The sequence below is a fragment of the Schistocerca piceifrons genome, chromosome 3 (genome assembly GCF_021461385.2).
Source record: "Schistocerca piceifrons isolate TAMUIC-IGC-003096 chromosome 3, iqSchPice1.1, whole genome shotgun sequence".
Classification (NCBI taxonomy): Eukaryota; Metazoa; Arthropoda; class Insecta; order Orthoptera; family Acrididae; genus Schistocerca; species Schistocerca piceifrons.
Genome location: NC_060140.1, coordinates 171639686 through 171783864, shown reverse-complemented (window position 1 = coordinate 171783864; position 144179 = coordinate 171639686).

The window sequence follows — 144179 nt, the reverse complement described above, 5'->3', positions numbered from 1 at the left end:
ACACACAAATAAAATTCAAACAATGTGCAGACGAGCCACGATAACATGGACAAGTGAAAACATGCACTATGAAAACTTTCCCCCTCTCCTTCAAGAGCTGAAGACCTTAAAAAAAAGTGTGCAAAAAAAGTGGCACAAATTTCAAAACACTATCGATTCGTTATTTAAAGTGGAAATATTTGTAGAGACTTACGAAAGTGCAAAATACTATCGATATACCCAACAACGATAACCCTGACGCCGAAGACAATAGAAGAAGGCGAATAGCGGAAATATTAGAAACACACCAAGCGAACAAGCGCCGCTAGTGACGACCCCGACTGCTATCCGAAAAGTAATAAGGAATTTGGGCATAAAGTGGCAACATGCCCAGATGGCGTAACAGATTAATAATTAAAACAGCTACCAAGAAAACCAATAGTACTGCTAACACGAATTTTCAGTGGATGTCTCAGACACGAATGTTTCGCGACAAAATGGAAAACATCTAGAATTATACCAGTACCAAATCCTGGTAAACCTTTAAATCTGCCCTTTAGTATAGTAGCATCCTTCCAATCGTATCCAAATTTTTCGAACGAGTATTGCCGCCGATACCGTTCATAATTTATATTAACGACATACCTCTTTTACCCAACGTAGTATTGGCTCATTTTGCAGACGACGCCGACTTATTTGCAAATAGAAGTAGAACGACCACAGCGTAACAAGGATGAAAAGACAGCTAAACACTATAGAAGAATGGATACGTAAAACCATGTCAAATTAAACGCGGAAAAAACAAGGAATAAAATTTACGAGGATGTAGCCAGAACTACGCGTCTGATTAGTAATATACGGAACACACTTACATTGGACTAATCACGTTAAATATCGTACGTTCGCCAACAAGCTTATCTTTAAAACACATTTCGTACATAAAAAGGATAAAATGATGAACCTAATGCATACACTATTCCCACTTTTGGTCAGCACTGACATGGGAATCCGAACAAAATGAATATAAAACAACAATATTACCAGCTCTATTATACGGTTGTTCAACTTGAGGGACAACTTGCAACGCATACCAACAAGTGCTGCGAAGAGTGGAGGACCGATATTTCAGAATAATGCTTTCTTCGGTGGACCAGAATAAACCATTATATGCTGAACTTAATATGCCAACATTCACACAACAAATACACTAAAAAACTCGAAAACATCTAGAAAAAATGGACCGATTAAGAAATATAACCATAGACAGAGTATTCTGGAACAGTCGAACCTCGAGAATGGCACAGAGTGAGAGTTCTCAGAGCCATAATAAGGATTTAAAAATAAGGATTTAAATAGACCAAAGAAAAACCAGTAGCAATCACCATATTCGGCTCAAAAGGTGACAAAAGGCCATATGTCCTAATAAAGCGAACTTAAATAGTTATGTTAAAAACTATAAATGAAGGAAGTCCAATTCCCAAAGGTGCAAGCACTTCTAAGCAACCAAAAAAAACTTGTCACTATTGTTGTGAACTGTAAATATGCACGTTACATTTTTGACAGTATATAAATCACTGTGTAACATAATAAACTGAGAACTTGTAACAACAACAACGTTATACTATTGTACATATAATTTTTGCTTCTGTTTTTCGATAAATTAGTATAATCGATGTTCTGATTTCATTTCTTTTTTGTTTCATGCCATTATGTTAAAGGAACTGTAAACAATTTTCGATGTGAATATTAATGTTTATGCCAAATTGCAAGCAATATTATAACAAAATGGAAATGTAAGAAATGTTGAAACTGTTGTAAGATGTTAAAGTTGTGATTGTGCGCCTGGTCCACACGTAGGCAATGTATTAGGATATGTGAAGTGCAAAACCTTTGGTGAATACCCTGTCTGTAGGGGAGCGGTAAAAGGTGGATGGCAGGCGAGCGCGGGAAAACGCACACGGGCGCGGCACGGCATAACGGGCTCAGCAGTAGTAGTCGGAGTTGGGCTTTGATCTGAGCAACACGTTCTGGATCGAGGAGGCTCTTCTGGAAAACGTGATTTCGTTGAGCCTCAGATGTGCCGTTTCCGACGACTATACAGCATGGCAAAATTACATAGGCACTAAATGGAAAAATATTGCGACGCTATGAAGAAGTAAAGTGCCGATACATCAAGAGCCATTGCTGTGATTGTATGTGTGCTGTGCGCCTCACCATCTCGCCGCCCGCCAACCGCCGCATCGATACCAACAGGTTGAATCTTTTAGTACTGTATTCGTGTGGACCAGTGTTACTTTTGTTCCTTACTGTTCAATAACAACTTAACTTTTACCAGAACTGTCCTATCATTTAATTATCCTCATCACTAACCTAGACAGGATCCTTTCCACATGTTGTGCAATCCGAGTGTCCCGCGATGAAGATTTAAAGTTTATGTTAATAATAATTACCTGCAGACCTATCTATGTTAGAATGATGTTTAAAGAACTTTGTTGTTAATGAATATATAGGTAAATAATATAGGTCTGACAAAGTTGGAAGATAATGTTGAAATTGGTTTAGTAATAAAGTTTAATTAATTTGGGACAAAATTAATGGTAGTTAAATGAGCAAGAAATAAGAAAAAAAGAGTTGTAACTCGTATATTGGAAATCTTGAGTGCTTAACGATTCCATAATCAAAATTTTCAGTACAGTGATCATAACAGTTTCAGGGTTCCCTCCCCCCCCCCCCCTTTTTTTCTTTTCTATTCATTTAAATTCTGAAGTGTACTGAACTGATTTGACCAGCAAAGTTTAAGTCAATATAAAACCAAAATTTATTAGTGTTTTACCTTTTTCAAAATTGACACTGTATGTGTGTTTCGAAAGTGCTATTTCTAGGGTAACCTATGCCCGATTTTAATCAGATCAATAGACAGTACGAAGTTCGTAGTAAACATCATAGTGTATAGTTGCGTATTTTTGGCTTGTCCATATTAGTACAGAAAGTGAAATTATTAGTTCAGTAGATTTTCTGGTTCTAAAATTTACCATATTATGCAGTGCTATTACGTGTTGTTTTGTATGAACGTACATCAACTTGTACTGGGAAGAAACTCAGTTAATGCCTAATTAGGCTGGCGACCGTATTATTAACAATTTGGTAGCATCTGTTGTGTCGTTTCTTGTCCGTCCTAACGTGTAGTTGCACTTCAGACTTGCTTGACGTATCATTGTTGTTACTGAGTGGGTGGAAGTCTGATTTTGCCTCCATTCAGGTACACGCGGTCAACATATATACCAAAATCCTTTCTTATAAGGTGAAGCCCGTCAACTTACCATAGTACAGGCTTTAATAAGTATCGTGCGCAGTAGCGTAGTGTTACAAACTGTACTTAGCCGGCCACTGGTGGCTGAGCGGTTCTAGGCGCTTCAGTCTGAAACCGCGCGACCGCTACGGTCGCAGGTGCGAATCCTGCCTCGGCCATGAATGTGTGTGATGTCCTTCGGCTAGTTAGGTTTAACTAGTTCTAAGTTCCAGGGGACTGATGACCTCAGATGTTAAGTCCTATAGTGCTCAGAGCCATAGAACTGTACTTAGTTTGTGCACTGCCATTCAGAACTATAATTACACACGTTATAGTTTTCACAAAGGTATTTCACTGGTTAACTTAGAAAATGTTGAACTGTAATTGTACAAGTTACATTTTTCACAGTCGGCTGTTTACTGTGTAACATAATAAATTCAGTTAAACACGTTATACATAATTTTGCTTGATGAAGTGACGTAATAAATGTGTAAATATTGTTGACAGCTGACTATGTGCTTGAATAAATGCTTCATGGACTACTTGCTGCGTCATATTTATCGTTTTGGAGCTATTGTCAGTATCTTCCGTCCCCATCATCAGATTAGATTTCAGTAAGACCGTTAGGTACTTTACTTGCCCGAATTACATATGGAGATGTCACTAGTCTTCCATATCCTACCAGGAATTGTGCCGATGTCTAAGACTGAATAACGCTAGTGATGCTGATTTCACTATATAGTAGCTGGTCAACTAGATTTTTCTCTTCCCTTTCAGCATCAAGCTTCCACTTTCATGCAATACTAAGGGTGTAACCATAGCCTCAGTTACAGTTTTTGTTACACATTGTGATCTCAATGCCTTCTTTGACTACAGAACCGGAGTAAGCATATGCATGGGATGCTATTCCTGTATTATAATACATTATCGGGTTTATTCATGGGCTTTGCTCAGCAACTCTGTCGAAATTTCCATATGTGATGTGGTATCAGTGCTCTGAGACGCTTTCTGAAGTTCTTAGTATTAGCTACTATTTTCACACAGCATTCTCTAAATTTCGGGTACACTGTTCCAAAGACTATCTTTAACTGGATGCGGCATTTCTGTAAGTGTCTTGGGTGGTTGGAAAATGGACTGAACAACCCGTGTAAGAAAGACTGCCTACTTTATTTGTTTTAACTCCAAACATAAGAAGGAATGCTATGGGCTGATCATCTTGTGATGACTGAGTATCTGAGTTTTTGTTTCTTAGAGTTGGTTAACTTAATACCTCGCTCACTACCGATATTCTGCCAGAATATGTTTCTTAGACATCTGATTTCAGAATCCAAGTGTTCCTTGCCATACAGATAATTTTTCACTATGAATCAGCATATTTAAAGCTTGTGGGCATAACGATGAAAGCTTTGTGCATTGAGATGTAGATTAAACGTGTGCTACCTCCTTTTAACTGTCAGAAAGTATTACGTTTGTATTTAGTATGAGGCCGTGAGAAGAGCAAGTGTCTCCCATCTCACAGCTGAAAACAGTACTTCAAAAATATAAAATAACTGTGTATGCTGTTAACACTTACATTAATAAATGATATGATGGGCTAATCATTCATGATTCATAATTAGGAAACTGTTGTAAGTTTCTCCTTATTGACATAATGAACAAACTGTTCATCTGGCGTATGTCAAGATATTTCTAGAAGTTCTTTAAACTCACAGAAGCTGTTTGTGAACCCTGAAGTATGTTTAAGAGGTACATGGATGGTGAGGGCATTAACAAGATATTCATTAGCTCACAGAAGCTGTTCGGAAACCTTTTAGTATGTTTGTGAGGTACAAGCTACGTGGATGGTGTTGTGACGGCCGAAAGAGAAGTAGTTTTATATTTGTTCCTGTTTATCTCACGCGATATCGTCGAAAATGATGAGATTTTGCCTTTCGAAAACACATAAGCATTTTAAAACCACAGCCTTTCGTTATGTGTGAAGAATATCATTCCTAGATTTGTTGTACCACAATGGTACAACGTACTGAATCAGGTAATATTATGCCATAGTGCATTGCTCCCAGGGGCTTCAACACTGATGAAAGTGAATGGTTTGCAGTTTGGTTGTTTAACTTACTTCATTATCACGGTGGTGTCACCGCCAGACACCACACTTGCTAGGTGGTAGCCTTTAAATCGGCCGCGGTCCGCTAGTATACGTCGGACCCGCGTGTCGCCACTATCAGTGATTGCAGACCGAGCGCCGCCACACGGCAGGTCTAGAGAGACGTCCTAGCACTCGCCCCAGTTGTACAGCCGACTTCGCTAGCGTTGGTTCACTGACAAATTACGCTCTCATTTGCCGAGACGATAGTTAGCATAGCCTTCAGCTACGTCATTTGCTACGACCTAGCAAGGCGCCATTATCACATGCTATTTATCTTGTGATGCATGTACCGTCAGATCGATGTTCACCAATTATGGATTAAAGTTAAGTATTCGAGAAGCTACGTACCTTTTTTGCTAGTAAATTACTTTACCTGTTCCAGACCTCACGCCAGCCTGCGTGAGCTTAAACGCGTGCCTTTCGGCTTCCTCCTAGTGGCTTGGCTGTCTTGCCAAGTCACAACAATCACAATTTAAAACATATATACACTTAAAAATCATTGTTTGGGTGACAGTAACTAAAACCACTATTTTTCTTGAAGTTCACTTTCAATGTGATGCAGTTCGTTAGAGACATATACATATTTTGATACCCTCTGTATTTTCCCGAGACAGTTCTTATGCTGCGTTAAGGGCCATGATATGTAACAAAATGTCGTTCTGTGGAAGTTCCTGTCGGTTGTGATATCACATGTGTAGCTCCCCTTACAAGATTTCCTAAAATTCTCATATTGTATGTGTACATAAAATTACTAATTGATTCACTCATCATCACATCTCTGATCGCTTTACCTCATATTTTCTTTTTTAACCATGGATTAAAAAGTGACACTCTGAGGTACAACTCCTCAACATGTTTATCACTAACATTCAGCTTGTGCACAGAAGCAAACAACAGCAATGTATCTGTCGTCTTGAACTTTTTTATAATGACATGTTCGAACCATGCATATCTGCTGAAGAGGTGGAAAAATAAGACTTTAAGCTCATCTGTGATGGTGATGGTGTTTGTGATGAAGATTGTGTGCTCTGGTACATAACACAATTATGAGTGTAATTCTTGAAATAAACATACTGAAGCTGGCACAGGTCAAAGAGCCTAATCCCTGAAAGGGTGATGATGGTAAACGTGTTGAAGACTTCAACAACTGTACAATGGAAATGGAGCTATATGACTGACAGTTCCGTGCTTCTCATAACCTTCTAACTGTAAATGCATGGTAGCCTGTGTTGCACGTGTGTGTGTGTGTGTGTGGATGTGTGTGTGTGTGTGTGTGTGTGTGTGTGTGTGTGTGTGTGTGTGTGTGTGTGTGTGTACATGCAGATGAGTGGTTTTTTCTTGAAGCTTTTGTGTGACAGTTAAAATTTAACATTCTAAATATGACAAGCATTGAATCCATAGCCGTTCAACATCACAAATACCTTACTAGCGCTGTTGCTTGCAGAATTGCGCTACTGCAATTTTATGGTACCTCAGCTAGATTATTAGCAGTGTAATCATTAAAAGTTAACAAATTAAACACAGTGGGGATCAAACCTATCTCCTTTTAAGTGTAGAGGGAGCCTACATATGCTACTGATTTGTTGCAAAATAATTATATAGCCCAATTGTGCTATTAGCAACGATCTTGGGAAGGGCTTTTGGAGTCATTAGCAGTGCCTTCGTTGTGATGCCGTAGAAACGCCAAATTACCACTACCCCAAGGTGCTATCTGCGTTGTGGTCATTCATGAAGAAGAAATTAGTTTCATCTTCAGCTGTAGACATTGAAGGAAATAGTATACAATTATCTGTCATAAATAGATATGAAATCTTTTCATTATTGTGCCTTCAATAGTTTTACGTTTTACTTGACAAATTTTGGTGTGCAAATTTAAAACAAATGCTTAGAGTCAAATATTTAGAAAACATTTTTGAGGGACCGTCAAACTATAGTAAAACTGATCTCGTAATGATATTGCTCATACATGTTGAGAGGTTTTCAGCATGTTTGGGTTTATTGAAAACATTTTTCAACCAAAATATCAACTCCTGCAGAAGATTTTAACAGGTATTGATGATCTGAAATACAGAACATTTAATGATAGCATGTCGTCGTCACTTCCTTACAAAGCGAAACAACATTCAGTATTCTTCTTTGGGGATATCATGCATGATAAATAGTAACATATAATTTTACTGTGACTGCTAAACCCCAACAACATACTTTACATCTCACTGACATACCCAAGGTTCTAGATCCGTTAATGTCACAGGGCCTGCAGCATATTATATGTCAAATAATCAAAATTGTTCTCCACCTAGAAGACCGTCAACACATGGCACATACAATTTAACATCTACTGCAGGTACTTCATACAATTCCAAATGGTCCTACCATGGCCATTCTGGAGGAACTTGACATTTTTGTACAATAAGAAGACAACCACAAGATATATTGAATAAATAGATGGATCTTAAAGATCAGCTTTATTTTCAAAAAAGTTATTGACATATTAGGAGAAGAAAAAGAATAAATTCAAAATGCTGTCTGCAGCCAATGACGACGAACACCATTAAAAAAACCTTAAAACAATTGCTCGTATAAATACAATGCAAACCTATGTCAAAGTGTCAATACAATATACACGAAAATGTCATAATTTACGAAAAATTAACGATAACAAAGATTAACCGATGTATGAATGTCAAATATAAACGCCTAGCCGGTAGATACCTGTAAATTATTAGCATTTACGATCGCTAGAAACACAGACTACTACGAAATTACAGCATCAAATAATGTATATATCATCTGTATAACAATGCTTATAGTTTGTAAACATGTGAATGTAGCTGCAGAACCGTTACATTACTGTCATAACATTAATTACCACCTTAATTCAGCAAATATATAACGGCGGTTAAAATACAGATGCCAACGATGTTATATGTATGTCAGTCCATCTAGAAAATATGCACTACTTAACTAACGATCCATGCTAACTGTTCTAGTTAAAAATTGAAATGTATAATGAAAATAACGTCATCCACATTGTACCACAGGTCACTCGATAATGACACTTTAGCCGAACCACGTCTGTAGTGAAAGGGAATGAATAAATAAATATAAATAAAAATTAATATCACACAGCAGCGAATCTGGACATTCCTTATAAATGGTTTCGAAACAACATGTGCGTTAGAACGCAAACTTTATAAATGCATTTAGATAAGATAACAAAACCTTCAAACACGTAAATGAGGGACGTGTAGATAAAGACTTGGATTTCAATTAAATAAACAAACATAGTTCAGGAAGTTGGAACCTTGGTATATGTGGATTTCTTACTATAAGTACAGCACAAGATCGATACAGATATGAGTTTTAATGAATACCTAATCATTTGTTAACATATGTCAGACCAGAAATTCCTTCATTGTTTTACTATAGATACATGTGGTCACACACATGGTAATTATATCCATGATCGATCTCGTTTCATACCTACATGGCCTTTCAGAATGATTGACTTGGGTAACAAAATTGGTGCTGACAGGCATCACCTTACATCAACTGATGCTGTATTGGGCGATTGCGTGAGGGAGTGGGGAGGGGGCGAGGGCGTATATGCGATGGGTTCTTGGGGGGGGGGGGAACTGGACTTGGGGTGGGTGGCCGTGGTAGGGCGGTCCGCCATTGCTTCTGGGGGTGGGCGTGTTGTGTATATTAATAACATGACATCCGAAAAATGTGGCTGTATCCACATATCATGGAAGTAGCGTTAATCAAACTATGTTATGACCATTTTAGTGCACGTGACATTAATGAACGATGAGGTTAATACCCTTTTCTCCCCTCAACAGACTATTTTTTTTCCTTGAAGTGCTTCTGCCTTTGACAGCTGGACTTCCTACATTTATAGTTTTTAACATAATTTCATTTCATTTCACTTTATTAGAACATTTGGGCTCTTGTCGCCCTTTTAGCCTAGTATGATGCTTGCTACTAGTTTTTATTTAGTCTATTAAATTCTTATGATGGCTCTGGGAAATCTCGCTGTGTGCCATTGTCGAGGTTCGACTATTCCAGCATATTCTATGTGTCTGGGTACATTTCTTAATCGGTCCATTTTTTCTGCATCAAAATATCTACACATATACTCCGCTAGCTACCAAGCGGTGTTTGGCGGAGGGCACTAGTCGCGCCAACGTTATATTTCACCCCCCTGTGTTCCACTCGCGGATCGCGCGAGGGTAAAACTACTGTCTGAACGCCTCAGTACGAAGTCTAATTTTCCTTTGAATGGTGAACATTGCGCGATTTGAAAGTTGGTGGTAATAATGTATGCTCTACATCCTTGGCGAAGATCGGATTTTGGAATTTAGTGAGCAGCCCCTTCCGTATAGCGCGTCGTCTACCTGCAAGTGTGTCCCACCTCAAACTTTCTATGAGATTCGTAACGCTCTCGCGAAGGCTAAATGTACCAGTCACGAATCTTGCCGCTCTTCTTTGGACCTTCTCAATCTCTTGAATCAGACCCAAATGGTAAGTGTTCATTACTGACGAACAATACTTTAATACTGGATGAACTAACGTATGGTAAGTAATTTTCTTTGTTGAAGGACTGCATCGCTTCAGGATTCTACCAATAAATCGAAATCTAGAGTTCGCCTTACCCGTTAATTGTATAATCTGATCATTCCATTTGAGATCATTTCGAATAGTCACACTCTGATACTTGACGGGTGTAACAGCTTCCAAACGCTGGGCATCTATTTTGTACTCGTACATTAATGGGGATTTTCGCTTTGTTATACGCAGTAGGTTACACTTGCTAATATTGAGAGATAACTGCCAGACCTTACACCATGCATTTATTTTCTGCAAATCCTCGATAGTTTGTTCACAACTTTCATGTGGTACTACTTTCTTATAGACTACAGCATCATCAGCAAACAGTCTGATGCCGTTGAAAATACCATCTACCAGATCGTTTATGTAAACTGTTGCATTTCTTTCGATGAGGGGCATTAAAATGATACCCGGTCACTAATGTAAAGTAAGGGTTCGATTTTATTAATTTAAAATATGTAGTTGTACACAGTACACATACTGAAAAATAGTCGCCAAAACTGTTGGCACATTTATCCCATTGCGACCCTAGCCGGTCGATTCCATCCTTGAAGAAACTGGTAGGCTGCTTTCGAGTCCAGGCCTGGACTCAGTCACACATTTCGTCTGCCGTTGTTGATCGATGTCCGCGAATAGCTTGATTCTGAGGTCCAGACACATGAAAGTCATACGGTGCTAGGTCGGGACTGAACGGTGGGTGTTCCAACGTTGGCCAGGGAAACTGCTGCAATGTCGTCTTCACCGCATTGGCCATGTGTGGGCGAGCATTATCATGCAGGAGGATAACGCCATAGAACAACATTACTCGGCGTTTCGACTTAATGGCTCGTCTAAGGTCCTGTAAAGTGGCTTAATAACGCTGGGCATTGATGGTCGTTCCCTGTTCCAGGAACTCGACAAGTAGTGGACCCTTGCGGTCAAAAAAGAAGGACACCATGACCTTACTAGAACTGGTATGCAGGGCCTTTGATTTCTTTGGAGGTGGTGATGTCGCATGTTTCCACTGCTTGCTCTGACGCTTGCTTTCCGGTTCAAAATGGTGACACCATGTTTAGTCACTTCTGGCAATACGCGACAGAAAGCCGTGTTCCTTCTCATGATAACGTTGGAGATGACTCAAAGACGGTTTCATTCGAGTATTGCGCTGTTCGGCGGCCAGTTGGTGGGAAACCCACTGCCCACAGATCTTTCGGAAGTTTAAGTGTTGATGCATTATGGTGTGGGCGATGCCCACGCTAATACCCGGTAACCGATGGATCTCGTCCACGGTGATTCTGCGGTTGTCCAAGACTAAAGCATTCACTTCCGCAACAATTTCCAATGTGGTGACACGATGAACCTGTCCAGGACGAGCATCGTCTTCCAGTGACTCGCGCACAACACTTGAACGACTCAGAATGTACTCACCGTACACAGCCTTCATCCATCGATACATTTCACGGCGACCAGCTCCCTAAGCCGCCAAAAATCTAATCACTCCTCGTTGTTCCTGCGTACTCCCCTGCATGTTCGGTAGTGGACAATAACTTGTGTGACCACCTTCTCTCCGGCGTGAAAACACACTGGCGCTATGCCACATCAGACGGTGCGCACGCGTCAGTCTCTCTGTCAATAGATGGCACCACCATACCCGCAGAAACATGGTGCCACCTTACGTGTAAGGCAAAGGTTTCATTTGAATGAACCTCATATATTGTAGTGACCGCTCCCACAACCTCGGAACTCATGACAGAGCATCCGTCTGTTGAATACCAATATAATTACTAACATCGAACTTTCTCATAGAGTTTAATAGACTTTTACCTAATTTTAAATGCGAAAATTTTAGGTTAGGCTTTACCGTGATTGTCATTGACATTAAATGAAACAACAAGTTTACTGTTATTAGTCACCGTTTTATTTATTTCCACGACTCGTTTCAAAGGTTTAAACCTCCATCATCGTGTGGATTTACGTTAGTTAGTATGACATTTGTTAGTGTGTTGTTACGATTTTTTAGAGCAACTTGTGGCGTTGCCTACCTAATTTTACTCGTCATTCGGGTATCTTCATTCTCTTCGTCTGTTTTATCTTTGTCACAAATATTGGCATCTTTGACATCCTCAAAAGACCTTGGTGTCACTTACAGTAATTGAAGAGAAATCTTCGTTTGTTTGACGTCTATGGTGAGCGTTCATAGCTAATTTCCACAGACTTTTTCTGGCTCTCGTGGATTAATAAAACAAAAGAAATCTTCTCTGATCGCATCTTGGTAAATGTATCTAAGAAAAATTTTCATCTGAGTCTTTAATATCCGTCGTCCCATTGAATCCAGTACTGTAGAATCTGTTTTCTTTGATTTCGTGTTATACTTGCGAATTAATTTCTTCCCCATAGCAGTTAATCAAATCGTTTTATAGACTTTTACTAGGAAACGTATCTCTTTTGCTGTCAGAGCTATATTGTGCAGCTAATTCAGTATCCCCACATTCTTCGACATCAAATTTCACCAATTCTTTAAAGCTTCCTTCATTTGATAGCCTACAGTCTTTTGAGAAAACAGCCATCATCACGATAGCCTCTGAAAGATGTTTTCTGCCTGCCAACGTTTGGAAATATAATGAAAATTTTTTTTCGGTTTCGCTTTGAGCTTTTCCTTCTGTATGTGTCCACTTGATTTTCAATCGATTTCTCTGAGTTTTCGTAACAAATCATATACTCGTTAGCACCTTCTTAGTCTCTGATGATAAACCGTTTTGCTGTGGCATTCCAAATAACCATTTCTTCCTAGTAACTTAGAGAATTTGGTTAGGGATATGATCACTAGTGTGTCTAACTTCATTCCTCCTTGATTACTACCCTTAAGACCGGTGCAATAAAAGTACACACTTCGAAAAAATAGGCCTTGTTTTGATGACGACAAAGATGGCCATGATTTGTATTCATCTAAGTGCTCTTATTTCAATTATCGCTTTTCAACCTGAACCGTAACTTGTAGGTAATGAAAGTGAAGAGCAGCTGGTCTGACCACCTTGGACATACGACGTGTCGTTCATTTAAGGGTTTCAATCCTCAACATGTTCTCTGGTCTGCAACCTGAAAAGCATACATAGCAGTAAAATCATAAACGCTATGTGTTGACGTTTCCACCATACATGTAACAGAGGCGTTCAGTAACTAATGTAACAATTCCTTCCTGAAAGCACATTAGTTTTATTCACATTTCCAATACACAGTATTATTCCCCACTATTTTGGCTACAAAACCCTATTTTTCAACACAATCTCCGTCCAACGCGATAGCCTTGCGCCACCTTACTGGGAAGACCTGTATACCTGCATGGTGCCACTCTATTGGTTGACGTCGGAACCAACATATTGCTGCATCAGTAATCCCACCATCATCCATGTACTGTTTCACACGGAGCGTATTCTCCATTGGGCCAAACAGATGGAAGTTGGAAGGTGTGATATCAGAGCTGTACAGTGGATGGGGTAGAGTAGTCCAATGAAGTTGTGTGAACTCCTCTCAAGGGTGCAGACTCGCAAGAGGCCTTGCGTTTTCATGAAGGAGCAGTTCGTTTACATTTTTATGTCGCTAAACATGCTGTACAGGATGGGCGGATGGGACAGTGGTGGGCGTTTTGTAAAGGTAAAGACAAAGTTTCTTTTGTAATGCCATTTATTGGCAAAAGCTAAGCTATAGGGAATACATTGTCGGGCCAAGGGAGGTGAGGGCGAGCCAGAAGGTAAAGTATGGCGAAAACTAAGATCACAGTGCTACAGCACCGGGAGAAGGGAGAAGATCTGCACTGCTACAGGGCGCGTGTCAGACTTGCAGGAGAGCAAGAAAACAAGAGAGCGGGCCGGGCTTCCTCTGCCCTGATTGGTCGGGATCGAGAAAACCGTGCGGGCGGCATGGAACTTTCAAGAGCACTTCTTAGTCAGGAGCTCACGAGGGAGGCGTGTGATCGAGATTGCCTGCCTTGATGCCGACTTCCTATTGCTAGTCAAATTGCGGGACAAATGGTTCAAATGGCTCTGAGCACTATGCGACTCAACTTCTGAGGTCACCAGTCGCCTAGAACTTAGAACTAATTAAACCTAACTAACCTACGGTCATCACACACAGCCACGCCCGAGGCAGGATTCGAACCTGCTACAGTAGCGGTCGCGCGGTTCCAGACTGTAGCGCCTAGGACCTCTCAGCCACAGCGGCCGGCTTCGTTGCCTTTATAGTATTCTGTTAGGCAGTCAGGAACCCAGTGACCACATGCCCTTGTGTATCCCAGCTGGTGGACGAGCGTATCAGCACTACAAGCAAAGACGTCGAGTTGCGCAGCGAACCGTTTGATTGTGATCCGTCGATCACCTCGAATGAGAGTGACCACTCGGTCCAACATTGCAGGAGTCAACAGCGGTGTGCGGCCGGCCGGCACAAGGGACATCGGATAAGTCTGCCAGTTTTTGCGTGACCTTGTTACGGTGATCACTGATGCCTCGCTCAACGACTGACCTTGCTTGTGTTCATTTTCGGGTGTCCGTAGATATTCTGCAAACGCCTATGAATATCTGCGATGCTCTGGATTTCCGCCAAAAGAAACTCAGTGACAGCTCTCTGCTTGGAACGCACCTCCGTTACTGACGCCACTTAGAAGCCTCCGTATAGCTTCGCCGCCTATAGAAACTTCATGAAACTGTAGGGGCTGAAGCGGGAACATTCCAAAAGTCCTACAATAAATTATGTATTTTTTCAACCGAAACAGGCAGAGAAAAAAATGTGTTGCGTTACTTATTCAACTTCCCTTGTAAACAACAGTTAGCACGCCTAAATAGCTCTTGGTATAAATGAAAGCTAAGATGGTAGCCCTGTTGGCGTACATGAATTGCCAAGGAGGCACTTAGAATTTCTTACTGTGTTGGAGTTTAAAGGAACTACTTTCTACACTTGCGCCTTTTGAGAATATTGGACTTTCTGTAAGAAGTAACTCGCTGCTTAAATTTCCTATTCATAAAAGGTACGCCACGGCGTAATTGTACTTTTCAGTTTGAATTCTAATTAAAATTGTGTCTAATCTGGTTATTCAAGGCCAATAGTAAAAATTGTAATGTTTATCCAATAAAACGACAACAGAATTAATCAGTGTTCATGTCAAAAACTGTATCCGAATTTATTATACGGGGTGAAAAGTATTTAAACCGACAAACTCTGGGAGGTTGTATGGGACATCAAAACAAATATTTTTCTTTAATGTCATTTTTACCTACCAGAAGTATTTAAACCGGTAGAGGAAGATTCCTCTGGCGGCAAATTAATTAAACCAATAAGCACTTTTCCATTTTTTGTCACCAAGAGACAACACATTAACGCAACCCAATTTCAATTAAGCTAAAGTAGATTTTCAAAAACGCCTCTATTGACACGTGAACAAAGTTTACACCAAATGGTTCAAATGGCTCTGAGCACTATGGGACTTGACATCTGAGGTCATCAGTCCCCTAGAACTTAAACCTGACTAGCCTAAGGACATCACTCACGTCCATGCCCGAGGCAGGATTCGAACCTGCGACCGTAGCGGTCGCGCGGTTCAGAACTGCAGCGCCTAGAACCTCTCGGCCACTAAGGCCGGCCAAAGGTTACATCGTCAGATCATGTTCTCTCTGACACGGGCAAAAGCCCCAGGAGTATCCTGAATTGTTCCTGCTGCTGCTGCTGCTATCCAGGCAACCAGATCCTCCTCTCTCCCCACAGAGAAAAGTCCAGAGGGGACATATCTGGGGATCGAGCAGGCCATGGTACAGACCACTAGTAAACAGAGACAATACATTACTACACTGGTGGATAGCAGTTTCCTACAACTGAAGAGCGTAATACTGCCTCCACCGGTTTAAATAATCCTCATAGGAAAAAATGACATTAGGGAAAAATATTTGCTTTGATGTCCCCTACAACCTCCCAGAGTTTGTCGGTTTAAATACTTGTCACCCTGTATAAGCAGTTATTGTCCATGAGTGAAATTGGCGGAAGTTGGAGCTCCTGATGACCAATCGTTCAGAAAAAAATAGCATTTTTGACGAGCCCGGGAGAGACGTGAGCCACTGGTATTAGCGTAGTTTCGAGGCTGCGTTTGGAGAGTACAGAATGGTAATCCGGCTGTTTTAGACTTTCTTTCGGTCTCTACTTAAGCGAAATAATGCTCAATATCCTGTATTTAATAATATTTTCATAGAAGGCATGAATAGGCAAAGGCTAAGGAAAATTTGGTGTTGCAAGTTAATTTCCAAGAAAGGACTGTACTTACAGCATCCTCAAGTACTCTGAAAATAAATTTCCAAAAATGTACCTTAACTAAAGTGTTAAGAACTTCGAATTCTGTTAGTTTTATTTTGATCTTCAAACAGCCATCGGCAGCTGAAGCGACACTGCGAAGTAAATTTTTATTATTATGTAATGAATTTGATTAAGAAACTTTGAAACTGTTCTTATCTCGTCGAGAGAGAAAAAGACATCGCATCCCGAGAAGATTGCATTGAAATACTCGTACGTTCCACTGTACGTCACCGGCTGTCCTCACCAGTATTTGGCATATGATGCGTTACATGTGGTTCGATGGCAAACTGTACGATGACAGATAGCGTTTTATATATGTAAACCAAGTTTGTCTCTCTGTAGAAACTTTAAAACAACCACATAATTGCCAAAATTCGGCTCTTATAAGGTGTGCAAGATGCCGAGGAAACTACTGCTGCCCCTACTTTCATTACATTTCGGGTGCGCAGCCGTATAAATTCAATTTCTTCTTCTAAAACTTCGGTCGCATATCGTTCAGCCGACTTCAGAGTGAACCAAAAGACTGACGCTCCAGCACTCACTCCATCCTTTCAAACTCGTGGACCTCACCATTGCGCGTGCGGCCACATACACATAGGCGCCAGAGACGTTGATCGGTGGCAAAGAAGAACAATGTGGATGAATTATGCCTGTGGCTGCGCAGTCGACGTAACCATGTCGCCACGTCTTTGTAGGTTTACTACAAAAAAATGTCCGATTCCATGAGTTAGCCAACCTGAACAATATGCAGCTGAAATATTAGAAGAAGAAGCTGAATTTTGCGGCCGCACACCCGAAATTTAATGAAGCAGTCATTGCACCGCGAAAATACACTGAAGCGCCAAAGAAACTAGTACAGGCATGCGTAATCAAATATAGAGATATGTAAACAGGCAGACTACAGCGCTGCGGTCGGCAACGCCTATATAAGACAATAAGTGTCTGGGGCAGTTGTTACATCGCTTACTTCTGCTACAGTGGCAGAATATCAAAATTTAAGTGAGTTCGAACGTAGTGTTACAGTCGGCGCACGAGTGATGGGACACAGCATCTCCGAGGTAGCGATGAAGTGGGTATTTTCCTGTACGACCATTTCACGAGTGTACCGTGAATATCAGGAATCCGGCAAAACATCAAATCTCCGAGATCGTTGTGGCCAGAAAAATATCCTGCAAGCACGGGACCAACGAAATCTAAAGAGAATCTTTCAAAGTCACTGAAGTGCAGCCCTTCCACAAATTGCTGCAGAGTTCAACCCTGGGCCATCAACAAGTGTCAGCGTGCGAACCACTCAACGAAACATCGTCGATATTGGCTTTCGGAGTCGAAGGTCCAGTCCTGTATCCTTGATGACTGCACTACACAAAGCTTTACGCTCGCCTGGACCCGTCAACACCGACACTAGACTGTTGATGATTGCAAACATGTTGCCTGGTCGGAATAGTCTCGTATCAAAATGTATCAAGGGGATGGACGAGTACGTGTATGGAGACAATCTCACGAAGCCATGGAACCTGCATGTCAGCAGGGGACTGTTCAAGTTGGTGGAGGTTCTGTAATAGTGTGCTGCGCATGCTACTGGAGTAAAATGTGACGTCTAGATACGACTAACAGGTGACACGTACGTAAGCATCCTCTTTGATCACCTGCATCTATTCATGTCCTTCTGACAGACTTAGGCGATTCCACCACGACAGTGCGATACCCCACACGTGGCTCCAGGAACACTCTTCTGAGTTTAAACACTTTCGCTGGCCACCAGACTCCACAGGCACGAACATTATTCAGCATATCTGGGATGTCTTGCAACGTGCTACTCAGAAAAGATGTCCACCCGCACCCCCCCCCCCCCCACCCCACCCCACCTCCACCCCCCCCGCACTCTTACGGATTTATGACTGCTCTGCAGGATTTCTGGTGTCAGTTCGCTCCAGGACTACTTCAGACAATAGTCGAGTTCATACCACGTCGTGATGCGGCACTTCTGCTTGCTGACGGGGGACTTACACGATATTAGGCAGGTGTACGAATGTCTTTGGCTCTTCAGAGTATGTAGATATACATACTGCTTCCCATATTTTTATGTTGAACGTCACTCCAGACCGTGTAAAATAATATAAAAATCTAATTTCACGTGCGATGTGTAGGTCTCACCATCTCTTCCTGAAAATATATTTGCAATTTCAAATTTTATTTGCTTTTCTTTTTCATGCATTTCATGAAATTATTAATAAATACAATATGTGTTTTGATTTATTTGCAAATACTGCATAGACCATAAATCAGGACGAAATTGATGATGACGAGTAGGCACGATCCCCTTGCAAGTCACTGTCCAGAGACCTAATACCAGTTTCGGGATGTCTCTCCAACTTCATAACCTACACACTAACGGGTACGATCTTATGTTAAAAGCTTACACAATTTTTTTAGATCATCAGTCTTTGACTGGTTTGATGCGGCCGGCCACAAATTACTCTTTTGTACCAGCCTCTTCGTCTCAGAGCAATATTTGCAACCAACGTCTTCACTTATTTGGTAAATGTATTCCGATCTCTGTCTTCCTTACAGCTCTCGCCCTCTGCAGTTCCTTCTAGTAGCATGGAAGACACCCTCTCACGTCTTAACAGATGTTCTATCATCCTGTGCTTCCTTCTTATCAGTGTTTTCCCATATTCCTTCACTCCTTAGCTTATCCGTCCATCTAACAATCGCCTATAGCACCACCTCAAATGATTCGATTCTCTTCTGTTCCGGTTTCCCACAGTCCATGTTTCACTAACATATAATACAGTACTCTAGACGTAAGTTCTCAGAAAATTCTTCCTCAAATTAAGGCCTTTGTTTGATACTAGTAGACTTCTCTTGTCCGGCAATGCCCTTTTCGCCATTGCTAGTCTGCTTTTGATGTCCTCCTTGCTCCGTCCGTCATTAGTTATTTTACTGACTATCAACCCTGATGTTAAGTTTCTCGTTCTTCTCATTTCTGCAACTTCTCAATAATTCGTCTTTCATCGATTTACTCTCAATCCATATTTTGTACTCATTAGATTGTTCATTCCGTTCAGCAGATCATGTAATTCTTCTTCACTCTCACTCGGGATAGCAATGCCATCAGCGAATCGTATCATTGATATCCTTTCACCTTGAATTTTAATTTCACTCCCGAATCTTTCTTTTATTCCCATCATTGCTTTCTCGATGTAGAGATTGAACATTAGGGGAGAAGGGCTACATCCTTGTCTTACTCCCTTTATAATACGAGCACTTCGTTCTTGTTGGTTCCACTTATATTATTCCCTCTTGACTGTTGTGCATATTGTATGTGACCTGACTCTCCCTATAGCTTACCCCTACTTTACTCAGAATTTCGAACAACTTGCACCATTTTACATTTTCGAAGGCTTTTTTCAGGTCGAAAAATCCTATGAACGTGTCTTGATTTTTCTTTAGTCTTGGTTCCATTATCAGCCGCAACGTCAGAACTGCCTCCACGTGCCTTTACCTTTTCTAAAGCCAAACTGATCGTCAACTAGCACATCCTCTATTTTCTACTCAGTTCTTCTGTAGATTATTCTTGTTAGCAACTCGGATGCATGAGCTGTTAAGTTGGCTGTGTGACAATTCTCGCACTTGTCAGCTCTTGCAGTCTTCGGAATCGTGTGGACGATATTTTTCCAAAAGCCAGGTGGTATGTCACCAGACTCATACATTCCACACACCAACATGAGTACTTGTTTTGTTGCCACTTCGCCCATTGAATTTAGAAATTCTGAGGGAATGTTATCTATCCCTTCTACCATATTTGATCTGAAGTCCTCCAAAGTTATTTATTCTGATTCTGATACTGAATCCCCTATCTCTTCTAAATCGATTCCTGTTTCCTCTTATCACATCATACGAATCTTCCCCCTCATAGAGGCTTTCAGTGTACTCTTTCCACCCATCCGCTCTCTCGTCTGCATTTAACAGCGGAATTCCCGTTGCACTCTTAATATTACCACCCTTACTTTTAATGTCACCGGAGGTTGTTTTGACTTTCCTGTATGGTGAAGCTGTCCTTCCGACAATCATTTCTTTTTCGACTTCTTCACATTTTTCATGCATCCATTTCATCTTAGCTTCCCTGCATTTCCTATTTATCTAATTCCTCAGCGAATTGTAGTTCTGTATTCATGAATTTCCCGGAACATTTTGTACTTCCTCCTTTCATCGATCGACTGAAGCCTTTCTTCTGTTACCCATGGTTTCCTCGCAGTTACCTTCTTTGTACCTATGTTTTTCTTTCCAACTTCTGTGATGGCCCTTTTTAGCGATATCCATTCGTCTTCAACTGTAGTGACTACTGAGGTGTTCCTTATTCCTCTATCTATAATCTTAGAGAACTTCAAGCGTATCTCATCATTCCTTAGTACTTTTGTTTCCCATTTCTTTGCGTCTTAAATTTCTGTCTACTCTTCATCACTACTATATTGTGATCTGAGTCTATATCTGCACCTGGGTACGCCTTACAATCCAGTATCTGGTTTCGGAATCTCTGTCTGACCATGATGTAATCTAATTGTAATCTTCCCGTATCACCCGGCCTTTTACAAGTATACCTAATCCTCTTGTGATTCTTGAACGGAGTATTCGCTATTACTAACTGAAACTTGTTACAGAACTCAATTAGTCTTTCTCCTTCTCATTCCTTGTCCCAAGCCCATATTTTCCTGTAATCTTTTCTTCTAGTCCTTCCCTTACAATTGCATTCCAGTCTCTTATGACTATTAGATTTTCGTCTCTCGTAATGTAGTGTGCCGGCCATGGTGGTCGAGCGGTTGTAGGTGCTTCAGTCCGGAACCGCGCGACTCTTACGGTCGCAGGTTCGAATCCTGCCTCGGGCATGTATGTTTGTGATGTCCTTAGGTTAGTTAGGTTTAACTAGTTCTAAGTTCTAGGGGTCTAATGACCTCAGCAGTTGAGTCCCATAGTGCTCAGAACCATTTTTTTTTAATGGAAGGAAACAGTACCTCACAAAGAAGTAAAAAGAAGGAACATGACCTGATCCGAAGATGACACAATGAAGCGTCGAAACTGGTAGTGACAAAATAAAATAAAATCATAAGGACGGCTGTAGGTGTTTTTTATTTTTTGTCACGATAGTAAACGGCCGTCGTCCCAGAGACATCCTGCTAAAAGGATAGACATGCAAAGAACACTTGTCCCATAACACTCAAGGAGCCACTGACTTATTGTCTTCTGTGTTTTAGAGAACAAAGATCTTGTTTTTGAAACTCGTTTCATGTCGCACAAAACTGGCCGACAAACTATTTCGATAGGCTACTAAATTCTAGGCGAGCAGTCTAACAATTGTAGCAATGATAACAATGAGGGCAAAGCACATTGCGCGCTTCTGTGGCGGATCTGGAAGCCCCTTTAATATTTGGCGCGCACTGGTCGAACAGGATCAGGAGCGCAAGACACTGGTAGAGGTATTATATTCTCCCAGACACACAAAGTAAGATGATATGGGGAATGCGGGAGTAAACGACTAAATCTACGGATCAGGGCTCTCAAAATTTGCGTAGTTAACTTAGGCGAAGATTACAAAAAAGACCGTCTGATTTTAACTAATTTCACCTCTAGGGAGAAGGGGGGTGTTTATAACCCCTCCGCCCCACCCCCCTTTTAATTCTAACTGATGCGAGTGACATGTGGACTTCTGATTAGTCTATAGATCGGACACCTCTCCACACTTCCGCCTGAAAGACTTCTGAACACACTAATAATTCGCACTTGGCTCTGATCGTCAGTTTCACTGCAGTAAGGGTGGAGTAATTTTCATCAAACAGAATACCACGATTACCATCGTGACATAGAATAAGAAATGATTTTTCTGATTACGTAGGTAAATGTTACCGATAGTTGAACTATTTTTTTGGGCATGTGCACAGAACTCAAACATAATGAGGTATCCCGAACGGAATGGCCTCCTTCGTTCCAACCAGCTTGGACTCGACAGCGATCACTTTGAACCCAATTCTCACTTCTTGTGACTGTTGTACTTAATGCCTTGGATCAATGGAAACAGATGTAATAATTCTCAATCTAAGAAAAGCATTTGCCTCTGTATCACATCTATGTTTATTCAAAAATGGTTCACATGGCTCAGAGCACTATGGGACTTAACATCTGAGGTCATCAGTCCCCTAGAATTTCGAACTACTTAAACCTAACTATCCTAAGGACATCACACACATCCATGGCCGAGACAGGATTCGAACCTACGACCGTATTGGTCGCGCGGTTCCAGACTGAAGCGCCTACAACCGCTCTGCCACAGGTACGAATGTAAGGGGCTATTTAGCGAGATTTGCGACTGGATTGAGGTAGTTTTTTGTAAGAAGAATGCAGCACGTTATCTTGGGGGAGAGTAATCGACAGATGTAGTAGTAACTTCGGGAGTTCGGGTGGATTATTGCTATTCATGTTTTATATTAATGACCTTACGGACAATATTAATAGTGACCTCAGACTTTTGGCAGATGCAGTTATCTATAATGAAGTACTGTTTGGAAGGCAACAATGTGATGCAAAGATCTCCAACTTTCTTTAAAAGTTCAGAAATGTAAAGGTGTTCGCTTCACAAAACGAAAAAGACGTAGTATCCGACGGTTTTAATATCAGTGTGTCTCAGTTGGAATCGGCCAGCTCATATAATACCTGGGTGTAACACTTTGTAGGAATATCCTTAACGCCAATGGTAGGCTTCGGTTTATTCGTAGAATAGCGAGGAAATGCAGTAAGTTAATAAAGGATATAGCTTACGCATCACTCGTATGACCTATCTTAGCACATTGCTAAAGTGGGTGGGACCCGTACCAAATATGACTCACAGAGGATGTTGAACGAACACAGAGAAGGGCAGCACGAATGGACAGGTTTGTTTGATCCATGGGTGAGTGTCACAGTGATGATGAAGAAATTGAAATGGCAGAATATTGAAGACAGGCGTAATTTATCTCATGGAAGCCTACTTAGAAAGTTTCAAGAACCGACTTTGAATTATGGCTACAGCAATATACAACAACCCTGTCCGTATCGCTCCCAAGGAGATCGTGAGGACGAGGTTAGATTAATTACAGCACGCAGGGAGGTACTTAAGCAATCAATTTTCACGTGCTCCATACGTAAATGAAACAGGGAAAGGGGGTCGGTGAACTGGTGCGGTGCAACGGGACGTATCCCATTCCATGTACGAGGCCTGTTCAGAAAGTAAGCTCCGATTGATTGCCAAATTGAAACCATAGTGAACATCAGAAATGTTTTACTTGAAACAATTAGCTACACCTTTCAGCTACTTCTCTACGTAGTCGCCGTTCTGACTTAGACTTTTGTCATAGCGTTGTACCAACTTTTCAATAGCCTCATCATAGAAGGCAGCCGCCAGTGCTTTCCGCCAATTCTCCACGCTGGCCTACACCTCGTTGTCTGTGTCAAAATGTTGTCTTCAAAGACAGCGGTTCATGTGACCAGAGATGAAACTCAGGGGGAGACAATTGGGGACTGTATAGTGGGTAATCTAACATTTCCATTTGAAAACGATGCAGGAGCATCTTCATTGCCCCTGCAGAATGCGGCTGAGAATTGTCGTGAAGACGAAACAGCACGACAGTTATGTAATGTTAGCTGCATAGCTTCAGGCGAAATTTCTCACCAGGCCCTCGTACTTGGCGGCAGACTATTTTCTAGACATCTTTACGCACTCACTGCGAGCTCAGAAATGAGAAGAGCGACGTGATGCTAACTGGGGCTATGCTAGAGACACTACCCAACACATCCGTGCAAAGCTTTATCGGATTTTCATAGTCGTTTCCATTTCGCGACCGATCGGAGCTTACTTTCTGAACGCCCCTCGTACTTCGCAGTGGTTTGCGGAGTATGGGGGTAAATGCAGATTTAATTTCTTTTTTATGAGATACGTTTTCTCTTATTTCAATACAGGACCCGCATATCGTCGTTTTACTCTAGAAAAGTATTACTACTTACGGTGTTACGCACCATGCACCTTTTGTCACTGTTCAAAGTGTTACCGCCCCAGGACCAGTCACTCACTGATAATGATGTTCACTGATCACAACGACTCCCTCACTGTTAATGATGGTCACTGATAATGATATGTAAGCTAAATGTCAACCAAGAATGTTTCGGCACAATTATTTGAAAGCCATTAAATACTTTTTTCGCCTACGAGAGAGTAAAAATTTGCTCCTCTTGTGGCGAAATACTAAATGAAACTGGTTATTTTCAGCAATAACTGCTTTAAAATACAAATTGTGAGAATTCAGCCAGTGTGGCTTCACATGTTAAGTTCAGGGTCAGTTGTTTGTGTAATCAACCAGTTTGCTAACTTCTACATCTGTAGTTGTCGACGCACCAAGAAAATGTGTCAGAAGAACGACATTACTCTAGAGACGTTTCGGTGTATAGCATTAATAAAACAAGAGAAAAACATCAATAAAAAGTTGCAATACTTCTCAGTTAAATGTATATATTGAATGCAGTTGTTTACATCTGAGTTAAGTTGCTACCTAAAAAGAAGCAATCAATCTTTTCAAAATATATCTCAAAAGCGTCCGGATTGACAACGAGCGAGAAGCTACTCGGTTTGAATGCAAACATTGTTCACTTACTTTAACAGTGATTCTGGCCTTAAATCAAGACGAGTTGGTATCATTGAGCACTTACATTTATATCTACAACTACATAAACTGAATATCCACTGAAAAATAGCTAACAGAAGGTATTTAATATTCCTTGAAAGAACATTCTTCATTACAGTGAACACTTTCGTCAACTACAAGATTAAAATATAGTTTTAACTTTATTTAGGAAACTGTTGAACACTGATCTACCTTTTAATCGTCATTTGTCGAAATCAGTATCTTGCACTCAGTTAGTGGCCTCAGAGTACCAGCTTAACAAATGATGCCACGCCACAAGAAGAGCAAGTTTTTTCTCTCTCGCACACGGAAAAGGTATTTGAAGACTTTTAAACAACCATGTTCGGATTTTATGCCATGTTTTGTTATCAATGTCTTATCCAGTAGCGGAGTGAAGTCAAAGAAATTTCGTTACGTGTATTGTGTTAGGTATTTCACCGTGCAGTAGAAGGAACCGTAAATCTAGGGAGTTCACTATGCAATACAATGACTTAAGAACCGTAATGAGCTTATTCCGCAAATATTAACGAAGAACTACAATTAGCATGTTCCCCACTGTCATCATCAGTTATCTGCTATAGTAGCAGGTCCTTTGCCTCTCCATTTTCTGCGATCCATTGCTTCCTTCTTAAGGCTGCTGTATGTTGTACCGTCCATCATGTCATCCAGTATCTGGAATCTCTTCCTTCCTCGCTTCCTTTTCCCTTCTACATAACCTTCTAAAACTGTTTTTATCAGTCCGTCATTCTTTCTTAATATTTTTCTCTTTATTACATCTAGTAACTGCCTTTTCTCTCCCACTCTTCTCAGTACCTCTTCATTTGTTACTCTGCCCATCCATTTTATTCTTTCCATCTTCCGCCATGTCCAGATCTCAAAAGCCTCCAGCCTTTCTCTGTCTTTTTTCCTCATAGTCCATGTTTCAGCGCCATATAGAAGAACACTCCATACAAGACATTTTATGAGTCTCTTTCTCTGAGTTCTCTGTCCATACCGCTGCAGAAGATTCTCCTTTTCTTATAAAACGCCTCTTTTGCCATTGCTATCCTTGTTTTAATTTCTGTGGTGCACTTCCAGTCGGTGTCTATCCTGCTTCCAAGATACTTAAAATTTTGCAACTGTTATAGTGTTTCTCCATTCATCACAATTTTTATTTCCTTATTTCCTCCTATTGCCAATACTTTTGTTTTATTTGTGTTAATTTTCGTTCCATTTTTTTTCCGTTAGTTGCAATGGTGTCCACCAAATCCTGTAATTCTTTTTCCCCTGTGGCTAGAAGGACCATGTCATCAGCAAATCTCAAGCACCCTACTCTTCTTCCTCCAATTTCTACTCCTTTGCCATCTTATGAGCATTGGTCAATCATATTTTCCAAGTACAGGTTGAAAAGAGTAGGCGATAAACAGCATCCTTGTCTTACTCCTTTCCATAGTCTGATCCAGTTTGTACTTTCTCCTCTCACTTTAACTGAAACTTTTTGATTGAGGTACAACGAGTTTATCAGTCTTCTGGTTTTCCAGTCCACTCTCTTTTCCCTCATAATAGTCGTCAGCTTGTCCCAAACCACATTGTCAAATGCCTTTTCTAAATCGATGAAGCGCATATATAGGTCTCTTCCTTTTTCAATAAACCTTTCTCCCGAGATTCGTAGGAGCCCTATTGCATCTCTGGTGCCCGTATTCCGTCTAAAGCCAAACTGCTCCTAGCCGAGATTCTCCTCTATTACTTTTTCAAGTCTTTACACACCCACAGTTAACCTCGTATTTATAAACACATTCACCCTGAAATAACTTTCCGTACTCGATGGAGCAGCGTTACAGCTACTAACTCGTCGAGATGTCATCCTTGGTGTGTGGATGGCGCTTCTTACAATACCTGCCAGTTTTTGGCTTGATCGTATAGCAGGCTGTATTCTGCAATCATATTTTCTCGCTTTGTTTTTATATCTGAGAAAGTATACGTTGAGATATCAGTTGCTTTGGTAGCCGGTATGCAGCTACTGCGTGGGGTTGTCTAGGAGGGGGAGGACTAGGCCCAAGTAAGTGTTAAACATCATGCGCGGTTAAAATATTTATTGAACAAAGTATTCTCAAAAGATCAATCAAAGCTATTAAGAAAAATTAGGTTGTAGAATTTCAAAAATTAATTAAAAACGCCTTAAGAATAACAACGACAAGTCCCAAAAGTTATTAAATTTCATAAATGTGGACAACCCCGAACATGTCCTGCAATATTTACTTTGCATTGAAGTAAGACATTAATACGTCACACTCACCCACATTGTACTGTTAAAAACATGTTATTGTTGTTGTTGTTGGTGGTGTTGTCTTCAGTCCTGAGACTGGTTTGATGCAGCTCTCCATGCTAATCTATCCTGTGCAAGCTCCATCTCCCAATACCTACTGCAACCTACATCCTTCTGAATCTGCTTAGTGTATTCATCTCTTGGTCTCCTTCTACGATTTTTACCCTCCAATGCTAAATTTGTGATGCCCTGATGCCTCAGGTCATGTCCTACCAACCTATTCAATACCTCCTCATTAGTTACGTGATCTACCCACCTAATCTTCAACATTCTTCTGTAGCACCACATTTCGAAAGCTTCTATTCTTTTCTTGTCCAAACTATTTATTGTCCATGTTTCACTTCCATACATCGCTACACTCCATACAAATATTTTCAGAAACGACTTCCTGACACTTAAATCTATACTCGATATTAACAATTTTCTCTTCTTCAGAAACACTTTCCTTGCCATTTCCAGTCTACATTTTATATCCTCTCTACGTCGACCATCATCAGTTATTTTGATTCCCAAATACCAAACCCATTTACTACTTCAAGTGTCTCATTTCCTAATCTAATTCCCTCAGCATCACCCGACTTAATTCGACTACATTCCATTATCATCGTTTTGCTTTTGTTGATGTTCATCTTATATCCTCCTTTCAAGACACTGTCCATTCCGTTCAACTGCTCTTCCAAGTCCTTTGCTGTCTCTGACAGAATTACAATGTCATCGGCGAACCTTAAAGTTTTTATTTCTTCCCCCCTGTGGATTTTAATACCTTCACTGCTTGCTCAATATACAGATTGAATAACATCGGGGAGAGGCTACAACCCTGTCTCACTCCCTTCCCAACCACTGCTTCCCTTTCATGTCCCTCGACTCTTATAACTGCCATCTGGTTTCTGTACAAATTGTAAATAGCCTTTCGCTCCCGGTATTTTACCCCTGCCACCTTTAGAATCTGAAAGAGAGTATTCCAGTCAACATTGTCAAAAGCCTTCTCTAAGTTTACAAATGCTAGAAACGTAGGTTTGCTTTTCCTTAATTTTTCTTCTAAGATAAGTCGTAAGGTCAGTATTGCCTCAAGTGTGCCAACATTTCTACGGAATCCAAACTGATCTTCCCCGAGGTCGGCATCTATCAGCTTTTCCATTCGTCTGTAAATAATTCACGTTAGTATTTTGCAGCTGTGACTTATTAAACTGATAGTTCGGTAATTTTCACATCTGTCAACACCCACTTTCTTAGGGATTGGAATTATTATATTCTTCTTGAAGTCTCAATGTATTTCGCCTGTCTCGTACATCTTGCTCACAAGATGGTAGAGTTTTGTCAGGACTGGCTCTTCCAAGGCCGTCAGTAGTTCTAATGGAATGTTGCCTACTCCCGCGGCCTTTTTTCTACTCAGCTCTTTCAGTGCTCTGTCAAACTCTTCACGCAGTATCGTATCTCCCATTTCATCTTCATCTAAATCCTCTTTCATTTCCATAACATTGTCCTCAAGTACATCGCCCTTGTATAGACCCTCTATATAATTCTTCCACCTTTCTGCTTTACCCTCTTTGCTTAGAACTGAGTTTCCATCTGAGCTCTTGATATTCATACAAGTGGCTCTCTTTTCTCCAAAGATCTCTCTAATTTTCCTGTAGGCAGTATCTATCTTACCCCTAGTGAGATAAGCCTCTACATCCTTACATCCGTCCTCTAGCCATGCCTGCTTAGCCATTTGGCACTTGCTGTCGATCACATTTTTGAGACGTTTATATTCCTTTTTGCTGCTTCATTTACTGCATTTTTATATTTTCTCCTTTCATCAATTAAATTCAATATTTCTTCTGTTACCCAAGGATTTCTACTAGCCCTCGTCTTTTTACCTACTTGACCCTCTGCTGCCTTCACTACTTCATCCCTCAGAGCTACCCATTCGTCTTCTATTGTATTTCTTCCCCCCATTCCTGTCATCTTTTCCCGTATGCTCTCCCTGAAATTCTGTACAATGTCTGGTTTAGTCAGTTTATCCAGGTCCCATCTACTTAAATTCCCACCTTTTTGCAATTTTTTCAGTTTTAATCCAAAGTTCATAGCCAATAGATTGTGGTCAGAGTCCACATCTGCCCCTGGAATTGTCCTATAAAACCTGGTTCCTAAATCTCTGTCTTACCATTATATAATATATCTGATATCTTTTAGTATCTCCAGGATTCTTCCATGTATACAACCTTCTTTTATGATTCTTGAACCAAGTGTTAGCTATGATTAAGTTATGCTCTGTGCAAAATTCTACCAGACGGCTTCCTCTTTCGTTTCTTAGCCCCAATCCATATTCACCTACTATGTTTAAAAACATAGGAAACTCAAAATATTGTATATATTTACTAAAACATCTACGTTCAAGGACAACAAATAAGCTTTGTAGTTAACTATCACACTTTCTGGAAGCAAATACTTTCTGCAACTCACATCACAAAGGCAAAAAAACTTGTCGCAGTTCCTAGATGTTTATCAGTTATCACTATGTTTCAATTCCTATAATGACATACCATGTAATTATTAGGACACAGGAAAAGTTTTAGTACAAGCTTTTGTGACACAGAAATGTTCAAAAACTTTAATACACTATCTATACTTCAAAATGACAGCTACAAAAGAAGAATGAGTCAAACAATTTGCCAATTCACTTTATCGTATATTTCTGACAGCCGGTTTATTGATTCAGGATTGCTTGGTATCACAGAATGCTGCACAACACAACTCACCAAAGGAATGAAAACTTGCTAAAACTATGATCTTAAAATTTAAATTCAGTTCCCCGAAAAGACACACACAGTCATTTAAATAAAATACATAATTTTAAAGAAGATAAGGCACCTACAATGTTGAGTCAAACGATTTTTTTTACACACGCGACTACTGTTGATCAAGAAGCAGCGCAACCCGCGACCTCAGAATACAACCGACTGCTCCCAGGCAGTTACTCAGCGTCAATCAGATACAGACACCTCCAGGATAATCGAAACAACTCTGTGGTTGGTTGGTTGGTTTGGGGAAGGAGACCAGACAGCGTGGTCATCGGTCTCATCGGATTAGGGAAGGATGGCGAAGGAAGTCGGCCGTGCCCTTTCAGAGGAACCATCCCGGCATTTGCCTGGAGTGATTTTAGGGAAATCACGGAAAACCTAAATCAGGATGGCCGGATGCGGGATTGAACCGTCGTCCTCCCGAATGCGAGTCCAGTGTCTAACCACTGCGCCACCTCGCTCGGTGAAACAACTCTGTGCAAGGCGCTAGTAACTGCTGGTAGTACCTGGCAAGAAACAGCATCTACAGAGGGGCCGAGCGGATGTCGCCTCTGCACGATGTCACGAATCGTCTGGAAGCACGAGTGGCGCTAAGAAAACATGATTATTCAGTGATTCGTTTATTGTGACAATTTTACGAAGGTTGGTGCACTGTTGGGTGCAGTTGTCTCTGTGGATGGTCACGGACAGACACTCGGTGTCGGACGCTGCGCCAGTCCTTCAGACTGCGATCCAGCGAGTTCCCATTTCTCTTGCGTCGACACGGATGCTTAGCCCAGCCTGGTACAGCATGGATGGCTGTTAGCGGCTGGGGGAGTGTCCTCGATCCCACTACGTGCCGCTTCTTCCCTGGACCAAACCATCCACGCTGTGGTGCAGGCGGCAGGCGTTGAACCCAGTACTACCGACATGGCCAACGTCTTCCGTCCCACACTCGGAGAGTGCAGCACCTGGTAATGGATTGCTGCTAGTGGTTCTTCAGCTCTCCCAGCAGTAGTGGTTGGTGTGACACAGCATGTGTTCAGCCTTGTGGCGCTCCACGGCTGGCTGGAACTGCGCTGGTTGATCTAATGATCTATACTGAGTTTGACTGAGACAAGACTTACTAAAACAACATGGTCATGGAACGGAAAGTCGTCGACACGGACTCCATCGTTCCCATTGACACGAACCGTTCTCTCTTACTTGGAGCTGGGGCTCCAGTATTTAAAGAGCTCTCCGTAGGTCTGTGGCGTGCAGTTTACTAATGAACCCCGCATGTGGCCTCGTTATTCTGCTTCCCTAACTTTAATTCTCTCTTATCATCTAGTTAAATTAGTCTGTGAGTGTTTTCCCTAACTGTGGCTGTTGCTTCTTGCGGCAATCCGCCTTACGAACGAGCGTGCGTGTTATTTTGCTTAGTCCTGTCCTCCTCTGTTTTCCCGCTTTGTGTACTCTCACTCACTCAGGTACCGCAGAGTTGCAGACTGTGCTGCCCGTCTGTCTTGCATCGTCATGCTTCCTGGTCCGCCGCAAATCGTGCCGTAATGAGCCTATCTTACGACAAGGTAGTTGAACTCCGTTAAAAATTTTACAACTTACACATACTACTCTGTGCCGTAACAGATCTTTAAGTTCGGCAAATAATCAAATTATAAATGGTCTTTAACCCCTCGATCATATAACTGAACACAATATAGCTATGAGGTTAATAGCACAACTTCATACCAATAAAGGGGCAGAAACCAAACCCAACAATTCTATTCTTGTCCCACAGTTAGGCAGTGTCAGCCTACGTTAATCGGATTTGGCTTGTTAATGTTTAATGGGTGGCCGGATGCCCGTTCCGCCGCCACCCCGTACGGAATTAGTGTACCCCAACTGTCTGCGCCGAGTGTAATCCATGGAATAGTATGAATGTGTTCAGACGTCTGCAAGCCGTGTAACTGAGGCGGAACACGGGGACCAGCCTTGTATTCACCTAGCGGGATGTGGAAAACCGCCTAAAAACCACATCCAGGCTGGCCGGCACATCGGCCCTTGTCGGTAATCCGCCGGGCGGATTCGATCCGGGGCCGGTGCGCCTACCCGAGTCTAGGAAGCAGCGCGTTAGCGCTCTCGGCTACCCTGGTGGGTAAACCAAACCCACCAATATTTAAAGCAAAAAAATAATCACGTTCATGTTACTGAACAAACACCAATATCTCAGCAACGAGAGAAGAAGATTCGCCCGGCGCAAGGGGCCGCCAAGTTGGACGGAAAATCAGCCAGATTTGCATGGATGCACAAGGTTGGGAAACGAACTTCAATTAAATTAGCAGACAGTACCTTAAATACAAATCAGTTGGCACGAATCCTTTTCCCCCAGAATCAACAAGTTAACTAGCAAGCATCAAAGCCACTCGCAGCAATACATGGGGTAACTTAAATCTAAAGTCCATAAAGCTACTATATACCCTGAAGAGCCAAAGCAACTGGTACAACTGCTTTATATCTTGTAAGGCTCCGCAACAACGCAGAAGTGCCGCAACACAACGTTGCATGGGCTCGACTAATGTCTGAAGTAGTGCTGGAGGGAATGGACACCATGAATCTTGCAGGGCTGTCCATAATTCCGTAAGACTACGAGGGGGTGGAGATCTCTTCTGAACAGCACATTGCAAGGCATCCCAGATATGCTCAGTGTTCATATCTGGGGAGTCGTGGTCAGTGGAAGTGTTTAAACTCAGAAGAGTGTTCCTGGAGCCACTCTGTAGCAATTCTGGACGTGTGCGGTGTTGCACTGACCTGCTGTAATTGCCCAAATCCGTCAAATGGACAATGAACATGATTGGATGCCGGTGATCGGAGAGGATGCTTACGTGCGTGTCACCTGTCAGAGTCGTATCTGGACGTATCAGAGGTCCCCTATCACTCCAACTGCACACTCCCCACACCATTACTGAGCCACCGTCAGCTTGAACAGTCCCCTGCTGACATGCAGGGCCAATGGATTCATGAAATAAAAATTGTTCAAATGGCTCCAAGCACTATGGGACTTAACATCTGAGGTCATCAGCTCCCTAGACTTGGAACTACTTAAACCTAACAAACCTAAGGACATCACACACATCCATGCCGGAGGGAGGATTCGAACCTGCGATCATAGCAGCCGTGTGGTTCCGGACTGAAGCGCCTAGAACCGCTCGACCACATCCATGGATTCATGAGGTTGCCACCATACCTGTGCACTTCCATCCGCTCGATACAATCTAGAATGAGAGTAGTCCGACCAGGCAACAAGTTTTCAGTCATAGAGTCCAATGTCGGTGTTGACGGACCAAGGCGAGGCTAAAGCTTTGCGTCGTGCAGTCATCAAGGGTACATGAGTGGACCTTCGGCTCCGATAGCCCATATCGATGATGTTACGTTGAATGGTTCAGACGCTGACACTTATTATCCCATTATTGAAACGTGCAGCAATTTGCGGATCGGTTGCACGTCTGTCACACTGAACAATTCTCTTCACTCGTCTTTGGCCCCGTTGTTGCAGGGTCGTTTTCCGGCCGCAGCGATGTTGGAGATTTGATGTTTTACTGGATTCCTGATATTCACGGTACACTCGTGAAATGGTTGTACGGGAAAGTCTCCACTTCACTGCTACGTCTTCTGCCTGTATTCTGCCTGTTTACATATCTCTATATTTGAACACGCATGCCTACACCAAATTGTTTGGCGCCTCAGTAAATAAGAAGGTAAAACACAGTATGTCTTAATTACAGAATATCACCAATTTACGCTGCTATAATAATCAGTTGGTACGAACATGTGCAGGTCTCTTGAACCCATGCTCAACGTACTTACGACTGGGGCGTAAGCAAGCAAAAAGATTGAGCCTTGAAGGCGGGTACGGCGCATAAGCAAACGGCGACGCACTGGGGAAGCGAGCCTCACGCTGTCCCCAAATGCACTCAACAGTCGTAAGGTGCCTTACCATAGTTCTAAGAAGGCGCGCTTCCCTCTTAACCAAAGCGCCGCAACCACCTACTTCCGCAGCAGAAATAGCTTCGGCCGCCTCGTGTCCTCGCTAGCTGCCAGGATGAAAACTTCCTGAGACACTCGGCTCCAAGCGGAATACCGTAGTCCAGTCGTCCGACAGAGAAATCGCACGGCTCAAATCACGACACGTCGTACCTGAAGAGCCCTTCCCGCTCCACCGTTTGTAGCCGTCCGACTCAATCCTCAACCTGCCCCTTGCTTACGTCAGAACGGCCCGTCCCCCTCTAGAGGCAAAGATGGCTTGCGGAAGACGTACAGCGTCCTGTCGACTCCGTATGGCTCACCAATTTCAGTAATCTTTTTTTGGAAAAAGCTACTGAGTGGTGATGTTTCGCTTAGGGCATCTGCAAGGCACACGAGACTTACTATGAATTCTCCATTACTGACTATATATAAAAGGGTACTAAACTGTTGCGATAGAAGTGACACTTGAAAAATTTGACCATTTCGTAATTTCCTTTAGGCATGACACGATATTTTCAGTGTTTTCTTTTTTTAGAAAAAGCGCTGCCGACCGACTCACTCAAGGCGACTAGCTGATTCCCTGAATGCTTTATGATAACTGCATTTCTTCCTGGCGAAGCCCAAAAAACAGATACCACCTCTTTAATGATCCTAATTGAGTTCCGCTCTAATAGCAGCTCAGGGCAGCTCAGAGAATGATTAAAACAAGGGGCTCAACCAACGCTATTGTATTCTTTCTATATTGTAGTGACTGCTCCCACAAACTCGGAACTCATAACAGAGCATACCAATACAGTTCCTAACATCGAGCTTAGGCCTTCTCATAGAGTTTAACCCAGTTTTACCTAATTTTATTCCAGTCATTCCGGTATCTTTATTGTTTTCGTCTGTCTTATCTTTGTCATAAATATTGGCATCTTTGTCATCCCCAAAAGACACCAGTGTCACTTTCAGTAGTTGAAGAGAAATCTTCGTTTATTTTACGTCTGAGGTTAACTTTGAATTTCCACAGACTCTCTGGCTCTCGCGGACTGATAAAACATAATAAATCTTTTCTGATCGCATCTTGGTAAATGTATCGAAGAAAAATTTTCGTCTGGGTCTTGTGACTATATCCTTGGTCTCATCGATCTCAGTATCCATGTTCTTGGATTCTGTATTATATATTTGGGAAATAATTTCTTCGCCATAGCAGTAAACAAAATTGTTGTATACAGTTTTACTCGAAAATGTACCTTTTTGCTGCCAAAGCTCCACTGTGGCGCTAATTCAGCATCTCCATGTTCTTCGACATGAAATTTCACGTTATTTAAAGTTACCTTCATTTGACGGTCTAGGGTCTTTTGAGAAAACAGGCATCATCACGATGGCCGCTAAAAGATGTTTTCTGCCTCCCAAGAAATATAACATTTTGCAAAGAAAATGAAAAAAATTTCGGTTTCATTTTGCACTTTTCAACCTATATGTGTCCACTTGATTTTCAATAGATTTTTCCAAGTTTTCGTAAGAAATCAGAAAGTCGTTAGCACGTTTTTGGAAAAAAAACATTTTGTCTATGGAGTGCGTGATTGATTCTCCCGTTAATTGAACACAATTGAACAAATTTTTATATTTATATAAGACCGGTGTCTTACATTTTATAGCTAGTTTGACAACGCATGAACCTTTGTTCAGTGTATGCCGCCTTTAGGTATGAACTATATGTATTTCGCAGAAATTCAGTTAGATTACTAATAAGCATGGATATATATTGCACTTATTTTTTAGCTTTCAATATAAATTTCCTTTTGTATTGTTTTAGCATCTGAAGATGGTCATTGTACGGCCGAAACCGGTTATGACTGTCAAACATGTGATCGTTAGCACGTTCTTGGACTCTCTGATGATAAAGCGATTTGCTGTGGCATTCCAAATCACCATTTTTTCCTAGTAACTTAGAGAATTAGGTTATTAGGTTAGGCTATGATCACTAGTGTGTCTAGCTTCATTCATTCTTGATGACTACCCTTAAGACAGGCGCAAGAAAAGGACATACTTTTTTCTGATGATGGCAAAGCTAACCATGAATTGTATTTATCTAAGTGCTCTTTTTCCAAATATCGTTTTTCATCCTCAAGTGTAACCTGTAGGCAATGAAGGTGTAGAGCAGCTGATCTGAACATCTTGGATATGCGAAGTGTCGTTCACTTAAGGGTTTTAAACTTCAACACGTTCTCTGGTCTGGAACCTGAAAAGCATACACAGTAATAAAAGCATTAGCGCCATGTGTTGACGCTTTCACCATATAGGCGTTCATGTACGAGAAGCGTTCAGTAAGTAACGTAACACAATTTCTTCCCAACAGCAGATTTGTTTTATTCAAGTTTCCAGTACACCGTATTATTCCACACTCTTTTGGCTACGAAACTCTATTTTTCAACGTAATCTCCGTCCAGTACTACGGTCTTAAGCCACGTTACTGGGAAGGCCTGCATACCCACATGGTACCACTCTACTGTCCGCCACTGGTAACTGGGTGGTCAGCGTGACGGAATGTCATATCTAATGGCCCGGGTTCGATTCCCGGCTGAGTCGGCGATTTTTTCCGCTCAGGGACTGGGTGTTGTGTTCTCCTTATCATCTTTATTTCATCACCACGCAAGTCACCGAAGTGGCGTCAACTCTAAAGACTTGCACCAGACGAACTGTCTATCCGACGGGAGGCCCAAGCCACACGGCATTTCCATTTTTACCACTACTTGGCGACGTCGGAGACAAAGTGTTGCTGCATCAGTAATCTCACCGTCATCCACGTACTGTTTCACACGGAGCACATTCGCCCTTGGGCCAGACAGATGAAAGTCGGAAGGTCAGAGATCCGAGCTGTAGAGCGGATGGTGTAGAATAGCCAGTGTTGTGTGATCTCCATTAAGCGTTGCAAACTTGTCAGAGGCGTTGCGTTGTCATGGAGAACGAGCAGTTTCCATTTTTATGGCGATAAACACGCTGAAGTCGTTTCTTCAAAATGCATAGTGCTCTTCAGAATTGATCGTTGCAGGTTGCAGCCTGAGGAAGGACATTAAACAGACTAACCTCTTTAGAGTGCCCTAAGTCCGTCGCCATGAGTTGTTTACCGATTCAGGGTGCGGCTTTGATCTTTTTCTTTGGAAGGGAGGTGGTGTGGCACCAATCCATTGATTGCCGTTTTGTTTCCGGTTCGAAGTGATGATCCATGTTTCATAGCTTGCGACGATGTTCGACAAAATATTGTCATAGTCAGCCTCGTAACGCGCATGCAATTCCGCACAGATGGTAGTTCGTTGCTCTTTATAATTTTATGTTAGGCAGTAAGGAACCCAGGGAGCTCTCATCATTGAGTACCCCAGCTGGTGGACGAGTGTGTCAGCACTACGAGCAGAGACGTCAATCTGAGCAGCAAGGTGTTTTATTGTGATCCGCCGACCAACTAGAATGAGAGTGTCCGCACGTTCCAATGCTGGGTGCCCGCAGACATTCTAGAAGCACCTAAGAATGTCTAAGATGCTTTAGTTTTTTGCCATAAGAAGCTCAATGTCAGCTCCCTACACGGAATGCACTCCCTTACCGACGCCGTTTTGAAGCTACTTAGAGCTTCGCCGCCTATCCAAACTTCGTGTAACTATAGATGCTCAAACGAGAATATTTCGCGATGTCTCACAATAAATTCCGCATATTTTAAGCCGAAATTGGACGAGAAAACGAAAACGTCGCATTACTTATTTAACACTTCTCGTACAGTTAAATAGGTTTTGGTATAAATGAACGCTGTGATACTCGCCTTAATAGACTGGTAGAAGTTGGAGCTCCTGATGGCCAAGCGTTCAGAAAAAATAGCATTCCTGGCGAAGCCGGGAGACACGTGAGCCATTGGTGTTAGTGTAGTTTCGAGGCTGCGTTTGGCGCAGCGTAAAGTGTACAGAACGGTATTCCGACGGTTGTTGACTTATTTTCAGTCTCTGCTTAACCGAAATAATGCTCAATACACTGTATTTGATAATACTTTCATAGAAGGCATGAAAAGCAAAGACTAAGGAAAATTTGGAGTTGCAAGTTAGTTCCCAAGAAAGGAATGTACTTACAACGTCCTCGAGGACTATGAAAAAAACTTTCCAAGAATGTAAAGTAATCAGAGCGTTAAGAACTTCGAATTCCGTTAGTTTCATTTTGATCTTCAAGCAGCCCTCGGCAGCTGATGCAACACTGCGAAGTATATTTTTATCATCAGGTAAGGAATTTGATCAAGAAGCTTCGAAACTGTTGTTATCTCGCCGAGAGAGAAAAACAAATAGATTCCCCAGAAGACTGCATCGAAATACATTCGACTGTACATCACCGGCTATCCTCGTCATTATTTGGCAAATGATGCGTTACTTGTGGTTTGTTGCCAAAACTGTACGATGACAGAGACCGTTTTATGAATGTAAACCAAGTTTATCTTTCTGTAGAAACTTTAAACAACCATGTATTTGTCAAAATACCGCTTTTATAACGTGTGCAAGATGCCGAGAAAACTACTCCTTCCCCTACTTCTTTAAATTTCGGGTGTGCAGAAGCGTAAATTCAGCTTCTTCTTCTAAAATTTCGGTTGCATAGTTCAGCCGTCTTTAGAGTGAACCAAAAGACTGACGCTCCAGCACTCACTCCATCCTTTTAAACTCGTGGACCCACTACTGCGCATGCGGCCATAGATACATAGGCACCAAAGACGTTGATCGGCGCCATAGAAGAACAATTTGAACGAATTATATTGTGGCTGCGCAGTCTGTCCACGCTGGAATGTCGACATAACCCTCCGAGCTGCAGTGTCGCGACGTGTTTGTAAGTTTACTGCAGAAAGCACCGGATTCCTTGAGTTATCCAAGCTGAACAATATGCAGCCGAAATATTAGAAGAAGCTTCATTTTGCAGCTGCACACCCGAAATTTAATGAAGCATTCGTTGCACCACGGAAATACACTGAAGCGCCAAAGAAACTGGTATAGACATGCAAATTAAAATACAGAGATATGTAAACAGGCGGAATACCACGCTGCGGTCGGTAACGTCTATACAGTGTGTTTGGAGAGCAAAGGTCAATATTTCACACAGTGATCGTATAAGTAATTCTGAACAAAAAATGTTATATGAACCTGGGTCAGCAAGTGCTTCTTTAAGGAGGTATGGGTATTAAAAAGAACTTTAATTCTGCAAAATTGATGAGCACAACGTGAACGTATACGCAATACAACTCTGCCTTCTTTGACAGTTTTTGCCCTCTACAGTTCCCTCTAGTACCATGGAAGTCATTCCATCACGTCTTAACAGATGTCCTATAATCATGTCCTTACTCCTTATCAGTGTTTTCCCATATTCATTCCCTCTCAGATTCTGCACAAAACCACATTATTCCCTAGCTTATCAGTCCATCTAACATTCGTCTCTAGCACCACACCTCAAATGCTTCGATACTCTTCTGTTCCGGTATTCCCACAGTCCATGTTTCACTACATACGATACTGTAATCCAGACTATGTTCTCATAAATTTGTTCCTCAAATTAAGGCGTGTGTTTGATACTAGTAGACTTCACTTGGCCAGTAATGCACTTTTTGCCATTGCTAGTCTGCTTTTGATGTCCTCCCTGCTCCATCCATCATTGGTTATTTTACTGTCCATCAACGCTGATAAGTTTCTCGCTGTTCTCATTTCTGCAACTTCTCATTACCTTCGTCTTTCTTCGATTTAATCTCAGCCCATATTCTGTACTCATTAAATTGTTCATGGCGTTCAGCAGATCACGTAATTCTTCCGTACTTTCACTCAGTATAGCAATGTCATCAGCGAATCGTATCATTGATATCCTTTCACCTTGAATTTTAATTCCACTCCTGAGCCTTTCTTATATTTCCATCATTGATTCTTCGATGTACAGATTGAACAGTAGAGGGAAAGACCACATCCCTGTCTTACACGCTATTTAATCCGAGCACTTCGTTTGTGGTCGTCCACAATTGTTATTCCCTCTTGGCTCTAGTACATATTGTATATTAGTAGTCTCTCCCTGTAGCTTATCGCTGTTTTTCTCAGGATTTTGAACATCTTGCTCCATTTTACATTGTCGAAGGCTTTTTTCAGGTCGACAAATCCTGTGAACGTGTCTTGATTTTTAGTCTTGCTTCCATTATCAACCGCAACGTCAGAATTGCCTTTCTCGTGCCTTTACCTTTTCTAAAGCTAATCTGATCGTCATCTAGAACATCCTCAATTTTCTTTTCCATTCTTCTGTAGATTATTCCTGTCAGCAACTTGGATGCATGAGCTTTTAAGTTGATTGTGCGATAATTCTCGCACGTGTCAGCTCTTGCAGTCTTCGGAATCGTATGAACGATTCTAATACTGGATCCCCTATCTCATCTAAATCGACTCCTGTTTCCTCTTTTATCATGTCATACAAATCTTCCCCCTCATAGATGCTTTCAAGATACTCTTTCCACATACATGCTCTCTCCTCTGCATATAGCAGTGGAATTCCCGTTGCACTCTTAATGTTACCACCTTTGCTTTTATTGTCACCGGAGGTTGTTTTGACTTTCGTGTATGCTGAGTCTGTAATTCCGACAATCATTTCTTTTTGATTTCTTCACATTTCTCATGCATCCATTTCGTCCTAGCTTCCCTGCACTTCCTATTTATTTCATTCCTCAGCGACTTGTATTTCTGTATTCCTGAGTTTCCCAGAGCATTTTTGTACTTCCTCCTTTTATCGATCAACTGAAGTGTTTCTTCTGTTACCCATGGTTTCTTCGCAGTTACCTTCTTTGTTCATATGTCTTCCATTCCCACTTCTGTGATGGCCCTTATTAGAAATGTCCATTCCTCTTCAACTGTGCTGCCTACTGACCTATTCCTTATTGCTGTATCTATAGCCTTAGAGAACTTCAAGCGTATGTCGTCATTCCTTAGTATTTCTGTTTCCCACTTCTTTGCGTATTGATTTTTCCTGGCTAACGTCTTAAATTTCTGCCTACTCTTCATCAGTACTATATTGTGATCTGAGTCTATATATTCACCTGGGTACGTCTTACAAGCCAGTATCTGGTTTCGGAATCTCTCTGACCATGTTGTAATCTAAATTAATTCTTCCCGTATCGTCCGGCCTTTTCCAAGTATACAGCCTCCTCTTGTGATTCTTGAAAGGAGCATTCGCTGTTACTAACTGAAACTTGTTGCAGAACTCAATTATCCTTTCTCCTCTCTCATATCTTGTCCAAAGCCCGTTTTTTCCTGTAAGTTTTTCTTCTACTCCTTCCCCTACAATTGCATTCCAGTCTCCTATGACTATTAGATTTTCGTCTCCCTTTATGTAGTGTGCCAACGGCCTTGCCGGAGTAGTACCACTGATTCCCGTCGGATCATCGAAGTTAAGCGCTGTCGGGCTGGGCTAGCACTTGGATAGGTGACCATTCGGTCTGCCGAGTGCTGTTGGCAAGCAGGGTGCACTCAGTCCTTGTGAGGCAAACTGAGGAGCTACTTGACTGAGAAGCAGCTGACATGCTGCTGGGAGAGCGGTGTGCTGACCACATGCCCTTTCATATCCGCATTCAGTGATGTCTGTTGTCTGAGGATGACGCGGCGGCCGGTCGATACCGTTAGGCCTTCATGGCCTCTTCGGGAGGAGTTTCGTTTAGTTTTTATGTAGTGTATTGCCCTTTCAGTATCCTCATATACTTTCCGTATCTCTTCATCTTAAGCTTGCGACGTCGGCATATATATCTGAACTATCGTTGTCGGTGTTGGTTTGCTGTCGAGTCTGATAAGAACAACCCTATCACTGAACTGTACACAGTAACACTCTCTCTGCCCTGCCTTACTATTCATAACGAATCCTATTCCCGTTACACCATTTTCTGCAGCTGTTGATTTTACCCTATACTCATCTGACCAGAAATTCTTGTCTTATTTCCATTTCACTTCGCTGACCCCAACTATATCTAGCTTGAACCTTTGCATTTCCCATTTAAGATTTTCTAATTTCCCTACCACGTACACAAAAAAATTCAAATTGTTCTGAGCACTATGGGACTCAACTGCTGAGGTCATTAGTCCCCTAGAACTTAGAACTAGTTAAACCAAACTAACCTAAGGACATCACAAACATCCATGCCCGAGGCAGGATTCGAACCTGCGACTGTAGCGGTCTTGCGGTTCCAGACTGCAGCGCCTTTAACCGCACGGCCACTTCGGCCGGCACCACGTACACACTTCTGACATTCCACGTCTCGATTCGTAGAACGCTATCCTTTCGTTGATAATTCAATCCGTTTCCATGGTCACCTCCCCCATAGATCCGAATGGGGGGGCTATTCCGGAATCGTTTGCCAATGGAGAGATTGTCATGACACTTTTCAATTAAAGGCCACATGTCCTGTGGATACACGTTACGTGCTTTTAATGCAGAGGTTTCCATTGCCTTCTGCATCATCATGCCGTTGGTCACTGCTGATTCTTCCGCCTTGAGCAGCAGTTTCCCACCCCAAGGACAAGAGAGGGCCCTGAACCTCTGTCCGCTCCGCCGTCCCCATTGACTAGGTCGTTCGCAGATCAGGGGTGACTTCTTACACCGGACGTCTTCGGCCGCCAATGGCCATTATTAATAAAAAAAGCACTGGTGGGATTCGAACAAGGGACAGAGGACGTTTTGATTACTAATCAAACACGCTATTCCTACCAAAAGTGCTGGCTTAACACAATAGTACAAGTGTTACAGGTAGAAACTGTACACTGATGAGACAAAACAATATGACCACCGCCCACCGCGACGTCTGGTGCCGCCTGGTGGCGATCGATCACGCTGTGCGGTACCAAAAGTATGTAAGCGGAGCAAACACAGACGGGGGACCACCCTAGCGAAGATATGTGCTGCGGAAATCCATTAAAATAAACGACTTTGACAAATGGCAGATTATTATTACGCAGAGCCTGTGAACGAGTATCTTGAAAACGAAGGAGCTGGTGAAACGCTCACGTGCTACTGTTGTGAGCATCTACGGAAACACGTACGACAGTGTTAACTACCACTAGGCCCTAAATGGTTGGACGTCCATGACTCTTCACAGAACATGGGGTTCGGAAGCTTGTCTGCTCTGTAAAGCCTGATAGATGGTTATCTGTGGCATCTCTGCCGACAGAGTACATGTCCATTATAGTTATCCTGGCTGTTATGCCGTGATCGGTTGATGAATTCTGTGTCAGTTCCCAACGTTTCGTCTCCGACTGCGGGAGACATCGTCAAGGGGGTCCGTAGCTCGATGGAAGGTCCAACACACCCACAGGCTCGCTACTGACTGCCGCTATATTCCGTATCCGCGCGCTCCCGCGCCGCGGCGTGACGTCACGTGTTTTGAAAACGTCAGTACCGTAATTTACAAGCCCACCATGAAGATACAGGAATACCTTAAGCCTGCCAAGGACGCTCGCAAACCATTGGAAAAAGCTGGAGTGTATAGGATCCCATGCAGCTGTGGTGATGTTTATGTGGGTACCACTAAAAGAACTGTTTCTAAACGTTTGGTAGAGCACAAGGGAAATTGTAGAAGAGGAGAAACAGAACGATCAGCTGTTGCGGAGCATGCTTTCCATCCAGGGAACCACAATATTCGTTTCGAGGAGACGCAAGTACTAGCGGCCACAAGCGGATATTACGAAAGGCTCTACAGGGAGGCAATCGAAATCGCTAAACATCCCAATAATTTCAATCGAAAGAAGGAGGGCGTGAAATGAAACGGTACACGGATGCCAGTGTTAAAGAAGATGTGTACCACCCGTCCACTACTGGGTGATGGCAACGGCGATCGACGGCGACGGACACCGCCCAGTTGGCACTGATGTTTTCAAAACACGTGACGTCACGCCGCGGCGCGGGAGCGCGCGGACACGGAATATAGCGGCAGTCAGTAGCGAGCCAGTGGGTGTGTTGGACCTTCCATCGAGCTACGGACCTCCTTGAAGCTGTCTCCCGCAGTCGGGGACGAAACGTTGGGAATTTACACAGAATTCATCAACCGACCACGGCATAACAGCCCGGGTAACTATAATGGACATGATATTTCCGGCCGTGAAAGTCTACATTTTAGCACGAAAGAGTACAGTTGTGCTCGGCTCTTCGGGTGAATCACATTTTCTATACTAGGTCGACGGTCGTCAGCGCAAACGCCGTCATCGAGGTGAACAGTGGCTCGAAATGAGCAGCGCGCCACGAACGCAGGCTGGTGGGAGCAGTATTATGCTATGGGAGACATTCTCCTGTGCTTGCATGGGACTTGTGGTAGTAATCGAAGACAGCTCCGAACCACCTGCATTTCTACATACTTGATACCTTCCCCGACGGGACGTCATTTTTCAACAGTATAATTGTCCGTGTGTCGGAGCCAGAACCTGATACAGTGGTTTGTGGAGCATTATAGTGAACTCTTATTGATGTATCTACCAAATTCGCCTGATGTATATCCTATGGAACCCATCTCGGTCGCTATCGGGCGCCGTCACCGCGTACGCGAGTCAGCAGCCCATTGGTTACGCGAATTACATGAGCTGTGCGTAGACATCTAATGTCACATACCTTCACAAACCTACCAACAAACCGTCATCCCTGATACTGAGGACCAGTGATGTATTTCGTTCCACAGACGGGAAACAATTTATTGTGCAGGCCGTAATAACATTTTGACTCATAAGTGTACGTTTTTCTTCTTGGCGGCATTACCGACGGTGCACAAATACACGGACTTAATTCGCACAGTATTCTTAGCGAACTCCAACAAACGTTACGCATAGTTTCACACTTTTATGAAACTTTTCCTCACCGACATTCCCCACAAAATGATGAAAGGAAAAAAGTTTATCGCTTATTACGTGTTCGCTCTTCATGCAGTAAGACTTCAGCATTAGACATGACGTGTTAATGCATTCCTCCTTCAGTACCGACTCTCTTTGCAACACAGTTTGCAGACAGTATCCACATATACCATTTAATGTACCTCCAAAATTATACCATTGCGCAACATATATTCCAGGAGAGATTACGTCATAGATATTTAGACGTGTTACAAAGCTACCTCTGCTCAAAATTGGGCACAAATTACCCACGCTAGTGTCACCCAGTGTTTCATAATGAGAGCGCTTAGCGACTTCCAACAAACTTTAAGCGCAGTTTCAAACGTTTTCTAAGATTTTTCTCGCTTACATGCTTAACATAAATATTTAACAAATTAACTCATTTGAAAAGTAATCTAACGTCTGAAGCTGTTTTGTACATGGGAACTCGATTCTGTAAAGATTCCAGGTCACTAATATGAATGTAAAAGTGTATGTGCTCTGTTGTACATTGACACATGTCACATGGAAGTACGGGTAATCCGACGCAAGTGGCCCACAAAACTTCCAGATCTGACATGGAAGAAAAGGAACTTACCAGAAGTATGGAAACATTCGTGGAAGATAAATCTGTTTTGCCTAAGTATGTGCAGCTATACGTGTAACGAGTATGTAACTAAAAAAGCATACATCACACTAAACGATGCTCTGTCTTATAGACGTTCGGACAGATTCAAAGAAAGAAAATTATGCTATTTTGGCTCATATTCTTAAGTAATGTTACTTTACTATCCTATAATCCGAAATAGTTGTGACAAAAAATAGAAACACCTACAGCCGTCCATATGATTTTATTTTATTTTGTGGCTACTACTTTCGACACTTCATTGTGTCATCTTCAGACCTGTATGCACAAAACATTAAAGATCGCATTATCAACTTATCGGTCAAGTTACATAGGAACAGATTAAAATAGAATGAGAACAAAGGCAAGACTCTGCAAATGAATTTACACCGAACATTTGACAGAAAGAACAGATACATCCATTGTAACATATCTTAAATGTACCTTCACGAATTTCCACTCAATACATTATTCAATTATAATCTATTAAAACTTCTTTAAATACTATTCCCGAATTTTATTTGACAGTCGGACGTGCATTAACTGCACAACCTTGAAATAACTTACTTTAAGACAAAACAACTGTAAAAGGTGATGAATGGAAGGAAACAATACCTCACAAAGAAGTAAAAAGAAGGAACATGACCTGAACTGAAGATGACACAATGAAGCGTCGAAACTGGTAGTGACAAAATAAAATAAAATCATAAGGACGGCTGTAGGTGTTTTTATTTTTTGTCACGATAGTAAACGGCCGTCGTCCCAGAGATCTCCTGCTAAAAGGATAGACATGAAAAAAAAAAAAACCACTTGTCCCATAAAACGCAAGGAGCCACTCACACATAGTCTTCTGTGTTTTAGAGAACAAAGATCTTATTTTTGAAACTCGTTTCATGTCGCACAAAACTGGAAGACTCGACATTGTCAAGACAAACTATTTCGATAGGCTACTGAATTATAGGCAAGCAGTCTAACAATTGTAGCAATGATAACAATGAGGGCAAAGCAGATTGATTGTGCTCTACAAGTGACGCGATACGCGCGCTTCTGTGGCGGATCTGGAAGCCCCTTTAATATTTGGCGCGCACAGGTCGAACTGGATGAGGAGCACAAGACACTGGTAGAGGTATTATATTCTAACGGACACACAAAGTAAGATGATACAGGGAATGCGGGAGTGTACAACTAAATCTACGGATCAGGGCTCTATAAATTTGAGTATTTAACTTAGGCGTAGATTAAAAAAAAGACCGTCTGCTTTTAACTAATTTCACCTCTAGGGAGAAGAGGGGTGTTTATAACCCCTCCGCGCTCCCTTCTTTAATTCTAATTGATGCGAGTGACATGTGGACTTCTGATTAGTCTACGAGGTGTGGCTAGAAAAAAAACAGGACTAGTACAGGTGAAACAATAAAACGAATGCAATAAGGCTGAAAGTCGCGTGGCCTGTCACGTGACTCTCGCTCCGCCTACTGCTCGAGTTTCATCTGCCTCCTGCACTCAGTCTGCCCGTGGCGTCTGTTTTAAGTAGTTGACGTTTTGTCTGTGCGTCGGAAAATGTTGAGTGTACAGAAAGAACAGCATGTTAACATCAAATTTTGTATCAAACTAGGAAAATCTGCAAGTGAAACGTTTGTAATGTTACAACAAGCATACGGCGATGATTGTTTATCGCGAACACAAGTGTTTGAGTGGTTTAAACGATTTAAAGATGGCCGCGAAGACACTAGTGATGACACTCGCACTGGCAGACCATTGTCAGCAAAAACTGAAGCAAACATTGAAAAAATCGGTAAACTTGTTCGACAAGATCGCCGTTTAACAATCAGAGCAGTGTCTGAGTTAACAGGAGTTGACAAGGAAAGTGTTAGGCAGATTCTTCATGAAAGTTTCAACATGAACAAAGTGTGTTCAAAAATGGTTCCAAAGTGTCTCACAATTGAACAGAAGGAACGCCGAAGAATGATTTGTTCTGACATCCTGGAAAACATTGAAAGTGATCCCACCTTCTTACAAAATGTTATTACTTGCGATGAATCGTGGTTTTTTACTTACGATCCCGAAACTAAACGCCAATCGATGCATTGGAAAACTCCTGGTTCTGCACGACAAAAAAAAGCACGAATGTCAAAATCGGAATTCAAGGCAATGATGATTGCACATTGATTGGGTACCAGAGGGACAAACAGTGAATCAGCATTACTACATTAGCGTCCTGGCTACCCTACGTGAGCGAGTACGGAGAAAACGGAACGATTTGTGGAGAAAAAAGTCATGGATCCTTCACCAAGACAATGCCCCAGCTCACAGTGCGTTGTCAGTGAAGACGTTTTTGGCAAAACACAACATTCCCATCTTAGATCATCCACCCTACTCACCTGATTTGGCCCCCTGTCACTTTTTTCTTTTCCCTAAAGTCAAGTCAGCTTTGAAAGGAACTAGATTTGAGACTGTTGAAGCAGTAAAAGAAAAAGCGACGGAAGTAATGTATGGACTTACCGAAAATGATCTGCAGCATTGCTATGAACAGTGGAAAATTCGTATGGAGCGGTGTAGAGACCGAGGAGGAGAGTACATCGAAGGAGATAACATGAATTTGTAAATAAATGTTTTTTCCAGCATCAGTCCGGTTTTTTTCTAGCCGCACCTCGTATAGATCGGACACCTCTCCACACTTCCGCCTGAAAGACTTCTGAACACACTAATAATTCGTATTTGGCTCTGATCGTCAGTTTCACTGTAGTCAGGGTGGAGTAATTCTCATCAAACAGAATACCACGATTAACATCGTGACATAGAATAAGAAATCATTTTTCTAATTACGTAGCTAAATGTTATCGATAGTTGAAGTATTTTTGTGGGCATGTGCACAGAACTCAAACATAATGAGGTATCTCGAACGGAATGGCCTTTTCGTGCCAACCAGCTTGGACTCGACAGCGATCACCTTGAACCCAACTCACACTTTTTGTGACTGTCATACTTAATGCCTTGGATCAATGGAAACAGATGTAATATTTCTCAATCTAAGAAAAGCATTTGCCTCTATATCACATATACGTTTATTCAAAAATGGTTCAAATGGCTCTGAGCACTATGGGACTTAACATCTTAGGTCATCAGTCCCCTAGAACTTAGAACTGCTTAAACCTAACTATCCTAAGGACATCACACACATCCATGGCCGAGGCAGGATTCGAACCTGCGACCGTATTGGTCGCGCGGTTCCAGACTGAAGCGCCTAGAACCGCTCTGCCACAGGTACGAATGTAAGGCGCAATCTACCGAGATTTGCGACTGGATTGAGGTTGTTTTTTGCAAGGAGAATTCAGCACGTTATCTTGGGGGAGAGTCATCGACAGATGTAGAAGTAACTTCGGGAGTTCGGGTGGACTATTGCTATTCATGTTTTATATTAATGACCTTGCGGACAATATTAATAATGACCTCAGACTTTTGGCAGATGCAGTTATCTATAATGAAGTACTGTTTGGAAGACAACAATGTGATGCGAAGATCTCCAACTTGCTTTAAAAGTTCAGAAATGTTAAGGTGTTCCCTTCACAAAACGAAAAAAACGTAGTATCCGACGATTTTAATATCAGCGAGTCGCAGTTGGAATCGGCCAGCTCATATAATACGTGGGTGTAACACTTTGTAGAAATATGCTTAACGCAAGTGGCAGGCTTCGGTTTATTCGTAGAATAGCGAGGAAATGCAGTAAGTCAATAAAGGATATAGCTTACGCATCACTCGTGTGATCTGTCTTAGCACATTGCTCAAGTGGGTGGGACCCGTACCAAATATGACTTACAGAGGATGTTGAACGAACACAGAGATGGGCAGCACGAATGGACACAGGTTTGTTTGATCCTTGGGTGAGTGTCACAGTGATGATGAAGAAATTGAAATGGCAGAATACTGAATACAGGCGTAATTTATCTCACGGAAGCCTACTAAGAAAGTTTCAAGAACAGACTTTTAATCAACCCCGTCCGTATCGCTCCCATGGAGATCGTGAGGACGAGGTTAGATTAATTACAGCACGCAGGGAGGTACTTAAGCAATCAATTTTCACGTGCTCCATACGTGAATGAAACGGAGAAATGGGGTCGGTGAACTGGTGCGGTGCAACAGGAAGTATCCCATTCCATGTACTTCGCAGTGGTTTACAGAGTATGGGTGTAGATGCAGATTTTATGTTTTTTATGACATACGTTTGCGCTTATTTCAATAGAGGACACGCATACCGTCCTTTTACTCTAGAGATGTATTACTTCTTAAGGTGTAACGCAATATGCACCTTTTATATCCCTATTCAAAGTGTTACCGCCCTAGGACGAGTCCCTCAGTAATAATAAAGTTCACTTATATTATTTAAATTATTTAAAATCCATTTAATACTTTTTTCGCCTACGAGAGAGTAAACATTTGCTCCTCTTGTGGCGTAATACTGAATGATAATGGATATTTTCAGCAATAACTGCTTTAAGATACAAATTGTGAGAAATTTAGCCTGTGTGGCTTCACATGTTAAGTTCAGGGTCAGTTGTTTGTGTAATCACACCAGTTCTGCTAACTTCTGTATCTGCAGTTGTCGATGCATCAGTAAAATGTGTAAGAAGAAAGACACTATTATAGAGAGGATTCGGTGTATAACATTAATAAAACAAGAGAAAAATATCAATAAAAAGTTGTAATACTTCTCAGTTAAATGTATTTATTTAATGCAGTTGTTTAATTCCGAGTGAAGTTGCTAGCTAAAAAGAAGCAATCAATCTTTTCAAAATATATCTCAAAAGCGTCCTGATTGACAACTAACGAGAAGCTATTCGGCTTGAGCGCAAACATTGTTCACTTACTGTAACAGTGAGTCTGACCTTAAATCAAGACGAGTTGGTATCATTGATCACTTACATTTATATCTACAGCTACATAAACTGCAAAACCACTGTAAAATAGCTAACAGAAGGTACTTAATATTCCTTGAAAGAACATTCTTCATTACAGTGAGCACTTTCGTCAACTACAAGATTAAAATATAGTTGTAACTTTATTTAGGAAACTGTTGATCACTGATCTACCCTTTCATCGTCATTCGTCGAAATCAGTATCTTGCACTCAGTTAGTGGCTTCATAGTACCAGCTTAACAAATGATGCCACGCCACAAGAAGAGCAAGTTTTTTCTCTCTCGCACGCGGAAAAGTTATTTGAAGACTTTTAAACAACCATGTATGCATTTTTTATCATGTTTTGTTGTCAATATCTCCTCCAGTAGGATTGAAAAGTCTATTGAAATGCGGCACGTACATTGTGTTAGGGTTTACGCTACGAAGTAGAAGGAATCGTAAATCTAGGGAGTTTATTTCGCAATTCAATAACGTAAGAACCATAATGAGCTTATTCCGCAAGTATTAACCAACAACCGCAATTAGTATGTTCCCCACTGCACATACCCACAGCTGACCTCGTTATAGCTTTCACCACAGGTAGTTCACTTTCCACTGAGGGTGTAGTTCTGTTATTAGGTTGTTCCCTACTATTGAGACCCACAGTTGTTACGCCAACCAAAGTGGCCGAGCGGTTCTAAGCGCTTCAGTCTGGAACCGCGCGACCGTTACGGTCACGGGTTCGAATCCTGCCGCGGGCATGCATGTGTGTGATGTCCTTAGGTTAGTTAGGTTTAAGTAGTTCTAGGGGATTGATGACCTCAGCTTTTAAGTCCCATAGTGCTCAGAGCCATTTGAACCATATACTCGTTACAGTTTTCCCAACAGGTTGCTCTTACACAGAAGTAATAAACTGGTTGTTCACTTTACTGTTTAGTTAAACCTGTTATACATCGTAATTGTATTTCTCTATAGTAGTGAACTAGGAATCTGTCACTTCATTCAGTATATTATTATATCGTATTACACAATCAACTAAAATGATAATGTGTTCAATTGAATTTATTATATTGCATAGAGAACAACCGATTGTAAAAAGAAATGTAGCTTGTTTCATTACAGTTCTCAGTTTTATATTGCACAGTGAATAACCTATTGGGAACAATTTAATGGACACGATGCCGACAATTTTTTCCTGCCACTAATTATTGTTCCTTACCATCACGATGTGTTAAATGTGCACAACACCACTCTTCAGGTAAATGTCAGATAACAAGAGACCAAACTGCGAAGATCAGAACCCGTGTCCTTCAGAGCTAGAAGTGCTTTCCAAGATGCCCTCAGAATTTACAGTGCACAAGTGCAAACTATCAGTAACAGGACAGCCCAGTCAACGGCAGCACCAACACCGGTGGAAATACAAAACCCAGGTGACTTTCCCGGACTACCAAGAAGAAATACAGCGGTTCCACAACAAAATATACACCTTCATTACCAAATGGTATGGACACGAAGACATCTACAAACCCAAACCCAGAGCCCAACTACAACTTTTGACTTTGCGAAAAGTGTAAACACCCTGACTAGGGTCTTCAACTTAATGGCAAACAACAATCATCTTTAGGTACTTGATCGTATACGAAACCTTTAAATAAATTGTTAATGCGCGAGATGTAACACCAAAACAAAATGGTCATATTACAGGGAGTGTTAAAAGTTTTCGCACCTCTAAATGGTCGACAGGCATCTAACGGGCCAAGACCTTATCTTTTGTTTATGGAACGCTAGTGAAATTACCCTAACAAATACTACATTTTTAGATTTTTTTAGAAGACAAGATGGAAGGACCGCTTATAAGGGAAACTTATCAGGGCTCTTCTCACTTTTTGTCGTCTACCGTTAGAGGGGGGTGTTGGTGGAGGTTATTGTCGCATTTGGACATTTCCTCCTCTTTTCTTGTGTGTTGTTGTTAGTGCTGTGCTTTTGTGAGTTGCTATTTTTGAGAGTTGTTAATTTATCTGTTTGTGCTACTGCAGGAGTAGCGTCTTCGGTCTTTTGTATCTGTCCCTATGCTGTTCATATTGCCCAAGGGTGTTTATTAGCTCGTTTTGTGAATTGCGCGCCGTGGCGTAGAAAGCTTCTGCCAGGGCACGGAATCGTGTTGCTAGTGGCTCTATGTCTGCAGCTTCATGCAGGTCTGCCGCGGGGAAGCGCGTGGGGACGTGTAAGGCCCGTCTTAACGCTCTATTTTGAACCTTCTGTAAGCGATCTATCGTCGATCTGGCTACGCAGCCCCATACAGGGCACGCATATTCCAGTATGGGTCGAATTAGACTTCGATAGATCGCTACTCCTGTTGCGGGGTCGAGGGAACTGGTACTGTTCAATACAGGGTACAGAATCTGCACTCTGGCGTGAGCCTTTCTGCGAAGTTCCTCTATGTGACACTTCCATGTCAGGCGTCTGTCAAGTGTGACACCGAGGTACTTCGCAGAATTTCTCCATGTCAAGTTCTGCCCATGCAATCGCAGCAGTTGGTATGGCCTCCTTGGGGGTCGGCGTTTCCCATAGCGTCTGGTGAGCAGAATGGCTTGTGTCTTGTCTGAGTTTATTGTGATGTGCCATTGCTTGGTCCAGTTTTCCGTCCTGTTTAGGGCGGTTTGCAGACGCCTTGTAACCAGGTTCCTGTTTGTCGAGCAGGAGAAGAATGCAGTGTCATCTGCGTATTCTGCAGCGTGTACATGCTGAGTCGTAGGGATGTCAGCAATGTAGACATTGTAGAGGACGGGTCCCAGGACCGAGCCTTGGGGCACGCCTGCACTGATTCTTCTCCTGCTCGGCAGGGATCCATCGATCTTAACTGAGAAAGTCCTACCGGAGAGATAGTTTTTAACGATTTTGACGATCTTTCCGGGGAAGCCTAGGGTGTACATCTTGTGTAGTATCCCGGTGTGCCAGACTGAGTCGAAGGCTTTTGCTACGTCTAACAAGACAAGCCCTTTCGGTTGAAGCTGTCCGTGGCTGCTTCAACCACCCTCATGATTTGCTTGGGAGCGGAGTGTCTTTGCCTAAATCCGAATTGGAATTTCGGCAGAATCTGCTCTCTTGTGATATAGTCCTGTATGGGGGTTAGTAGGAGGCGCTCGTAAAGTTTACTGAGGGTAGGCTGTAGACTAATTGGTCTATAATGTTGCGGGAACACCGGGTCTTTTCCTGGTTTCGCGATCGCAATGACTTCTGCGTGCTTCCACTGCGCCGGGAATTTTTGTGATCGCGTCAGTTCGTTGACTATATCGGTCAGGTGGGTGATTGCCAGAGGCGGGAGGAGTTTCAGCAATTCGCTTGTGACCTGGTCGTGACCCGGGATTTTCATGGTGGGCAGGGACTTGATGCAGCGCGTCACGTCTTCAGGACTGAAGAGTGGCGTGTAGTCATCTTCGTCGTCTTCTTCCAGGAACACGGCCAGTTCTCGGCGGACTGTTGCTACGTGTTCTCTGTCCTGTACTTCTGCTGGTCTGAACTGTTTTTCGAACACGTCGGCTAGTGCGTTAGCTTTTTCAATGGGGCTGAACTGCAGTCCGCGTTCGCCATGCAGTGGTGGCATTTACGCGCGTCTTTTCGTATACTGTTTGGCGGCTTGCCATGAACTATTGTCTTCCAGTTTGAGAGTTGAGAGCCTTGCCGACCATTGTTGATTGCGATACTCATTGAGATCTGCTTTCAGCTCTCTCTGTAGCCTATTGAGTTGCCTCCGTGTATCCCTGTTTCTGGTGAGCTTCCACTCTTTGGCGATCCTGTTTTTGTGCCGTATTTGCGCAAGCAAGTGCGGAGGGAGTTGACTGGAGCGGGGGGGCCCCGCAGGAGGCGGTGTGGCTCCCTCAGCAGCTTGTAGGATCACTCTTGTGAGGTTGTCTAGTGCCTGTTCTGCTGTCTCTGCAGTTGGAGGCGGGGTCTGGGCAAGTTCAGCTGCTACAGCGTTGCTGAATTGCTCCTTATTGATGCGCTTGTACGTCGCATGCCGTTGTGGGATAGAGAGCCATTCTCCCATATCGACCTCAAAAATCACGGGATTGTGGTTCGATGACATTCTGTTTATCGATGTCGCGGATACAAAGCCCACCAGATTCTTTGTGATGGCTATGTCGAGGACCTCCGGTCTTCCTCCGTTCTTTGGGAAGTGTGTCGGTTCCTCCGGGCCCCATATTTGTAACTGGTGTGTGCGCGCGAGTCGTTGCAGTTGTTGACCAGCTTGATTTCGGTATCTCGAGTTCCAGTCCGCGTGCTTGGCGTTTAGGTCCCCTGCTATTAGTAGTTTGCCTCTAATACGTCTTAGTGCAGCTATGTCGTCCTCTTCTAGTCTTTGGGAAGGGGGGCGATACACTGCAACGACTATGAGGGAGCCAGTTACTGTGGCCACTTCGATTGCCGCCGTTTCTATTTCTGCCGTATGGGGGGGGGGGTGTATTTTGTGATGTCTGATTCCTTTTTTGACATATACCGCGACCCCGCTTCCGTGAGTGGGTCGGTAGTTTCTGTAACAATTGTAGTTTGGTACAGAAACTCTTAGTCCTGGTTTGAGGAATGTTCCTCCCACTAGGCATATGTCAACGTTTCCTTCCTGTATGAATTCTCTAAACTCCATGGGTTGGCGAGTAAGGTTGTCTGCGTTAAACGCGCATATTTTGAGACGTTGTATATTAAGTCTCCTATCCATGGTGGGGGACAGTTTTTCCTGAGGCTGTCGCTGCCACAGGCGACTGCTGTGCTGCCGATCTAAGGTCGGCAGGGAGCTGTGTCAGTGTTGCGAGAATACCTACTAGCTCGGTCATCTGTGCCTGTAGCAGTCGGATGGACGACGCGAGTTGTTGGGTTGGAACAGACTCGTCTGCTTCTCGCGGACTGGTTTGTGGGGGGCATGGAGGACAGACTTCCCTCGGACTTTCATCAGCTTGGGAAACCTGGTTACTGCTGGGTTGTGGTGGTGGTAGGTGGTTCGGCGGGTCTGGTGGGTCACCGACAAGTGCACGGGAATAAGCGGTGGAGGCGAAAACCTGCGTTTTCACAGTGCCATTTTGTCTTCTCAGGGGAGGGGGGGGGTGGCCTGGGTGCTGGTATGTTTTTGTTGTGATTCGGGGTTTTACTGATGTTTTTACCCCTCTGCCTATCCCTTAGAGCTCTGTACTCTGGACATCCTAAGTAACTGGCTGGGTGCGCTCCTTTGCAATTAGCGCACTTTTCTTTTCCCTCCCCCCTTGGTAGTTTGCACTGGTCGTATGTGTGCTGTTCAGTGCATCTGCAAAAAATTTAGATTAAGGAATGTATTATAGAACAGATAGGCCAAACATACACTGAGATGGAACTGCAGTATTCTTGTTGAATCACGCTTACAAATCACCGAGAAACCCTACCAGAATTAACGAACTTAGAAGCAACAGTGGCATTGACTGAAACAGCACATAGACGAATAACGTACGTTGCAGCATATTTCAGCGCCAATCAACAATTATTTTTACAAGTCCGTCTTGATCACACAGATTTCTTACACTTTATTACCGTTTTCGGTACACTGCCGTCCTACCATTTACACACATTTCAGCTAAAGTACTACACAAACTGTTGCCCATTGCGAGGCCATCCTTCTGACAAAAAATCTTGTTAATTTTAAAATAGTTAAATGACAATATATATATATGTATATATATACTAAGATGGTATCTCTCCTTTCGGACATGTCCGAAAGAACAGATACCATCGGTGACCATGCTGCTCGTTAGAATGAAATTACAATGAAATGAACACCCTTAGCTTCTTACAGGCGTTAACATAGGTCAACGGGGACAGATGAAAATGTGTGCCCCGACCGGGGCGGGGGCACTACGAATGTAGTGCGGGACAATACGTTCAGAATGTGGGTTTCGCGGGAGGCGTGCCAGAGATAAATCCCTGCAGTCGCGCTCTGCTCTGTGTCCTCGGTGGCTCAGGTGGACAGAGCGTCTGCCACGTAAGAAGGAGATCCCGGTTTCGAGTCCCGGTCGGGGCACACATTATCATCTGTCCCCGTTGCATGTCAACGCCTGTAAGCAGCTACGGGTGTTCATTTCATTGTAATAGTTAAATGACAACACAAGTTCTAAAACTTCCACAAGTTGTACCATTTCACCCTGACTAAACATATACATACTTCTCTCACTTTCCTTATATCTGACAAATTTGTTCACAGTATTTCTCTTGACCTCAACTATGTTATTATCTGCAAGAATCTCTTCGGTTTTATGAATGTTTTAGCTGAAATATTTGTAAATGAGCTAGAAAATAAGTTTTTGAACAAAACCCTGACGTCTGAGAGAAAATTGTCTATTATAGGCGATATGTAGACGATATACTACTGTACGAAGGTGGCGAAAGTGAAATACGCGAGATGGCGGAAAGAATGGGTGAGATGTACGATAATTTAATACGTAGTGGAATTTTAAGAAGGAAGTAGAAGTTTTTTGGATCTAAGATTAACTAAAAGAGATGGAAGACATAAAATTAGCATATTTAGGAAGGCAACGGTCACAGACACTATTACAAATGCAAAATCCTGTTACCCAAAGAAGCATAAATGGGCATACTTCATAAGTTTGATCAACAGGATGCTAAAACTAATGACGAGGTGGAAGAATTAAGTGTGATTAGATAAGTAGCTAAGGCAAACGGATATAAAGATCGTGTTGTAATGAAACTTTATTACAAACTAAAGTCAAAAATATGTGACAGGAAGGAGTCAGTAGAACCAGGGGACAAAAAGTGTGTTGCTATGACGTACAATGGTGCGTTTTCCGACAGAACTGCGCAGACCTTCAGAAAAACGAAAATAAAAATTGGATTCAAAATAAAGGTACAATTGGTTGTAAGCTACGACACAAAGTTGACGTCAGCAATAAATATATGGGGCTCTGTTGTTTATAAGATCAGCTGCCAAGACTGCGACACTTTTCATACCGGTCAGACAGGAAGGAATTTCCAGACTCGTTATAGAGAATATAAGTATAATCAGAAAGAGTGCTTTCGGTACGCATTTAGACAGAGAAAGATATTTAGTCGGAAGCATAGACAATATGAAAGTGTAGCGTAGCGCGCCAAAGGGACGATTACTGAACCTACTCGAAGAAATAGAGATTTAAGTGCACAGAAAACGACAACCGCAATTACTGCTGAATGAACAGAATGAGTTCAGTCTAAATGCTGATTTTGATACATTCAGAGACGTACTAGTTTGAGTAGCGCAGCGCACTCCAGCGGATTGACGTGCGTCGGCCGCCCACGACGAGAAGACTGGGCCTCCCTCGTAAGCTCCACACAGGAAAACAAGGATACGACGACATGTCGCCATTGTGACCACACGCTTGGTATAATATCGACTATCAGGCTCGAATCTTTTTTAGATATTTTATTTTTACACGTTTTATACTAGCTTATACAAGTTGAATGTTTTACAGTCAGGCTACTGGCTGTATTATATTAGTAGTTGTATTTTTTATGATATTTTAAGTATGAATCCAATTTCACATCAGTTACGGTTTATTGCACACACTCGTTTTGCCATGGGAGGTAATTTTTAAAAAAATTTAACTGATGACTGTGAATGCCGCAATTTAATAATAAGATTGGCGACACTCGTTTAATATGCACTCTAGCTAAAGTGCCCTCGGCTGGCATTATTCTAAACCAGAATCAATCTGAGTATTACCAGCACGTACCATGTACTCACATGATGATGATTAACATCAGAATATTTTAATTGTATGTATGGCTGCTATACGTAGCTACAAACATTTTATAATGTTATGTTTTATGTATCACTAGGACTTGTTAGTTTTAGCGTTAACTCATTGAACGTGTCGCTTGCGCAATATTTATCTTTGTAACATGTCTTATGATGGCAGCATGTCGAAACCGCTAATAAAGTGTAAGAAATATTTGTGATCAAGACGGACTTGTAAAAATAAAGTGCCAAAAATGATTGCGGACTCATTTACAGACTTTATGTCTTCAGTTATTAAATCAGCAATTAGTCGAAGAGGAGTTATCGAATTACGACAATTATCTCGAGAACTACACCGTCGCCCCGTCGAGTGGAGAATCGAGAAGTGGGAAGACAAATGGACCAGTTTCTCCCACAAAGAAAAAGAGGACTGGAACAATGAAGACTTTTTACTGACAAAAAGCACCAAAGCGTGCTATCGAGGGCCGAGCCAGCTGAGACTTTGACCTGTTATTAAAGTGGAAATATTTGTAGACGCTTACGAAGTGCAATATACTACGATACAACCAGATGCCGAAGACAATAGAACAAGGCAAAGAGTGGAAAATATCAGAGACACAATAAGTAATCCCGACTGAGATCGGAAAATACACTCCTGGAAATTGAAATAAGAACACCGTGAATTCATTGTCCCAGGAAGGGGAAACTTTATTGACACATTCCTGGGGTCAGATACATCACATGATCACACTGACAGAACCACAGGCACATAGACACAGGCAACAGAGCATGCACAATGTCGGCACTACTACAGTGTATATCCACCTTCCGCAGCAATGCAGGCTGCTATTCTCCCATGGAGACGATCGTAGAGATGCTGGATGTAGTCCTATGGAACTGCTTGGCATGCCATTTCCACCTGGCGCCTCAGTTGGACCAGCGTTCGTGCTGGACGTGCAGACCGCGTGAGACGACGCTTCATCCAGTCCCAAACATGCTCAATGGGGGACAGATCCGGAGATCTTGCTGGCCAGGGTAGTTGACTTACACCTTCTAGAGCACGTTGGGTGGCACGGGATACATGCGGACGTGCATTGTCCTGTTGGAACAGCAAGTTCCCTTGCCGGTCTAGGAATGGTAGAACGATGGGTTCGATGACGGTTTGGATGTACCGTGCACTATTCAGTGTCCCCTCGACGATCACCAGTGGTGTACGGCCAGTGTAAGAGATCGCTCCCCACACCATGATGCCGGGTGTTGGCCCTGTGTGCCTCGGTCGTATGCAGTCCTGATTGTGGCGCTCACCTGCACGGCGCCAAACACGCATACGACCATCATTGGCACCAAGGCAGAAGCGACTCTCATCGCTGAAGACGACACGTCTCCATTCGTCCCTCCATTCACGCCTGTCACGACACCACTGGAGGCGGGCTGCACGATGTTGGGGCGTGAGCGGAAGACGGCCTAACGATGTGCGGGACCGTAGCCCAGCTTCATGGAGACGGTTGCGAATGGTCCTCGCCGATACCCCAGGAGCAACAGTGTCCCTAATTTGCTGGGAAGTGGCGGTGCGGTCCCCTACGTCACTGCGTAGGATCCTACGGTCTTGGCGTGCATCCGTGCGTCGCTGCGGTCCGGTCCCAGGTCGACGGGCACGTGCACCTTCCGCCGACCACTGGCGACAACATCGATGTACTGTGGAGACCTCACGCCCCACGTGTTGAGCAATTCGGCGGTACGTCCACCTGGCCTCCCGCATGCCCACTATACGCCCTCGCTCAAAGTCCGTCAACTGCACATACGGTTCACGCCCACGCTGTCGCGGCATGCTACCAGTGTTAAAGACTGCGATGGAGCTCCGTATGCCACGGCAAACTGGCTGACACTGACGGCGGCGGTGCACAAATGCTGCGCAGCTAGCGCCATTCGACGGCCAACACCGCGGTTCCTGGTGTGTCCGCTGTGCCGTGCGTGTGATCATTGCTTGTACAGCCCTCTCGCAGTGTCCGGAGCAAGTATGGTGGGTCTGACACACCGGTGTCAATGTGTTCTTTTTCCATTTCCAGGAGTGTAATTAGGAACATGGACATAAAATGAGCCACAGGCCCAGAAGGCGTAACAAACAGTTAAAACGGTTACCAACAAAACCGATAGATGTCTCAAACATAAATATCTCTTGACGCAATGGATAAAATCTGGAATTGTATTAGTACCAAAGTCGAGTAAACACTCAAAACTGCCGCGGAATCATTGACATATTTGTCTCCTTGCAGCCTTTTTCCAAAGCTTACGAGTGAGTAATCCTACAAAGGCTACAACTTCCAGAACTTGAAAATGAGATCAATCGACCAGAACAGTTTGCATTTCAGACCACAATATCGGAAGAGATGTAACTACTACGCATATCCCAAACCATCGCATATAACATGAACAGGAAGTACTACCCGGAAGCAGCTTTCCTAGACGTAGCAAAAGCTTATGATAAAGTCTGAACATATCGCCTTATCGTAAAGCTATAAAATCAATATTGCATCCCAGGCTCCTACAGACGAATCATAGATGACTTTCTCTCAAACAGGAAATTCTTTGTAAAAATTGACAAACAACATTCAAGCATAAAATCATTCGAACAAGAAATCCCTCAAGGTTCGGTATTATCGCCGACACTGTTCATAATCTATGTTAGCGACATACCTCTGATACCAAACGCAGTATTGTCTCAATTTTCAGACCATATCGCCGTACTTGCAAGTAGCAGGAGAACGGCAGCTAAGATAACAAGGATGCAAAGACAGCTAAACACTAAATAAGAATGTCAAACTAAACGCGGAAAAACACAAGGAATTACATTTACGAGGAAGAGGCCAGAACTACGCGACGGATTAGTAAGATACGGAACACATATAAATTAGACAAATGAGGTTAAATATTTTGGAGTCATGTTGGACAACAAGCTGATCTTTAAAACACATATCGCACATAAAAAAGGGAAAAATGATAAAAGACTATTGCATACACTATTCCCACTTTTGGCCAGCACTGATATGGGATTCCGAACAAGATTATCCTCTGTAAAACAACAATATTACCAGTTCTATTACACGGTTGTTCAACTTCTGGGGGAACAACTTGCAAGGCAAACCGACAAGTGCTGCAAGGAGAACAGCACTGATGTTTCAGAATAATGATCGAAGCCCCTCGGTGGACTAGAATAACGGCTTACATTGTGAAATCAGTGTGCCAACAGTCACACAAAAAATACAGGAAAAAACTCGTAAGATGTTAGAAGAAACGGATGGGTTAAGAAATACAAGACACCTAGACTATGCTGGAAAAGTAGAACCACGAGAATGGCACAGAGTGAGAGTTCCCAGAGGCATAATAAGGAATAGACTAAAAAAAAATTGTAGCAATCACCGTATTAGGTTCAAAGGGCGACAAAAGCACAAATGTCCTAACTAAGCGAAATTAAATAGAATTATGTTAAAAACAATAAATGAAGGAATTCCAGCCGCCAAAGGCGAGAAAAGAAAGAAAAATTTACACTGAGAGAGATGATGTATGGTTGTTCGCTACTATTGAGAACTGCGATTATAGACGTTACACTTTTAACAATAGGTAGTTCTTTGTGTGATATAATAAACACTTGTTGTTCGCTGTGAGTTATAATACATTCAACAGATTATAGTATTACTCAATCATGTTGTTTGCACTTGCACTTGTGCGTTGTGAACTGTGAGGTCATTTTGGAAAGCGCTGCAACCTCTGAAGAGGGTAGGGTGTTGTTCTTAGCAGCTTGCACGTGTTGAATTTGGTCCTCTTGGCATCTGACATTTATCTGAAGCGTGGTGTCCTACACATTCAATGCAGCGTGCTGGTAAGGAAAAGTAATTAGCGATATGAAAAACCTATAGTCACCATTTGCATTGTTCCATTATATCTCTACCGTTATTCTACTATTACAATTATATGTACGTTAAATTTTTCGCAGTAGGTTGTTCGCTGTGTAATACAATAAATTGAGAACATAATTACAGAAATTATATTTTTCACAGTCTGCTATTCGGACAAAGTTATTTAAAACCCTTCAAATACATTTTTCGCCTGGTAGGGAGGGAAAACTTGCTCTTCTTGTGCCGTGACATTAAATGTTTGTAGTTTTACGATAACGCGATCTTTCCAGATTTTACTATAAGCTTTCTTTACATCTAGGAAAGTTTCTGCTCTGTAATGGCCTCCCTAGCGGTGCTGTTCCAGTATTTGGAAGTCTATGCCAAGATTCAGGTTCGGTCGTCCACCATCGCATGATTCTCGGACAAACAGTGCTCTGCATCCGCTGACTTGTTGAGATACATCAGTCGAGTGTTCCTCTGGTGTTCACGGCAACGATCTTCAACGGCGGACACTGTGTGTCCAATACAGGTGTTACCACACAGATATGGAATCTGGTATATTTTGGCCTTCCGCAAGCCGAGATCATCGTTGACACTTCCTAATAATGCTCATCTTTTATTGGGCAAGCGAAAGAAGGTTTTTATTCGATGCTTCTTCAATATGCGTACCGGGGACGTACTCATAAACCGAGACTACTGCCTTACTCTTAGCAAGCCTTGGAAACCAGTACTGACTTAATTAAGAGGACTCTGAGCAAAGAACACAATCTGTCGAGCAGAGTGCATAGAGAGCTTACGTCAATGCAATCACAGACTCTGACGCTAGGGTCTCTACGAACGTGCACGTGCGACCATGGGTGCGGAACGCAAACGAAGCCGCTTGAGGGGGCAGGGAATATTAATCGTCCGCGCGCCCTTAGGAGCTCAGTTCGACAGAACATTTGTCGATGGTGACATGTTTGATCGCCAAAATATTGTGGCCTTTGGACTATATGTATCGGCAGTACACCTGTGGACTGTTCGATCAATAAATACGCCATCAGAAATCGAAGAATCACATCGTATACCTTTACGGCGAAAAGATGCATCGCAGTATGAAGAAATTCGACAAGCTGCGCCAACGAAGATGCCGTTTGCAGAGTGCTCTTGCACTTCTGCAGAGGTGACGTGCCCAGCATGTTGCGCCGAATTTGCTAATGCCACACATAACATCGATTCAGCAGAGCCAGGAGAATTAAGAAGCAGAGCAGCCTTGCTTCGGTACGTGACAGAGTGCCTTGAGTACCATTCCCAACAATTGTTTAGCCTACATTTACAACTGTCCAATCGCTTTAACTCCTGGACCTGGGGTTGGGTTGATGGTGCTAAATGATTGGCAGCCGTTTCCACCAACAGAAAGGCCACAGGACGTCAAATATCAAAATTCTCACGTCTGTCTGACAAACCGTCACTGTAGGCCCCGTGCCAGATTGTCGTCAATCTGACTGACACGGAGCTGAGTGACGCTGCGCCATCAGTTCTGGAAAAGTGACATAACTTTACTCCCATCTCTAAGTGCACGTTGGTTGCGGATATATACAGTACAGTTGAATAAGTTGCAGCGCGACTACTACCTGAAGCAAAGGAAGAAGTAAGTCGTGAAACCTGGCGTGCTCTGACGAGAACTAAGCCTACAAAGTCAAACGTTACCAGCAAAGAGAGGGCGGCTACTCGGGACCTGAGAGAGCGCCCTGTGATTGATGTCTTACCCGCCGACAGAAGCAACGCTAATGTTGTTAATTCCCACAAGGACTACACTGAGAACATGTCGAGCCTGCTAGATGACGACTCCTACGGGGAGATCAACGCCGACCCCTCAAAGAAGGTGGAGAACAAGATTAGGCCTCTTCTCAAAGACGCCGAGCCAGCCGGAGTGGCCGAGCGGTTCTAGGCGCTTCAGCCTGGTACCGCGCGACCGCTACGGTCGCTGGTTCGAATCCTGCCTCGGGCATGGATGTGTGTGATGTCCTTAGGCTAGTTAGGTTTAAGTAGTTCTAAGTTCTATGGGACTGATGACCTCCGCTGTTATGTCCCATAGCGCTCAGAGCCATTTCAAACATTTTGAAAGACGCAGATTTACCAGGGCGTGTCGCCAAGAAACTGTTTTCTCGAGGACCTGTACCACCAAGACTTCATGGACTCCCTAAAACTCAAAAAGATGCTGTGTCCTTGGGCGCCATTTTCAGTAACTTTAGCGCACCTACATATTAGCTGGAAAAATACCTGACCGAAAAACCAAGCAATTATACGGGTGAAAGCACTCATCAATATGTAATTCTGTGGATTTTGTAAAACGCGTCGACTACTTCAGGGTGAAAAAGAAAGACGTCGTTTCGTTATTCGCCAGGGTATCACTACGAGAGTCACTAGAGCTTATTGGTCAGGAATTTGACGAGAAGACCACCGACCTTTTCAAGCATATCCTGACCTCCACGTACTTTCTGTTTAATGGAGAATACTACGAACAAACGGAAGGAGTCGCAGTGGCCATCCGGCTTTCGCCTGTGGTAGCCAATTTGTATATGAGTACTATAGAGTAGAATGTTTGGTGTCCAAGTGGAAACCCACGTGTTTTTTCCGCACGTTCGTCATATGGCCACACGGAAGAGACAAACTCCTTGAGTTCCTTACACATTTGAAGTCCATACACCCCAACATCAAATTCATTACTGAGACCGAAGCAGGAGGAAGATTACTATTCCTGGACGTCATGGTGAAGGGAAGAGCTGATGGCACCCTGGGCCACGGTGTGTACAGTAGAAAACGCACACTGACGTGTATTTGCTCCAGATAGCTGCCACCACACTTCTCAAAGGAATGGTGTACTAAAAACGCTAGTCCACATGACACGCACTATGTCAGACGTAGAGAGTCTGCCCCAGGAGCTGGAACACCTCAGAACTGTATCCCGAAATAAACTGGTACCCAGAATCGCAGATTAGGCGCGCTCTCCGACCCACCCACCTATGGGAACGGAAGAAGAGATGGAGAAAGGTGCAGCCACTGCCTTTTGAGCCGTACACTGGATCACTATCGGGAAAAATCGGGCGCATAATGAACAAGAACCTAGTAAAAACCCTCCCTTGCCCGCGCTGAAAAATACGAGCATTATTGGGAAGTGTCAAGGATGATCTCGGTTCGCGTACGGACAGCATAAACCAATGTGCGGAGTGTCGACGTCACTGGGAACACCAGAGGAACACTCGACTGACGAATCGCAACAAGAAGACGTCGCAGAGCACTGTTTGTCCGAGAATCACGTGATGGAGTGCTACCGTTCCAGGATCATGGCACAGATTTCAAAATACTGCCACAGCGTTAGAGAGGCCGTAGAAATTCGTACCAGAGACGATCTCATCAACCGAGGTAGCGGTTATAATCTTAGCGAAGCTTGGGAACCAGCACTGAGTTCAGTTAAGAAGGCCCTCAGCAAACAAAACGACCTGGCTATCAGGGCAGACAGAATACTTCTTTCGTCTTATTCATAGACGCCGACGCTAGCGTCTCCTGTTGCAGAGGATATTAGTCAATCGCGCGCCCTCAGGAGCTCAGTTCGTCACCGCACCTGACGATGGCGACATGTCTGATTGCCGAAATTTTGTGCTCTTTGGACACTATGAAACGGCAGTACACCCGTGGACTTTTCCATCACCAAATACTCTGGGAGAAACTGAAGAATCACCTAAATGTTTTCCATTGGATCGGGATATATTCGTGCCTGAGAGATCCATTGTAAATTCGTGATAGCAGCACTGTCGTTTTCTTGGCAGCTGTTTCAGTTATTTCCTTGCTGCCCGCCTGGGTCTGTGGCTCACTTTATATCCAAGCTCCTAATTATTTTTCGGATCTCAGTCGGGGTCGCAGTAGTGGCTCTATTTGCTCGCTGTGTTTCTGATTTTTCCACTCTTACCTTACTCTGCTGTCTTCGGCGTCCGGCTTATCAATGTTGGGTATACTGATAGTATTTTGCTCTCCATAAGTCTTTGCAAATACTTCCACTTAAAATAACAGATCAAAGCATAAGCCGGCTGCTCACTGGATAGCAACTTTGATGAATTTTGTTCGTGCAAACATCTTACAATGTTCCAGCATTCTTTGATTTGTAAGTGGAAGTGTTGCAGTCTGTCTTACCACTTTTTCATTTTCCACTTGATCGCGCGACAGTGTAATTCTCGGTAAATCTTCTTCGATTACTGTTGTTTGGTGCTGTGATATGCACCAACAAACGTTATTCTTCCGTTTGCTGTTCAGTCAATACTGCTGTTGCTTCTAAATTATTTAATTGCGCTAGGGTTTCTCTATGCTGTGTGAGTGCGTTTCGTAAGACCCTCAGGGTCTGTTTCCCTAATCAGTCCTACAAGCTGCCATGTTATTTAATCTAAATCTCTGCGTTGTCCTCAGATGGGGATAGCATTACAAGCTGTATGTGGATCTTGTGTCTTGTTATAAAATCCCCAAGCTCCATATTTTGATTGCAAATTCCGTTTTCATCCCATATTCAAAATATAAGATCTTGCCGCGTGACATGCCTATTGGCCATTTCGAGACGCGAATAATTTTAATATTTCCTCTGGTATGGCTATTATGTTTGGAGTTATATGTGGTGCACTAATAATGTTTTTAGAAGTTTGCGTGATAAGCTCCATTACGTACAGATATTTTTTGTTTGCCATGCAAATCACTACTGTTGAGAAATTCATTAGTTTTGGTGTTAACTAATGGCCATACCGAAATGAATAGCAAAATTTCTCGCACCTCGTAATGGCCAATAGGCATGTCACCCGCCAAGATCTTGTATTTGGAATATGGAATGGAAACGGAATTACCAATCAAAATATGGAACTGGGAAATTCTGTAACAATACACAAGATCGACATACAACTTGTAATACAATCCTCATCAGGGGCCAACGCAAAGATTTAGATTAAATAACATGACAGCTTAAAGGACTGATGGGGCAAACAGACCCTGAGGGTCTTACAAAACACTCTCACATAGAGAAACCCTACCACAATTAACGAACTAAGAAGCAACAGCAGTATTGATTGAAACAGCACATGGAAGAATAACATTTGTTGCTGCATATCACAGCCACAATCAACAGTTAATCGAAGAGGCGTAATCGAGAAGTACACCGACGTGCGATCGAGTGGAAAATGAAAAGTGGTAAGACAGAATGCACCACTTCCTACGCAAATCAAAGAGCGCTGGAAATTGTAAGATGTTTTCGCGAACAAAAGTCATCATAGACTGCTACCCACAAAGCAGCCGGCTTATTCTTTGATCTGTTATTTTAAGTGTGTATCTGCAAAGACTTAGGGAGAGCAAATACTATCAGTACACTCAACATTGATAAGCCGAACGCCGAAGACAATGGAATAAGGCAAAGAGCGGAAAAGTCAGAAAAACACCGAGAAAAAAATTCCACCACTGGCGACCCCGACTGAGATCCGAAAAATAATTAGGAGCTTGGATGTAAAGTGAACCACAGGCCCAGCCCGCGGGAAACAAGGGAACAATTAAAACAGCTGCCAAGAAAACCGACAGTGCTGCTAACACGAATTTACAATGGATGTCTCAGGCACGAATATTCCCCGATGCAATGGAAAACATTTAGATGATTCTTCAGTTTCTCCTGGAGTATTTGGTGATGGAACAGTCCACGGGTGTACTGCCGGTTCATAGTGTCCAAAGAGCACAATATTTCGGCGATCAGACATGTTGCCATCGTCAGGTGTGGTGACGAAACCGAGTTCCTGTAGGAGCGCGGTCGACTAATGTCCCTTGCAACAGCCGGCTGCCGCGCGTCAGCGTCTATGTAGTCGTCGATGTTAGCATTCAATCCGCCCTGCTCGCCAAATAGTTTTGTTTGCTGAGAGCCTTCTTAATTAACCTCAGCGCTGGTTCCCAAGCCTCACTAAGATTATAACCTACACCTCGGTTGAAGAGATCGGTGCTGGTACAAATTGCTATGGTCTCTCTAACGACGCTGTCCCTGTGTTTGGAAGCCTGTAGCATAATCCTGTTACGGTAGTATTCCATCGCGTCGTTCCCGGATAACGAGTGATCTGCTACCCTGACTTGGGATACATTAGTCGAGTGTTCCTCCGGAGTTCGCGGTAACGTCGATAGTGGGAATCTGGTTTACGCCGGACTTCCGCAAATCGAGATCGTCTTCGACACTTTCCAATATTGCTCGTGTTTTGTTGGACGGGCAAGAGGGGGTTTTTACTCGGTTCTATTTAAATATGAGCCCGATTTTTCCCGATAGTGGTCCAGTGTACGACACAAGACAGTGGCTGCATCTATTTCCTTCTCTTCTTCCGTTTCCATAGATGGTACTGTTGTGGTGGGATGGAGAGTGTGCATAACCTGTCATTCTGGGTACCAATTTTTTTCGGAAAATAGTCCTGAGGTGTTCCAGGTCCTTGCTAGACTCCCTGCGACTGAAACTGTGCGCGCCCTGTGTACAAGCGTTTTTAGTACAAATGGTTCAAATGGCTCTGAGCACTATGGGACTTAACTGCTGAGGTCATCAGTCCCCTGGAACTTAGAACTACTTAAACCTAACTAACCTAAGGACATCACACACATCCATGCCCGAGGCAGGATTCGAACCTGCGACCGTAGCGGTCGCGCGGTTCCAGCGCCGAGAACCGCTCGGAACCCCGGCCGGCCCATTTTTAGTACACAATTCCTCTGCGAAGTGTGGTGGCAGTTCTCTGCGTGCAAATACAGGTCACTGCGCGTTTTCTTCAGATACACACCGTGGCCCAGGGTGTCATCAGATCTTCTCTTGACCATGACGCCCAGGAATGCTAATCTTCCTTCTCCTTTGGTCTCAATAGTTTGGATGTAATGAGTTCCAAGGCGTTTGTCCATTTTTTATTGGTCTGAACAAAAACGTGTCATTTACGTAACGAAAAAAAAACCTGGGTTTGGATGACAGCAGGGTTTTCCTCCTCGAAGTACTCATATACAAATTCGCGACCATAAGTGATAGTAGGCTGCCCATTGCGACTCTTTCCGGTTCTTCGTACTATTCTCCATTAAACAAAAAGTACGTGGAGCTCATAATATGCCTGAAAAGGTCGGTGATCTTGGCGTCAAATGTCTGATCAATAAGCTCTAGTAACTCTCGTAAAGGTACTCTAGCGAATGACGAAACGACGTCAAAACTCGCCAAGGTATCTTTGTCTTTCACCCTGAAGTTGTCGAGGCGTTTTACAAAACACACAGAATTACATATTGATGAGTGCTTTTATCCACATAATTGCTTAGTTTTTCCGTCAGGTATTTTTCCAGCAAATATGTAGGTGCCCTAAGGTGGCTGAAAATGGAGCACAACGACATCCCATCTTTGTGAACGTTAGGGACTCCATGAAGTCATGGCGGTACAGGCCCTGCAGGTAACAGTTTCTTGGCGTCCTTGAGAAGAGCTCTAGTCTTGTTCTTCACCTTCTTTGAGGGTCGGCGTTGATCTCCCCGCAGAAGTCGACATCTAGCAGGCTCTGCAACTTCTCAATGCAGTCCTTGTGGGAAAGAACAACATTAGCGTGGCGTCTGTCAGCAGGTCCCGAATAGCCGCCCGCTCTCTGCTGGTAATGTTTGATTTTGTCGGCTTAGTTCTCTCAGAGCACGCCACGTTTCACGCCGTACTTCTTCCTCTGCTTCCGGCAATAGTAGCGCTGTAGACGGACTCACTCAAGGCGACTAGCTAATTCCCTGAATGCTTTATGACTACAGAATTTCTTCCTGGTGAAGCCCAAAAAAACGTTACCACCTCTTTAATGATCCTAATTAAGTTCCGCTCTAATTGCACCTCAGGACAGCTCAGAGAATGATTAAAACAAGGGGCTCGACCAACGCTGTTGCATTCTTTCTACTGTATATTGTAGTGACTGCTCCCACAAACTCTGAACTCATAACAGAGCATCCGTATGTTGAATGCCAATACAGTTCCTAACATCGAGCTTAGGCCTTCTCATAGAGTTTAACCCATTTTTACCTAAGTTTACTCCAGTCATTCGGATATCTTTATTCTCTTCGTCTGTCTTATAAATATTGGCATCTTTGTCATCCTCAAAAGACTCCAGTGTCACTTTCAGTAGTTGAAGATAAACCTTCGTTAATTTTACGTCTGAGGTTAACTTTGAGAGTTAATTTCCACAGACTTTCTCTAGCTCTCGCGGACTTTTCTGATTGCATTTTGGTAAATGTGTCTAAGAAAAATTTTCGTCTGGGTCTTGTGACTAATATCCGTGGTCTCATCGAACTCAGTATTTTAGAATCCATTTTCTTTGATTCTGTGTTATATCTGGGAAAGAATATCTTCGCCATAGCAGGAAACAAAATCATTGTATACAATTTTAATAGGAAATGTACCTATTTTGCTGCCAGAGCTATACTGTGACGCCAATTCAGCATCTCCACATTCTTCGACATGAAATATCACCAGTTCTTTAAAAGTTACCTTCATTTGACAGTTTAGAGTCTTTTGAGAAAACAGCCATCATCACGATGGCCTCTAAAAGATGTTTTCTGCCTCCCAAGTAATATAACATTTTGCATAGAAAATGAAAAAAAAATTCGGTTTCGTTTTGCACTTTTCAACCTGTATGTGTCCACTTGATTTCAAAAGATTTTGCGAAGTTTTCGTAAGAAATAAGAAGGTCGTTAGCACGTTCTTGGACTCTCTGATAAAGCGATTTGCTGCGGTATTCCAAATAACCATTTTTCCTAATAACTTAGATAATTTGTTTAGGGTATGATCACTACTGTGTGTAACTTCATTCCCTCATGATGACTACCTTTAAGGCAGGAGCAGGAAAAGGACATACTTTGTTTTTGTTGGTGGCAAAGCTAACCATGAATTGTATTTATCTAACTGCTCTGTTTTCAAATATCGTTTTTCATACTGAAGTGTAGCCTGTAGGCAATGAAGGTGTAGAGCTGCTGATCTGACCGATATGCGAATCGTCGTTCACTTTAGGGTTTTAAGCCCCAACATGTTTTCTGGTCTGGAACCTCTAAAGCATACGTAGCAACAGAATCATTTGTATTATGTGTTGACGCTTTCGCTATACAGGCATACATGTACTAGAAGCGCTAAGTAAGTAATGTAACACAATTTCTTCCTAAAAGCGGATTAGTTATAATCAAGTTTCCAATACACCGTATTATTCCCCACTTTTTTGGCTACAAAACCCTATTTTTCAACGTGATCTCCGTCAAGTACGCCACCTTACTGTGGAGGCCTGTATACCCACATGGTACTACTCTACTTGGCGGCGTCGGATCCAACGTCTTGCTGCATCAGTAATCTCACCGTCACCCACGTACTGTTCCACACGGAGCGCATTCGCCATTGCGCCAGACAGATGAAATTCGGAAGGTCCGAGATCCGAGGTGTAGAGTGGATGCGGTTGAACAGTCCAATGCTGTGTGAGCTCCTTTAGGACGTCGCGTTGACATGGAGAAGGAGCAATTCGTTTCCATTTTTATGGCATTAAACAAGCTGAAGTCGTTTCTTCAATTTCCTCTGGGAGCGGGGGGGGGGGGGGGAGGGGGGGGCGGGGGGGGCGGGGGGGGGGGAGCACAATTCACTTCAGAATTGGTCGTTGCACCCTGAGGAAGGACATTCAACAGACAAACCCCTACAGAGTGCCCGAAGTCCGACGCCATGAGTTGTTTACCGACTCATGGTGCGGCTTTGAGCTTTTTCTTCGGAAGGGAGGTGATGTGGCGCCAATCCATTGCTTGCTGTTTAGTTTCCGGTTCGAAGTGATGAGCCCATGTTTAATAAGAAACTTCCTGGCAGATTGAAACTGTGTGCCCGACCGAGACTCGAACTCGGGCTCTTTGCCTTTCGCGGGCAAGTGCTCTACCATCTAAGCTACCGAAGCACCACTCACGCCCGGTACTCACAGCTTTATTTCTGCCAGTATCTCGTCTCCTACCTTCCAAACTTTGCAGAAGCTCTCCTGCGAACCTTGCAGAACTAGCACTCCTGAAAGAAAGGATACTGTGGAGACATGGCTTAGCCACAGCCTGGGGGATGTTTCCAGAATGAGATTTTCACTCTGCAGCGGAGTGTGCGCTGATGTGAAACTTCCTGGCAGATTAAAACTGTGTGCCCGACCGAGACTCGAACTCGGGACCTTTGCCTTTCGCGGGCAAGTGCTCTACCATCTGAGCTACCGAAGCACGACTCACGCCCGGTACTCACAGAAGGAGACGAGATACTGGCAGAAGTAAAGCTGTGAGTACCGGGAGTGAGTCGTACTTCGGTAGCTCAGATGGTAGAGCACTTGCCCGCGAAAGGCAAAGGTCCCGAGTTCGAGTCTCGGTCGGGCACACAGTTTTAATCTGCCAGGAAGTTTCATATCAGCGCACACTCCGCTGCAGAGTGAAAATCTCACTCTGGAAACATCCTCCATGATTAATAGCTTGCGACGATGCTCGTAGTCAGCCTCGTAACGAGCATGCAATTCCGCACACATCGTTGCTCTTTATAATCTTATGTTAGGCAGTAAGGAACCCAGGGGGCACTCATCACTGAGTACCCCAGCTGGTGGACGAGTGTGTCAGCACTACGAGCAGAGACGTCCAGTTGAGCAACGAGGTGTTTCATTGTGATCTGTCGATCAACTCGAATGAGAGTGTCCACCCGTTCCAACAGTGCAGGAATCACAGCAGCGATGATGACAGACGCCTCGCCCAACGGCTCACCATACTTTTGTTAACTGCTGGGTGCCCGCAGACGTTCTACAAGCGCCTAAGAATGTCTACGATGCTTTAGTTTTTCGTCAAGAGAAGCTCCATGTCAGCTCTCTACACGGAAAGCACCTCCCTTATCGTTTTCAAGGCTACTTAGAGCTTCACCGCCTATCCGAACTTAGTGTAACTATAGATGCTGAAACGAAAATATTTCGCGATGTCTCACAGTAAATTCCGCATTTTTTAATCCGAAATTGGACGAGAAAACGAAAACATAGCATTACTTATTCAACGCTCCTCGTACATCACTGTTAGTACGCTTAAGTAGGTCCTGGTATAAATGAACGCCAAGATACTCGCCTTGATAGATTGGCAGTAGTTGGAGCTCTTGATGGACAAGCATTCAGAGAAAATAGCATTTCTGGTGAGGACGGGAGAGACGTGACCATTGGTATTAGCATAGTTTCGAACCTGCATTTGGCGCAGCGGAAAGTGTACAGAATGGTAATCCGGCTGTTGTAGACTTATTTTCAGTCTCTACTTAACCGAAATAATGCTCAATATACTGTATTTAATAATACTTTCATATAAAGCATGAAAAGCAAAGCCTAAGGAAAATTTGGAGTTGCAAGTTAGTTTCAAGCAAGTACTATAGAGGAAAGGTGCCTAATATGAGACACACTTCTGTAACTCCATTTAAAAGACCTAAAAGTAAGTGCAATTGTATTTTTTATGATGGTAATAATATCTTGCTTTATTTAATTTTATCATACAATATCGTATTTGCAATAAGATACAAACTGTCAGAGTAGTAAATAAATCTTCACAAACAAGGCATTTCGTAGAAATGAGATCAACGTTTCCTAATACGAGACAGTAATAATATTTTGCTGTAATTATTTTATTACAGAATAATGACATATGAATATATAATTTTTACATGTTCATTCATTTCTGTTATCCTTCACTCATTTCACACTACTTAGGTTTATATTTATGACATCCGGAACAAACAAATTTGTCTTCTGTGACACCGCAATCTTCATGAGCCCAGCGATAACATTTCGTGCACTGTGCCCATTTCTCCCCGTGTTTGTCTTCAGAAAAGCGCCCAGTACAGAACAGACACGCTGCGTCATCGTCATCACTGCTGTCTGAATCCCCACTGTCATCAAGATGGACATCGGATGCCGAGTCACTAGACGATTCTTCTGCTTTAGGTCTACGATTTGAAGATTTTCCACTCTTCTCCCCAAATAACTTTCTGGCTGCTTTCTTAGCTTCAGCCTCTGATTTCTTCAGTTTAGATTCTTGCAATTGCTTCGCATAAGGAGTTGAAGTTAGTAACGCAGCAGAGCACGAACGCGATATTTGACCTACTTGACTATCTCCAGGTGGTTTTGCGATGTGTGGGTGAGGTCTGATGTCTGCCGGACTGACAGCTTGACTATCACCATCAGTATTTTCATTTTCGTTTTTGGCATCTCTTTCTTGAAGGGCGTCAGCATGGCGATGAATTGAAAATTCATGTTCCCTAAAGATGTTTCTGTTGCACGGGGCCGGCCGAAGTGGCCGTACGGTTAAAGGCGCTGCAGTCTGGAACCGCAAGACCGCTACGGTCGCAGGTTCGAATCCTGCCTCGGGCATGGATGTTTGTGATGTCCTTAGGTTAGTTAGGTTTAACTAGTTCTGAGTTCTAGGGGACTAATGACCTCAGCAGTTGAGTACCATAGTGCTCAGAGCCATTTGAACCATTTGTTGCATGGGATGAGACATGTTTTTCTGAAGACATTCACAGATGCTTCCATTGTTGCTGCTCGGTTGTAAGGTATCCCAAATAACCTGGCTATTAATAATGCGGTTATAACACGACCTGGGTTACTTGCCAACCACGTTTCTATCTCTTGGGCATAGCAAGTTTTCAAAGGCCCCATAAATCCGACGTCAAGAATCAAAATGACAGGGTCATTTGAAGATGGCTTTACATGACTCACAAAATGATCGAACCACTGAGTAAAAATGTGAGTTTGTATCCAGCCACTTGGATGACAAGCTGATATTGATCCTGCAGGTGCACCGTCCATCAGTTCCTGCTTCATATTCTTCCTTGAGAAGACGATTAGTGATAGGACATAAGTGCCAGCTGCGTTCATACACGTTACAACTGTGATGAGATTTGCCCCTTTCTGCTGAAGTCAAGGCAGCAACTTTCTCCCCTTTCATAGCAATAACCTTGTTGTGTTTGTGCTGCACAGACATCACCCCAGTTTCGTCAACATTGAAGACTCGATGCGGGTTATGGTTCACTTTAGTTAGGAAAGATTCGTAAATATAAAAAAATCTCCCCACATTTTCTGGAGTGAAAGCTTTCACTCTTGCTGCTGCAAGACCCTGAGGAGTTCTCATTGATAAAATGGGATGTCTCTTAAGGAAATCTCGGAGCCATTTCTGTCCTGAATTGAAGGGATTCTTGAGGCTATTCCTGACAGCTAACTGTAAGGCCATGGTTCGTATGTCCTTACATTTAAGAGCGTAAAATCGCTCTTCCATATCAAGGCAGTATTTCACTAGTTCATCTTCCAGTTGAGATGAGAGAACTGGCCTTCTGCCAAGAATAACACCAACGCGCTTCTCGGGTGTACGTGTTTTATCCTTCACATACCTTTCCAAACTACATTTTCGTACAGAAAAAACTTTTGAGGCTTTTAAGTACTCCATCTCGCCATTTCTCACACATGTAATGGCACGAACCATGGCGTCTTTATCCCACGTTTTCCTTTTAGGTGCCAATGCCATCTACAAAGAATAAGTAAAATATTCAGATATACTTCTTAAAGGACTTCAACGTCCATGATTTTATTTGTTAGATTATTTTTTATAAGTACAGTGAACGGAGTAATAGTGATCAACTTCTGAGCAAAATACTGCCTTGAAAGAAAGTTCCAGAAAACATTCAAATTTCTTATCATAAGATTAGTCAAAGCAATCCCTGTTTATGATAATTTAATCGAATTAAAATATACGCAGTTGCCAAAATTGTACTACAATAAATGATAAAATATTGTTATCTCATGATACTATTGCGTAAATTACATAAATCGTGAGAGAATGAGTTCCCCCAATATTCGAAAAGTATCGTAATATGCGACACTGTCGCGTATTTGGATCCCCACACTATCGCTTGTTAGGAATGTCGCCATCTTACACAAAGAATCACGCACTTGCCAACAACGTTCGTTGGAAAATGAACTTAATTGTCAAAAATTATAGGCAATATCGTCACAAATAACAACAATAAAAGAGTACAGTAATATCTGCTCACCTTTAGGCTGAAATATTGTCTTAACGCCGGTATCGCAAAAATTCCAAACAAGAAATATTGTATCAACCTCTCAGGCCCCCACAACCGCACGAGTGGTCGACTGTGAAGAGCGGACAAATTGAATAGCTGGGCGGCGGCCATTAGAGTGGTAAACTGACGCGTGGTGGAGTTCGAATGTTTATACATCGCTTTTGGTTATAAAATGCCTTCCCTTGAGTTAGGTCGCAAACATAATGCCTCATTTTAATGCTTTACTACAATATACTTTTTAATTTACGAACAAACAGCAACTAGTCACTGTTAATGAATTTATCTTACGTACTACATGGAATCAGCCGTAGCTAAAACTTATGTACTGGACCCCTAGCATTTTTCGTAGTTCATTTACGATAGATGTACGCAAAATGCATCAAAATACTCAAAGATTTGCCCACTATATTAATAGATATTTTCTGATGCTACCTTGCTTTAGATTTTATGACGAGAAGTGCGTTACATATGGCATAGTGCTTTGGTAACACACGACCAAATTATCAAGTTTCAACCTAACCTAGACCATGAAAACACTACCGATCAGCCAACTTTCTTCAAAATGATCAGAACTTATAAAATGGTATTCTGTCGGTCGGAAATCTTGCCTCCTGACAGCGTGTAACCATTTTTGTAACAGCTGTGGTTTTGAGAAATGAAACCTGCAAATAGATGCACAGACATTATGCTAATATCGTGTTACAAAAACATTTATTAAGCAAGTGCACTGACATACGAAACAACTTAAAATATTCACATACCTGTGAAATGTATTATTCGTTCCTTTCTCGAATTTATTTGTACAATTAATCGCTGTGTAACTCTTCACCATTGTACTTCTTTTGATTGGAATGTACAGACAGTAGAATTACGAGTAACAAATACTGTATGTACGCCCCAACAAATATACAACGTTGAATCAGGATCTTCATAAACAACAATACTACACAACACATCAGACTACAACCACTATAATGGCGTCCAGCCGAAGGTTCAAATTGTCCCGCGACTGCAGCGCCATCAGTGAGTCTAGTTATTTTTTACAAGGTCTTTGCAACCTCTACATACTGTGTCCGGCTCAACTATGGCGTCCTACTCGCTGTGACGTCGTCTGGCACGCAACAGACGTGTTTAAGAAACTCTCCACTAGAGTGCAGCCCATAACATGAGCACAGTTGGGGTGTCTCATATTAGGGAACTATCGCATAATAGGCACCTTTCCTCTACTTACAACGACCTCGATGACCCTGAAAACAACTTTCCAAGAATGTACAGAAATCAAAGCGTTAAGAACTTCGAATTCCGTTAGTTTCAGTTTTATCTTCAAGCAGCCCTCGCCAACTGATGGAACACTGTGAAGTATATTTTAATCATTAAGTAAGGAATTTGATCAAGAAGCTTCAAAACTGTTGCTATCTCGTCGACAGAGAGAAAGACATTGCATCCCGAGAAGACTGCATCGAAATACGTTCCACTGTACATTACCGGCTACCCTCGTCAGTATTTGGCAAATGATGCGTTACTTGTGACACAGACCGTTTTATCAATGTAAACAAAGTTTGTCTTTTTGTAGAAACTTTAAACAACCATGTATTTGTCAAAATGCCGCTTTTATAACGTGTGCAAGATGCCGAGATAACTACTCCTTCCTCTACTTCTTTAAATTTCGGGTGTGCAGAAACATAAATTCAGCTTCTTCTTCTAAAATTTCGGTTCATGTAGTTCAGCCGTCTTTAGAGTGAACCAAAAGGCTGACGATCCAGCACTCACTCCATCCATTTAAACTCGTAGACCTCACCACTGCGCATGATTCCATAGATACACAGGCACCAAAGACGTTGATCTGCGGCTTAGAAGAACGATTTGAATGAATTATGTCTGCGGCTGCGCAGTATGTCCACGCTGGACTGTCGACATAACCCTCCGAGCTGCAGTGACGTGACGTGTTTTGCAAGTTTTCTACAGAAAGCGCCGGATTCCATGAGTTATCCAAACCGAACAATATGCAGCCAAAATGTTAGAAGAAGCTTCATTTTGCGTCCGCAGGCCCGAAATTTAATGAAACAGTCGTTGCACCACGGAAATACAATGAAGCGCCAAAGAAACTGGTATAGGCATGCGTATTAATATACAGACATGTAAACAGGCAGGATACCACGCTGCGGTCGGTAACTCCTATACAGGGTGTTTAGAAAGGAAAGGTCAATATTATACACCGTGATCGTATAAGTAATTCTGAACAAAAAATATTATATATGAACATAGGTCCGCAAATGCTTCGTTAGGGAGGAATGGGTATTGAAAGGAACTTCAATTCCGCAAAACTGATGTGCACAACGTGGACGTATACGCAATAAAACTCTGTCTTCCTTTACAGTTTTTGCCCTCTGCAGATCCCTCTAGTACCATGGAAGTCATTCCATCACGTCTTAAAAGATATCCTATCATCCTGTCCCTTCTCCTTATCAGTGTTTTCCCGTATTCCTTTCCTTCTGATTCTGCGCAAAACCTCCTCATTCCTTAGCTTATCAATCAATCTAACATTCGTCTGTAGCACCACATCTCAAATGCTTCGATACTCCTCTGTTTCGGTTTTCCCACAGTCCATGTTTCACTACCATACTATACTGCACTCCAGACATACGTTCTCAGAAATTTGTTCCTCAAATTAAGGCCTGTGTTTGATTCTAGTAGACTTCACTTGGCCAGGAATGCACTTTTTTCCATTGCTAGTCTGGTTTTGTTGTCCTCCTTGCTCTGTCGGTGATTGCTTATTTTACTGACCATCAACGCTTATGTTAAGTTTCTCGCTGTTTTCGTTACTGCAACTTCTCATTATCTTCGTCTTTCTTCGATTTACTCTCAATCAATATTCTGTCGTCATTAGACTGTTCATTTCGTTCAGCAGATCACGTAATTCTTCTTCACTTTCACTCAGGACAGCAATGTCATCAGCGAATCGTATCATTCATATCCTTTCACCCTGAATTTTAACTCCACTCCTGAACCTCTATTTTATTTCCATCATTGCTTCTTCGATGTACAGACTGAATAGTAGCGGGAAAGACCACATCCCTGTCTTACACCCTTTCTAATCTGAGCACATTGTTCGTGGTCGTCCACTGTTATTATTCCCTCCTGGTTCTTGTACATGTTGTATATTACCCGTCTCTCCCTCTTATTATTCCCTCTTGGCTCATGTACATATTTTATATTACTCGTCTCTCCCTGTACCTTATCCCTATTTTTCTCAGAATTTCGAACATCTTGCACCATTTTACACTGTCGAAGGATTTTTTCAGGTCGACAGATCCTATGGAAGTGTCTTGATTTTTCTTTAGTCTTGCTTCCATTATCAACCGCAACGTCAGAATTACCTCTCTCGTGCTTTTACCTTTTCTGAAGCCAAGCTGATCGTCACCTAGCACATCCTCAACTTTCTTCTCCATTCTTCTGTATATTATTCTTGTCAGCAACTTGGATGTATGAGCTGTTAAATTGATTGTGCGATAATTCTCGCACTTGTCAGCTCTTGCAGTCTTCAGAATCGTCTCGACGATATTTTTCCGAAAGTCAGATGGTATGTCTCCAGACTCATTCATTCTACACACCGACGTGAATAGTCGTTTTGTTGCCACTTCCTCAAAAGATTTTAGAAATTCTGAGGGAATGTTATCTATCCCTTCTACCTTATTTCATGTTAAGTCCTCCAAAGCTCTTTTAAATTCTGCTTATAGTACTGGATCTCCTAAATCGACTCCTATTTCCTCTTTTATCACATCATACAAATCTTCTCCCTCATAGACGCTTTCAATGTACTCTTTCCACATATATGCTCTCTCACCTGCATATAGCACTCTTAATTTTTACCACCTTTGCTTTTAATGTCGCCGGAGATTGTTTTGACTTTCATGTATGCTGAGTCTGTCCTTCTGCCAATCGTTTCTTTTTCGATTTCTTCACATTTTCATGCATCCATTTCGTCTTAGCTTCCTGCCCTTCCTATTTATTTCATTCTTCATTCCTCAGCGACTTGTATTTCTGTATTCCTGAGTTTTGTACTTCCACCTTTCATCGATCAATTGAAGTATTTCTTCTGTTACCCATTGTTTCTTCGCAGTTACCTTCTTTGTAACTATGCTTTACCTTCCAACTTCTGAGATGGCCATTTTTAGAAATGCCCATTCCTCTTCGACTGTACTGGCTACTGAGCTATTCCTTTTTGCTGTATCTATAGCGTTAGAGAACTTCAAGCGTATCTCGTCATTCCTTATTACTTCTGTTTCCCACATCTTCGCGTATTGATTCTTCCTGACTAACGTCTTAAATTCCTACCTACAATTCATCAGTACTATCTGAGTCTCTATATCTGCACCAGGGTACGCCTTACAATCCGGTATCTGGTTTCGGAATCTCTGTCTGACCATGATGTAATCTAACTGAAATCTTCCCGTATCTCCCGGCCTTTTCCAAGTATACCTCGTTCTGTTGTGATTCTTGAACTGAGTATTCGCTATTACTAGCTTTCTCCTCTCACATTCCTTGTCCCAAGCCCATATTTCCTTGTAAGTTTTTCTTCTACTCCTTCCCCTATAATTGCATTCCGGTCTCCTATGACTATTAGATTTTCGTCTCCCTTTTTGTAGTGTATTGCCTTTTCAATATTCTCATATACTTTGTCTCTTTATCTTCAGCTTGCGACGGCGGCAAATATATCTGAACTATCGTTGTCAGTGTCGGTTTGCTGTCAATTCTGATAAGAACAACCCTATCACTGAATTGTTTTCAGTAACACACTCTCTCCCCTACCTTACTATTCATAACGAGTCCTACTCCAGTTACACCATTTTCTGCTGCCGATGATTTTACCCTATACTTATCTGACCAGAAATTCTTGTCTTCCTTCCACTTCACTTCACTGACCCCAAATATATCTAGATTGAGACTTTGCATTTCCCATCTCAGATTTTCTAGTTTCCCTACCACGTTCAAGCTTCTGACATTCCACGTCCCGATTCGTAGAACACTATCCTTTCCTTGATTATTGAATCCTTTCCTCTTGGTCACCTCCCCCTTCGCAGTCCCATAAAGCAGATCCCAATGGAGGACTATTCCGGAATCTTTTGCCAATGGAGAGATCGTGACACTTTTCAATTGAAGGCCACATGTCCTGTGGATAGATATTACGTGTCTTTAATGCTGTGGTTTCCATTGCCTTCTGCATCCTCATGCCGTTGGATCACTGCTGATTCTTCCGCCTTGAGGGGCAGTTTGCCACCCCAAGGACAAGAGAGGGTCCTGAGTCCGCTCCTCCGCCCTCTCTGACAAGGTAGTTGGCAGAACGAGGGTGACTTCTTATACCGGTAGTCTTCGGCCGCCAGTGCTTATTATTAATAAAAATTTAAGCACTGGTGGGATACGAACGCGGGACCGAGGACGTTTTGATTATTAATTAAAGGCACTGCCCCTACCACAATTGCTGGCATAACGGAGTAGTACAAGTGTTCCAGGTAGATACCGTACACTGATGAAACAAAACATTATAACCACTGCCCACCGCGACGTTTGGGGCTGTCTGGTGGCGATCGGGCAGACTGTGCGGTACCGAAAGTATGTAAGCGGAGCAAACACAGACGGGGGACCACCCTAGCGAAGATATGTGCTGCGGAAATCCATTAAGATAAACTACTTTGACAAATGGCAGATTATTATTACGCAGAGCCTGTGAACGAGTATCTTGAAAACGAAGAAGCTGGTGAAACGTTCACGTGCTACTGTTGTGAGCATCTACGGAAACACGTAGGACAGTGTTAACTACCACTAGGCCCTAAATGGTTGGACGTCCATGACTCTTCACAGAACTTGGGGTTCGGAGGCTTGTCTGCTCTGTAAAGCAGGATAGGTGGATATCTGTGGCGTCTCTGCCGAAAGAGTACATGTCCATTATAGTTATCCGGGCTGTTATGCCGTGATCGGTTGATGAATTCTGTGTAAATTCCCAACGTTTCGTCCCCGACTGCGGGAGAGATCTTCAAGGGGGTCCGTAGCTCGATGGAAGGTCCAACACACCCACAGGCTCGCTAGTGACTGCCGCTATATTCCGTGTCCGCGCGCTCCCGCGCCGCGGCGTGACGTCACGTGTTTTGAAAACGTCAGTACCGTAATTTACAAGCCCACCAGGAAGATACAGGAATACCTTAAGCCTGCCAAGGACGCTCGCAAACCATTGGAAAAAGCTGGAGTGTATAGGATCCCATGCAGCTGTGGTGATGTTTATGTGGGTACCACTAAAAGAACTATTTCTAAACGTTTGAAAGAGCACAAGGGAAATTGTAGAAGAGGGGAAACGGAACGATCAGCCGTTGCGGAGCATGCTTTCCATCCAGGGAACCACAATATTCGTTTTGAGGAGACGCAAGTACTAGCTGCCACAAGCGGATATTACGACAGGTTCTACAGGGAGGCAATCGAAATCGCTAAACATCCCAATAATTTCAATCGAAAGGAGGGCGTGAAATGAAACGGTACACGGATGCCGGTGTTAAAGAAGATGTGTACCACCCGTCCACTACTGGGTGATGGCAACGGCGATCGACGGCGACGGACACCGGCCAGTTGGCACTGACGTTTTCAAAACACGTGACGTCACGCCGCGGCGCAGGAGCGCGCGGACACGGAATATAGCGGCAGTCAGTAGCGAGCCAGTGGGTGTGTTGGACCTTCCATCGAGCTACGGACCCCCTTGAAGCTGTCTCCCGCAGTCGGGTATGAAACGTTGGGAATTTACACAGAATTCATCAACCGACCACGGCATAACAGCCCGGATAACTATAATGGACATGATATTTCCGGCCGTGAAAGTCTACATTTTAGCACGAAAGAGTACAGTTGTGCTCGGCTCTTCGGGTGAATCACATTTTCTATACTAGGTCGACGGTCGTCAGCGCAAACACCGCCATCGAGGTGAACAGTGGTTCGAAATGAGCAGCGCGCCACGAGGTCAGGCTGGTGGGAGCAGTATTATGATATGGGAGACATTCTCCTGTGCTTGCAAGGGACCTGTGGTAGTAATCGAAGACAGCTGCGAACCACCTGCGTTTCTGCATACTTGATACCTTCCTCGACGGCGATGTCGTCTTTCAACAGAATAATTGTCCGTGTCTCGGAGCCCGAGCCGTGCTACAGTGGTTTGAGGAGTGTTATAGTGAACTCCTATTGATGTCTCGGGGACCAAATTCGCCTCTTGTATGTCTTATGGAACCCATCTCGGTCGGTATCAGGCGCCGTCACCGCATACGCGAGTCAGCGGCCCATTAGTTACGCGAATTACATGACCTGTACGGAGACATCTAATGTCACATACCTTTACAAACATACCAACAAACTTTCATCCCTGATACTGAGAATCAGTGATGTATTTCGTTCCACAGACGGCAAACAATCTATTAAGCAGGCGGTAATAACATTTTGACTCATAAGTGTACGGTTGTCTTGTGGCGGCATTACCGACGGTACGCATATACCCGGACTTTAGTCGCACAGTTTCCTCAACGAATTCCAACAAACATTGCACTTAAATTCAAACTTTTATGAAACTTTTCCTCACCGACAGTCCCCACAAAATGATGAAAGGAAAGCTTATCGCTTAGTACGTTTCGCTCTTCATGCAGTAAGACTTCAGCAATAGAAATCACGTGTTAATGTATTCCTCCTTCAGTACCGACACCCTGCGCAACACAGTTTGTAGAAACTATCCACATATACCATTCAATGTAACTGCAAAATTATACCATTGGGCAACATATAGTTCAGGAGAGATAACTTCATAGATATTTAGATGTGTTGCAAATCTGCTTCTGCTTAAAATAAGGCGCAAATTACTCACACTAATGTCACCCACTGTTTCATAATGAGAGCGCTTACCGACTTCCATCAAACTTCAAGCGCAGTTTCAAACATTTTCTAAGTTTTTTTTGCTTACATGCTTAATGTCAAATATTTAACAAATTAACTCATTTGTAAAGTAATCTAACGTCTGAAGCTGTTTTATACATGGGAGTTTGATTCTGTAAAGATTCGAGGTCACGAAAGTGAATGTAAAAGCTGGCGTGCTTTGTTGTACCGTGACATGGCCATAACATTCCCAGATGTCACATGGAAATATGGGTAATTAGACGCAAGTGGCCCACAAAACTTCCAGATCTGACATGGAAGAAAAGGAAATTATCAGAAGAATGGAAACGTTCATGGAAGATAAATCTGTTTTGCCTAAGTATGTGCAGCTATACGTAACAAAAAAAGCATACACACGTCACACAAACGATTCTCTGTCATATAGAAGTTCGAACAAAATCAAAGAAAGATAAAGCATACACACGTCACGCTAAACGATGCACTGTCATTTAGACGTTCGGAAAAATTCAAAGAAAGATAATTATGCTATTTTGGCTTATATTCTTAAGTAATGTTACTTTAATATCCTTTAATCCGAAATTAAGTAAGAAGGGAACTAAGAAACACTTGTGACAAAAAATAAAAACACCTACAGCCGTCCTTATGATTTGTTTTGATTTTATTTTGTCGCTACCAGTTTCGACCCTTCATTGCGTCGTCTTCAGGCCTGTATGCATAAAACATTAAAAGATAGCATTATCAACTTATCGGTCAAGTTACATAGGAACAGATTAAATAGAATGAGAACAAAGGCAAGACTCTGCAAATGAATTTACACCGAACATTTGACAGAAAGAACAGATACATCCATTGTAACATATCTTAAATGTACCTTCACGAATTTCCACTCAATACATTATACAATTATACTATCTATTAAAACTTCTTTAAATACTATTCCCGATTTTCATTTGACAGTCGGACATGCATTAACTGCACAACCTTGAAATAACTTACTTTAAGACAAAACAACTGTAAAAGGTGATGAATGGAAGGAAACAATACCTCACAAAGAAGTAAAAAGAAGGAACATGACCTGAACTGAAGATGACACAATGAAGCGTCGAAACTGGTAGTGACAAAATAAAATAAAATCATAAGGACGGCTGTAGGTGTTTTTATTTTTTGTCACGATAGTAAACGGCCGTCGTCCCAGAGACATCCTGCTAAAAGGATAGACATGCAGAAAACACTTGTCCCATAACACTCAAGGAGCCACTGACTTATTGTCTGCTGTGTTTTAGAGAACAAAGATCTTGTTTTTGAAACTCGTTTCATGTCGCACAAAACTGGCCGACGAACTATTTCGATAGGCTACTAAATTCTAGGCGAGCAGTCTAACAATTGTAGCAATGATAACAATGAGGGCAAAGCACATTGTGCGCTTCTGTGGCGGATCTGGAAGCCCCTTTAATATTTGGCGCGCACAGGTCGAACAGGATCAGGAGCGCAAGACACTGGTAGAGGTAGTATCTTCTCCCGGACACACAATGTAAGATGATATGGGGAATGCGGGAGTAAACGACTAAATCTACGGATCAGGGCTCTCAAAATTTGCGTAGTTAACTTAGGCGAAGATTACAAAAAAGACCGTCTGATTTTAACTAATTTCACCTCTAGGGAGAAGGGGGGTGTTTATAACCCTCCGCCCCCCCCCCCTTTTAGTTCTAACTGATGCGAGTGACATGTGGGCTTCTGATTAGTCTATAGATCGGACACCTCTCCACACTTCCGCCTGAAAGACTTCTGAACACACTAATAATTCGTATTTGGCTCTGATCGTCAGTTTCACTGTAGTAAGGGTGGAGTAATTTTCATCAAACAGAATACCACGACTACCATCGTGACATAGAATAAGAAATGATTTTTCTAATTACGTAGCTAAGTGTTACCGATAGTTGAACTATTTTTTTGGGCATGTGCACAGAACTGAAACATAATGAGGTATCTCGAACGGAATGGCCTCCTTCGTTCCAACCAGCTTGGACTCGACAGCGATCACCTTTAACCCAATTCACACTTCTTGTGACTGTCATACTTAATGCCTTGGATCAATGGAAACAGATGTAATAATTCTCAATCTAAGAAAAGCATTTGTCTCTGTATCACATCTATGTTTATTCAAAAATGGTTCACATGGCTCAGAGCACTATGGGACTTAACATCTGAGGTCACCAGTCCCCTAGAACTTAGAACTGCTTAAACCTAACTATCCTAAGGACATCACACACATCCATGGCCGAGACAGGATTCGAACCTGCGACCGTATTGGTCGCGCGGTTCCAGACTGAAGCGCCTACAACCGCTCTGCCACAGGTACGAATGTAAGGGGCTATTTAGCGAGATTTGCGACTGGATTGAGGTTGTTTTTTGTAAGAAGAAAGCAGCATGTTATCTTGGGGGAGAGTCATCGACAGATGTAGAAGTAACTTCGGGAGTTCGGGTGGACTATTGCTATTCATGTTTTATATTAATGACCTTGCGGACAATATTAATAGTGACCTCAGACTTTTGGCAGATGCAGTTATCTATAATGAAGTACTGTTTGGAAGAAAACAATGTGATGCGAAGATCTCCAACTTTCTTTAAAAGTTCAGAAATGTAAAGGTGTTCGCTTCACAAAACGAAAAAAACGTAGTATCCGACGGTTTTAATATCAGTGTGTCTCAGTTGGAATCGGCCAGCTCGTATAATACCTGGGTGTAACACTTTGTAGGAATACCCTTAACGCAAGTGGCAGGCTTCGGTTTATTCGTAGAATAGCGAGGAAATGCAGTAAGTCTATATAGGATATAGCTCACGCATCACTCGTATGACCTATCTTAGCACATTGCTCAAGTGGGTGGGACCCGTACCAAATATGACTCACAGAGAATGTTGAACGAACACAGAGAAGGGCAGCACGAATGGACAGGTTTGTTTGATCCATGGGTGAGTGTTACAGTGATGATGAAGAAATTGAAATGGCAGAATATTGAAGACAGGCGTAATTTATCTCACGGAAGCCTACTTAGAAAGTTTCAAGAACCGACTTTTAATCATGGCTCCAGCAATATACAACAACCCCGTCCGTATCGCTCCCATGGTGATCGTGAGGACGAGGTTAGATTAATTACAGCACGCACGGAAGTACTTAAGCAATCCATTTTCACGTGCTCCATACGTAAATGAAACGTGGAAAGGGGGTCGGTGAACTGGTGCGGTGCAACGGGACGTATCCCATTCCATGTACTTCGCAGTGGTTTGCGGAGTATGGGGGTAAATGCAGATTTAATTTGTTTTTATGAGATACGTTTGCGCTTATTTCAATACAGGACACGCATATCGTCGTTTTACTCTAGAAAAGTATTACTTCTTACGGTGTTATGCACCATGCACCTTTTGTCACTGTTCATAGTGTTACCGCCCCAGGACCAGTCACTCACTGATAATGATCTTCACTGATCACAACGACTCCCTCACTGTTAATGATGTTCACTGATAATGATATGTAAGCTAAATGTCAACCAAGAATGTTTCGGCACAATTATTTGAAATCCATTAAATACTTTTTTCGCCTAAGAGAGTAAAAATTTGCTCCTCTTGTGGCGAAATACTAAATGATACTGGATATTTTCAGCAATAACTGCTTTAAAATACAAATTGTGAGAAATTTAGCCTGTGTGGCTTCACATGTTAAGTTCAGGGTCAGTTGTTTGTGTAATCAACCTAACTTCTACATCTGTAGTTGTCGACGCAATAAGAAAATGTGTCAGAAGAACGACGTTACTCTAGAGACGTTTCGGTGTATAGCATTAATAAAACAAGAGAAAAACATCAATAAAAAGTTGCAATACTTCTCAGTTAAATGTATATATTGAATGCAGTTGTTTACATCTGAGTTAAGTTGCTACCTAAAAAGAAGCAATCAATCTTTTCAAAATATGTCTCAAAAGCGTCCGGATTGACAACGAGCGAGAAGCTACTCGGTTTGAATGCAAACATTGTTCACTTACTTTAACAGTGATTCTGGCCTTAAATCAAGACGAGTTGGTATCATTGATCACTTACATTTATATCTGCAACTACATAAACTGAATATCCACTGTAAAATAGCTAACAGAAGGTATTTAATATTCCTTGAAAGAACATTCTTCATTACAGTGAACACTTTCGTCAACTACAAGATTAAAATATAGTTGTAACATTATTTAGGAAACTGTTGAACACTGATCTACCTTTTAATCGTCATTTGTCGAAATCAATATCTTGCACTCAGTTAGTGGCCTCATAGTACCAGCTTAACAAATGATGCCACGCCACAAGAAGAGCAAGTTTTTTCTCTCTCGCATGCGGAAAAGGTATTTGAAGACTTTTAAACAATCATGTTCGCGTTTTATACCATATGTTGTTATCAATGTCTTATTAAGAAGCAGGGAAAAGTTACATTAAATGCTTTACGTACGTCATGTTACATATATTACGCTGCGCAGTAGAAGGAACCATAAATCGAGAAAGCGAGTTTACTGTGCAATGCAGTAACCTAAGAACCATATTGAGCTTATTCCGCAAATATTAACTAAGAACCGCAATTAGCATGTTCCCCACTGTCATCATCAGTCATCTGCTATATTAGCAGGTCCTTTGCCTCTTCGCTTCCTTTTCCCTTCTACATAACCTTCTAAAACTGTTTTTATCAGTCCGTCATTCTTCCTTAATGTATGCCCCATCCAATTTCTTTTTCTTCTCTTATTACATCTAGTAACTGCCTATTCTCTCCCACTCTTCTCAGTACCTCTTCATTTTTTACTCTGTCCATCCATCTTATTCTTTCCATCTTCCGCCATGTCCAGATCTCAAAAGCCTCCAGCCTTTCTCTGTCTTTTTTCCTCATAGTCCATGTTTCAGCGCCATATAGAAGAACACTCCATACAAGACATTTTATGAGTCTCTTTCTCTGAGTTCTCTGTCCATACCGCTGCCGAAGATTCTCCTTTTCTTATAAAACGCCTCTTTTGCCATTGCTATCCTTGTTTTAATTTCTGTGGTGCACTTCCAGTCGGTGTCTATCCTGCTTCCAAGATACTCAAAATTTTGCACCTGTTCTAGTGTTTCTCCATTCATCACAATTTTTATTTCCTTATTTCCTCCTATTGCCAATACTTTTGTTTTATTTGTGTTAATTTTCATTCCATACTTTTTTTCCGTTAGTTGCAATGGTGTCCACCAAATCCTGTAATTCTTTTTCCCCTGTGGCTAGAAGGACCATGTCATCAGCAAATCTCAAGCACCCTACTCTTCTTCCTCCAATTTCTACTCCTTTGTCATCTAATGAGCATTGGTCAATCATATTTTCCAAGTACAGGTTGAAAAGAGTAGGTGATAAACAGCATCCTTGTCTTACTCCTTTCCCTAGTCTGATCCAGTTTGTACTTTCTCCTCTCACTTTAACTGAAACTTTTTGAGTAAGGTACAATGAGTTTATAAGTCTTCTGGTTTTCCAGTCCACTCTCTTTTCCCTCATAATAGTCGTCAGCTTGTCCCAAACCACATTGTCAAATGCCTTTTCTAAATCGATGAAGTACATATATAGGTCTCTTCCTTTTTCAATAAACCTTTCTCCCAAGATTCGTAGGAGCCCTATTGCATCTCTGGTGCCCGTATTCCGTCTAAAGCCAAACTGCTCCTCGCCGAGATTCTCCTCTATTACTTTTTCAAGTCTTTACACACCCACAGTTAACCTCGTATTTATAAACACATTCACCCTGAAATAACTTTCCGTACTCGATGGAGCAGCGTTACAGCTACTAACTCGTCGAGATGTCATCCTTGGTGTGTGGATGGTGCTTCTTACAATACCTGCCAGTTTTTGGCTTGATCTTATAGCAGGCTGTATCATGCATCATATTTTCTCGCTTTGTTTTTATATCTGAGAAAGTATACGTTGAGATATCAGTTGCTTTGGTAGCCGGTATGCAGCTACTGCGTGGAGTTGTCTAGGAGGGGGAGGACTAGGCCCAAGTAAGTGTTAAACATCATGCGCGGTTAAAATATTTATTAAACAACGTATTCTCAAAAGATCAATCAAAGATATTAAGAAAAATCAGGTTGTAGAATTTCAAAAATTAATTAAAAACGCCTTAAGAATAACAACATGTCCCAAAAGTTATTAAATTTCATAAATGTGGACAACCCCGAACATGTCCTGCAATATTTACTTTGCATTGAAGTAAGACTTTAATACGTCACACTCACCCACATTGTACTGTTAAAAACATGTTGTTGTTGTCTTCAGTCCTGAGACTGGTTTGATGCAGCTCTCCATGCTACTCTATCCTGTGCAAGCTCCATCTCCCAGTACCTACTGCAACCTGCATCCTTCTGAATCTGCTTAGTGTATTCATCTCTTGGTCTCCTTCTACGATTTTTACCCTCCAATGCTAAATTTGTGATGCCTTGATGCCTCAGGACATGTCCTACCAACCAATCCCTTCTTCTAGTCAACTTGTGCCACAAACTTCTCTTCTCCCCAATCCTATTCAATACCTCCTCATTACTTACGTGATCTACCCACCTAATCTTCAACATTCTTCTGTAGCATCACATTTCGAAAGCTTCTATTCTCTTCTTGTCCAAATTATTTATTGTCCATGTTTCACTTCCATACATCGCTACACTCCATACAAATATTTTCAGAAACGACTTCCTGACACTTAAATCTATACTCGATATTAACAAATTTCTCTTCTTCAGAAACACTTTCCTTGCCATTTCCAGTCTACATTTTATATCCTCTCTACGTCGACCATCATCAGTTATTTTGATCCCCAAATACCAAACCCATTTACTACTTCAAGTGTCTCATTTCCTAATCTAATTCCCTCAGCATCAGCCGACTTAATTCGACTACATTCCATTATCATCGTTTTGCTTTTGTTGATGTTCATCTTATATCCTCCTTTCAAGACACTGTCCATTCCGTTCAACTGCTCTTCCAAGTCCTTTGCTGTCTCTGACAGAATTACAATGTCATCGGCGAACCTTAAAGTTTTTATTTCTTCCCCCGTGGATTTTAATACCAACTCTAAATTTTTCTTTTGTTTCCTTCACTGATTGCTCAATATACAGATTGAATAACATCGGGGAGAGGCTACAACCCCGTCTCACTCCCTTCCCAACCACTGCTTCCCTTTCATGCCCCTCGACTCTTATAACTGCCATCTGGTTTCTGTACAAATTGTAAATAGCCTTTCGCTCCCGGTATTTTACCCCGGCCACCTTTAGAATCTGAAAGAGAGTATTCCAGTCAACATTGTCAAAAGCTTTCTCTAAGTCTACAAATGCTAGAAACGTAGGTTTGCATTTCCTTAATCTTTCTTCTAAAATAAGTCGTAAGGTCAGTATTGCCTGAAGTGTTCCAACATTTCTACGGAATCCAAACTGATCTTCCCCGAGGTCGGCTTCTACCAGTTTTTCCATTCGTCTGTAAATAATTCACGTTAGTATTTTGCAGCTGTGTCTTATTAAACTGATGGTTCGGTAATTTTCATATCTGTCAACACCTGCTTTCTTTGCGATTGGAATTATTATATTCTTCTTGAAGTCTGAGGGTATTTCGCCTGTCTCGTACATCTTGCTCACAAGATGGTAGAGTTTTGTCAGGACTGGCACTTCCAAGGCGGTCAGTAGTTCTAATGGAATGTTGTCTACTCCCGGGGCCTTATTTCTACTCAGCACTTTCAGTGCTCTGTCAAACTCTTCACGCAGTATCGTATCTCCCATTTCATCTTCATCTACATCCTCTTTCATTTCCATAACATTGTCCTCAAGTACATCGCCCTCGTATAGACCCTCTATATAATTCTTCCACCTTTCTGCTTTACCCTCTTTGCTTAGAACTGAGTTTCCATCTGAGCTCTTGATATTCATACAAGTGGCTCTCTTTTCTCCAAAGGTCTCTCTAATTTTCCTGCTGGCTGTATCTATCTTACCCCTAGTGAGATAAGCCTCTACATCCTTACATCCGTCCTCTAGCCATGCCTGCTTAGCCATTTTGCACTTGCTGTCGATCTCATTTTTGAGACGTTTATATTCCTTTTTGCTGCTTCATTTACTGCATTTTTATATTTTCTCCTTTCATCAGTTAAATTCAATATTTCTTCTGTTACCCAAGGATTTCTACTAGCCCTCGCCTTTTTACCTACTTGATCCTCTGCTGCCATCACTACTTCATCCCTCAGAGCTACCCATTCGTCTTCTATTGTATTTCTTTCCCCCATTCCTGTCAATTTTTCCCGTATGCTCTCCCTGAAATTCTGTACAATGTCTGGTTTAGTCAGTTTATCCAGGTCCCATCTACTTAAATTCCCACCTTTTTGCAATTTTTTCAGTTTTAATCCAAAGTTCATAACCAATAGATTGTGGTCAGAGTCCACATCTGCCCCTGGAAATGTCCTACAATTTCAAACCTGGTTCCTAAATCTCTGTCTTACCATTATATAATATATCTGATACCTTTTAGTATCTCCAGGATTCTTCCATGTATACAACCTTCTTTTATGATTCTTGAACCAAGTGTTAACTATGATTAAGTTATGCTCTGTGCAAAATTCTACCAGACGGCTTCCTCTTTCGCTTCTTAGCCCCAATCCATGTTCACCTACTATGTTTAAAAACATAGGAAACTCAAAATATTGTATATATTTACTGAAACATCTACGTTCAAGGACAACAAATAAGCTTTGTAGTTAACTATCACACACTCTGGAAGCAAATACTTTCTGCAACTCACATCATAGAGGCAAAAAAACTTGTCGCAGTTCCTAGATGTTTATCAGTTATCACTATGTTTCAATTCCTATAATGACATACCATGTAATTATTAGGACACAGGAAAAGTTTTAGTACAAGCTTTTGTGACACAGAAATGTTCAAAAACTTTAATACACTATCTATACTTCAAAATGACAGCTACAAAAGAAGAATGAGTCAAACAATTTGCCAATTCACTTTATCGTATATTTCTGACAGCCGGTTTATTGATTCAGGATTGCTTGGTATCACAGAATGCTGCACAACACTACTCACCAAAGGAATGAAAACTTGCTAAAACTATGATCTTAAAATTTAAATTCAGTTCCCCGAAAAGACACACACAGTCATTTAAATAAAATACATAATTTTAAAGAAGATAAGGCACCTACAATGTTGAGTCAAACGATTTTTTTTACACACGCGACTACTGTTGATCAAGAAGCAGCGCAACCCGCGACCTCGGAATACAACCGACTGCTCCCAGGCAGTTACTCAGCGTCAATCAGATACAGACACTTCCAGGATAATCGAAATAACTCTGCGCAAGGCGCTAGTAACTGCTGGTAGTACCTGGCAAGAAACAGCATCTACAGAGGGGCCGAGCGGATGTCGCCTCTGCACGATGTCACGAATCGTCTGGAAACACGCTTGGCACTAAGAAAACGTGATTATTTAGTGAATCGTTTATTGTGACAACTTTACGAAGGGTGGTGCACTGTTGGGCGCAGTTGTCTCTGTGGATGGTCACGGACAGACACTCGGTGTCGGACGCTGCGCCAGTCCTTCCGTCTGCGACCCAGCGAGTTCCCATTTCTCTTGCGTCGATACGGATGCTTAGCCCAGCCTGGTACAGCATGGATGGCTGTTAGCGGCTGGGGGAGTGTCCTCGATCCCACTACGTGCCGCTTCTTCCCTGGACCAACCCATCCGCTGGGTGGTGTAGGCGTCAGGCGTTGAACCCAGTACTACCGACATGGCCAACGTCTTCCGTCCCACACTCGGAGAGTGCAGCACCTGGTAATGGATTGCTGCTGGTGGTTCTTCAGCTCTCCCAGCAGTAGTGGTTGGTGTGACACAGCATGTGTTCAGCCTTGTGGCGCTCCACGGCTGGCTGGAACTGCGCTGGTTGATCTAATGATCTATACTGAGTTTGACTGAGACAAGACTTACTAAAACAACATGGTCATGGAACGGAAAGTCGTCGACACGGACTCCATCGTTCCCATTGACACGAACCGTTCTCTCTTACTTGGAGCTGGGGCTCCAGTATTTAAAGAGCTCTCCGTAGGTCTGTGGCGTGCAGTTTACTAATGAACCCCGCATGTGGCCTCGTTATTCTGCTTCCCTAACTTTAATTCTCTCTTAGCATCTAGTTAAATTAGTCTGTGAATGTTTCCCCTAGCTGTGGCTATTGCTTCTTGCGGCAACCCGCCGCACGAACGAGCGTGCGTGTTATTTTGCTTAGTCCTGTCCTCCTCTGTTTTCCCGCTTTGTGTACTCTCACTCACTCAGGTACCGCAGAGTTGCAGACTGTGTTGCCCGTCTGTCTTGCATCGTCATGCTTCCTGGTCCGCCGCAAATCGTGCCGTAATGAGCCTATCTTACGACAAGGTAGTTGAACTCCGTTAAAAATTTTACAACTTGGTGCCCATACTACTCTGTGCCGTAACAGATCTTTAAGTTCGGCAAATAATCAAATTATAAATGGTCTTTAACCCCTCGATCATATAACTGAAAACAATATAGCTATGAGGTTAATAACACAACTTCATACCAATAAAGGGGCAGAAACCAAACCCAACAATTCTATTCTTGTCCCCTAGTTAGGCAGGGTCAGCCTACGTTAATCGGATTTGGCATGTTAATGTTTAATGGGTGGCCGGATGCCCGTTCCGCCGCCACCCCGTACGGAATTAGTGTACCCCAACTGTCTGCGCCGAGTGTAATCCATGGAATAGTATGAATGTGTTCAGACGTCTGCAAGCCGTGTAACTGAGGCGGAACACGGGGACCAGCCTTGTATTCACCTAGCGGGATGTGGAAAACCGCCTAAAAACCACATCCAGGCTGGCCGGCACATCGGCCCTTGTCGGTAATCCGCCGGGCGGATTCGATCCGGGGCCGGCGCACCTACCCGAGTCTAGGAAGCACCGCGTTAGCGCTCTCGGCTACCCTGGTGGGTAAACCAAACCCACCAATATTTAAAGCAAAAAAATAATCACGTTCATGTTACTGAACAAACACCAATATCTCAACAACGAGAGAAGAAGATTCGCCCGCCGCAAGGGGCCGCCAAGTTGGACGGAAAATCAGCCAGATTTGCATGGATGCACAAGGTTGGGAAACGAACTTCAATTAAATTAGCAGACAGTACCTTAAATACAAATCAGTTGGCACGAATCCTTTTCCCCCAGAATCAACAAGTTAACTAGCAAGCATCAAAGGCACTCGCAGCAATACATGGGGTAACTTAAATCTAAAGTCCATAAAGCTACTATATACTCTGAAGAGCCAAAGCAACTGGTACAACTGCTTTATATCTTGTAAGGCTCCGCAACAACGCAGAAGTGCCGCAACACAACGTTGCATGGGCTCGACCAATGTCTCAAGTAGTGCTGGAGGGAATGGACACCATGAATCCTGCAGGGCTGTACATAATTCCGTAAGACTACGAGGGGGTGGAGATCTCTTCTGAACAGCACATTGCAAGGCATCCCAGATATGCTCAATGTTCATATCTGGGGATTCGTGGTCAGTGGAAGTGTTTAAACTCAGAAGAGTGTTCCTGGAGCCACTCTGTAGCAATTCTGGACGTGTGGGGTGTTGCACTGACCTGCTGTAATTGCCCAAATCCGTCAAAATGCACAATGAACATGATTGGATGCAGGTGATCCGACATGATGCTTACGTGCGTGTCACCTGTCAGAGTCGTATCTGGACGTATCAGAGGTCCCCTATCACTCCAACTGCACACTCCCCACACCATTACTGAGCCACCATCAGCTTGAACAGTCCCCTGCTGACATGCAGGGCCAATGGATTCATGAAATAAAAATGGTTCAAATGGCTCCAAGCACTATGGGACTTAACATCTGAGGTCATCAGCTCCCTAGACTTGGCACTACTTAAACCTAACTAACCTAAGGACATCACACACATCCATGCCGGAGGCAGGATTCGAACCTGCGATCATAGCAGCCGTGTGGATCCGGACTGAAGCGCCTAGAACCGCTCGACCACATCCATGGATTCATGAGGTTGCCACCATACCTGTGCACTTCCATCCGCTCGATACAATCTAGAATGAGAGTAGTCCGACCAGGCAACAAGTTTTCAGTCATAGAGTCCAATGTCGGTGTTGACGGACCAAGGCGAGGCGTAAAGCTTTGCGTCGTGCAGTCATCAGGGGTACATGAGTGGACCTTCGGCTCCGAAAGCCCATATCGATGATGTTACGTTGAATGGTTCACACGCTGACAGTTATTATCCCATTATTGAAACGTGCAGCAATTTGCGGAGCGGTTGCACGTCTGTCACACTGAACAATTCTCTTCACTCGTCTTTGACCCCGTTGTTGCAGGGTCGTTTTCCGGCCGCAGCGATGTTGGAGATTTGATGTTTTACTGGATTCCTGATATTCACGGTACACTCGTGAAATGGTTGTACGGGAAAGTCTCCACTTCACTGCTACGTCTTCTGCCTGTATTCTGCCTGTTTACATATCTCTATATTTGAACACGCATGCCTACACCAAATTGTTTGGCGCCTCAGTAAATAAGAAGGTAAAACACAGTATGTCTTAATTACAGAAAATCCCCAATTTACGCTGCTATAATAATCAGTTGGTACGAACATGTGCAGGTCTCTTGAACCCATGCTCAACGTACTTACGACTGGGGCGTAAGCAAGCAAAACGATTGAGCCTTGAAGGCGGGTACGGCGCATAAGCAAACGGCGACGCACTGGGGAAGCGAGCCCCACGCTGTCCCCAAATTCACTCAACAGTCGTAAGGTGCCTTACCATAGTTCTAAGAAGGCGCGCTTCCCTCTTAACCAAAGCGCCGCAACCACCTACTTCCGCAGCAGAAATAGTTTCGGCCGCCTCGTGTCCTCGCTAGCTGCCAGGATGAAAACTTTCTGAGACACTCGGCTCCAAGCGGAATGCCGTAGTCCAGTCGTCCGATAGAGAAATCGCACGGCTCAAATCACGACACGTCGTACCTGAAGAGCCCTTCCCGCTCCACCGTTTGTAGCCGTCCGACTCAATCCTCAATCTGCCCCTTGCTTACGTCAGAACGGCCCGTCCCCCTCTAGAGGCAAAGATGGCTTGCGGAAGACGTACACCGTCCTGTCGACTCCGTATGGCTCACCAATATCAATAATCTTTTTTTGGAAAAAGCTACTGAGTGGTGATGTTTCGCTTAGCGCATCTGCAAGGAACACGAGACTTACTATGAATTCTCCATTACCGACTATACACTCCTGGAAATTGAAATAAGAACACCGTGAATTCATTGTCCCAGGAAGGGGAAACTTTATTGACACATTCCTGGGGTCAGATACATGACATGATCACACTGACAGAACCACAGGCACATAGACACAGGCAACAGAGCATGCACAATGTCGGCACTAGTACAGTGTATATACACCTTTCGCAGCAATGCAGGCTGCTATTCTCCCATGGAGACGGTCGTAGAGATGCTGGATGTAGTCCTGTGGAACGGCTTGCCATGCCATTTCCACCTGGCGCCTCAGTTGGACCAGCGTTCGTGCTGGACGTGCAGACCGCGTGAGACGACGCTTCATCCAGTCCCAAACATGCTCAATGGGGGACAGATCCGGAGATCTTGCTGGCCAGGGTAGTTGACTTACACCTTCTAGAGCACGTTGGGTGGCACGGGATACATGCGGACGTGCATTGTCCTGTTGGAACAGCAAGTTCCCTTGCCGGTCTAGGAATGGTAGAACGATGGGTTCGATGACGGTTTCGATGTACCGTGCACTATTCAGTGTCCCCTCGACGATCACCAGTGGTGTACGGCCAGTGTAGGAGATCGCTCCCCACACCATGATGCCGGGTGTTGGCCCTGTGTGCCTCGGTCGTATGCAGTCCTGATTGTGGCGCTCACCTGCACGGCGCCAAACACGCATACGACCATCATTGGCACCAAGGCAGAAGCGACTCTCATCGCTGAAGACGACACGTCTCCATTCGTCCCTCCATTCACGCCTGTCGCGACACCACTGGAGGCGGGCTGCACGATGTTGGGGCGTGAGCGGAAGACGGCCTAACGGTGTGCGGGACCGTAGCCCAGCTTCATGGAGACGGTTGCGAATGGTCCTCGCCGATACCCCAGGAGCAACAGTGTCCCTAATTTGCTGGGAAGTGGCGGTGCGGTCCCCTACGGCACTGCGTAGGATCCTACGGTCTTGGCGTGCATCCGTGCGTCGCTGCGGTCCGGTCCCAGGTCGACGGGCACGTGCACCTTCCGCCGACCACTGGCGACAACATCGATGTACTGTGGAGACCTCACGCCCCACGTGTTGAGCGATTCGGCGGTACGTCCACCCGGCCTCCCGCATGCCCACTATACGCCCTCGCTCAAAGTCCGTCAACTGCACATACGGTTCACGTCCACGCTGTCGCGGCATGCTACCAGTGTTAAAGACTGCGATGGAGCTCCGTATGCCACGGCAAACTGGCTGACACTGGCGGCGGCGGTGCACAAATGCTGCGCAGCTAGCGCCATTCGACGGCCAACACCGCGGTTCCTGGTGTGTCCGCTGTGCCGTGCGTGTGATCATTGCTTGTACAGCCCTCTCGCAGTGTCCGGAGCAAGTATGGTGGGTCTGACACACCGGTGTCAATGTGTTCTTTTTTCCATTTCCAGGAGTGTATATAAAAGGGTACTAGCTGTTGCGATAGAAGTGACAAAGTGACACTTGAAAAATTTGACCATTTCGAAATTTCCTTGAGGCATGACACGATTTTTAAGTGTTTTTTTTTTTTAGAAAAAGCGCTGCCGACGGACTCACTCAAGGCGACTAGCTGTTCCCTGAATGCTTTATGATAACTGCATTTCTTCCTGGCGAAGCCCAAAAAACAGATACCACCTCTTTAATGATCCTAATTGAGTTCCGCTCTAATAGCAGCTCAGGGCAGCTCAGAGAATGTTTAAAACAATGGGCTCAACCAACGCTATTGTATTCTTTCTATATTGTAGTGACTGCTCCCACAAACTCGGAACTCATAACAGAGCATACCAATACAGTTCCTAACATCGAGCTTAGGCCTTCTCATAGAGTTTAACCCAGTTTTACCTAATTTTATTCCAGTCATTCCGGTATCTTTATTGTTTTCGTCTGTCTTATCTTTGTCATAAATATTGACATCTTTGTCATCCCCAAAAGACACCTGTGTTACTTTCAGTAGTTGAAGAGAAATCTTCGTTGATTTTACGTCTGAGGTTAACTTTGAATTTCCACAGACTCTCTGGCTCTTGCGGACTGATAAAACATAATAAATCTTTTCTGATCGCATCTTCGTAAATGTATCGAAGAAAAATTTTCGTCTGGGTCTTGTGACTAATATCCTTGCTCTCATCGATCTCAGTATTGTAGAATCCATGTTCTTGGATTCTGTATTATATATTTGGGAAATAATTTCTTCGCCATAGCAGTAAACAAAATTGTTGTATACAGTTTTACTCTAAAATGTACCTTTTCGCTGCCAAAGCTCCACTGTGGCGCTAATTCAGCATCTCCACGTTCTTCGACATGAAATTTCACGTTATTTAAAGTTACCTTCATTTGACGGTCTAGGGTCTTTTGAGAAAACAGGCATCATCACGATGGCCGCTAAAAGATGTTTTCTGCCTCCCAAGAAATATAACATTTTGCAAAGAAAATGAAAAAAAATTTCGGTTTCATTTTGCACTTTTCAACCTATATGTGTCCACTTGATTTTCAATAGATTTTGCCGAGTTTTCATAAGAAATCAGAAAGTCGTTAGCACGTTTTTGGAAAAAAAACATTTTGTCTATGGAGTGCGTGATTGATTCTCCCGTAAATTGAACACAACTGAACAAATTTTTATATTTATATAAGACCGGTGTCTTACATTTTATAGCTAGTTTGACAGCGCATGAACCTTTGTTCAGTGTATGCCGCCTTTAGGTATGAACTATATGTATTTCGCAGATTACTAATAAGCATGGATATATATTGCACTTATTTTTTAGCTTTCAATATAAATTTCCTATTGTATTGTTTTAGCATCTGAAGATGGTCATTGTACGGCCGAAACCGGTTATGACTGTCAAACATGTGATCGTTAGCACGTTCTTGGACTCTCTGATGATAAAGCGATTTGCTGTGGCATTCCAAATCACCATTTTTTCCTAGTAACTTAGAGAATTAGGTTATTAGGTTAGGCTATGATCACTAGTGTGTCTAGCTTCATTCATTCTTGATGACTACCCTTAAGACAGGCGCAAGAAAAGGACATACTTTTTTCTGATGATGGCAAAGCTAACCATGAATTGTATTTATCTAAGTGCTCTTTTTTCAAATATCGTTTTTCATCCTCAAGTGTAACCTGTAGGCAATGAAGGTGTAGAGCAGCTGATCTGACCATCTTGGATATGCGAAGTGTCGTTCACTTAAGGGTTTTAAACTTCAACACGTTCTCTGGTCTGGAACCTGAAAAGCATACACAGTAATAAAAGCATTAGCGCCATGTGTTGACGCTTTCACCATATAGGCGTTCATGTACGAGAAGCGTTCAGTAAGTAACGTAACACAATTTCTTCCCAACAGCAGATTTGTTTTATTCAAGTTTCCAGTACACCGTATTATTCCCCGCACTTTTGGCTACGAAACTATTTTTCAACGTAATCTCCGTCCAGTCCTACTGTCTTAAGCCATACCCACATGGTACCACTCTACTGTTCGCCACTGGTAGCTGGGTGGTCAGCGTGACGGAATGTCATATCTAATGGCCCGGGTTCGATTCCCGGCTGAGTCGGCGATTTTTTCCGCTCAGGGACTGGGTGTTGTGTTCTCCTTATCATCATTATTTCATCACCATCGACACGCAAGTCGCCGAAGTGGCGTCAACTCTAAAGACTTGCACCAGACGAACTGTCTATCCGACGGGAGGCCCAAGCAACACGGCATTTCCATTTTTACCACTACTTGGCGACGTCGGAGACAAAGTGTTGCTGCATCAGTAATCTCACCGTCATCCACGTACTGTTTCACACGGAGCACATTCGCCCTTGGGCCAGACAGATGAAAGTCGGAAGGTCAGAGATCCGAGCTGTAGAGCGGATGGGGTAGAATAGCCAGTGTTGTGTGATCTCCATTAAGCTGTGCAAACTTGTCAGAGGCGTTTCGTTGTCATGGAGAACGAGCAGTTTCTATTTTTATGGCGATAAACACGCTGAAGTCGTTTCTTGGTTCAAATGGCTCTGAGCACTATGGGACTCAACTGCTGAGGTCATTAGTCCCCTAGAACTTAGAACTAGTCAAACCTAACTAACCTAAGGACATCACAAACATCCATGCCCGAGGCAGGATTCGAACCTGCGACCGTAGCGGTCTTGCGGTTCCAGACTGCAGCGCCTTTAACCGCACGGCCACTTCGGCGGTCGTTTCTTCAAAATGCATAGTGCTCTTCAGAATCGATCGTTGCAGGTTGCAGCCTGAGGAAGGACATTAAACAGACTAACCTCTTTAGAGTGCCCTAAGTCCGTCGCCATGAGTTGTTTACCGATTCAGGGTGCGGCTTTGAGCTTTTCCTTTGGAAGGGAGGTGGTGTGGCACTAATCCATTGATTGCCGTTTTGTTTCCGGTTCGAAGTGATGATCCATGTTTCATAGCTTGCGACGATGTTCGACAAAATATTGTCATAGTCAGCCTCGTAACGCTCATGCAATTCCGCACAGATGGTAGTTTGTTGCTCTTTATAATTTTATGTTAGGCAGTAAGGAACCCTGGGAGCACTCATCATTGAGTACCCCAGCTGGTGGACGAGTGTGTCAGCACTACGAGCAGAGACGTCAATCTGAGCAGCAAGGTGTTTTATTGTGATCCGCCGACGAACTAGAATGAGAGTGTCCGCACGTTCCAACAGTGCAGGAGTCACAGCAGCGAAGATGACAGATGCCTCGCCCAACGGCTCACCATGCCTTTGTTCAATGCTGGGTGCCCGCAGACATTCTAGAAGCACCTAAGAATGTCTAAGATGCATTAGTTTTTTGCCATAAGAAGCTCAATGTCAGCTCCCTACACGGAATGCACTCCCTTATTGACGCCGTTTTGAAGCTACTTAGAGCTTCGGCGCCTATCCGAACTTCGTATGAGTATAGATGCTCAAACGAGAATATTTCGCGATGTCTCACAATAAATTCCGCATATTTTAAGCCGAAATTGGACGAGAAAACGAAAACGTAGCATTACTTATTTAACGCTTCTCGTACATCACAGTTAGTACAGTTAAATAGGTTTTGGTATAAATGAACGCTGAGATACTCGCCTTAATAGACTGGTAGAAGTTGGAGCTCCTGATGGCCAAGCGTTCAGAAAAAATAGCATTCCTGGAGAGGCCGGGAGAGACGTGAGCCATTGGTGTTAGCGTTGTTTCGAGGCTGCGTTTGGCGCAGCGTAAAGTGTACAGAACGGTATTCCGACGGTTGTTGACTTATTTTCAGTCTCTGCTTAACCGAAATAATACTCAATACACTGTATTTGATAATCTTTCATAGAAGGCATGAAAAGCAAAGACTAAGGAAAATTTGGAGTTGCAAGTCAGTTCCCAAGAAAGGAATGTACGTACAACGTCCTCGAGGACTCTGAAAAGAACTTTCCAAGAATGTAAAGTAATCAGAGCGTTAAGAACTTCGAATTCCGTTAGTTTCATTTTGATCTTCAAGCAGCCCTCGGCAGCTGATGCAACACTGCGAAGTATATTTTTATCATTAGGTAAGGAATTTGATCAAGAAGCTTCGAAACTGCTGATATCTCGCCGAGAGAGAAAAACAAATAGCATCCCGAGAAGACTGCATCGAAATACATTCCACTGTACATCACCGGCTATCCTCGTCAGTATTTGGCAAATGATGCGTTACTTGTGGTTTGCTGCCAAAACTGTACGATGACAGAGACCGTTTTATGAATGTAAACCAAGTTTGTCTTTCTGTAGAAAGTTTAAACAACCATGTATTTGTCAAAATACCGCTTTTATAACGTGTGCAAGATGCCTAGAAAACTACTCCTTCCCCTACTTCTTTAAATTTCGGGTGTGCAGAAGCATAAATTCAGCTTCTTCTAAAATTTCGGTTGCATAGTTCAGCCGTCTTTAGAGTGAACCAAAAGACTGACGCTCCAGCACTCACTCCATCCTTTTAAACTCCAGGACCCACCACTGCGCATGCGGCCATAGATACATAGGCACAAAAGACGTTGATCGGCGCCATAGAAGAACAATTTGAACGAATTATATTGCGGCTGCGCAGTCTGTCCACGCTGGAATGTCGACATAACACTCCGAGCTGCAGTGTCGCGACGTGTTTGTAAGTTTACTCCAGGAAGCACCGGATTCCTTGAGTTATGCAAGCTGAACAATATGCAGCAGAAGTATTAGAAGAAGCTGCATTTTGCAGCTGCACACCCGAAATTTAATGAAGCATTCGTTGCACCACGGAAATACACTGAAGCGCCAAAGAAACTGGTATAGACATGCAAATTAAAATACAGAGATATGTAAACAGGCGGAATACCACGCTGCGGTCGGTAACGCCTATACAGTGTGTTTGGAGAGGAAAGGTCAATATTTTACACAGTGATCGTATGAGTAATTCTGAACAAAAAATGTTACATGAACCTGGGTCAGCTAGTGCATCTTTAAGGAGGTATGGGTATTGAAAAGAACTTCAATTCTGCAAAATTGATGAACCCAACGTGAACATATACGCAATACAACTGTGCCTTCCTTCACTGTGTTTGCCCTCTACCGTTCCACGGAAGTCATTCCCTCACGTCTTAACAGATGTCCTATAATCATGTCCTTCCTCCTTATCAGTGTTTTCCCATATTCATTCCCTCTCAGATTCTGCACAAAACCACCTTATTCCTTAGCTTATCAGTCCATCTAACATTCGTCTCTAGCACCACACCTCAAATGTTTCGATACTCTTCTGTTCCGGTTTTCCCACAGTCCATGTTTCACTACATACGATACTGTACTCCAGACATCAGTTCTCAGAAATTTGTTCCTCAAATTAAGGCCTATGTTTGATACTAGTAGAGTTCACTTGGCCAGTAATGCACTTTTTGCCATTGCTAGTCTGCTTTTGATGCCCTTCCTGCTCCATCCATCATTGGTTATTTTACTGTCCATCAACGCTGATAAGTTTCTCGCTGTTCTCATTTCTGCAACTTCTCATTACCTTTGTCTTTCTTCGATTTAATCTCAATCCATATTCTGTACTCATTAAATTGTTCATGGCGCTCAGCAGATCACGTATTTCTTCCGCACTTTTACTCAGGATAGCAACGTCATCAGCGAATCGTATCATTGACATCCTTTCACCTTGAATTTTAATTCCACTCCTGAACCTTTCTTGTATTTCCATCATTGATTCTTCGATGTACAGACTGAACAGTAGAGGGAAAGACCACATCCCTGTCTTACACGCTATTTAATCCGAGCACTTCGCTTGTGGTCGTCCACTCTTGTTATTCCCTCTTGGCTCTAGTACATATTGTATATTACTCGTCTCTCCCTGTAGCTTATCGCTGTTTTTCTCAGAATTTTGAACATCTTGCTCCATTTTACATTGTCGAAGGCTTTTTTCAGGTCGACAAACCCTGTGAACGTGTCTTGATTTTTAGTCTTGCTTCCATTATCAACCGCAACGTCAGAATTGCCTTTCTCGTGCCTTTACCTTTTCTAAAGCTAATCTTATCGTCATCTAGAACATCCTCAACTTTCTTTTCCATTCTTCTGTAGATTATTCCTGTCAGCAACTTGGATGCATGAGCTTTTAAGTTGATTGTGCGATAATTCTCGCACGTGTCAGCTCTTGCAGTCTTCGGAATCGTATGAACGATATTTTTCCGAAAGTCAGATGGTATGTCTCAAGACTCATACGTTCTACACACGGACGTGAACAGTCGTTTTGTTGCCACTTCCCCAATGATTTTTGAAAGTCTGAGGGAATGTTACCTATCCCTTCTACCTTATTTGATCTTAAGTCCTTCAGAGCTCTTTTAAATTCCGATTCTAATACTGGATCCCCTATCTCATCTAAATCGACTCCTGTTTCCTCTTTTATCATATCATACAAATCTTCCCCCTCATAGATGCTTTCAAGGTACTCTTTCCACATACATGCTCTCTCCTCTGCATATAGCAGTGGAATTCCCGTTGCACTCTTAGTGTTACCACCTTTGCTTTTATTGTCACCGGAGGTTGTTTTGACTTTCGTGTATGCTGAGTCTGTCATTCCGACAATAATTCCTTTTTGACTTCTTCACATTTCTCATGCATCCATTTCGTCCTAGCTTCCCTGCACTTCCTATTTATTTCATTCCTCAGCGACTTGTATTTCTCTATTCCTGAGTTTCCCAGAGCATTTTTGTACTTCCTCCTTTTATCGATCAACTGAAGTGTTTCTTCTGTTACCCATGGTTTCTTTGCAGTTACCTTCTTTGTTCATATGTCTTCCATTCCCACTTCTGTGATGGCCCTTATTAGAAATGTCCATTCCTCTTCAACTGTACTGCCTACTGAGCTATTCCTTATTGCTGTATCTATAGCCTTAGAGAATTTCAAGCGTATGTCGTCATTCCTTAGTATTTCTGTTTCCCACTTCTTTGCGTATTGATTTTTCCTGGCTAACGTCTTAAATTTCTGCCTACTCTTCGTCAGTACTATATTGTGATCTGAGTCTATATATTCACCTGGGTACGTCTTACAAGCCAGTATCTGGTTTCGGAATCTCTCTGACCATGTTGTAATCTAACTTAATTCTTCCCGTATCGTCCGGCCTTTTCCAAGTATACAGCCTCCTCTTGTGATTCTTGAAAGGAGCATTCGCTGTTACTAACTGAAACTTGTTGCAGAACTCAATTATCCTTTCTCCTCTCTCATATCTTGTCCAAAGCCCGTTTTTTCCTGTAAGTTTTTCTTCTACTCCTTCCCCTACAATTGCATTCCAGTCTCCTATGACTACTAGATTTTCGTCTCCCTTTATGTAGTGTGCCAACGACCTTGCCGGAGTAGTACCACTGATTCCCGTCGGATCATCGAAGTTAAGCGCTGTCGGGCTGGGCTAGCACTTGGATAGGTGACCATTCGGTCTGCCGAGTGCTGTTGGCAAGCAGGGTGCACTCAGTCCTTGTGAGGCAAACTGAGGAGCTACTTGACTGAGAAGCAGCTGACATGCTGCTGGGAGAGCGGTGTGCTGACCACATGCCCTTTCATATCCGCATTCAGTGATGTCTGTTGTCTGAGGATGACGCGGCGGCCGGTCGATACCGTTAGGCCTTCATGGCCTCTTCGGGAGGAGTTTCGTTTAGTTTTTATGTAGTGTATTGCCCTTTCAGTATCCTCATATACTTTCCGTATCTCTTCATCTTAGGCTTGCGACGTCGGCATATATATCTGAACTATCGTTGTCGGTATTGGTTTGCTGTCGAGTCTGATAAGAACAACCCTATCACTGAACTGTACACAGTAACACTCTCTCTGCCCTGCCTTACTATTCATAACGAATCCTATTCCCGTTACACCATTTTCTGCAGCTATTGATTTTACCCTATACTCATCTGACCAGAAATTCTTGTCTTATTTCTATTTCACTTCGCTGACCCCAACTATATCTAGCTTGAACCTTTGCATTTCCCATTTAAGATTTTCTAGTTTCCCTACCACGTACACACTTCTGACATTCCACGCCTCGATTCGTAGAACGCTATCCTTTCGTTGATAATTCAATCCGTTTCCATGGTCACCTCCCCCTTAGATCCGAATGGGGGGGCTATTCCGGAATCATTTGCCAATGGAGAGATTGCCATGACACTTTTCAATTAAAGGCCACATGTCCTGTGGATACACGTTACGTGCTTTTAATGCAGAGGTTTCCATTGCCTTCTGCATCATATGCTGTTGGTCACTGCTGATTCTTCCGCCTTGAGCAGCAGTTTCCCACCCCATGGACAAGAGAGGGCCCTGAACCTCTGTCCGCTCCGCCGTCCCCATTGACTAGGTCGTTCGCAGATCAGGGGTGACTTCTTACACCGGACGTCTTCGGCCGCCAATGGCCATTATTAATAAAAAAAGTGCTGGTGGGATTCGAACAAGGGACAGAGGACGTTTTGATTACTAATCAAACACGCTATTCCTACCAAAAGTGCTGGCTTAACACAATAGTACAAGTGTTACAGGTAGAAACTGTACACTGATGAGACAAAACATTATGACCACTGCCCACCGCGACGTCTGGTGCCGCCTGGTGGCGATCGATCACGCTGTGCGGTACCAAAAGTATGTAAGCGGAGCAAACACAGACGGGGGACCACCCTAGCGAAGATATGTGCTGCGGAAATCCATTAAAATAAACGACTTTGACAAATGGCAGATTATTATTACGCAGAGCCTGTGAACGAGTATCTTGAAAACGAAGGAGCTGGTGAAACGCTCACGTGCTACTGTTGTGAGCATCTACGGAAACACGTACGACAGTGTTAACTACCACTAGGCCCTAAATGGTTGGACGTCCATGACTCTTCACAGAACGTGGGGTTCGGAGGCTTGTCTGCTCTGTAAAGCAGGATAGATGGTTATCTGTGGCATCTCTGCCGACAGAGTACATGTCCATTGTAGTTATCCGGGCTGTTATGCCGTGATCGGTTGATGAATTCTGTGTCAGTTCCCAACGTTTCGTCTCCGACTGCGGGAGACATCGTCAAGGGGGTCCGTAGCTCGATGGAAGGTCCAACACACCCACAGGCTCGCTACTGACTGCCGCTATATTCCGTGTCCGCGCGCTCCCGCGCCGCGGCGTGACGTCACGTGTTTTGAAAACGTCAGTACCGTAATTTACAAGCCTACCAGGAAGATACAGGAATACCTTAAGCCTGCCAAGGACGCTCGCAAACCATTGGAAAAAGCTGGAGTGTATAGGATCCCATGCAGCTGTGATAATGTTTATGTGGGTACCACTAAAAGAATTGTTTCTAAACGTTTGGTAGAGCACAAGGGAAATTGTAGAAGAGGAGAAACGGAACGATCAGCTGTTGCGGAGCATGCTTTCCATCCAGGGAACCACAATATTCGTTTCGAGGAGACGCAAGTACTAGCGGCCACAAGCGGATATTACGAAAGGCTCTACAGGGAGGCAATAGAAATCGCTAAACATCCCAATAATTTCAATCGAAAGAAGGAGGGCGTGAAATGAAACGGTACACGGATGCCGGTGTTAAAGAAGATGTGTACCACCCGTCCACTACTGGGTGATGGCAACGGCGATCGACGGCGACGGACACCGGCCAGTTGGCACTGATGTTTTCAAAACGCGTGACGTCACGCCGCGGCGCGGGAACGCGCGGACACGGAATATAGCGGCAGTCAGCAGCGAGCCAGTGGGTGTGTTGGACCTTCCATCGAGCTACGGACCCCCTTGAAGCTGTCTCCCGCAGTCGGGGACGAAACGTTGGGAATTTACACAGAATTCATCAACCGACCACGGCATAACAGCCCGGATAACTATAATGGACATGATATTTCCGGCCGTGAAAGTCTACATTTTAGCACGAAAGAGTACAGTTGTGCTCGGCTCTTCGGGTGAATCACATTTTCTATTCTAGGTCGACGGTCGTCAGCGCAAACGCCGTCATAGAGGTGAACAGTGGCTCGAAATTAGCAGCGCGCCACGAACGCAGGCTGGTGGGAGCAGTATTATGCTATGAGATACATTCTCCTGTGCTTGCATGGGACTTGTGGTAGTAATCGAAGACAGCTGCGAACCACCTGCATTTCTACATACTTGATACCTTCCCCGACGGGACGTCATTTTTCAACAGTATAATTGTCCGTGTCTCGGAGCCAGAACCTGATACAGTGGTTTGTGGGGCATTATAGTGAACTCTTATTGATGTCTCATCTACCAAATTCGCCTGATGTATATCCTATGGAACCCATCTCGGTCGCTATCGGGCGCCGTCACCGCGTACGCGAGTCAGCAGCCCATTAGTTACGCGAATTACATGAGCTGTGCGTAGACATCTAATGTCACGTACCTTCACAAACCCACCAACAAACCGTCATCCCTGATACTGAGGACCAGTGATGTATTTCGTTCCACAGACGGCAAACAATTTATTGAGCAGGCCGTAATAACATTTTGACTCATAAGTGTACGTTTTTCTTCTTGGCGGCATTACCGACGGTGCACAAATACACGGACTTAATTCGCACAGTATTCTTAGCGAACTCCAACAAACGTTACGCATAGTTTCACACTTTTATGAAACTTTTCCTCACCGACATTCCCCACAAAATGATGAAAGGAAAAAAGTTTATCGCTTATTACGTGTTCGCTCTTCATGCAGTAAGACTTCAGCATTAGACATGACGTGTTAATGCATTCCTCCTTCAGTACCGACTCTCTTTGCAACACAGTTTGCAGACAGTATCCACATATACCATTTAATGTACCTCCAAAATTATACCATTGCGCAACATATATTCCAGGAGAGATAATGTCATAGATATTTAGACGTGTTACAAAGCTACCTCTGCTCAAAATTGGGCACAAATTACCCACGCTAGTGTCACCCAGTGTTTCATGAGAGCGCTTAGCGACTTCCAACAAACTTTAAGCGCAGTTTCAAACGTTTTCTAAGATTTTTCTCGCTTACATGCTTAACATAAATGTTTAACAAATTAACTCATTTGAAGAGTAATCTAACGTCTGAAGCTGTTTTCTACATGGGAACTCGATTCTGTAAAGATTCCAGGTCACTAATATGAATGTAAAAGTGTATGTGCTCTGTTGTACATTGACACATGTCACATGGAAGTACGGGTAATCCGACGCAAGTGGCCCACAAAACTTCCAGATCTGACATGGAAGAAAAGGAACTTACCAGAAGTATGGAAACATTCGTGGAAGATAAATCTGTTTTGCCTAAGTATGTGCAGCTATACGTGTAACGAATATGTAACTAAAAAAGCATACATCACACTAAACGATGCTCTGTCTTATAGACGTTCGGACAGATTCAAAGAAAGAAAATTATGCTATTTTGGCTCATATTCTTAAGTAATGTTACTTTACTATCCTATAATCCGAAATAGTTGTGACAAAAAATAGAAACACCTACAGCCGTCCATATGATTTTATTTTATTTTGTGGCTACTACTTTCGACGCTTCATTGTGTCATCTTCAGACCTGTATGCACAGAACATTAAAGATCGCATTATCAACTTATCGGTCAAGTTACATAGGAACAGATTAAAATAGAATGAGAACAAAGGCAAGACTCTGCAAATGAATTTACACCGAACATTTGACAGAAAGAACAGATACATCCATTGTAACATATCTTAAATGTACCTTCACGAATTTCCACTCAATACATTATTCAATTATAATCTATTAAAACTTCTTTAAATACTATTCCCGAATTTTATTTGACAGTCGGACGTGCATTAACTGCACAACCTTGAAATAACTTACTTTAAGACAAAACAACTGTAAAAGGTGATGAATGGAAGGAAACAATACCTCACAAAGAAGTAAAAAGAAGGAACATGACCTGAACTGAAGATGACACAATGAAGCGTCGAAACTGGTAGTGACAAAATAAAATAAAATCATAAGGACGGCTGTAGGTGTTTTTACTTTTTGTCACGATAGTAAACGGCCGTCGTCCCAGAGATCTCCTGCTAAAAGGATAGACATGAAAAAAAAAAAAAAACACTTGTCCCATAAAACGCAAGGAGCCACTCACACATAGTCTTCTGTGTTTTAGAGAACAAAGATCTTATTTTTGAAACTCGTTTCATGTCGCACAAAACTGGAAGACTCGACATTGTCAAGACAAACTATTTCGATAGGCTACTGAATTCTAGGCGAGCAGTCTAACAATTGTAGCAATGATAACAATGAGGGCAAAGCAGATTGATTGTGCTCTACAAGTGACGCGATACGCGCGCTTCTGTGGCGGATCTGGAAGCCCCTTTAATATTTGGCGCGCACAGGTCGAACTGGATGAGGAGCACAAGACACTGGTAGAGGTATTATATTCTAACGGACACACAAAGTAAGATGATACGGGGAATGCGGGAGTATACAACTAAATCTAAGGATCAGGGCTCTATAAATTTGAGTATTTAACTTAGGTGTAGATTAAAAAAAAAGACCGTCTGTTTTAACTAATTTCACCTCTAGGGAGAAGGGGGGTGTTTATAACCCCTCCGCGCTCCCTTCTTTAATTCTAATTGATGCGAGTGACATATGGACTTCTGATTAGTCTACGAGGTGTGGCTAGAAAAAAAACCGGACTAGTACAGGTGAAACAATAAAACGAATGCAATAAGGCTGAAAGTCGCGTGGCCTGTTACGTGACTCTCGCTCCGCCTACTGCTCGAGTTTCATCTGCCTCCTGCACTCAGTCTGCCCGTGGCGTCTGTTTTAAGTAGTTGACGTTTTGTCTGTGCGTCGGAAAATGTTGAGTGTACAGAAAGAACAGCATGTTAACATCAAATTTTGTATCAAACTAGGAAAATCTGCAAGTGAAACGTTTGTAATGTTACAACAAGCGTACGGCGATGATTGTTTATCGCGAACACAAGTGTTTGAGTGGTTTAAACGATTTAAAGATGGCCGCGAAGACACCAGTGATGACACTCGCACTGGCAGACCATTGTCAGCAAAAACTGAAGCAAACATTGAAAAAATCGGTAAACTTGTTCGACAAGATCGCCGTTTAACAATCAGAGCAGTGTCTGAGTTAACACGAGTTGACAAGGAAAGTGTTACGCAGATTCTTCATGAAAGTTTCAACATGAACAAAGTGTGTTCAAAAATGGTTCCAAAGTGTCTCACAATTGAACAGAAGGAACGCCGAAGAATGATTTGTTCTGACATCCTGGAAAACATTGAAAGTGATCCCACCTTCTTACAAAATGTTATTACTTGCGATGAATCGTGGTTTTTTACTTACGATCCCGAAACTAAACGCCAATCGATGCATTGGAAAACTCCTGGTTCTCCACGACAAAAAAAAAGCACGAATGTCAAAATCGAAATTCAACGCAATGATCATTGTTTTTTTTTGACATCAAAGGGATTGTGCACATTGATTGGGTACCAGAGGGACAAACAGTGAATCAGCATTACTACATTAGCGTCCTGGCTACCCTACGTGAGCGAGTACGGAGAAAACGGAACGATTTGTGGAGAAAAAAGTCATGGATCCTTCACCAAGACAATGCCCCAGCTCACAGTGCGTTGTCAGTGAAGACGTTTTTGGCAAAACACAACATTCCCATCTTAGATCATCCACCCAACTCACCTGATTTGGCCCCCTGTGACTTTTTTCTTTTCCCTAAAGTCAAGTCAGCTTTGAAAGGAACTAGATTTGAGACTGTTGAAGCAGTAAAAGAAAAAGCGACGGAAGTAATGTATGGACTTACCGAAAATGATCTGCAGCATTGCTATGAATAGTGGAAAATTCGTATGGAGCGGTGTAGAGACCGAGGAGGAGAGTACATTGAAGGAGATAACATGAAATTGTAAATAATTGTAAATAAATGTTTTTTCCAGCATCAGTCCGGTTTTTTTCTAGCCGCACCTCGTATAGATCGGACACCTCTCCACACTTCCACCTGAAAGACTTCTGAACACACTAATAATTCGTATTTGGCTCTGATCGTCAGTTTCACTGTAGTCAGGGTGGCGTAATTCTCATCAAACAGAATACCACGATTAACATCGTGACATAGAATAAGAAATGATTTTTCTAATTACGTAGCTAAATGTTATCGATAGTTGAAGTATTTTTGTGGGCATGTGCTCAGAACTCAAACATAATGAGGTATCTCGAACGGAATGGCCTTTTCGTGCCAACCAGCTTGGACTCGACAGCGATCACCTTGAACCCAACTCTCACTTTTTGTGACTGTCATACTTAATGCCTTGGATCAATGGAAACAGATGTAATATTTCTCAATCTAAGAAAAGCATTTGCCTCTATATCAGATATACGTTTATTCAAAAATGGTTCAAATGGCTCTGAGCACTATGGGACGTAACATCTTAGGTCATCAGTCCCCTAGAACTTAGAACTGCTTAAACCTAACTATCCTAAGGACATCACACACATCCATAGCCGAGGCAGGATTCGAACCTGCGACCGTATTGGTCGCGCGGTTCCAGACTGAAGCGCCTACAACCGCTCTGCCACAGGTACGAATGTAAGGCGCTATCTAGCGAGATTTGCGACTGGATTGAGGTTGTTTTTTGCAAGGAGAATTCAGCACGTTATCTTGGGGGAGAGTCATCGACAGATGTAGAAGTAACTTCGGGAGTTCGGGTGGACTATTGCTATTCATGTTTTATATTAATGACCTTGCGGACAATATTAATAATGACCTCAGACTTTTGGCAGATGCAGTTATCTATAATGAAGTACTGTTTGGAAGAAAACAATGTGATGCGAAGATCTCCAACTTGCTTTAAAAGTTCAGAAATGTTAAAGTGTTCCCTTCACAAAACGAAAAAAACGTAGTATCCGACGATTTTAATATCAGCGAGTCGCAGTTGGAATCGGCCAGCTCATATAATACGTGGGTGTAACACTTTGTAGGAATATGCTTAACGCAAGTGGCAGGCTTCGGTTTATTCGTAGAATAGCGAGGAAATGCAGTAAGTCAATAAAGGATATAGCTTACGCATCACTCGTGTGACCTGTCTTAGCACATTGCTCAAGTTGGTGGGACCCGTACCAAATATGACTTACAGAGGATGTTGAACGAACACAGAGAAGGGCAGCACGAATGGACACAGGTTTGTTTGATCCTTGGGTGAGTGTCACAGTGATGATGAAGAAATTGAAATGGCAGAATACTGAATACAGGCGTAATTTATCTCACGGAAGCCTACTAAGAAAGTTTCAAGAACAGACTTTTAATCAACCCCGTCCGTATCGCTCCCATGGAGATCGTGAGGACGAGGTTAGATTAATTACAGCACGCAGGGAGGTACTTAAGCAATCAATTTTCACGTGCTCCATACGTGAATGAAACGGAGAAATGGGGTCGGTGAACTGGTGCGGTGCAACAGGAAGTATCCCATTCCATGTACTTCGCAGTGGTTTACAGAGTATGGGTGTAGATGCAGATTTTATGTTTTTTATGACATACGTTTGCGCTTATTTCAATAGAGGACACGCATACCGTCCTTTTACTCTAGAGATGTATTACTTCTTAAGGTGTAACGCAATATGCACCTTTTATCTCCCTATTCAAAGTGTTACCGCACTAGGACGAGTTCCTCACTGATAATGAAGTTCATTTATATTATTTAAATTATTTAAAATCCATTTAATACTTTTTTCGCCTACGAGAGAGTAAACATTTGCTCCTCTTGTGGCGTAATACTGAATGATAATGGATATTTTCAGCAATAACTGCTTTAAAATACAAATTGTGAGAAATTTAGCCTGTGTGGCTTCACATGTTAAGTTCAGGGTCAGTTGTTTGTGTAATCACACCAGTTCTGCTAACTTCTGTATCTGCAGTTGTCGATGCATCAGTAAAATGTGTAAGAAGAAAGACACTATTATAGAGAGGATTCGGTGTATAACATTAATAAAACAAGAGAAAAATATCAATAAAAAGTTGTAATACTTCTCAGTTAAATGTATTTATTTAATGCAGTTGTTTAATTCCGAGTGAAGTTGCTAGCTAAAAAGAAGCAATCAATCTTTTCAAAATATATCTCAAAAGCGTCCGGATTGACAACTAACGAGAAGCTATTCGGCTTGAGCGCAAACATTGTTCACTTACTGTAACAGTGAGTCTGACCTTAAATCAAGACGAGTTGGTATCATTGATCACTTACATTTATATCTACAGCTACATAAACTGCAAAACCACTGTAAAATAGCTAACAGAAGGTACTTAATATTCCTTGAAAGAACATTCTTCATTACAGTGAGCACTTTCGTCAACTACAAGATTAAAATATAGTTGTAACTTTATTTAGGAAACTGTTGATCACTGATCTACCCTTTCATCGTCATTCGTCGAAATCAGTATCTTGCACTCAGTTAGTGGCATCATAGTACCAGCTTAACAAATGATGCCACGCCACAAGAAGAGCAAGTTTTTTCTCTCTCGCACGCGGAAAAGGTATTTGAAGACTTTTAAACAACCATGTATGCATTTTTTATCATGTTTTGTTATTAATATCTCCTCCAGTAGGATTGAAAAGTCTGTTGAAATGCGGCACGTACATTGTGTTAGGTATTACGCTACGAAGTAGAAGGAATCGTAAATCTAGGGAGTTTACTTCGCAATTCAATAACGTAAGAACCATAATGAGCTCATTCCGCAAGTATTAACCAACAACCGCAATTAGCATGTTCCCCACTGCACATACCCACAGCTGACCTCGTTATAGCTTTCACCACAGGTAGTTCACTTTCCACTGAGGGTGTAGTTCTGTTATTAGGTTGTTCCCTACTATTGAGACCCACAGTTGTTACGCCAACCAAAGTGGCCGAGCGGTTCTAAGCGCTTCAGTCTGGAACCGCGCGACCGTTACGGTCACGGGTTCGAATCCTGCCGCGGGCATGCATGTGTGTGATGTCCTTAGGTTAGTTAGGTTTAAGTAGTTCTAGGGGATTGATGACCTCAGCTTTTAAGTCCCATAGTGCTCAGAGCCATTTGAACCATATACTCGTTACAGTTTTCCCAACAGGTTGCTCTTACACAGAAGTAATAAACTGGTTGTTCACTTTACTGTTTAGTTAAACCTGTTATACATCGTAATTGTATTTCTCTATAGTAGTGAACAAGGAATCTGTCACTTCATTCAGTATATTATTATATCGTATTACACAATCAACTAAAATGATAATGTGTTCAATTGAATTTATTATATTGCATAGAGAACAACCGATTGTAAAAAAAAATGTAGCTTGTTTCATTACAGTTCTCAGTTTTATATTGCACAGTGAATAACCTATTGGGAACAATTTAATGGACACGATGCCGACAATTTTTTCCTGCCACTAATTATTGTTCCTTACCATCACGCTGTGTTAAATGTGCACAACACCACTCTTCAGGTAAATGTCAGATAACAAGAGACCAAACTGCGAAGATCAGAACCCGTCTCCTTCAGAGCTAGAAGTGCTTTCCAAGATGCCCTCAGAATTTACAGTGCACAAGTGCAAACTATCAGTAACAGGACAGCCCAGTCAACGGCACCACCAACACCGGTGGAAATACAAAACCCAGGTGACTTTCCCGGACTACCAAGTAGAAATACAGCGGTTCCACAACAAAATATACACCTTCATTACCAAATGGTATGGACACGAAGACATCTACAAACCCAAACCCAGAGACCAACTACAACTTTTGACTTTGCGAAAAGTGTAAACACCCTGACTAGGGTCTTCAACTTAATGGCAAACAACAATCATCTTTAGGTACTTGATCGTATACGAAACCTTTAAATAAATTATTAATGCGCGAGATGTAACACCAAAACAAAATGGTCATATTACAGGGAGTGTTAAAAGTTTTCGCACCTCTAAATGGTCGACAGGCATCTAACGGGCCAAGACCTTATCTTTTGTTTATGGAACGCTAGTGAAATTACCCTAACAAATACTACATTTTTAGATTTTTTTTAGAAGACAAGATGGAAGGACCGCTTATAAGGGAAACTTATCAGGGCTCTTCTCTCTTTTTGTCCTCTACCGTTAGAGGGGGGTGTTGGTGGAGGTTATTGTCGCATTTGGACATTTCCTCCTCTTTTCTTGTGTGTTGTTGTTAGTGCTGTGCTTTTGTGAGTTGCTATTTTTGAGAGTTGTTAATTTATCTGTTTGTGCTACTGCAGGAGTAGCGACTTCGGTCTTTTGTATCTGTCCCTATGCTGTTCATATCGCCCAAGGGTGTTTATTAGCTCGTTTTGTGAATTGCGCGCCGTGGCGTAGAAAGCTTCTGCTAGGGCACGGAATCGTGTTGCTAGTGGCTCTATGTCTGCAGCTTCATGCAGGTCTGCCGCGGGGAAGCGCGTGGGGACGTGTAAGGCCCGTCTTAACGCTCTATTTTGAACCTTCTGAAAGCGATCTATCGTCGATCTGGCTACGCAGCCCCATACAGGGCACGCATATTCCAGTATGGGTCGAATTAGACTTCGATAGATCGCTACTCCTGTTGCGGGGTCGAGGGAACTGGTGCTGTTCAATACAGGGTACAGAATCTGCACTCTGGCGTGAGCCTTTCTGCGAAGTTCTTCTATGTGACACTTCCATGTCAAGTGTGACACCGAGGTACTTCGAAGAATTTCTTTGTCAAGTTCTGCCACTGCAACCGCAGCAGTTGGTATGGCCTTCTTGGGGGTCGGCGTTTCCCATAGCGTCTGGTGGGCAGCGTGGCTTGTGTCTTGTCTGAGTTTATTGTGATGCGCCATTGCTTGGTCCAGTTTTCCGTCCTGTGTAGGGCGGTTTGCAGACGCCTTGTAACCAGGTTCCTGTTTGTCGAGCAGGAGAAGAATGCGGTGTCATCTGCGTATTCTGCAGCGTGTACATGCTGAGTCGTAGGGATGTCAGCAGTGTAGACATTGTAGAGGACGGGTCCCAGGACCGAGCCTTGGGGCACGCCTGCACTGATTCTTCTCCTGCTCGACAGCGATCCGTCGATCTTAACTGAGAAAGTCCTACTGGAGAGATAGTTTTTAACGATTTTGACGATCTTTCCGGGGAAGCCTAGAGTGTACATCTTGTGTAGTATCCCGGTGTGCCAGACTGAGTCGAAGGCTTTTGCTACGTCTAACAAGACAAGCCCGCAGTAGCCCTTTCGGTTGAAGCTGTCCGCGGCTGCTTCAACCACCCTCATGATTTGCTGGGAGGCGGAGTGTTGTGACTTAGCAAGACAGCCAAGTCACAACGAGAGGAAGCCGAAAGGCACGCGTTAAGCTCACGCAGATTGGCGTGAGGTCTGGAACAGTTAAAAGGAAATGAGAACTTAGAAAATGGACGCAGTTGCTGTAATACTTAACTTTAATCCACAATTGTAGACCATCTCTCGTTACGGTACATGCTTCATAATATTAATTATCAATTGAATACGGCGCCTTGCTAGGTCGTAGCAAATGTAGCTGAAGGCTATGCTAACTATCGTCTCGGCAAATGAGAGCGTATTTGTCAGTGAACCATTGCTATGAACGTCGGCTGTACAACTGGGGCGAGTGCCAGTACGTCTCTCTAGACCTGCCGTGTGGTGGCGCTCGGTCTGCTATCACTGACAGTGGCGACACACGGGTCCGACGTATACTACCGGACCGCGGCCGATTTAAAGGCTACCACCTAGCAAGTGTGGTGTCTGACGGTGACACCACATGGAGTGTCTTTGCCTAAATCCGAATTGGAATTTCGGCAGAATCTGCTCTCTTGTGATATAGTCCTGTATGGGTGTTAGTAGGAGGCGCTCGTAAAGTTTACTTAGGGTAGGCTGTAGACTAATTGGTCTATAATGTTGCGGGAACACCGGGTCTTTTCCTGGTTTCGCGATCGCAATGACTTCTGCGTGCTTCCACTGCGCCGGGAATTTTTGTGATCGCGTCAGTTCGTTGACTATATCGGTCAGGTGGGTGATTGCCAGAGGCGGGAGGAGTTTCAGCAATTCGCTTGTGACCTGGTCGTGACCCGGGGTTTTCCTGGTGGGCAGGGACTTGATGCAGCGCGCCACGTCTTCAGTACTGAAGAGTGGCGTGTAGTCATCTTCGTCGTGTGCTTCCAGGAACACGGCCGGTTCTCGACGGACTGTTGCGACTTGTTCTCTGTCCTGTACTTCTGCTGGTCTGAACTGTTTTTCGAACACGTCGGCTAGTGCGTTAGCTTTGTCAATGGGGCTGAACTGCAGTCCGCGTTCGCCATGCAGTGGTGGCATTTTCGCGCGTCTTTTCGTATACTGTTTGGTGGTTTGCCATAAACTATTGTCTTCTAGTTTGAGAGCTGAGAGCCTTGCCGACCATTGTTGATTGCGATACTCATTGAGATCTGCTTTCAGCTCTCTCTGTAGCCTATTGAGTAGCCTCCGTGTATCCCCGTTTCTGGTGAGCTTCCACTCTTTGGCGATCCTGTTTTTGTGCCGTATTTGCGCAAGCAAGTGCGGAGGGAGTTGCCTGGAGCGGGGGGGCCCCGCAGGAGGCGGTGTGGCTCCCTCAGCAGCTTGTAGGATCACTCTTGTGAGGTCGTCTAGTGCCTGTTCTGCTGTCTCTGCAGTTGGAGCCGGGGTCTGGGCAAGTTCAACTGCTACAGCGTTGCTGAATTGCTCCTTATTGATGCGCTTGTACGTCGCATGCCGTTGTGGGATAGAGAGCCATTCTCCCATACCGACCTAAAAAATCACGGGATTGTGGTCCGATGACATTCTGTTTACCGATGTCGCGGATACAAAGCCCACCAGATTCTTTGTGACGGCTATGTCGAAGACCTCCGGTCTTCCACCGTTCTTTGGGTAGTGTGTCGGTTCCTCTGGGCCCCATATTTGCAACTGGTGTGTGCGCGCGAGTCGTTGCAGTTGTTGACCAGCTTGATTTCGGTGTCTCGAGTTCCAGTCCGCGTGCTTGGCGTTTAGGTCCCCTGCTATTAGTAGTTTGCCTCTAATACGGCTTAGTGCAGCTATGTCGTACTCTTCTAGCCTTTGGGAAGGGGGGCGATACACTGCAACGACTGTGAGGGAGCCAGTTACTGTGGCCACTTCGATTGCCGCCGTTTCTATTTCTGCTGTATTGGGGGGGGGGGGGTCATTTTGTGATGTCTGATTCCTTTTTTGACATATACCGCGACCCCGCTTCCGTGAGTGAGTCGGTAGTTTCTGTAACAACTGTAGTTTGGTACAGAAACTCTTCATCTACATCTACATTTATACTCCGCAAGCCACCCAACGGTGTGTGGCGGAGGGCACTTTACGTGCCACTGTCATTACCTCCTTTTCCTGTTCCAGTCGCGTATGGTTCGCGGGAAGAACGACTGTCTGAAAGCCTCCGTGCGCGCTCTAATCTCTCTAATTTTACATTCGTGATCTCCTCGGGAGGTATAAGTAGGGGGAAGCAATATATTCGATACCTCATCCAGAAACGCAACCTCTCGAAACCTGGCGAGCAAGCTACACCGCGATGCAGAGCGCCTCTCTTGCAGAGTCTGTCAGTTGAGTTTATTAAACATCTCCGTAACGCTATCACGGTTACCAAATAACCCTGTGACGAAACGCGCCGCTCTTCTTTGGATCCTCTCTGTCTCCTCCGTCAGACCGATCTGGTACGGATCCCACACTGATGAGCAGTACTCAAGTATAGGTCGAACGAGTGTTTTGTAAGCCACCTCCTTTGTTGATGGACTACATTTTCTAAGCACTCTCCCAATGAATCTCAACCTGGTACCCGCCTTACCAACAATTAATTTTATATGATCATTCCACTTCAAATCGATCCGCACGCATACTCCCAGATATTTTACAGAAGTAACTGCTACCAGTGTTTGTTTCGCTATCATATAATCATACAATAAAGGATCCTTCTTTCTATGTATTCGCAATACATTACATTTGTCTATGTTAAGGGTCAGTTGCCACTCCCTGTACCAAGTGCCTATCCGCTGCAGATATTCCTGCATTTCGCTACAATTTTCTAATGCTGCAATTTCTCTGTATACTACAGCATCATCCGCGAAAAGCCGCATGGAACTTCCGACACTACCTACTAGGTCATTAATATATATTGTGAAAAGCAATGGTCCCATAACACTCCCCTGTGGCACGCCAGAGGTTACTTTAACGTCTGTAGACGTCTCTCCATTGATAACAACATGCTGTGTTCTGTTTGCTAAAAACTCTTCAATCCAGCCACACAGCTGGTCTGATATTCCGTAGGCTCTTACTTTGTTTATCAGGCGACAGTGCGGAACTGTATCGAACGCCTTCCGGAAGTCAAGAAAAATAGCATCTACCTGGGAGCCTGTATCTAATATTTTCTGGGTCTCAGGAACAAATAAAGCGAGTTGGGTCTCACACGATCGCTGTTTCCGGAATCCATGTTGATTCCTACATAGTAGATTCTGGGTTTCCAAAAACGACATGATACTCGAGCAAAAAACATGTTCTAAAATTCTACAACAGATCGACGTCAGAGATATAGGTCTATAGTTTTGCGCATCTGCTCGACGACCCTTCTTGAAGACTGGGACTACCTGTGCTCTTTTCCAATCATTTGGAACCCTCCGTTCCTCTAGAGACTTGCGGTACACGGCTGTTAGAAGGGGGGCAAGTTCTTTCGCGTACTCTGTGTAGAATCGAATTGGTATCCCGTCAGGTCCAGTGGACTTTCCTCTATTGAGTGATTCCAGTTGCTTTTCTATTCCTTGGACACTTATTTCGATGTCAGCCATTTTTTCGTTTGTGCGAGGATTTAGAGAAGGAACTGCAGTGCGGTCTTCCTCTGTGAAACAGCTTTGGAAAAAGGTGTTTAGTATTTCAGCTTTACGCGTGTCATCCTCTGTTTCAATGCCATCATCATCACGGAGTGTCTGGATATGCTGTTTCGAGCCACTTACTGATTTAACGTAAGACCAGAACTTCCTAGGATTTTCTGTCAAGTCGGTACATAGAATTTTACTTTCGAATTCACTGAACGCTTCACGCATCGCCCTCCTTACGCTAACTTTGACATCGTTTAGCTTCTGTTTGTCTGAGAGGCTTTGGCTGCGTTTAAACTTGGAGTGAAGCTCTCTTTGCTTTCGCAGTAGTTTCCTAACTTTGTTGTTGTACCACTCTTAGTCCTGGTTTGAGGAATGTTTCTCCCACTAGGCACATGTCAACGTTTTCTTCCTGTATGAATTCCCTAAACTCCATGGGTTGGCGAGTAAGGTTGTCTGCGTTAAACGCGCCCATTTTGAGACCTTCTATATTAAGTCTCCTATCCATGTTGGGGGACAGTTTTTCCTGAGGCTGTCGCTGCCACAGGCGACTGCTGTGCTGCCGATCTGAGGTCGGCAGGGAGCTGCGTCAGTGTTGCTAGAATACCTACTAGCTGGGTCATCTGTGCCTGTAGCAGTCGGATGGACGACGCGAGTTGTTGGACTGGAACAGACTCGTCTGCTTCTCGCGGACTGGTTTGTGGGGGGCATGGAGGACAGACTTCCCTCGGACTTTCATCAGCTTGGGAAACCTGGTTACTGCTGGGTTGTGGTGGTGGTCGGTGGTTGGGCGGGTCTGGTGGGTCACCGGCAAGTGCACGGGAATAAGCGGTGGAGGCGAAAACCTGCGTTTTCACAGTGCCATTTTGTCTTCTCTGGGCAGGAGGGGGGGGGGGGGGGGGGGGTAGTTTGCACTGGTCGTATGTGCGCTGTTCAGTGCATCTGCAAAAAATTTAGATTAAGGAATGTATTATAGAACAGATAGGCCAAACATACACTGAGATGGAACTGCAGTTTTCTTGTTGAATCACGCTTACAAATCACCGAGAAACCGTACCAGAATGAACGAACTTAGAAGCAACAGTGGCATTGACTGAAACAGCACATAGACGAATAACGTACGTTGCAGCATATTTCAGCGCCAATCAACAATTATTTTTACAAGTCCGTCTTGATCACACAGATTTCTTACACTTTATTACCGTTCTCGGTATACTGCCGTCCTACCATTTACACATATTTCAGCTAAAGTACTACACCAACTGTTGCCCATTGCGAGGCCATCCTTCTGACAAAAAATCTTGTTAATTTTAAAATAGTTAAATGACAATATATATATATGTATATATATACTAAGATGGTATCTCTCCTTTCGGACATGTCCGAAAGAACAGACACCATCGGTGACCATGCAGCTCGTTAGAATGAAATTACAATGAAATGAACACCCTTAGCTTCTTACAGGCGTTGACATACGTCAACGGGGACAGATGAAAATGTGTGCCCCGACCGGGTCGGGGCCACTACGAATGTAGTGCGGGACAATACGTTGAGAATGTGGGTTTCGCGGGAGGCGTGCCAGAGATAAATCCCTGCAGTCGCGCTCTGCTCCGTGTCCTCGGTGGCTCAGATGGATAGAGCGTCTGCCACGTAAGCAAGAGATCCCGGTTTCGAGTTCCGGTCGGGGCACACATTTTCATCTGTCCCCGTTGCCTGCAAGCAGCTAAGGGTGTTCATTTCATTATAATAGTTAAATGACAACACAAGTTCTAAAACTTCCACAAGTTGTACCATTTCACCCTGACTAAATATATACATACTTCTCTCACTTTCCTTATATCTGACAAATTTGTTCACAGTATTTCGCTGTGTGGCTGGATTGAAGAGTTTTTAGCAAACAGAACACAGCATGTTGTTATCAATGGAGAGATGTCTACAGACGTTAAAGTAACCTCTGGCGTGCCACAGGGGAGTGTTATGGGACCATTGTTTTTCACAATATATATAAATGACTTAGTAGATAGTGTCGGAAGTTCCATGCGGCTTTTCGCGGATGATGCTGTAGTATACAGAGAAGTTGCTGCATTAGAAAATTGTAGCGAAATACAGGAAGATATGCAGCGGATAGGCACTTGGTGCAGGGAGTGGCAACTGACCCTTAACATAGACAAATGTAATGTATTGCGAATACATAGAAAGAAGGATCCTTTATTGTATGATTATATGATAGCGGAACAAACACTGGTAGCAGTTACTTCTGTAAAATATCTGGGAGTATGCGTACGGAACGATTTGAAGTGGAATGATCATGTAAAACTAATTGTTGGTAAGGCGGGTACCAGGTTGAGATTCATTGGGAGAGTGCTTAGAAAATGTAGTCCATCAACAAAGGAGGTGGCTTACAAAACACTCGTTCGACCTATACTTGAGTATTGCTCATCAGTGTGGGATCCGTACCACGTCGGGTTGACGGAGGAGATAGAGAAGATCCAAAGAAGAGCGGCGCGTTTCGTCACTGGGTTATTTGGTAACCGTGATAGCGTTACGGAGATGTTTAATAAACTCAAGTGGCAGACTCTGCAAGAGAGGCGCTCTGCATCGCGGTGTAGCTTGCTCGCCAGGTTTCGAGAGGGTGCGTTTCTGGATGAGGTATCGAATATATTGCTTCCCCCTACTTATACTTCCCGAGGAGATCACGAATGTAAAATTAGAGAGATTAGAGCGCGCACGGAGGCTTTCAGACAGTCGTTCTTCCCGCGAACCATACGCGACTGGAACAGGAAAGGGAGGTAATGACAGTGGCACGTAAAGTGCCCTCCGCCACACACCGTTGGGTGGCTTGCGGAGTATCAATGTAGATGTAGATGTAGACCTCAACTATGTTATTATCTGCAAGAATCTCTTCGGTTTTATGAATGTTTTAGATGAAATATTTGTAAATGAGCTAGAAAATAGGTTTTTGAACAAAATCCTGACGTCTGAGAGAGAATTGTCTATTATAGGCGATATGTAGACGATACACTACTGTACTAAGGTGGCGAAAGTGAAACACGCGAGATGGCGGAAAGAATGGGTGAGATGCACGAAAATTTAATACGCAGTGGAATTTTAAGAAGGAAGTAGAAGTTTTTTGGGTCTAAGATTAACTAAAAGAGATGGAAGACATAATATTAGCATATTTAGGAAGGCAACGGCCACAGACACTATTACAAATGCGAAATCCTGTCACCCAAAGAAGCATAAATAGGCATACTTGAGTAGTTTGATCAACAGGATGCTAAAACTAATGACGAGGTGGAAGAATTAAGTGTGATTAGATAAGTAGCTAAGGCAAACGGATATAAAGATCGTGTTGTAATGAAACTTTATTACAAACTAAAATAAAAAATATGTGACAGGAAGGAGTCAGTAGAACCAGAGGACAAAAAGTGTGTTGCTACGACGTACAATGGTGCGTTTTCCGACAGAATTGCGCAGACCTTCAGAAAAACGAAAATAAAAATTCGATTCAAAATAAAGGTACAATTGGTTGTAAGCTACGACACAAAGTTGACGACAGCAATAAATATATGGGGCTCTGTTGTTTATAAGATCAGCTGCCAAGACTGCAACAATTTTCATACCGGTCAGACAGGAAGGAATTTCCAGACTCGTTTTAGAGAATATAAGTATAATCAGAAAGAGTGCTTTCGGTACGCATTTAGACAGAGAAAGATATTTAGTCGGAAGCACAGACAATATGAAAGTGTAGTGTAGCGCGCCATAGGGACGATTACTGAACCTACTCGAAGAAATAGAGATTTAACTGCACAGAAAACGACAACCGGAATTACTGCTGAATGAACAGAACGAGTTCAGTCTAAATTCTGATTTTGATACATTCAGAGACGTACTAGTTTGAGTAGCGCAGCGCACTCCAGCGGATTGACGTGCGTCGGCCGCCCACGACGAGAAGACTGGGCCTCCCTCGTAAGCTCCGCCACAGGAAAACAAGGATACGACGACATGTCGCCATTGAGACCACACGCTTGGTATAATATCGACTATCAGGTTCGAATCTTTTTTAGATATTTTATTTTTACACGTTTTATACTAGCTTATACAAGTTGAATGTTTTACAGTCAGGCTACTGGCTGTATTATATTTGTATTTGTATTTTTTATGGTATTTTAAGTATGAATCCAATTTCACATCAGTTACGGTTTATTGCACACACTCGTTTTACCATGGGAGGTAATTAAAAAAAAATTAACTGATGACTGTGCATGCCGCAATTTAATAATAAGATTGGCGACACTCGTTTAATATGCCCTCTAGCTAAAGTGCCCTCGGCTGGCATTATTCTAAATACCAGATGCAATCTGAGTATTACCAGCACATACCATGTACTCACATGATGCTGATTTACATCAGAATATTTTAATTGTATGTATGGCTGCTATACGTAACTACAAACATTTTATAATGTTGTGTTTTATGTATCACTAGGACTTGTTAGATTTAGCGTTAACTCATTGAACCTGTCGTTTACACAATATTTATCTTTGTAACAGGTCTTATGATGGCAGCATGTCGAAACCGGTAATAAAGTGTAAGAAATATTTGTGACCAAGACGGTCTTGTAAAAATAAAGTGCCAAAAATGATTGCGGACTCATTTACAGACTTTATGTCTTCGGTTAATGAAACAGCAATTAGTCGAAGAGGAGTTATCGAATTACGACAATTATCTCGAGAACTACACCGTCGCCCCGTCGACTGGAGAATCCAAAAGTGGGAAGACAAATGGACAAGTTTCTCCCACAAAGCAAAAAAAAAAATGTTTCAAATGGCTCTCAGCACTATGGGACTCAACATTTTAGGTCATAAGTCCCCTAGAACTTAGAACTACTTAAACCTAACCAACCTAAGGACATCACAGACTCCCATGCCCGAGGCAGGTTTCGAACCTGCGACCGTAGCAGTCCCGCGGTTCCGGACTGAAGTGCCAGAACCGCACGGCCACCGCGGCCGGCACAAAGCAAAAGAGGACTGGAACATTGAAGACGTTTTCACTGACAAAAGCACCAAAGCCTGCTATCCAGGGCCCAGCCAGCTGAGACTTTGACCTGTTATTAAAGTGGAAATATTTGTAGACGCTTACGAAGCTGAATATACTATCGATGTACCCAGATGACGAAGACAATAGAATAAGGCAAAGAACGGAAATCATCAGAAACACACCGAGCGAACAAGCGCCTCTACTGACGTCCCTGACTGAGATCCGAAAAATAATTAGGAACTTGGACATAAAATGAGCCATAGGACCAGAAGGCGAAGTTAATAAACAGTTAAAACGGCTACCAAGAAAACCGATAGACGTCTCAAACATCTCTCGACGCAATGGAAAAATCTGGAATTGTATTAGTACCAAAGTCGAGTAAAAACTCAAAACTGTCCCGGATTTATTGACCTATTAGTCTCCTTCCATCCTTTTCCAAAGTTTTCGAGTGAGTAATCCTACAAAGACTACAAAATGGCTCTGAGCACTATGGGACTAAACATCTGAGGTTATCAGTCCCCTAGAACTGAGAACTACTTAAACCTAACTAATCTAAGGACATCTCACACATCCATGCCCGAGGCAGGATTCGAACCTGCGACCGTAGCGATCGCGCGGTTCCAGACTGAGGCGTCTAGAACCGCTCGGCCACACCGGCCGGTTACAAAGGCAACAACTTCCAGAACTTGAAAATGAGATCATTCGATCAAAACAGTTTGCATTTCAGACCACAGTATCGGCAGATATGTAACAAATACGCAGATCCCAAAACATCGCATGTAACATGAACACCACGGCAGCAGCTTTCCCAGATGTAGAAAAAGCTTATGATAAAGTCTGAAAATATCGCCTTATCGAAAAGCTACAAGATCTATATTGCATCCCAGACTCCTATAGACGAATCATAGATGACTTTCTCTCAAACAGGAAATTCTTTGTAAAAATTGACAAACAACTTTCAAGCATAAAATCATTCGAACAAGAAATCCCTCGAGGTTCGGTATTATCGCCGACACTGTTCATAATCTATGTTAGCGACATACCTCTGATACCAAACGTAGTATTGTCTCAATTTTCAGACGATATCGCCGTACTTGCAAGTAGCAGGAGAACGGCAGCTGCGATAACAAGGATGCAAAGACAGCTAAACACTAAATAAGAATGTCAAACTAAACGCGGAAAAACACAAGGAATTACATTTACGAGGAAGAGGCCAGAACTACGCGACGGATTAGTAACTAACGGAACACATATAAATTAGACAAATCAGGTTAAATATTTTGGAGTCATGTTGGACAACAAGCTGATCTTTAAAACACATATCGCACATAAAAAAGGGAAAAATGATAAAAGACTATTGCATACACTATTCCCACTTTTGGCCAGCACTGATATGGGATTCCGATCAAGATTATCCTCTGTAAAACAACAATATTACCAGTTCTATTACACGGTTGTTCAACTTCTGGGGGAACAACTTGCAACGCAAACCGACAATTGCTGCAAGGACAACAGCACCGATGTTTCAGAATAATGCTCGAAGCCCCTCGGTGGACTAGAATAACGGCTTACATGGTGAAATCAGTGTGCCAACAGTCACACAAAAAATACAGGAAAAAACTCGTAAGATGTTAGAAGAAACGGATGGGTTAAGAAATACAAGACACCTAGACTATGCTGGAAAAGTAGAACCACGAGAATGCCACAGAGTGAGAGTTCCCAGAGGCATAATAAGGAATAGACGAAAAAAAAACTTGTAGCAATCACCGTATTAGGTTCAAAGGGCGACAAAAGCACAAATGTCCTAACTAAGCGAAATTAAATAGAATTATGTTAAAAACAATAAATGAAGGAATTCCAGCCGCCAAAGGGGAGAAAAGAAAGAAAAATTTACACTGAGAGAGATGATGTATGGTTGTTCGCTACTATTGAGAACTGCGATTATAGACGTTACACTTTTAACATTAGGTAGTTCTTTGTGTGATATAATAAACACTTGTTGTTCGCTACTATTGAGATCTACGAATACACTAGCTACATTTTTCACAATAGGAACTTTGCTGTGAGTTATAATACATTCAACAGATTATAGTATTACTCAATCATGTTGTTTGCACTTGCACTTGTGCGTTGTGAACTGTGAGGTCATTTTGGAAAGCGCTGCAACCTCTGAAGAGGGTAGGGTGTTGTTCTTAGCAGTTTGCACGTGTTGGAATTTGTGCTCTTGGCATTGACATTTGTCTGAAGCGTGGTGTCCTGCACATTCAATGCAGTGTGCTGGTAAGGAAAAGTAATTAGCGATATGAAAAACCTATAGTCATCATTCGCGTTCTTCCATTATGTCTCTACTGTTATTCTACTATTACAATTATATGTACGTTAAATTTTTCGCAGTAGGTTGTTCGCTGTGTAATACAATAAATTGATAACATAATTACAGAAATTATATTTTTCACAGTCCTCTATGCGGACAAAGTTATTTAAAACCCTTCAAATACATTTTTCGCCTGGTAGGGAGGGAAAACTTGCTCTTCTTGTTCCGTGACATTAAATGTTTGTTGTTTTACGATAACGCGATCTTTCCAAATTTTACTATAAGCTTTCTTTACATCTAGGAAAGTTTCTGCCCTGTAATGGCCTCCCTAACAGCGCTGTTCCAATATTTGGAAGTCCATGCCAAAATTCAGGTTCGGTCGTCCACCATCGCATGATTCTCGGACAAACAGTGCTCTGCATCCGCTGACTTGTTGAGATACATCAGTCGAGTATTCCTCTGGTGTTCACGGCAACGATCTTCAACGGTGGACACTGTGTGTCCAATACAGGTGTACCACACAGACATGGAATCTGGTATATGCTGGCCTTCCGCAAGCCGAGATCATCGTTGACACTTCCTAATACTGCTCATCTTTTATTGGGCAAGCGAAAGAAGGTTTTTACTCGATGCTTCTTCAATATGCGTACCGGGGACGAACTCACAAACCGAGACTGCTGCTTTACTCTTAGCAAGCCTTGGAAACCAGTACTGACTTAATTAAGAGGACTCTCAGCAAACAACACGATCTGGCGAGCAGAGTGCATAGAGAGCTTACATCAATGCAATCACAGACTCTGACGCTAGGGTCTCTACGAACGTGCACCTGCGACCATGGGTGCGGAACGCAAACGGAGCCGCTTGAGGGGGCAGGGAATATTAATCGTCCGCGCGCCCTTAGGAGCTCAGTTCGACAGAACATTTGTCGATGGTGACATGTTTGATCACCGAAATATTGTGGCCTTTGGACTATATGAATCGGCAGTACACCTGTGGACTTTTCGATCAATAAATACTCCATCAGAAATCGAAGAATCACATCGTGTACCTTTACGGCGAAAAGGTGCATCGCAGTATGAAGAAATTCGACAAGCTGCGCCAATGAAGATGCCGTTTGCAGAGTGCTCTTGCACTTCTGCAGAGGTGACGTGCCCAGCATGTTGCGCCGAACTTTGCTAATGCCACACATAACAACGATTCAGCAGAGCCAGGAGAATTAAGAAGCAGAGCAGCCTTGCTTTGGTACATGACAGAGTGCCTTGAGTACCATTCCCAACAATTGTTTAGCCTACATTTACAACTGGCCAATCGCTTTAACTCCTGGACCTGGGATTGGTTTGATGGTGTTAAATGTTTGTCAGCCGTTTCCACCAACAGAAAGGCCACAGGACGTCAAATATCAAAATTCTCACGCGTGTCTGACAAACCGTCACTGTAGGCTCCGTGCCAGATTGTCATCAATCTGACTGACACGGAGCTGAGTGACGCTGCGCCTTCAGTTCTGGAATAGTGGCATAACTTTACTCCCATCTCTAAGTGCATGTCGGCTACGGGTATATACAGTACAGTTGAACAAGTTGCGGTGCGACTACTGCCTGAAGCAACGGAAGAAGTACGTCGTGAAACCTGACGTGCTCTGACGAGAACTAGGCCTACAAAGTCAAACGTTACCAGCAAAGAGCGGGTGGCTACTCGGGACCTGAGAGAGCGCCCTGTGATTGATGTCTTACCTGCCGACAGAGGCAACGCTAATGTTGTTAATGCCCACAAGGACTACACTGAGAACATGTCGAGCCTGTTAGATGACGACTCCTACGGGGAGATCAACGCCGACCCCTCAAAGAAGGTGGAGAACAAGATTAGGCCTCTTCTCAAAGACACCGAGCCAGCCGGAGTGGCCGAGCGGTTCTAGGCACTTCAGCCTGGTACCGCGCGACCGCTACGGTCGCTGGTTCGAATCCTGCCTCGGACATGGATGTGTGTGATGTCCTTAGGTGAGTTAGGTTTAAGTAGTCTTAAGTTCTATGGGACTGATGACCTCCGCTGTTATGTCCCATAGCGCTCAGAGCCATTTCAAACATTTTGAAAGACGCAGATTTACCAGGGCGTGTCGTCAAGAAACTGTTTTCTCGAGGACCTGTACCACCAGGACTTCATGGACTCACTAAAACTGAAAAAGATGCTGTGTCCTTGGGCGCCATTTTCAGCAACTTTAGCGCACCTACATATTAGCTGGAAAAACACCTGACCGAAAAACCAAGTAATTATATGGGTAAAAGCACTCATCAATATGTAATTCTGTGGATTTTGTAAAACGCGTCGACTACTTCAGGGTGAATAAGAAAGACGTCGTTTCGTTATTCGCCAGGGTATCACTACGAGAGTCACTAGAGCTAATTGGTCAGGAATTTGACGAGAAGACCACCGACCTTTCCAAGCATATCCTGACCTCCACGTACTTTCTGTTTAATGGAGAATACTACGAGCAAACGGAAGGAGTCGCAGTGGCTATCCGATTTTCGCCTGTGGTAGCCATTTTGTATATGTGTACTATAGAGTAGAATGTTTGGCGTCCAAGTGGAAACCCACGTGTTTTCTCCGCACGTTCGTCATATGGCCACACGGAATAGACAAACTCCTTGAGTTCCTTACACATTTGAACTCCATACACCCCAACACCAAATTCATTACTGAGACCGAAGCAGGAGGAAGATTACTATTCCTGGACGTCGTGGTGAAAGGAAGAGCTGATGACAGCCTGGGCCACAGTGTGTACAGGATAAAACGCACACTGACGTGCATTTGCGTCCAGAGAGCTGACACCACACTTCGCATTTAGTGGTGTACTATGAACGCTGGTCCACGTGGCACGCACTATGCCAGACTCAAAGAGTCTACCTCAGGAGCTGGAACACCTCAGAACTGTATCCCGAAATAAACTGGTACCCAGAATCGCAGATCTGGTGCGGTCTCCGACCCAGCACAACAGTACCATCTATGGAAACTTAAGAAGAGACGGAGAAAGATGCGGTCACTGCCTTTTGTGCCGTACACTGGAACACTATCGGTAAAAATCGGGCGCATAATGAACAAGAACCTAGTAAAAACCCTCCCTTGCCGCGCTGAAAAATACGAGCATTATTGGGAAGTGTCAAGGATGATCTCGGTTTGCGTAAGGACAGCATAAACCAGATTTCACGTTAATGTGCCGAGTGTCGACGTCACCGGGAACACCAAAGGAACACTCGACTGATGTATCGCAACAAGAAGACGTCGCAGTGCACTGTTTGTCCGAGAATCACGTGATGGAGTGCTGCCGTTCCAGGATCATGGCACAGATTTCAAAATACTGCCACAGCGTTAGAGAGGCCGTAGAAATTCGTACCAGAGACAATCTCATCAACCGAGGTAGCGGTTATAATCTTAGAGAAGCTCGGGAACCAGGACTGAGTTCAGTTAAGAAGGCCCTCAGTAAACAAACCGACCTGGCTATGAGGGCGGCCAGAATACTTCTTTCGACTTATTCATAGACGCCGATGCTAGCGTCTCCTGTTGCAGAGGATATTAGTCAATCGCGCGCCCTCAGGAGCTCAGTTCGTCACCGCACCTGACGATGGCGACATGTCTGATTGCCGAAATTTTGTGCTCTTTGGACACTATGAAACGGCAGTACCCGTGGACTGTTCCATTACCAAATACTCTGGGAGAAACTGAAGAATCACCTAAATGTTTTCCATTGGATCGGGATATATTCGTGCCTGAGGGATCCATTGTAAATTCATGATAGCAGCACTGTCGTTTTCTTGGCAGCTGTTTCAGTTATTTCCTTGCTTCCCGCCTGGGTCTGTGGCTCACTTTATATCCAAGCTCCTAATTATTTTTCGGATCTCAGTCGGGGTCGCAGTAGTGGCTCTATTTGCTCGCTGTGTTTCTGATTTTTCCACTCTTACCTTACTCTGCTGTCTTCGGCGTCCGGCTTATCAATGTTGGGTATACTGATAGTATTTTGCTCTCCATAAGTCTTTGCAAATACTTCCACTTAAAATAACAGATCAAAGCATAAGCCGGCTGCTCACTGGATAGCAACTTTGATGAATTTTGTTCGTGCAAACATCTTACAATGTTCCAGCATTCTTTGATTTGTAAGTGGAAGTGTTGCAGTCTGTCTTACCACTTTCTCATTTTCCACTTGATCGCGCGACGGTGTAATTCTCGGTAACTCCTCTTCGATTACTGTTGTTTGGTGCTGTGATATGCACCAACAAACGTTATTCTTCCGTTTGCTGTTCATTCAATACTGCTGTTGCTTCTAAGTTATTTAATTGCGGTAGGGTTTCTCTATGCTGTGAGAGTTCGTTTCGTAAGATCCTCAGGGTCTGTTTCCCTAATCAGTCCTACAAGCTGCCATGTTATTTAATCTAAATCTCTGCGTTGTCCTCAGATGGGGATAGCATTACAAGCTGTATGTGGATCTTGTGTCTTGTTATAAAATTCCCAAGCTCCATATTTTGATTGCAAATTCCGTTTTCATCCCATATTCAAGATATAAGATCTTGCCGCGTGACATGCCTATTGGCCATTTCGAGACGCGAATAATTTTAATATTTCCTCTGGTATGGCCATTATGTTTGGTGTTATATGTGGTGCACTAATAATGTTTTTAGAAGTTTGCGTGATAAACTCCATTACGTAGAGATATTTTTTGTTTGCCATGCAAATCACTACTGTTGAGAAATTCATTAGTTTTGGTGTTAACTAATGGCCATACCGAAAGGAATAGCAAAATTTCTCGCACCTCGTAATGGACAATAGGCATGCCACCCACCAAGATCTTGTATTTGGAATATGGAATGGAAACGGAATTACCAATCAAAATATGGAACTGGGAAATTCTGTAACAATACACAAGATCGACATACAACTTGTAATACAATCCCCATCAGGGGCCAACGCAAAGATTTAGATTAAATAACATGACAGCTTAAAGGACTGATGGAGCAAACAGACCCTGAGGGTCTTCAAAACACTCTCACATAGAGAAACCCTACCAAAATTAACGAACTTAGAAGCAACAGCAGTATTGATTAAAACAGCACATGGAAGAATAACATTTGTTGCTGCATATCACAGCCACAATCAACAGTTAATCGAAGAGGCGTAATCGAGAAGTACACCGACGTGCGATCGAGTGGAAAATGAAAAGTGGTAAGACAGAATGCACCACTTCCTACGCAAATCAAAGAGCGCTGGAAATTGTAAGATGTTTTCGCGAACAAAAGTCCCGAATAGCCGCCCGCTCTCTGCTGGTAATGTTTGATTTTGTCGGTTTAGTTCTCTCAGAGCACGCCACGTTTCACGCCGTACTTCTTTCTCTGCTTCCGGCAATACTAGTGCTGTAGACGGACTCACTCAAGGCGACTAGCTAATTCCCTGAATGCTTTATGACTACAGAATTTCTTCCTGGCGAAGCCCAAAAGAACGTTACCACCTCTTTAATGACCCTAATTAAGTTCCGCTCTAATTGCACCTCAGGACAGCTCAGAGAATGATTAAAACAAGGGGCTCGACTAACGCTGTTGCATTCTTTCTATATTGTAGTGACTGCTCCACAAACTCTGAACTCATAACAGAGCATCCATATGTTGAATGCCAATACAGTTCCTAACATCGAGCTTAGGCCTTCTCATAGAGTTTAACCCACTTTTACCTAAATTTACTCCAGTCATTGGGATATCTTTTTCTCTTCGTCTGTCTTATAAATATTGGCATCTTTGTCACCCTCCTTTCAGTAGTTGAAGAGAAACCTTCGTTAATTTTACGTCTGAGGTTAACTTTGAGAGTTAATTTCCACAGACTTTCTCTGGCTCTCGCGGACTGTTCAAACATAAACATAATCTTTTCTGATTGCATTTTGGTAAATGTGTCTAAGAAAAATTTTCGTCTGAGTCTTGTGACTAATATCCGTGGTCTCATCGATCTCAGTATTTTAGAATCCATTTTCTTTGATTCTGTGTTATATCTGGGAAATAATATCTTCGCCATAGCAGTAAACAAAATCATTGTATACAATTTTACTAGGAAATGTACCTATTTTGCTGCCAGAGCTATACTGTGACGCTAATTCAGCATCTCCACATTCTTCGACATGAAATATCACCAGTTCTTTAAAAGTTACCTTCATTTGACAGTTTAGAGTCTTTTGAGAAAACAGCCATCATCACGATGGCCTCTAAAAGATATTTTCTGCCTCCCAAGTAATATAATATTTTGCAAAAAAAATGAAAAAAAAATTCGGTTTCGTTTTGCTCTTTTCAACCTGTACGTGTCCACTTGATTTCAAAAGATTTTGCGGAGTTTTCGTAAGAAATAAGAAAGTCGTTAGCACGTTCTTGGACTCTCTGATAAAGCGATTTGCTGTGGTATTCCAAATAACCATTTTTCCTAATAACTTAGATAATTTGGTTAGGGTATGATCACTACTGTGTGTAACTTCATTCCGTCATGATGACTACCTTTAAGGCAGGCGCAGGAAAAGGACATACTCTGTTTTTGATGGTGGCAAAGCTAACCATGAATCGTATTTATCTAACTGCTCTTTTTTCAAATATCGTTTTTCATACTGAAGTGTAGCCTGTAGGCAATGAAGGTGTAGAGCTGCTGATCTGACCGATATGCGAATCGTCGTTCACTTTAGGGTTTTAAACCCCAACATGTTTTCTGGTCTGGAACCTCTAAAGCATACGTAGCAACAGAATCATTTGTATTATGTGTTGACGCTTTCGCTATACAGGCATACATGTACCAGAAGCGCTAAGTAAGAAATGTAACACAATTTCTTCCTAAAAGCGGATTAGTTTTAATCAAGTTTCCAATACACCGTATTATTCCGCACTTTTTTGGCTACAAAACCCTATTTTTCAACGTGATCTCCGTCAAGTACGCCACCTTACTGTGGAGGCCTGTATACCCACATGGTACTACTCTACTTGGCTACGTCGGAGCCAACGTCTTGCTGCATCAGTAATCTCACCGTCACCCACGTACTGTTCCACACGGAGCGCATTCACCATTGGGCCAGACAGATGAAATTCGGAAGGTCCGAGATCCGAGCTGTAGAGTGGATGGGGTTAAACAGTCCAATGCTGTGTGAGCTCCATTAAGACGTTGCGTTGTCATGGAGAAAGAGCAGTTAGTTTCCATTTTTATGGTGTTAAACAAGACGAAGTCGTTTCTTAAATTTCCTGGGAGTGGTTGGGGGGGGGGGGGGGGGGTCCACAATACACTTCAGAATTAATCGTTGCACCCTGACGAAGGACATTAAACAGACTAGCGCCTTCAGAGTGCCCGAAGTCTGTTGCCATGAGTTGTTTGCCGACTCAGGGTGTGGCATTGAACTTTTTCTTCGGAAGGGAGGAGGTGTGGCGCCAATCCATTGATTGCCGTTTTGTTTTCGGTATGAAGTGATGAAGTTTGCGACGATGTTCGACAAAATATTGTCATGGTGAGCCTCGTAACGCGCATGTAATTCCGAACAGATGGTAGTTCGTTGCTCTTTATAATCTTACGTTAGGCAGTAAGGAACCCTGGGGGCACTCATCGTTGAGTAACCCACCTGGTGGACGAGTGTGTCAGCACTACGAGCAGAGCCGTCCAGTTGAGCAGCGAGATCCATCGATCAACTCGAATGAGAGTGTCCACACTTTCCAACAGTGCAGGAGTCACAGCAGCGGTGATGACAGACGACTCGCACAACGGCTCACCATGCTTTTGTTCACTGCTGGGTGCCAGCAGATATTCCACAAGCACCTAAGAATCTCTATGATGCTTTATTTTTTCGCCAAAAGAAACTCAATGTCAACTCCCTACACGGATTGCACCTCCCTTACCGACGCCGTTTTGAAGTTACTTAGAGCTTCGCCGCCTATCCGAGCTTCATGTAACTATAGATGCTCAAACGAGAATATTTCGCGATGTCCCACAATAAATTCCGCATATTTTAAGCCGAAATTCGACGAGAAAACGAAAACGTAGCATTACTTATTTAACGCTCCTCGTGCATCACTGTTAGTACGCTTAAATAGGTATTGGTATAAATGAACGCTGAGATACTCGCCTTGATAGATTGGCAGAAGTTGGACCTCCTGATGGCCAATCGTTCAGAAAAAAATAGCATTTCTGACGAGGCCGGGAGAGACGCGAGCCACTGGTATTAGCGCAGCTTCGAGGCTGCATTTGGCGCAGCGTAAAGTGTACAGAACGGTAATCCGACGGTCGTTGACTTATTTTCAGTATCTGCTTAACCGAAATAATGCTCAATATACTGTATTTAATAATACTTTCATAGAAGACATGAAAAGCAAAGGCTAAGTAAAATTTGGAGTTAGTTTCCAAGAAAGGACTGTACTTACAACATTCTCGAGGACTCTGAAAATAACTTTCCAAGAATGTAAAGTAATCAGAGCGTTAAGAACTTCGAATTCCGTTAGTTTCATTTTGATTTTCAAGCAGCCTTCGACAGCTTATGCAACACTGCGAAGTATATTTTTATCATTAGGTAAGGAATTTGATCAAGAAGCTTCAAAACTGTTGTTATCTCGTCGAGAGAGAAAAAGAAATTGCATCCCGAGAAGAATGCATCGAAGTACGTTCCATTGCACATCACCGGCTACCCTCTCCAGTATTTCGCAAATGATGCGCTACTTTTGGTTTCCTGCCAAATTGTACGATGACAGAGACCGTTTCATGAATGGAAACCAACTTTCTCTTTCTGCAGAAACTTTAAACAACCATGTAATTGTCAAAATGCGGCTTTTACAACGTGTGCAAGATGACGAGAAAACTACTGCTTTCCCTACTTCATTACATTTCGGGTGTGCAGACACATTAATTCAGCTTCTTCTTGTAAAATTTCGGTTGCATATCGTTCAGCCGTCTTTAGATTGAACCAAAAGACTGACGCTCTGACACCCACTCCAACCTTTTAAACTCGTGGACCTCACCACTGCGCATGCGGCCATAGAAACACAGTTACCAAAGACGTTGATCGGTGGCAAAGAAGAACAATTTGAATGAATTATATCTGTAGCTGCGCAGTCTGTCCACGCTGGAATGTCGACATAACTCTCCGAACTGCAGTGTCACCACGTGTTTGTAAGAGAGCGCCGGATTCCATGAGTTATCCAAACTGAACAATATGTAGCCAAAATATTAGGAGAAGCTGCATTTTGCGGCTCATCATCATCATCATCATTATCATCATCATCATCATGTGTTCTGCCCAAAGGCAGGTTTTCACGTGGTAGTTCTCCAGGCTGTCCGGTCTTCTGCCATCCTCTTCAGGTCTGCATAATTTCCTCTTCCCTTTATGTCGTCTATCATCTTGTATATCCTTCTTCCTCTCAGTCTTTTCCCACAAAACAATCCTTCCAAAGCATCTACTAGCAAGCACTCCCGTCTCAGTGAATGTCCCAACCAGTTCTTTTTCCTTTCTCTTACAACCTTCAGCAGACATCTTCTCTCACCAACCCTTTCCAATACTCTTTCATTACTCACTCTTTCCAACCAGCTTATTCTCTCCATTCTCCTCCACATCCACATCTCAAATGATTCTAACCTTTTTTCATCCTCTCGTCTCAGTGTCCATGTTTCTGCCCCATATAGTGCCACACTCCAGACAAAATATTTGCCAAGCCTTTTCCTTAGTCCTTTATCTAATTTCTGTTGAATGCCTCCTTCGCTATGGCAGTTCGAGTTTTCACCTCCTGGTGACATCTCAAGTCTTCAGTTGTTGTGCTTCCGAGATATTTAAATTCACTTACTTAGCTAATGGTAGATTGTCCTATTTTAATATTGGACAGTCTGCGTCTTGTACAGATGACCATACTCTTTGTTTTTGCTGTGTTTATTTGCATCCCATATTCCACACAAGTTTCATTCAGATCTTTGAGCATGTTATTCACTGTCCGCTCACTTTCTGCCACTAATACCATGTCATCAGCAAATCTTATACATTCTATTCTCTTTCCACCAATACATATTCCTCTTTTCCCATCTAAGCTTTTCGCAATAATCTCTTCCAGGTATGAGTTAAACAACAGTAGGGAAAGGCAACAATCTTGTCTAACACCTCGTCCAATTCTGCTTCCTTCGGACATTTCATTTCCAATCCTTATCCTTACTTTCTGGTGCAAATATAGATTCTGTATCACTCGTCTTTCTTTCCAATCTACTCCTTTCCTCTTCAAGATATCCATCAGCTTGTTCCACTGAACTCTGTCAAACGCCTTTTCTAAATCTATAAAAACAGCAAAGATTTCTCTACCCTTTTCCATATATCTTTCCCCTATAGTTCTTAGCAGGCCAATAACATCTCTTGTTCCTTTTCCTCTTCTAAATCCGAACTGCTCCTCTGCAATACCTCTATCCAGCTTGCCATATAACCTTTTATTCAACACTCTCAGCAAGACTTTAGCTGCATGAGAAATTAGACTGCTGGCCCGGTGCCCTTCACATTTTTTAGTATTTGTCTTTTTCTTTATTGGTATCATAACTGTTGCAGCGAAATCCTCAGGCCACTCCTCTTTGTCATATATCTCGTTACAGAGGTAGACTATTTCCTTTCTTGCCTTGTTTCCCAGACTCTTCAACAGTTCTGCTGACAAATCATCTATTGCACATGCTTTCCTATTCTTCATCTCCTTCAGCGCCTTTTCTACTTCTGCTTCCAAGATGGTAAATCCCTTTCCATCTCCCAGCACATATTGCTCCGCTTCAACCTTAACTCCGTTTTGCATTTCATCCCCCTTATACAGACATTCAATATATTCTTGCCATCTGTTCAAAACCTCCTGTGGTTCTTCTGCTAGAGTACCACCCGCTCTTTCTATTTTCATGTTATTCCTCTTTCTTTTATGTTCAAAAATTATCTCACTAGACAGTCTATACATCATTTCATACTTTCCCTCTCTCTCCATTTTCTCTATTTCGTCGCATTTCTGTTTCCTCCATTTTTCTCTTGCTTCTTCAGTTTCTCTTCTTAATTCATTATTCAGTTTCCTGTACCTCTTTAGTTTCTACACTTTTCCACTTTCTGCGCTCTTTCATCTTTTTCAACATGTTTTCTGTTATCCATTCTTTCCTGGTGCTTTGGGATACTCTAATTCCTAGTACTTCTTTGGCAGAGTCCATGATTCCTTCCCTCATTTTTATCCACTTGTCATTAACACTTTCATCAACACTACCTCTTTGCAATTTTTCCATTGATCTGTTCTCCAAATCTGATGCCTTTCCTACCTCTTTGAGTCTTTCTGTGGTTAGTCTTTCCTTTGCTTTACCTCTCCAGACTTTTTTCAACTTCACTTTTATTTCTCCCATCACTAGGTTGTGGTCCGAATTTATATCCGCTCCTGGATAAGCTTTAGCATTCTTCAAACAGTTCCTAAACCTATTTTGTATCAGGATGTAGTCCAGCTAACATCTTTCCCTATGAAAATTTGATATCCATGTGTAACGTCTCCTTTTGTGGTGTTCAAATAATGTGTTACCCACTGCTAATGAATTTTCTTTACAGAAACTAATTAGTCGTTCACCTCTCTCTTTTCTTATTCCTAATCCAAATTTTCCTACTGCATCTTCATCTCTTCCTTCACCCACCACTGCATTCCAGTCCCCCATGATGATAATGCAGGCATTTCTATTTTCTTTCTCGATGAGTTCTTGTATTTTCTCATAATATTCTTCCACTTCCTCATCTCTGTGCTGGCTGGTTGGCATATATACCTGTATTAACAGCAAATCTCTTGAACTATCCTTCAGTCGTATCATCATCAATCTTCCGTCAATATGTTGTACCTTCATTACCTTATTTTTCAGCTTTTGCAGTATCAATATTCCTACTCCGTTTTCACCACTCTTGATTTCCCTTAGTAAAAGAGTTTATAATCTCATTTCACACAAACAGAGGGCATCTGATCTGTTCCTTTTCATCTCCTGTTTTGCATTCTGTAGCGTTCCTACTTGCAGAAGTGTCCTCACATTCCATGTTATTAGAAGAAGCTGCATTTTGCGGTTGCACACCCGAAATTTAATGAAGCAGCCGTTGCACCACGGAAATACACTAAAGCGCCAAAGAAACTGGTATAGGCATTCATATTAAAATACGGAGATATGTAAACAGACGGAATGCCACGCTGCGGTCGGCAACGCCTATTCAGGGTCTTTGGAGAGGAAACGTCAATATTTTACACAGTGAACGTATAAGTACTTGTGAACAAAAAGTGTTATATGAACATGGGTCCTCAAATGCTTCGTTACGGAGGTATGGGTATTGAAAGTATCTTTAATTCCGCAAAATTAATGTGCACAACGTGAACGTATACGCAATACAACTCTGTCTTCCTTTACAGTTTTTGCCCTCCACTGTTCCCTCTAGTACCATGGAAGTCATTCCCTCAAGTCTTAGCAGATGTTCTATCATCCTGTCCTTTCTCCTTATCAGTGTTTTTACATATTACTTCCCTCTCCGATTCTGCACAAAACCTCCTCATTCCTTAGCTTATCAGCCCATCTAACATTCGTCTGTAGCACCACATCTCAAATGTTCCGATGCTTTTCTGTTCCGGGTTCCACTACCATACAATATTGTACTCCAGACATACGTTCTCAGAAATTTGTTCCTCAAATCAAGGTCTGTTTTTGATACTAGCAGACTTCTCATGGCCAGGAATGCCCTTTTCGCCATTGCCAGTCTGCTTTTAATGTCCTCCTTGCTCCGTCCGTCATTGGTTATTTTACTGACCATCAACGTTGATATGTTTCTCGCTGTTCGCATTTCTGCACTTTCTCATTACCTTCGTCTTTCTTCGATTTACTCTCAATTCATATTCTGTACTCCGTTCCGCAGATCACGTAATTTTTCTTCACTTTCACTCAGGATAGCAATGTCATCACCGAATCGTATCATTGATATCTTTTCACCTTGAATTTCAATTCCACTCCTGAACCTTTCTTTTATTTCCATAATTGGTTCTTCGATGTACAAATTGAACAGTAGGGGAAAAGACCATATCCCTGTCTTACAACCTATTTAATCCGAGCACTTCGTTTGTGGTCGTCCACTCTTATTATTCCCTCTTGCTCTAGTACATATTGTATATTACCCGTCTCTTCCTATTATTAATCCCTCTTCGCTCTTGTACATATAGTATATTACTTGTCTCTCCCTGTTGCTAATCCTTATTTTTCACAGAATTTCGAACATCTTGCACCATTTTACATTGTCGAAGGATTTTTTCAGGTCCACAAATCCTATGAACGTGTCTTTATTATTCTTTAGTCTTGCTTCCATTATCAACCGCAACGTCAGAATTGTCTCTCTCGTGCGTTTACCTTTTCTAAAGCTAATCTGATCATCATATATCAAATCCTCAATTTTCTTTTCCATTTTTCTGTACATTATTCTTGTCAGCAACTTGGATGCATGAGCTGATAAGTTAATTCTGCGATAATTCTCGCACTTGTCAACACTTGCAGTCTTCGGAATCATGTGGACTGTATTTTTCCGAAAGTCAGATGGTATCTCTCAAGACCCGTACGTTCTAGACACGGACGTGAACAGTCGTTTTGTTGCCACTGCCCCCAATTATTTCTGAAATTCTGAGGGAATGTTATCTATCCCTTCTACATTCTACGATGTATTCTAACTGAAATCTTCCTGTATCACCCGGCCTTTTCCAAGTACGAGTATATCTCCTCCTCTTGCAATTCTTGAACGGAGTATTCGCTATTACTAAGTGAAAGTTGTTGCAGAACTCAATTAGTCTTTCTCCCGTCTCATTCCTTGTCCCAAGCCCATATTCTCGTGTAAGCTTTTCTTCTACTCCTTGGCCTACAATTGCATTGCAGTCTCCTATGACTAATAGATTTACGTCTATCTTTACGTAGTGTGCTGGCCGACGTGGCCGAGCGGTTGTAGGCACTTCAGTCCGAAACCGCGCGACTGCTAGATCCTGGAATATAGCGGCAGATAGTAGAGAGCCAGTGGGTGTGTTGGACCTTCCATCGAGCTACGGACCCCCTTGAAGCTGTCTCCCGCAGTCGGAGACGAAACGTTGGGAATTGACACAGAATTCATCAACCGATCACGGCATAACAGCGCGGATAACTTTAATGGACATGATATTTTCGGACGTGGAAGTCTACATTTTAGCACGAAAGAGTACAGTTGTGCTCGGCTCTTCGAGTGAATCACATTTTCTATACTAGGTCGACGGTCACTTACTGTAACAGTGAGTCTGACCTTAAATCAAGCCGAGTTGGTATCATTGATCACTTACATTTATATCTACAACTACATAAACTGCAAAACCACTGTAAAATAGCTAACAGAAGGTACTTAATATTCCTTGAAAGTACATTCTTTATTACAGTGATCGCTTTCGTCAACTACAAGATTAAAATAGAGTTGTAACTTTATTTAGGAAACTGTTTAACACTGATCTACCCTTTCATCGTCATTTGCCGAAATCAGTATCTTGCACTCAGTTAGTGGCCTCATAGTGCCAGCTTAACAAATGATGCCACGCCACAAAAAGAGCAAGTTTTTTTCTCTCTCGCACGCGGGAAAGGTATTTGAAAACTTTTAAACAACCATGTTCGCATTTTGTGCCATGTTTTGTTATCACAATCTCATCCATTAGCAGAGAGAAGTCGAAATAATTGTGTAACGTACATTGTGTTAGGTATTACACTGTGCAGTAGACGGAACCGTAAATCTAGGGAGTTCACTATGCAATACAATGACTTAAGAACCATAATGAGCTTATTCCGCAAATATTAACAAAGAACCGCAATTAGCATGTTCCCCCACTGTACACACCCACAGCTGACCTCGTTATAGCTTTCACCACAGGTAGTTCACTTTCCACTGAGGGTGTAGTTCTGTAATTAGGTTGTTCCCTACTATTGAGACCCACAGTTGTTACGCCAACCAAAGTGGCCGTGCTGTTCTAGGCGCTTCAGTCTGTAACCGCGCGACCTTTACGGTCGCAGGTCCGAATCCTGCCTCGGGCATGGATGTGTGTGATGTCCTTAGGTTAGTTAGGTTGAA